Source organism: Desmodus rotundus, chromosome X (genome assembly GCF_022682495.2).
Source record: "Desmodus rotundus isolate HL8 chromosome X, HLdesRot8A.1, whole genome shotgun sequence".
Lineage (NCBI taxonomy): Eukaryota > Metazoa > Chordata > Mammalia > Chiroptera > Phyllostomidae > Desmodus > Desmodus rotundus.
This window is the reverse complement of record NC_071400.1, coordinates 8,400,742-8,544,920: the sequence shown is the minus strand read 5'-3', so window position 1 is coordinate 8,544,920 and position 144,179 is coordinate 8,400,742. Positions and strand designations below refer to the sequence as shown.

The 144,179-nt window shown below is 43.6% G+C and overlaps 3 protein-coding genes, 1 long non-coding RNA gene and 1 pseudogene across 7 annotated transcripts; 3 read left to right on the top strand and 2 right to left on the bottom strand.

Annotated features, from left to right (window-relative positions):
• Positions 1–26,230: 26,230 nt before the first annotated feature.
• On the top strand, positions 26,231–29,045 carry CXCR3 (C-X-C motif chemokine receptor 3). Its single transcript, XM_024555207.4, has 2 exons — positions 26,231–26,524; positions 27,498–29,045. The coding sequence occupies exons 1-2, from the start codon at positions 26,513–26,515 to the stop codon at positions 28,596–28,598; spliced, it is 1,113 nt and encodes a 370-aa protein (XP_024410975.1). The 5' UTR covers positions 26,231–26,512; the 3' UTR covers positions 28,599–29,045.
• A 1,869-nt stretch (positions 29,046–30,914) lies between these two features.
• GCNA (germ cell nuclear acidic peptidase) lies at positions 30,915–39,372 on the bottom strand. Its single transcript, XM_045191261.2, has 6 exons — positions 39,022–39,372; positions 37,801–38,014; positions 34,738–34,882; positions 33,437–33,572; positions 32,143–32,347; positions 30,915–31,838 (listed from the first exon to the last, which is right to left on the bottom strand). The coding sequence occupies exons 1-6, from the start codon at positions 39,314–39,316 to the stop codon at positions 31,589–31,591; spliced, it is 1,245 nt and encodes a 414-aa protein (XP_045047196.1). The 5' UTR covers positions 39,317–39,372; the 3' UTR covers positions 30,915–31,588.
• Positions 39,373–56,185: 16,813 nt separating this feature from the next.
• OGT (O-linked N-acetylglucosamine (GlcNAc) transferase) lies at positions 56,186–106,358 on the bottom strand. 3 transcript variants are annotated; one of them, XM_024555300.4, is made up of 22 exons: positions 106,083–106,357; positions 103,092–103,272; positions 101,790–102,033; positions 93,625–93,693; positions 90,222–90,338; positions 87,197–87,276; positions 86,169–86,364; positions 85,771–85,911; positions 84,081–84,181; positions 83,768–83,921; positions 83,581–83,682; positions 83,077–83,256; positions 81,531–81,689; positions 81,286–81,375; positions 76,242–76,367; positions 75,054–75,224; positions 74,821–74,937; positions 74,560–74,730; positions 72,586–72,738; positions 61,832–62,084; positions 61,251–61,374; positions 56,186–58,451 (listed from the first exon to the last, which is right to left on the bottom strand). In XM_024555300.4, exons 1-22 carry the CDS (start codon positions 106,117–106,119, stop codon positions 58,277–58,279), a joined length of 3,141 nt encoding a protein of 1,046 aa, XP_024411068.1. In that variant the 5' UTR covers positions 106,120–106,357; the 3' UTR covers positions 56,186–58,276. The 3 variants fall into 3 exon arrangements, 2 of the variants coding, with proteins under 2 accessions (XP_024411068.1, XP_024411069.1); XM_024555301.4 differs by having other exon boundaries at positions 103,092–103,242; XR_008425973.2 differs by lacking the exons at positions 56,186–58,451; positions 61,251–61,374 and adding an exon at positions 66,596–66,774 and having other exon boundaries at positions 61,954–62,084; positions 106,083–106,358.
• On the top strand, positions 104,670–114,901 carry LOC123479221 (uncharacterized). Of its 2 annotated transcripts, XR_011650782.1 has the most exons (4): positions 104,670–105,324; positions 111,300–111,479; positions 113,886–114,055; positions 114,538–114,901. It is a non-coding gene; the product is annotated as an uncharacterized lncRNA (long non-coding RNA). The 2 variants fall into 2 exon arrangements; XR_011650783.1 differs by lacking the exon at positions 111,300–111,479.
• On the top strand, positions 109,396–110,146 carry LOC128779994 (suppressor of cytokine signaling 6-like; annotated as a pseudogene).
• Positions 114,902–144,179: the final 29,278 nt, after the last annotated feature.

Below are 144,179 nucleotides of genomic sequence, written 5' to 3'. Positions count from 1 at the left end.
CTATCCAGCAAAGCTATCATTTACAATGGAAGGGCACAGAAAGTGCTTCCCAGATAAGGTCAAGTTAAAGGAGTTCATCATCACCAAGCCCTTGTTATATGAAATGTTAAAGGGACTTATCTAAGAAAAAGAAGATCAAAACTACGAACAGTAAAATGACAGCAAACTCACAGTTATTAACAACCACACCTAAAACAAAAACAAAAACAAAAGCAAAAGCAAAAGCAAAAGCAAACTAAGCAAACAACTAGTACAGGAACAGAACCACAGAAATAGAGATCACATGGAGGGTTATCAATAGGGGAGTGGGAGCGGGAGAAAGGGGGGAAAGGTACAAAGAATAAGTAGCATAAATGGTAGGTAGAAAATAGACAGGGGGAGGGTAAGAGTAGTACAGGAAATGTAGAAGCCAAAGAACTTATATGTATGACCCATGGACATGAACTAAAGGGGGGGAATGTGGGAGGGAGGAGGTGTGCAGGATGGAGGGGAGTGAATGAGGGGAAATGTGACAACTGTAATAACATAATCAATAAAATATATTTTAAAAAGAAAAAAAGGAATCTTGCTGTTGGTTAGAGTTACCAGGTTTGCAAAAATAAATCACTATTTCATCTCCAAAATATTTTTAAATTTTCATATTTTGGAAATAAAAATATTCTTAACTTTAAAAAAAGAAGCAAAGAAATTTTCAAATAAACAAACTAAACTTACATCTAAAGAAACTAGAAAAAGAACAACAAACAAAGCCCAAAGTGAGCAGAAGGAAGGAAATAATAAAGATCAGAGTGGAAATAAACAAAATAGAGTCTAAAAAACAATACAAAAGATCAATGAAACCAAGAGCTTCTTCTTTGAAAACATAAACAAGATTCATAAGCCTTTAACCAGATTCATGAAGAGGAAAAGAGAGAGGACCGAATAAATAATATCAAAAATAAAGGGGGAAAAAGGAAAAAAGTGAAGGGACTAAGAAGTGCAAATTGGTAGTTACAGAGTAGTCATGGGGTTGTAAAGTACAGAATAGGAAACAGAGTAGCCAGAGAACTCATACATATGACCCATAGACATGGACAGCGGTGTGGGGATTGCCTGCGGGAGTTGGGGGTGCTGGATAGAGAGGGGCAAAAGGGGAAAAATTGGGACAACTGTAATAGCATAAACAATAAAATAAAATTTTTGAAAAAAGAAGTAACAACTGACTCCACAGAAATACAAAGGATTATAAGAAAATATTACAAACTACTCTGTACCAATAAATTGGACATTCAGGGAGAAACGGATAAATACCTAGAAACATACAATCTTTCAAAACTGATTCAAGAAACAGAAAATCTAAACAGACTGATTACAACTAACAAAATTGAAGCAGTAATTAAAAAAAAAAACAAAACTCCCAGCATGCCCTGGCCAGTGTGGCTCAGTTGGTTGGAGTGTCGTGCCGTAAACCAAAAGGTTGCAGGTTGGATTCCCAGTCAGGGCACATACCTAAGTTGCAGGTTTGATCCCCAGTTGGCACACTTATTGGGAGGCAACCAATCAATGTTTCTCTCCCTCTCTCTCTCTCTCTCTCTTCCTCTTTCCTCTCTTTCTAAAAGCAATTTTATTTTATTTATTTATTTTTATTTTTTTATTTTTAGTTATTCAATTACAGTTGTGTGCCTTTTCTCCCCATCCTTCTACCCCACCCCAGCTGAACTCACCTCCCTCCCCCACCTCCACCCTCCCCCTTGATTTTGTCCATGTGTCCTTTATAGTAGTTCCTGCAATCCCCTCTCCTCACTGTCCCCTTCCCACTCCCCCCTGGCTGTTGTTAGATTGTTCTTAACTTCAATGTCTCTGGTTATATTTTGTTTTCTTCTAAAAGCAATTTTTAAAAATGTCCTCCAATAAGTATAAAAATAAACTCCCAGCAAACAAAAGTCCTAGGCTGAATGGCCTCACAGGTAAATTTTATCAAAATTTCAAAGAAAAACTAACACCTATCCTTCTTAAACTATTCTAAAAAACTTTTAGAGGAGGGGAGACATCTAAGCTCATTTTACAAGGCCAGCATTATCCTAATTCCAAAACCAATAAAGACACTACGAAGAAAGAAGATTATAGGCCAATGTACCTGATGAACATAAATGCAAAAGTCTTCAACAGAATATCAGCAAACCGGATTCAGCAATACATTACAAAGATAATACACTATAATGAAGAGGGATTTATTCCTGGGATCCAAAGCTGGTACATATTCACAAATCAATTAATGTGATACATCACATAAACAAAATGATGGGTAAAAGTCATATAATCATGTCAATAGAAGCAGAAAAAGCATTTGACAAAAGTCACCACCCATTTATGATAAAAACTGTTAGCAAAGTGGGAATAGAGGGAACATATCTCAACATAATAAAGGCCATTTTTGACAAAACCCACAGCCAACGTCCTACTCAATGAGCAAAAACAACAAACGTTTCCCTTAAGATCAGGAACAAGACAGGGATGTGCACGTCCACCACTGCTATTCAACATAGTACTGGAAGTCCCAGTCACAGCAATCAGACCAAAAGAAGAAATAAATAACATACAAACTGGAAAGAAAGAAGTAAAACTATTCTTTCCAGATAACATGACAGTGTATATAGAAAACCCTAAAGATCCCACCAACAAAAAACTAGAACTGATAAATGAATTCAGTAAAATAGCAGAATATAAAATAAATATTCAGAAATTGTTTGCATTTTTAGACACCAATAATAAATTATCAGAAAGAGAAACTAAGAAAATAATCCCATTTACAATTGCATTTTTTTTAAAAGCCCTGGCAGGGTGGTTTAGTTGGTTGGAGTGTCATCCTGCACACCAAAAAAACTTGCGAGTTCAATTCTAGTCAGGGCATATACCTAGGTTGCAGATTCAATCCCTGGTCAAGACACGTACAGGAGACAACCAATCGATGTTTCTCTGTCTCTCTCTCTCTCTCCCCCCCTTCCTTCTTTCTCTCTCTTCCTCTCTCTCTCAAATCAATGAATATATCCTCGGGTGAGAATTTAAAAATAATAATAAAGAAAATTAATTAATCAAATAGATGATAGATAGATAGATAGATAAAATTCCTACAAATAAATTTAACCAAGGAGGTAAAAGACCTGTACTCAGAAAATTATAAGACACTGAAGAAATTGAAAAAGATACAAATCAGTGGAAGCCTATACCATGTTCATGTATAGGAAGAATTAATGTCATTAAATGTCCATACTACCCAAAGCAATCTACAGATTCACCACAATTTCTATCAAAATACCAATGGCATATTTCACAGAACTAGAAAAAATAATCCAAAAATTTATATGGAACTACGCAAGACCCCAAATAGCCAAAGCAATCTTGAGAAAGAAGAACAAAGTTGGAGGAATCATACTACCTGATATCAAACTATACTACATCAAAACAACATAGTACTGGCATAAAAACCAGATATATAGATCAATGGAACAGAATAGACAGCCCAGAAATAAACCCATGCCTATATGGTCAATTAATGTTCACATAGGGAGACAAGAACATATAATAGAGTAAAGATAGTCTATTCAATAAATGGTATTGGGAAAACTGGACAGACACATGCAGAAAATGAAACTTTCTTAAACCTGATACAAGAATAAACTCAAAATGGATTAAAGAGTTAGTGTAAGACTAGAAATAGTAATTCAAATGAATATATGCACCCCTATGTCCATTGCAGCATTATTTACAATAGCCAAGAGGTGGAAACAACCCAAGTATCCATCGATGAATGAATGGATGAATGAATGAATGAATAAAATGTGGTCTATAGATATAGTGGAATATTATTCAGCCTTATAAAAGAAAAAATCTTGTTATATGCTACACTATGAATGAATTTTGGGGCATTATACAAAGTAAATAAGCCATTCACAAAAATACCAGTAGTGCATGATTTCACTTATAGGAGGTATCTGAAGTAGTGAAATTCATAGAAACAGAAAGTAGAATGGTGGCTATCAGAAGATGGGGGAAGGGGGCAAGGGAATTTGTTATTTAATAGATATAAAGTTTCAGATTTGCAAGATGGAAATTGTTAGAGATCTGTTTCACAACAATGTGAATATATTTAACATTACTGAACTGTCCATTTAAAAAGTATTATGATGGCAAATCTTGTTTAATGTTATATGTTTTTAGTGCAATAAAAATAACCTTTAAAAAGCCCTGGTTGATATAGCTCAATGGGTTCAGCACTGGCCTGCAAACCAAAGGGTCACCTGTTCGATTGGGAGTCAGGGCACATGCCTGGGTTGCAGGCCAGGTACTCTGAAGGGGGCATGCAAGAGGCAACCACACATTAATGTTTCTCTCCCTCTCTTTCTCCTTCCCTTCCCCTCTCTCTAAAAATAATAAGTAAATAAATTCTTTTTTTTTAAATAACCTAAAAAGGAAATCCCTGACTGCAGTATAGCGCCTGGCTTGAATTAGGGCACAGATTAGAGACAGTGAATCCAGTGCCGGGTCTGTGACAATTCTCCATGGGAGATGCTAAGTGCTTGCACCAGGACAAATTGAGTGGAATGGAGACAAGGTGAGGTTTTCAAGAGATGGTTAGGAAGTAACACTGCCAGTAGTTTGGGGAAGGTGAGAAATGTCACAGGTGGCTAAGATTTTGAACCTGGGTGACTAAGATAATTACGATGCCATTAGGTAACTAAGGAAAAGAAAGTGATTCAGGGTGACAAATTTTGTTTTGAACACACTGAATTTGAGGAGCACATGGGATAGCAAAGTATAGATGTGGGGTAGGCAATTGGAAGCACAAGTGGGGAATTCAGCACACTTCCCTTCAAAGAAGTCAGAGCTGGAGGTGTTGAGTGGGAGTTTTCTGCTTAGAGGTGCTGGCTGAAAGCAGGGGTCACCTATAGCCCACAGACCAAATCAAACCCACAACCTGTTTTTGTAGAGCTTTTGAGCTTAAAAACAATTTTTCCATAAATACCTACAAAATTGCCTTGATTTTGCCTCTTGGCCCACAAAGCTGAAAATATTTATTCTCTGTCCTTTGAGAAAAAGTATGCCAACTCTCAGTCGAACCCATGAGAGTAAAGGTGCCCACCAAGGGAGTGGTGTCAAGGGAACAGCATCATAGGTAAGGAAGAGAACAGAGGGAGGGAAACCCATAAAGAAGCAGCAATGGAGATCAAAGGAGGAGAGTGCTTCAAAAAAGACAGCTAAGCCAAAGTGCCAAGTGCTGTATGGAGGACGACAACTTCCAACTGAGTTTGGCAGCTAGGACATCTTTAGGGGTCATTAGATTGGCAACCAAATAGAGTGGTGAAAGTGGCGAAAGCAGGAGTCATTTAAGGAATTAATAAGTGATGAGCAGGTGGGGCACATGTATAGAATATTCTTTGAAGAAGTTTAATGTTGGTATGGATTGGCATAGGGTGGTATCTGAATGGAAGGCCAAGAAGGTGGTCTTAGAATGGAGATCTGAGTTTTTTATATGCTAAGGAAGAGGAGATGTACAAAGAACAACTGAAGAGGCAAATGACAGAGGAGAAAGGCCTGGAGGAGGCTCTATGCAGTGAGAGCCAAGGAGCCCATTAGGGGAGACTATAGGCAAGGAAGGGGATGGTTCTTCCTCAGCCAGGGCAAGAGGACATCAAAGAGAAGCAGACCTGCTTTTCAGTGAGGAGGGTGCTCCCATAGCATAGGAGAAAATGACTTCTTCTGTAAACGTGGACATTTGGAAGCTAAAACAGTAAGGAGAGAGTTATCCTGGCCTAGAGGCCATCAAGATAAAGTGGGTGGGGAAATGCAAGGTGGCGGTGAGAGCATGGCTAGCCAAGGGGTTCTGGCTTGTGAGAGAGGTGGCTGAAACCAGACCGAGGTGGCCTGGGAGAATGAGGATGGCTTCAGGGGCTAGAAGCCAAGCTGAAGATAAGCGACTTGGGTAGAAGGAAGAAAATGGAAAGAACCAGGGGTTATACTTAGAAAAGAGGATTTCCAAGTTTAAACTCTTGAAAGTGAAACTCTGGGTGAAGGAGGCATCCTAGGTGTGATTAAATGTGTGGGAGGCTGAGTAACATTAGATATGGAGCTTACTGAAATCGAAAGGAACAGTTACGTGGCCTCATTTCTTCCTCATCACATGCCTGGGAAATAAAAGATGAAGAAACAGAGGCACTGAGAGGTCAAGTAGCCAGTCCAAAGACATGCTGCTAGGAAATGGCAGGCTTGACATTTGAACCCAGATCTGTGACTCACTATCCCGTTGACCATGTCATGGAAGAGAGCTGCTGCTTTTCTGTCACCAGGGAGAGAGTCAAACAGATGGCATTGGAAGACAAGGTACAATTAGGCACAAAGTTAGTTTGAACAGTGGAAAAGAAATGCAGAGGCTTTCATCTGTGGGACCAGCTTCCTAAATTACAGGCTGGATTTTTGTGTCTTGTTCTGGGCCACTTTTAACTAAAGTGCTTCTCTGGAGATTATTATTGGTGTGTAGCATATGACAATTTGCAGAGCACTTTCACTTCTTTATTTACTTTCATGACAGTCTCTGAGGGCAGCAATTATTGTTATTCTTTTCATTTCCCTGAGAAGAAACAGAAGCTCAAAGGCTGATTTGTCCATGGTGGCACAGGGAGTCACAGATACAAGCGAGCAGTCTGATATTGTGTTCTGTTGAGTCATCTAGGTGAATGTTGGATTTACTGCCCTCCCCTCCACCACCACTCTGTGGTTGAAGAACTCTCCAGCTCCAGCCCCTGGGGACTGAGACCAGAAGAAGGTGGCCTGAAAGAATGAGTTCCATGTGCCTGAAACCATATTCACAGAGAGAACTATTGAGAATCTTACCAAATGGCAGAAATAACAAGTAACAGGTATAGCCTGTACTTTCAAAGAATTCATCAGTGGACATGAAATAATTGTTTTTCAAATTCCAGTCCAGTATGCTAATTTCCATTCCATTCTGGTGCCCACTTATTGTGAGAACCCAAAGGAGAAGCAGTTACTACTATGTTGTGCATTCAAGACCATCTTCTGAAAGGAGCAGCTTCCTGATGGATAAGGAGGCAACTGTGTTAGGGCAGAGTAGGGAGTAACAGCATGCACAGAGGCACAGAGAAGAGCGCTGACCCATTTGGTGAATGAACTTTGCAGCTTGCTGGGAAAGTGGGATTGTTGTTAAGGAGTCAGTAACAGGGGTCTTGTGTGGCAAGCTCAGAGCATTGGCCTCTATACAGGGATGAGCAAAAGTAGGTCTACAGTTACATTCTTTTTGAGTTGATAAAGCTACTGAAATAATCATAACCTGTGTGTCTTTTTCCATACAAACAACTGTAAGCCTACTTTTGCCCACCCCTGTACAGAGGGCAGTGGAGAAGAGCACTGTTGAGTTTTGAACAGGGAGCTGATGTGATCAGGCTTGTATTCTGAGCAGTCTCTCTATAGATTGGCAAGAGTGGGCACAGGAAAATCAGATAGGAGGCTGTCACAGTGGGCCAGGTGACAGATGCCAGCTTGAACCAGGAGAAAGCCTAGAGAGGAGGAAAGCTATTTGAGAACATCCTTGTATGTATATTTTTGAGCCCTTGTGCTGTTGGGGGTGCTGAATCATAGAAGTCGTGCTTGTTTACTGGAGACTGCCCAATTGCTCTCCAAAAAGGCCGGCCAATTTATATAAGCAATGTTCTTTAGAGCACCCTGACTATTTTTTCATCCTCTCTCAGTCTACCTATAATGGTATTTCACATAAACTGTTCCATGGAGGAGATTGTATTCTCTGATTGTAGATAAAGAAAATCAAAAGCTTAATTTTAAGCATGTGATATCCCATGTAACCAAATGACTGCCTTCTGCCTTCTCTCCCACTGTGCCCAAGCTCTTTGGCACACTGAAAGTTGTGTTTCTTTCTTGGTATTAGTCCCAGACCTAATGTACTTACAATATTTCTTACATACCCAGAATCTAGGTATGTAAGAAATATTGCTTTTGTAAATCAACTTAATTTCAATTCTGTACCCCATCTCGGCAGTGTTGGGAAATTCTACCTGAGTCATTCTTGCAGTTGCTGCCTCCCTGAGATCAAGACTAGGTCTTGGAAACTTCCACAGTCCCAGACATTTGGTTATCAGTTGTCTGGAGGATGAAAGTTGCCATTCAGCCAGTCATCGCCTTCTGTCCATTGCTGCTCTGTGGAAAGCTGAGGAAATCTGTCAGACAGCTGGGAGCCCTCCTGTTTCTGGATGAACCTGGGAGGATGGACCACTCCACTTTGGGAAATTACCAGCTCCTCAGAGCACTACTAGGAAGCAGCATCAAGGAACCCATAGTCTTCTCTCTCCTCCCTTTTCCAGGGTGATGGATGGTGGGATTAGAACAGATCGTCCACCTCTGGCCCTGGCCACATGAATGTTTAGGAATCAATATCCTTTCCATCCAAAGCCAAGTCTTGGCTAGAGACGACTGCTGATGGCTGCTGGGCCTACACGCAAGTCCTCCTTCCAGGCACATGGCAGGACTGCACTGCCAGTCCCCACTTAAGTTAGGAGTGGCCATGTGGCTTGCTTTGGCCAATGAAGCTTTAAGAGATAGTGTGCAGTTCATCACATTCTTATCCCACTGCTGTAGTGGCCATGCAAGCATATGCCATGATAGGGCCACCAGCAGCCTAGGTCCTTGAGTGACTACAGTGAGCCATGCTCTCGCCAAGCTCTGTTGAACATCTAATGAGAGTGGAAAATAAAGTTCTGTTTGGTTAACCCTCTGGGGTTGGGGGATTTTTCATTGTCACAGCATAGCCTTGTTTAGCCTGTATTGACAACCTGGGTTTTATCCATAGCACTCTCTCCTAGTCAACCTCTTTATTCATATGGCCACAAGAGGTAGAGCCTGAGCTTCCTCACTTCAGACACGAACTTGTACAACATGGACTCTGGCCCCAGACTCATGCCCTTTGCCTCGCTTGACTCCAACTAACCTCTGCTTTCCCATGGTCTACTCTGGAATACTGTATCAGTCAGGATGCTTTTTGCTCTGAGTAAAACAAGTAAGTGATAAGGATTTTTATTCTCTCATTTCATAAATCCAGAGTGGTCCCAGGGTTTATTCAGGAGCTCCAAGACTTCAGGTTTGCTAAGCATGTTCACGTTTGTTCTCAGGTTTGTCATACTATAACTGTAAGACAGCTGCTTCATACAGCCATATTCAAAGACAAGAAGCTGGGGTGTGGGGAGGGAGGGGAGGACACTCCTGACCAAGTTCTCTTTTAAAGCAGGAAACCCTTTTCCTGAAGCCATGCAGCTGATTTCCCCTTATGCATCACAGTCCAGAACTCAGCCATCATACCTGGCTACTCCTACTTGCAAGGGAGGCTTGGAAAGTGAGTACCTGGTATTTCCAGTCTGTGTTGTGGGAGAAAGGTTCTTCCAGTGGGAAAGAAGCGGAGGAGCATGGACATCAGTCAGACAACCACCGTCTTCCAGAACCACCATCTGCCCAAGATTCATCCTGCTTGCTTCTCCACAGGAGCATCTTCAACTGGCCATCCTGCTCCCTCTCACATGAGAAGTGACCCCATGATTCATTCTAAGGTGCAGGCTTGTTCCTTCTGCTCCTTTACACACTGCTGGTGAGATGACCACCTGGGTTGTGGCACACTTAAGCCACAAAATGGAGTGTGACTTGTAGCTGAAACACCACTTGAAGGTTTGATGGCAGTCCTTAGAGAATTTTGATTCCTCTAACTTTTGTGATTATTAGAGGTGCTGGAATTCCTTTGAGGCAGACAAGAAAGATAGGGTTACTTTGAGGAGGTCCCACACACACTTAGATGGGAAGGAGTTTTCAAAAGTGTCATGCAAAGCTTTGGTGAGGTACTCGCTGCCTACATGTCTGGTAGTAGCAGGGGGGAATGGAAGAAATGAGGGCAATACCGCTTGTAAAAAACTTGCTTCTCAGACCTAGCTTGGACAGGGAATTCAGGCAGGAACTCACTTGCCTATTTCTCCCTCCAACTCCTCCTGGGGGATATAGTAGTAATGTTGAAGAATAAATGTGTCCTATTGGAGGCCAGGGTGTCAGGAAGGTTTAGGAAGCAGGACACAGGCGAGGAGAAGAGAGAAACCCCAAACTTCTTCTTTTGGTCATAAATGGGCATAAATGTCACCCAATCAGAGGAGTCTAGCCATCTGGCTCGAGGTTGGGGGGAGAGATGCTTGTGCAAGATAGAGAAAGGTTTCTCCATGAGGGTTTTTACTAGTGGGCACAGTACAAACTCCTGAAGAGGGTGAATGGGCAGCTCACAGGACAGCTAAGACTATTGGAGGTAGAAAGGTGGAGAACAAGACAACTGCTTCTTTGGAGGCCACCTAGCTGAGCCAATAAGTAGGATTTAGGTTAAGCCAGCATTTGAACCCTGGCTCTCCCACTGATTTGCTGTGTGATCCTTTCTAAACCTTATCTTCCTCTTCTGCAACATTATTCACAATAGCTCAAAGTTGGAAGCAACCCAAATGTCTGTTGATAGATAAATAGATAAATGAAGTATAGTATATCTACACAAGGAATATTATTCAGCTTTAAAAAGGAAGGAAATCATCAGAGAGTCATAAACAAGATGAACCCAAAAATGATCACACCAAGACACATCATAATTAAAATGGCAAAGGGTAAAGACAAAGAGAGAATGTTTAAAGCAGCAACAGAGACAGTTAGTTCCCCACAAGGGAGATCCCATAAGGCTGTCAGCTGATTTCCCCAACAGAAACTTTGAAGGCCAGAAGGGACTGGCAAGAAATATTCAAAGTGTGAAAAGGAAGGACTGCGCTGGCCAGTGTAGCTCAATTGGTTGAAGTATCATCCCATATACCAAAAAGTTGTGGGTTTGACTCTTGGTCAGGGCACAGCCGAGGGGCACCCCCCAAAATATGGAATATATTTATTAAAAATTATGTATTTATTCTTACATGTTTAAATTTCAGTCATCTTCAAAGTACTCTCCATTTGATGCAATACACCCACTGAGACACTTTTTCCACTGCTCAAAACAGTTTTTGAACTCTTTAATTTTGATGCTTTTTGGTGCTTCTGCTGTTTCTTGTTTCATTTCTTCCACAATGCCAAAATCTTTCCCTTTGAGGAATTTTCATGTGGGAAAACAAAAAAAATGTCACTCAGGGTGAGATCAGGTGAATAGGGAGGGTGGGGCAAGGGGACCATGTCGTTTTTTAGTCAAAAACTGTGGAACACTCAGCGTGGTGTGAGCAGGTGCACTCATAAATCACCCATCATGAAATGCACAGATGCTTGAATGAGTCTTTTAAAAAATTCACTGAAGATGAATGCAGCCTCTCACAACAACGCCAGCAAGTACACTGATACAGATGGGTTCCTAGAACACTTACCTAGTGGGAGAAGCTGTACTACAAGGGGCCCAACTTCCACAAGATAATTCCTGTTTTTTGGGGTCCCCCTCAACCTAGGTTGTGGATTCAATCTCCAGGCTGAGAAGCCTACAAAAGGTAACCAACCAATGTTTCTCTCTCATATCAATATTTCTCTCCCCACCTGTCACCTTCCTCTCTCTCTAAGACTAATTTTTTTAAAAATGTCCTCGGATGAGGATAAAAACATTATTTTTTAAAAAGCACAGACCTATAACCAAGATTGCTCTACCCAACAAAGGTATCATTTAGAATCAAAGGACACATAAAAGAGCTGCCCAGACAAGAAAAAGCTAAAAGAGTACACTTCCACCAAACCAGGATTACATGAAATATTAAAGGGTCTTCTTTAAGAAGACAATAAATAAAAAAGATCAAAAATAGGAACAACAAAATGGTAATATACATACACATGTATGTACCCACATGTATGTGTATATACATGTACATATATGTATCAATGATTGAATCTAAGAAACAAAATGAGCAAGCCAAACAGAAACACAATCATAGACACAGAGAACATTTTGATGGTGGCCAGATAAGAAGGTGGTTGGGAGGATGGGCAAAAAAGGTGAAAGGATTAAGAAGTACAAATTCATTGTTACAGAATAGTCATGAGGATGTAAAGTACAGCATAGGGAATTTGGTCAATAACATTCCAATAATTATGTATGGTGTCAGATGGGTGCAAGATTTATCAGGATAATCACTTAATAATTTATGTAATGTCTAATCACTGGGGTGTACACCTGAAACTGATATAATATTGTATGTCAATTGTAATAGAAAAAAAATTTAGTTTTTTAAAAAAGAGGCTCCAGACAGCTCCCTAGCCACTTCACCACATGAAGTTATAGCAAGATGACTATATCAAGAGGTGGATCCTCACCAGACATTTAATCTGCCAGCATGTTGACCTTGGGCTTCCCAGCCTTCAGATCTATGAGAAATACATTTCTGTTGTTAATAACAAAAAAAAAAGGAAGGAAATCATATCATATGCTACCACATAAAGAACCTTGAAGACATTATGCTACATGAACGAAACCAGTCACAAAAGGGCAAATGCTGCATGACTCTACTTATATGAAGTCTCTGGAGTAGTCAAATGTATAGAAACAGAAAGTATAATGGTGCTTTCCAGGGGCTGGAGGGGGAGGGGAATGGGTGTTAGTGTTGAATGGGTACAGAAGTTCAGTTGAAGATGAATAGAGTTCTGGAGATGGTGATGGTTGCACAAACTTGGGAATATACTTAGTGCCACTGAACTTTACGTGTAAAAATGGTTAAGATGTGAAACATCAAGTTATGTATATTTTGCCATGATTTTAAAAAATTGCATGTCAACTACCAAAGTAAAAGCACTTACATTAAAATATTAAGTGTCTCCATTAAATGACTCAAAAGTGTCTGATTCCATGTTGACATACAGTTCTTACTCCACCCAATAAGTGTAGGGGAGAGAAGGCTGAGAGTCAGACATAAAATGTAATAAATAGTGTATTCTTCCTGATATTTAGAATATTTCAAAATAATGTAGGCCTTTAAGGTTTACAAAAAGCAGCTTCAAATACATATCCCATTTTATCTTTTCAATATACTGAAATGATTTGGGATTTTGAGGTTAATGTGATGTTCTATATGTGAAGAATACATTGCCTATCATAAACATGTATCTATGATTCTTTGTCCAAAAAATGGTTAATATAGTATGTTTTATGATATATATATGCCACAAATTTTAATTTTATTTATTTATTATTTATTTGATTTTATTTATTTATTTTTAGGGAGAGGGGGAGGGAGGGAGAAGGAGAAGGAGAGAAACATCAATGGGTGAGAGAAACGTCAATCAGTTGCCTCCTGCATGGACCCCCACTGGGGACTGGCCAGCAACCCAGGCATATGCCTTGACCAGGAATTGAACCAGCAACCTTTCACTTTGTGGGACAAGACGATGCTCAACCAACTGAGCCATGCCAGTCAGGGCTATTTGCCATAATTTTTAAAGTGAGAAAAAATAACAATAATGCCTGTCTGGCTTATCTCCCTGGGGAGCTGGGTGGGGGTGGGGGGTACTTAGAGAGATATGGATAGGAAAGACTTAGATAAGACCCTGTAGAAAAAGGAAGGAGGATTCCTTTTTGGAAGCCCCAACTTCAAAAGGTTTAGTCCATCCTTTGTGAAGTCTCACAGCAGTTAGCTTGAACCTCACATTTACATTTAACACTTTGGCACAAAAAGCACTTGGCCCATCCCGAAGGCCAACTTCTCTGTCCATCAGGGAGCCAGCAGAGTTGTCAAAGACACCCCCCTTCCCATCACAGTCATGGTAGCGTTGCTCCCTCCTGCTGGGCCAGAAGGGAGTCGATGCCCTTGACCAGTGGGCCACGACCAAGGGCTTTTCCTTTTTTTCATCCAATAAGCAACACCTTCTCTTTCTTCCTGGCAACTCTTGTCAGCTCTCTGCTGGTTTCCTATGTAACCCCAGCCCTGGCCCTATAGTCTCTATCTGGGGGCTGAGGCTCTTGAACATCAGTGGCTTCAGAGATGCTTCCTGCTTTCTCTCTGCACCTCATACTTGCTGAGCATCTCCCCACACCACCCTCCATAGGTAGCCAGGGCTCCTGACATGTACACATTTGTTATTATCTCACTGAGATGGTCAAGAGGGTTAATTATTGATGTCAACATTATGAACTTTGTTACTACTCTGAAAGATAATGTTCATTTACAGCTGTATTTTGAAATTCTCATTGTCTTAACACTATTGTCTAGTGGTTTTCCACTCTTGCTATGCATGACAATTATTTGGAGTGCTCTTGAAAACCATCCATGCCCAGACACCCTCTCTGTCTTAATTAAAGAGGAACAGGACGGTAATTACTCTCCATCAGGTGTAATTACTTCTTCTTGTCTTTGTACCAGTGGGGCTCAGTCCTTGATGCACAACAAAAATCAGTGAGAGAGTTTAGTCAATATTCATTCCATCTCTCCCATCCTGAGGAGGGCCTGACAATTGTAGTACCTTTTAAATTTCAAGAAGTTGTTTCTTTCTGTACTCCACCCCCATCTCTACCCCCATTTTTTTCTAAAGCTCATTTTTCTCAAACCACTATTTCTCAAACTGTGCTCTGTAGTGATAATAGGAGCATTGGGGAAAATAGGGCAGTTAGTGACTGTGGTTGGCTTATAATGGCTCCCAAAGATCTGTCCAGTGCTAGACCCCAGAACCTGTGAATATCATCTTATTTGCAACATGGCGCTTACAGATATGATTAATTTAAAGATCTTGAGATGATGAGACTACCCTGGATTATCTGGCTTGGCCCTAAATGACATCACAAGTGTTCTTATAAGAGAGAGACAGAGGGAGATGGGACACACAAAAAGCGGGGAGGCCATATGAAGACAGAGGCAGAAATTGGAGTGATATGGTCACAAGCCAAGGGATGCTGACCAGCAGCCACCAGAAGCTGGGATAGGCAAAGAATGGATTCTCCCCTAGAATTCTGCAGGGAGTATGGCCTTGCCAACACCTTGATTTTGGACTTCTGGCCTTTAGAACTTTGAGAGAATGGATTTCTGTTGTTTAATTTGTTATGGCAGCCTTAGGAAGCTGTTACAGTGACCAAATGAGTCTAGTAACTCTTGTCTTTACAGAAGTTCTTGAAACCTTTTCTATGCTGATAGGCATTGTTTCCCAAACACAGGCCCTGGACAAGTGCTCTCTAGAACCCATGTGGTGCTAGGTCATATGCTAGTCATCAGCTATGACATAAACTCACAGCACTGCAAGTTGTATGCATGGAAGACCTTTATGCATGAGATTATATACATATATATAAAATATCATGCATCTACCCATTCAGAATCTACTGTCCACTCAGTGAATATTTATGAGCGCCTACTATGTATCAGAAATGATACAAGGCATTGGGTATAGAGTGATTTAAAAAACCAAAATCATCTTTATTATCAAAGTATATTCTAGTGTAGTAGCCAATAAACAAATAAGCAAATAAACAGCAGATGGATATTCTGAAGAATATAAAACAAGCTAAAGGGGTAGAGAAGGATGGGGGTGGCTACATTCAAGTGGGTGTCAGAGAATGCCCAGCATTGTACCAGATGATTTACCAACATTAATCTCACATCATTATCTCAACAACAATTTCATCTTTATCATATGAGGTAGGTATTATCTCCACTTGGCAGATGAGGAAATTGAGGCTCAGAGAACTGAAGTGATTTTGCCAAATTATACAGCTACTAAGTGGCTAACATGGGATTGAAACCCAGGCCCACCAGACACCAAACAAAGCTCATCTAGTACTGCCATGCTACATGGTTCCTGTATTCAGTTGGACTCCCATTATGATCCTCAGCCAGCCAAACGAATTGGCCTGCCTTGGCCTTTCTATACTTGTTCAATGATTCCTAGTAGAATTAATGGTTCTGAGAGTGAGAAGGTTGGAGGCAAGAAATCAGATGGCAAAGGATACTTCTAGTCAGAGACTTGCCCTGGAGAATTACTTCGACGTATTTCTATGTTTGGAAGGTAGGTATAGGGTACTGAAACTTCTTACTTCCTCCCCTGGGTGTTCTCACCTCTCCTTTCTGTTCTGTTCTTTCTGTCAGGGACCCTCAGGGCAGAGCCACAGGGACTCACTAGAGGCAGATGGGGCTGGGGGTAGCCACGGAGTCCAGCTAAAGGGACATTTTTTGCCTTCATAGCTCTGAACTTCACCTTTGAGTCCTGAAGAGTATATAGGACTTGGGCAGAGACCGGCCAAGCAGTGGAAACTTGGGGTATGCTTGCAACAGTATGTGGCCCAGTTTGGCTAAAATATAACATGCACAAAGCAGAGTGGAGAATCAGGCTGGGCAGAAGGCTGGGGCCAGATCTTGGAAAGTCGTGAAGGCAGGCCAGGAAAACAGCCTCCATCCTCTGGGCTGGTATTTGCCAAAGTGTATCCTGCAAACCATTCATGTTTAGGAATAATAGCAGTAACAAGAAAGCAGGTTGTGTGAGAAGGTAAAGGCTCCTTGTCAATAAGTTGGAGTTGAAAGAGGCTAAACAGATCCCTTTCATGCCAGACTTCCCAGACTTGACATGAGGGCAAAGAAAGAGCCAAGAGGCCACAGTGGATGCCATCCTCATGACAAAGATACATGGAGACTCACTAGAGCAGACTGAGCTGGGGCTAGCCAATGAGTGTTATGGATTCCATTTCTAAATCACCTTCTCTCTCCCCATCCTGCCACCCCAACTTCAGTTGATACTGTCCCTCCTTCTAACTTTTCTCTCTAAACCTACTGGCCCCTAACTATGTCCTTTCTTCCAGCTCCTCCCCTCGCCCAACCCTCTCCATCCTCCTCTACCATCGCATCCTGTGTCTCTCCTCCATATGCAAGCACTTCTCTAGCTATGCTATAAGCTACAATAATATACAAATACTTGGGATAGTTATGTGAAAGACCACTATTCACTAGCAAATATGCAAAAATATAATTCATGCAAGTTCCACAGAGGGTTTGTCTTAAGTCATCTTCCCAAAACTCTAGCAACTTTTTAAAAAATATCATGTAGTTTTTTTAGACCCAGACAGGCTCAGCTTTGAGCTCTCTGGCGCTGTTGGTTTCCATAGTAACTATTCCTCAATCCTGACTCCTGTCCTTCATCTTCTGTCCTGGTGGCCAACTGTGGAATGCCTGAAGAGCTCCCTTGTTCCAGGAAGGGGCCCAGCCCCTGCACTGGCTCAGCCAGTCTGAAACTTGCTTGGGGATTTGCATAATGAACAGCACACCCTGGCCAGACCCAGTGTGGGGGAGTGGGGCCAAGCAGTTTCAGACTCCTCTGCTCCTCTTAAATTCACACAATGGCCTTTTCAAACCCAGACAGTAGAGCAGGGTGGTTAAGAGTGTGGACTTTAAGCCAGATTGCTTGTTTTGAAACCCAGACTGTCACTTATTAGCTGTGTAACTGTGGGCAACCTACTTAATTTATTTGAGTCTGTCTCCTCATTGTTTTTCGTTTTTGATCCTCACCCCAGGACATTTTTTCATTGTTTTTAGAGAGAAAGGGAGAGAGAGAAATACAGATGTGGGAAAGAAGCATTGATTGGCTGCCTCCCGTATGCACTGGGACAGGAGATCCTACACATCCTCGGACAATACTGGTGATCAAACCAGCAACCTAGGCATGTGCTCTGACTTGCATGAATTGAACCCGCAACCATTTGGTCCTGGGACAATGCTCTAACCAACTGAGCCACACTAGCCAGGGCTGTCTCCTCATCTTTAAAATAGGAATAAAAATGGAACCTATCTCAAAGGCTTGTTAGGAGGATATGTATATGTAAAAGTGCTTCGAACAATACCTGGCACATAGTGAGTCCTACGTAAGCATTACTGATTAAGATTATAGTTGTTGTTGCCTGTCTGTCACATCATCCACAGACATTTTGGTTGAGTCAGCAATTAATGTGGTATTCTTTGAGTGACAAACCTGTGGTTATCACAGGGGAAAGCAGGTCTTCAATTCGGTGTCTCCTCAAACTCCTATTAAGTCCAGCTTGTCGGCCCAGTCCCTTTTGCACCTACAGTGCAGAGTACACAGCCCACCCAGCTGGGATCAGCATCTGAAAGGGACTTCCCACCCCATTACCCCTGAAGACTTGGGCACGGGACAAGTGGCATTCAACTTGCACAACCAAAGGCATTAGCACTTTGACCAATTCTGTAGCTGAGACAGGGCCCAGGCTTAGGCTTTCTGGTTTGAGGTGTGCTAGCTCAGTACAAATGAAGCTGGCCCATGGGTGTCCCTAGTCTTAGGGAGGACCTCAGCAGCCACAGTGAGAAAGGTAGCTACCAATTCATATAGAGCACTGACCACGTGCCAGGCATTGTCCTGAGTGCCTTTTCGTATATGGGCATATTGACTGTTTTCATCCAAAGAGGGAAACTAAAGCACAGAGCAATGACACAAACTGTGCAAGTCACACAACCAGTTACACTTCAGAGCCAGGAATGTAATACAGATAGTCTGCTCCAGAGTCCATGTGCTTATCCACTCTGCTACACTGCCTCACATGGGGCCAGCCCAGTTCTGGCCAGACAGGCACCTATGCTTGTGCCTGTGCAGTTGACTTGGTGTCTAGTGGGGGAAATAGGAGCTCAACACTAATAGGAGGCAGAGCTCGGGCCATGGCAGCCGTGCACAGGATGTTGTAGATAAAGCCCCTAAGGCCAATATCGCATGCTGGTGGGATTTTAGGAAATTCTTTTGGCTGGCTGAGAAATTTTCCAGGAATCCAGAGAGTCTGGGCAGGTAGAATCCAAACTAGAGTCAAGCCCATCATCAAGGCCTCATGCAAGGTCCTGGGAGGGCGGCTTAAAGCACAGCTGGGTACCTCCCAAGGTAAGGACCCATAGACAGACACTCCTCAGCAGCTTCCACTCAGTGGAGTACCTTTGGGGTGGGCATTGTGGTTTCCGGAATACACCTTTTCTTCTTTGTGGGATCCCAGCAGCAGCCAAAAACACCAGCGCAGACTGCCTGCTGCTCCAACTGCCAGACTGACAGTGACCTTCCTGGCAGGGGCTTCCTTGGTTTCGCAGGCCCACTTCTGTTTGGGAAAAAAACTCCAGGCTGTCAACTTCGGGTCAAAATAGAAGTGTAAGTAAACATGGCTTGCCTCCTCGCACAACCACAACAAAAATTACAACTAAATAACAAAACAAATATCACCCAGAATCATCAGAAAATCAATCTGTATGAAAGTCCAACAACCAAGGAATTAAAGGGGTCACATTCATCCAGTTGGGTAGGAGGGGTGGAGGCATGCAGACATTCGGAGAAGCACGGAGAGGTGGAGTAGCATGGAGAGGCACAGAGATGCAGAACAGGTGGTACCACACCCACATGTGGTAGATAAAAATTGGGAGGGATATCTCAGAAGCGAGGAATCCCACCCCCACACCAAACCACCCAGCCCAGTGTTCCAGTGCCAGGAAAATAAGTCCCCATAACTTCTTGCTGTAAAAACCAGTGGGTATTGCAGCAGTGGAAGAAACTGGGATTCTCAGGTGTGTCCTCTTAAAGGGCCCATAACAGACTTAGGACTTATGCTGACTCACTCCCTCTGGAGTCCAGCACCAGGGCAGCAGCTAGAAGGCCACCAGTAGCACACAGGGAGAAACTGAAGTGTCTGGCATCACAGTGAGTGTCAGGGGATTGCTTCCTCCTGAACAAAACTCAAGAGTCCAGGCAGAGGCATTGTCTCCTTTCTGAGCCCTCTCCCACACAGAGCCACAGAGCACAACACTATATTGGAGACTCCATCAACCTGGTTCACATGGATTGCCCTGCCCATGTGATTACCTAAGCCCCGCCCCATCCAACTTACAGGTGTGCTCTTCTACATTACGTCACATTACTATGACAGGGAGTCAAAGCAGCTCTACCTAATACATAGAAACAAACACAGGGAGGCTGACAAAATGAGGAGACAGAGAAATATGGCCCAAATGAAAGAACAGAACAAAATTCCAGAAAAAGAACTAAACAAAATGGAGATAAGTAACTTATGAGGTGCAGAGTTCAAAACAATGATTATAAGGATGCTCAATGAACTCACTGGGTACTTCAACAGGCAGAAATGAAGGTTACACTAAGTGTAATAAAGAAAATTCACAGGGAATCAATAGTGGAGTGGGTGAAGTTGAGAATCAAATCAATGATTTGGAACATAAGGAAGAGAAAAACATTTAATCAGGACAGCAAGAAGAAAAAACGAATCTCCCCCCAAAAAAGAGAGGCTAAGGAGCCTCTGGGACAACTTCAAACACACCAACATTTGAATCATAGGGGTGCCAGAAGGAGAAGAGAAAGAGCAAGACATTAAAAACTTATTTGAAAAAAATAATGAAACAAAACTTCCATAATTTGGTGAAGAAAATAGACCTACAAGCCGAGGAAGCACAGAGAGTCCTAAACAAGATGGACCCAAAGAGGGCCACACCAAGACACACCATAATTAAAATGCCAATGGTTAAAGATAAAGAGAGAAATTTAAAAGCAGCAAGAGAAAAGCAGAGTTACCTAGAGTGGGAAAAGGGATCCGCCCACAGTGCTGGAAGCAAAGTGAACCTGGTGGAGGAGAGGTAGGGACTGAACTGTCTGCAGAGGCCACAGACAGGGACCATTGTTCCCAGGCAGCCTTCTCTCCATCTTCTTTTCTTCAAGGCCTCTAAGCTGGTCCTGGGAATAGCATCTGATAACAAACCCATTATGCATGAGAGATATTCTTTCAGTAACTGTTATTTTGATGTAACTTCAAATTTGCCCAAAAGTTGCAAGAATAATACAAAGAACTCTGTCATGCCCTTCCCCCGCCCCGGATATCACCAGCTATTAGCACAGTTCCCCATTTGCGCATCCTCTTACTCTGCACGTTTTCTAAGACACACCAAAGTAAGTTGCCAATGCGATAACCCTTTACTCCTAAATACTCCAATGTATATTTCCTACACACAAAGACATTCTTTTACATTGTCAAAATTAGCAAAATAGCATGGATCTAAGGTTTTTATCTAATCCCTATTCTAGATTCAAATGTTATCAATTCTCCCAGTTTGTTAGCTTAATTTTAATTTCCTTTTTGATGGCTGGCTGTACATGAATATAGTCTCCATATAAAACATTACAGACAGGCCAAAGCAGCTCTCTGTGAACACCTGCCTCTATCCTAGTCCCTCTAACCATGACAGGCATTACAGTGTAACAGGAAGAACACGAGGTCTCTGCCACTTGCTGGCTATGTGGCTTTGAGCGAATTTCTTAAACTTTCTGTGTTTCTGTCATCTGTAAAACAGGAATGAATGCTAATAGCAACAAGGTCATAGCTACCACATAGTTATGGGTATTAAATAAATTCATTCCAGTAAAGCTCTTAGAATAGTGCCCAGCACGTAGTTAAGTAATCAGTAAACGTCAGCTGTTATTTTTATCCTGTTTGACTTCACTCTGTGGGGCAGCTAGAGGGAATGTTAACAAGCAAACGTTGGGCCTGACAATGACTTCCTTCCTACAGGTGGCTCAGCTGAACAGTGCAGGGGGACAGCCTCCTCCTGTTCACTGTGGGAGCAACTGGGATTCAAGTATTCATCAAGGTCAGGTTTCCATAATCAGAATTTTGTGCACTGGCAATGTTGCCACCTGTACCTCTGGAGAGTTTGGACAGGCGTGAGCCAAGGTGGAGTCCCAGGTACAAGGCAGAATGGGAACAGATGCACACCCAGCCCAGAGGTGGGGGAGTATCCCAGCCAGGCCTTCTGGAGCTAGCGTGGGATGGGCTGGAGACTTCTGGGAACATTACAGACCGCCCTGGGGGGCGTTGCAAAAGGGTTTGTGGCACTGGGCAGATTTTTGCTTGGTCCTCCAGGCCCCTCATCCTGGAAATTCTGACATTTCTTCTTCCTGGTGAGTGGGGAGGAGTGGCTCAAGAAGAATGGGTATGTGGTGAGGTTTACCAAAGCTTCCTCTATGATACAATACAAGATGTCTGGTTGGGGCCATGTGGTGAATCTGGTGTGGCTCCTGAAAGAAACAGTCCTTGGGCCACAGTATTCTTGCAGCGGCCGTGCAGGGATCTCGACCCTAGCACTTAGGATAGCACATTAGAATGCAGCCTGGATAGGGATCTTGCCAGAAATCCTACTGACTAATTAGCCTGGGACAAGTCACTTCACCACTCTGAGCCTCCACCTTCATTCTGCAAAATGGGTACAGTACCCTCTGCTTCCCCAGGTGGCTGACAGGTTTAAAAGAGACCATGTGTACAAAAGTTAGGACTTGCTGAATGGGAGCTATTTGTTATATAACAGTTTTTCAGGCACTTCTAGGGACAGGATGACAGGAAGGTCTTCATGCTTAGTGGCGGGGCTTGGATCTTGAACTACTCTCTAACCCCCTCTATCCTCCTTCTCTCACATGTACCTTCTTCTCCAAGAACATTGACTGCCCCTGGGCTGACAGGCTCTTCCTGACTTCCCTGCCTTGGCACTTGCTCTTCCCACAGCCTGAATTGCCCTATCTCCTTTTGCCATGCGGAAAATGGCAGAACATCCTCCTTCCCTGGTCCCAAAGAGAGTGAGTGCCCCATAGCTTGGGAACTCACCCCCATGGGGCTGGACTTCCCAGGCCCCAGCTCATGGCCCCAGCACTTAGAAAGGGCTTGCCTCCCAGCAGGGCTCGGAGCCACAGGAAGACAGGCACAGGAGGGGGTGGTCCCCAGTCCCCAGGCCTCTAGTGACTAAAGTTCTCCTTGGGAAATTTGGGGCCAGGAGAAGGAGGTCTAGAGCCCCCACATAGTTTGGGGCAGACTCCCACTCCTGCCTGGAGCTGGAACTCTGGTTAATTTCATGAAAAGATGGGTCTGCCTCGGCCTAGGCCACTGCCAGAGTCCCACAGAAGTTTGGGCCTCTCTGAGCCTGTTCCTCGGACAGCCTGGGGCCAGTGGCTGAGTCCAGGGACTTTGGGAGCAGCCTCCAGAGTCATTCTGAGGACCTTCAAGACAGGCTGTGAGGTTGCAGATGCCGAGAGGAAGGAGGAGGAAATGGCTCCCTTCCCTGGGTGGTCTGACAGACGCTATGGAGGCCCTCCTTCCTGTGAGGGGCTGGGCCCAGGGCTCAGACCTCCTAGCCTCCAATCTCCCAAACCACAGCCCAAAGGTGTGAAAGAAAGAAAAAAACAGGGGGAAGGGTGGCAGAGAACATACAGGTGCACACTTCACACCTTGACCACAGGCGGAGCCCGGAGCAGCTTCACTCTGACTAACTTCCTCCTCAAGCTTCCCCAGCGGCTGCTCAGGAGGGCAGAAGCAAGAAGCAGGCAGGCCCCTCTATCAGAACTCAGAGTGCAAAATCCTGGCCAGATATGTCTCCCCAAGGGCTGGGCCTGCCTTTCACCTCATCTGGGGGTTGCTTGGGAAAGGAGAGGACCGAATTAGAGGGGCTGGTAAGGGCTTGCCTCAGCATCATGACACAGACACCTTCCAAGACATTTGGGCTGGGAAAGACTGCCGAAGCCCACCACACAGCTGCCGTTTTGAGGCCTAGGTAGGAAGGAAACTGCTACTCACTGGACCCCTACCCTCTGCCAGACACTTCCCACATGCATCACTTGCAGTCCACAGAGCAGCCCACTCATGCATGCACTCTCTTTATCCCTCCTTTTCAGATGAGGAAACTGAGGAAGGGAAGCGAAATGGTTTGCTTAAGATTACACAGCTGGGAAGCTAGAGCATTAGGCTGGGACTGGCCAAACCCTCCCAGCTAAGGTGAATGGTAGCTGTTCAGGATGACCCACCCACGGGACAAATCCACACCTGCTGGCCCCATGGGGTAGCACAGCCTATCCCAAGGCATCCCAACACGAAGGCTCCCAGGGACTCTAGGTCTGTAGCCAATATCCCTCCCACTCAGCACTCTCAACTGTGCACCTGCAAAGAGCAAAGGCCTGTGCCAGGGGTCTTCCAGCCTTGGTTACCTCAAATTACCTTATAATAACCCTGCTGAGGAGACCAGCTCAAACAGTCATGTCATTTGTCCAAGGACACAGAGCTCAAAGAGAGTGGAGTCAGGGCTGGAGCCAGACCAGTTCAACGTTCTTCCCACTGCATCATAGCTGCACAGCCAAGCGGCCACACAGGGAGCAGTTGTCTGCACCATTGTAAAGCTCTTGCCTGACGTGCTCTCATTTCTCCTTCCCAGCAACCCAGGAAGGTGGAGATCAGTCCCCATGTGACAAACGAGGAGACTAGGGCCCAGGAAGGAGACCAGGGGTCCCTAGACTGAAATTCCATGTGGACCAGTAACATTGGAACGTGAATTTGGAGGACCCACAGGGGGTTGTCAACTCCTGCCAACAGGAGATACTTCCAAAACTCAGCTATTTCCACCAACTTCTCATAAGGAAAAAATCCTTTTAATACCAAAAAGGAGATGAAGGACAAACTTGCATAGTAGACCTTCCTTCAGGCTGAACAAATAGAGCTTTTTATTGTTCTCCTTTGTCTCATACATAGAAACCCAGTGAATGGAAACTGGTCATGCACCAGCATCAGGAAGCTGTGGTCCTGGCTCCCACATCTCCTCCTCCCCTGATAGGCAGTCACTTGCCAAGTCCTTCCTAACCTCTATGGTTTCTGGAACCCTCCCAGTCCCTTCCACAGACACTGCTCCTGACCTCCTCCAGGCCCTCAGTTCATCCTGGCCTGGCCCGAGCAGGTGACAAGCTGTTTGGAGCAAGATAGCCACACACCTTGTGTTCATACAGGGTGGGGAAGGGCCTTGGGGCTTCACCACTATGTATCTTGTCAGTAAGTTTGAACTGAATCCCAGGCCTTCGGCTGGAGGCTCTTGTGAAGTGCTCTGGCTGAAAAGCAGACCCCAAGGCCATGGGCTAGCCTTGTCTCTGTGTCTCCTTTTTGTCTGAGGAAAGAGAGGGAAAGAGGAAACTGCTTGGGGTAAGGCACATTAAGGGCCACCTTTCCCTGCTGATAATGAGAACAGGATGATAGGGAGGGGAGAGGAGGACAGGGCAGAGCTGAAGGCAACATGGGGAGCAGGGCTCCCCACAGTGCGCAGCCAAAAAGGGACTGGCTCCACAAACACTGTTCACAACTTCTCAAAATCAGGAGGTCCCCATGTCCTCTTCTACTTCCCCAGTCCCTTTCTTCTTGCTCTGGGAGGAACTGCTTTCGTGAACTTGTGGTATCACCAGCCCCTCTTTTAGACTTTTAGAACAAACTGCTGTATCCAAAACAACTCAGTCTTGTTTTGTGTGTGTGTGGTTTTTAGAATTTACGTAAGCAGTGTCAAACTATACACAATATTCTGTAAGTTGCCTATTCTACCGTGTGGTCACTGGCTTTTTTAGATGTATGCATGCTAAAATATATAGCTTTACTTCCCTGTGTTTTAGCTGCATGTATATAACATAGTTTATGTATTTAAAAAACTGCCCTGGCCCATGTGGCTCGGTTGATTGAAGCATTGTCCCATAAATCAAATGGTGACGGGTTTGATCCCTGGTCAGGGCACACACTTGGGTTGTGGGTTCAATTCCCAGTTGGGGCATATATGAGAAGGCAACCAATCGATGTTTCTCTCTCACATCAATGTTTCTCTTTCTTTCTTTCTCTCCCTTCTTCTCTCTCTAAAAGCAATTAAAAAATGTCCTCAGGTGAGGATAAAAAACATCAAAAAACTGAAGGCAGTGTGATGAGTGGTAAAAGAAAAGTCAGACAACTGTGGGTTCAGTCTTAGCACCCACCTGGTGAAAACCTTTCTCCTTTCTGAGTTAGTCATAAGGATAATCCCCACCTGACGATAGAGCTGTGTGGCTGGAATGAGGTAGTGACAGAGAAGGCACCAAAAGCAACATCTGACACATAGCAAGGTCATTACTATTAATACCCTGTCCTTGCCCCTACTGATTACCAGGAAGGGGCAATAGTAAAGGACTACATTTAATGTAATTGATTTCTTTTAAACACTTTGATTCTTTAAAGAAGGACAATGTCCTTCACAGACTTAACACATTTAGCAATCCAGTCTACAATCAGACAAAAAATAGACTCCGGTCCAGGATTGAGAAGCACAAGTTCTCATTTATTTGAGCATGGGCTATTCCAGTGCAAGAGAAACAGTTCTTTCCCTGACCACAGGGAGGGCTGTCCTTCATTCACTTCCCCACTGCTCTGTTTCTCCCTCAGACCTGCTCCCTGGGAGGCCCTGCCTCAGCCGTTCCAGAGGCCTCAGCCTTTCTGACCCCAAGCACCTTCCTTGGCCAGGGGAATGGCTGGGAGGGGGAGCTCCATGGCATTGGCTCTAGAGAGGTCTGGTGTACATAACCCCATGGAAGAGGCGGCGGTCGAGAAACACATGAAACCCTCACTTCCTCTGTGTAGTGCAGGTTCTCAACCACAAGCCCCAAGCACAGGGGCAGGTAGCACGCGCCTAGCAGCTTGTGCACCAGTCCAACCATGCTCTCTGAGGTAAGTGCCGCTGTCCAGCCAGGCCACTATCAGTGTGGAGAGCCCAGAACAGTAGGGGACTGGCAGGAGTGGCCCATGAGCCAGAAGCAGCAGAGGGTTGGGTGAGTAGGTAGAGAACGCAGCAATTGAGTGGAAGGGGTACCAGACGCGGAATCAAGAGCCTACCGTGGCTGCTGACTTGTGCCAATGGCCACCGGGTGAGTCACTTCCCTCTCTGGCTGGTGCCTCACCTGCAAAATTCAGGGGGTAGAGGATCACCCCTGACCCCCTCCAAGGCACCCTTCAACCCTGACTTGGAACTTTGACTCCTCTGTACTGCACTGAACTGGCCCTAGGGAGGCCAGCAGCTCTGGAGTAGTTTGTGGGAGAAGGGGGGAAGGCCTATTTCTGCTAGAGCTTAGTGGAGGAGCCCCAGGTGGGTGGCAGTCCTTGGTGTAAGGGAAAGAAAGGAGGGGCAGAAAGCGTGCATGGAGGACACAGTGATTTATAGAGGGGTCCCATGGGGAGCAGGTAGTTGGGGTCCCCAGACAAGGGCTGAGGAGGGAAGAAGAGGGCCAGTGACTGGGAGAGGGGACAGTGGGGTGGCACCCTGGGAAGGAAAGTGGTACAACTAGGCGTGGCTGGGACACTGACAATAGCATGCCTTGAAGGAATAGAAAGGAGAAAGAGGAGAGGGGGCAGGGACTGCTCTTGAATCAGGAGGAAAGCTTTCATCCAGCCCACAGTCCCTGTGCTAAAGGGATGGCCCAAAGGGTGAGGGAGAATCAGCCTTTGAGAAGGAATAGCCAAGGCTGGGCAGATGGTTCAGGAGGCGTGACCTTGTTAGAAAGGTGGGGACAATTACAGGGTGTGGCCCTGGCCTCAGGGCTTGCCTTGCAGTGGAGCCCTCCTAGAAAGGGTCCTCAGATGAAACTTCTGAAGGAGTCTGTTTACAGGGTCTCTGCCCTCCTTCCCTCCCTCCTTTTCTCCTCAGATCAGTGAACGAGTGGTGGAGTTCCTAGGCCACGAAACTGCCCAATTTCTAGAAAACTATAGCTCTTCCATTGACTATGAAGGAGAAAACGAGAGCTACTTCTGCTGCGATTCCCCACCCTGCCCTCAAGACTTCAGCCTGAACTTTGACCGGGCCTTCCTGCCAGCCATCTACGGCCTCCTCTTTGTGCTGGGGCTGCTGGGCAATGGTGCGGTGGCAGCTGTACTGCTGAGCCAGCGGGCAGCCCTGAGCAGCACCGACACCTTCCTGCTCCACCTGGCCGTGGCCGACGCCCTGCTGGTGCTAACCCTCCCCCTCTGGGCAGTGGACGCCGCAGTCCAGTGGGTTTTCGGCTCTGAGCTCTGCAAAGTGGCAGGTGCCCTCTTCAACATCAACTTCTATGCTGGGGCCCTCCTGCTGGCCTGCATCAGCTTTGACCGGTACCTGAGCATAGTGCACGCCACCCAGCTCTACCGCCGGGGGCCCCCCACCCGCGTGGCCCTCACTTGTGTTGTTGTCTGGGGGCTGTGTCTGCTCTTTGCCCTCCCTGACTTCATCTTCCTGTCGGCCCACCGTGATGCCCGCCTCAATGTCACCCAGTGCCAGCACAACTTCCCACAGGTGGGCCGCACAGCTCTGCGCCTACTGCAGCTGGTGGCCGGGTTCCTGCTGCCCCTGATGGTCATGGCCTACTGCTATGCCCGCATCCTAGCTGTGTTGCTGGTCTCCAGGGGCCAGCGGCGGCTACGAGCCATGCGGCTAGTGGTGGTGGTAGTGGTAGCCTTTGCCCTCTGCTGGACCCCATACTACCTGGTGATGCTGGTGGACATCCTCATGAACATGGGGGCCTTAGCCCGCAACTGTAGTCGAGAAAGTCATGTGGACGTGGCCAAGTCCGTCACCTCTGGCCTGGGCTATATGCACTGCTGTCTCAACCCACTGCTCTATGCCTTCGTGGGTGTCAAGTTCCGAGAGCGGATGTGGATGCTACTTCTGCGCCTGGGCTGCCCTGGCCAGAGCGGGCACCAGCGGCAGCTGCCGTCTTCCCGCAGGGATTCATCCTGGTCTGAGACCACAGAGGCCTCCTTCCAGGGCTTGTAAGGCTGGGCTGGGGGCAAGCTTTTCACCACACAGCCTGACTCCCAGCCATTCCAGGCTCCTCCCCCCTCTGCCCAGGGTCTGGCTCTCCAGACGCATATTCCTGGGGTTTCCTGGTAGCCCCAGCACTGCCAGGTCTCCCAGGGGGTACCCTCCTGACTCCGGGGACTTTGCTGCTCCTTAGTTGCTAAGCCCCATCCTGACAATTCAGAGTCGGCTGCCTTTAGGCCCTTCTTCCTTTGGCTGCCCAGAGCCCTACCACCCTCTTTATCCAGTAACTAGACCTTGGCCTTCCCCATATGCAAGGAGCTTGAGGCACACGGCATGGTGGAAGCTGCCCCCATGGGGCCTTGGCCCAGACCTCCAGCCCAGCAATGACTAGCTATAGCCCCCAAAACCTCTGTATTCGCTCACTTTTATGTATAAAGTTCTGCTTAAAACTTTTCAATAAATAAGAATATAAGTACCACGGTGTGCTAGTGGTGCATAATTCCAACCCACCCTGCCCAGACTCGGGGACACATGTCCTGCTTCTCCTTGCCTGTGCCTGGGACTGTGCCAGCCAATGCTGCCTGTGTTAACATTCACATCTGGCCTACTCTCCACCCGCCTGGGCACTCCCGTCATTTGCAGGGAAGCACCTAGGTACACGGGTACAGGGTAAACAATCAACTGGCTGGCTGGACAGAGTATGTGGGCATACTCTGGGGAAGGGGCCTTCAGACATAAGTAAGACATGGTCCCTGTACTCCAGAAGCTGAGGATGTGGCAAGACATAACAACACCCTGCAGTCTAGGCCACGAGGCAAATATGTGGCACACACAGCAAACACTGTGGCTGGAGCCATTTGGGAAGGCTTCCTGAAGACAGGAATGAGCCAGAGGTATTCCCAAGGGCAAAGAGAAGGAAAGATGGTGTTTCCAGGTAGAAGGGAGGGCAGAAGCAAAGGTGGGAAGGCTGAAAAGAGCAACGCTTCCTGGAGGAATTATAAGTGGTCCCAACAGACTGAAGGATTCAGAGGGGGAAGGGTTGAACACAAGACTGAAAGTTAGTTTGGGGTCAGGTGATGGTATTCTAGAGACCAATTAGAAGGCAGTTGTGATTAGTGAGGTTACAGGTAATGCAGGCTTTTACTAGGGAAATGGCATGGGATGGAAGACAAGTGATGAAATCAGATAACAAGTCAATAGTCATTAGCACAAAGGCCCCCTGGAGGCATGGGTGGGGTGTGAGCAGCATTTTCCCAGCATTTTCCCACAGCTATAGCTAGGGTGGAAATGAGTGGAAGAAATGCCCAGGGCTCCCCAGAAAGGCGGGTTGACAGGGTTACTGAGTTCAGACAGAAGCCGGGCCCCTCCCTCTGTAGGGATGAAACCACCACACTGTGAGGTCCCCTATCAGCAGCGTGTGGTGATCCAGTCTCACAGGCCGGCTGGACATGGAACCACAGAGGAGACCCAAGGATCTAGCTGGGAAAGCTCGTACCAACACCCTGTGCACCACACCCAATCCCCCCTAGACTGGTGGCAAGACTTCCATTGGTAGTCACTAAAGGGTCACTGAGCACCCGCAAAATGAAGGAAGGACGGAAGGAGGGACAATGACAGAACACATCCAGCCTCTAAAAAGAGCAGTGACGCCAGACCAGCAAAGATGTGCCCATACTCTAAGCCCCAGAACTTGGGAAGATGTTACTTTATGTGGCGAAGGGAACTGAGGTTGCTCACCAGTTGGCCTAAAAAGAAGCTGCTCCTGGATTACCCAGGTCGGCCCAGTGTCATCATGTGGCCCTTAAAAGTGAAAGGAGAAGGCAGATGCAGACAGAGAAAGTCAGAGAAACAGAGGCAACTGGCCTTGGAGATGGAGGAAGGGGCCACACACCAGGGACTGCAGCAGCCTCTAGAAGCTGGAAAAGACAAAGAAACAGCTACCTCCACACACCCCCAGGGCCTCCAGAAAGGAACGCAGCCTTGCCCACGCCTGGATTCCAGCGAAGTGAGGTCCGTGCCCACTCCCACCCCACACAGTTGTAAGACAATGCGTGTCACTAAGCTTGTGGTCATCTGCTACAGCACCAATATGCAATGAATACAAGGTTGATTCCATCCACATCTCAGACAGCTCCCACAGGTGGGGAGGCTTCTGAAAACCTTGTGAGCAGTTACAAGAATCAGAGAAAACCCAAAACACAGAATGCTCTTCCCAACATATACAGGAGAGCATCAGATGTCGGGGTCCTAGACAGAACACCCAACGGCTTATTCTGCTGTCGGCACAGGTTGTCAATGAACAGACTTTGCTAACTAGTTAATTGCAGAAAACACTTTATTTTTTTGTATTTCATGAACAATTACATTGGTTCAGATGGCAAAAGTAATTTCATGAAATATGAATTTTATTTCTAGCGAAGTATAACAGGTTACATCTGCCAGGAGCCCTCATTTTGAAACACTACCTTTAAACATGTTCATTTTCCAGAGTTACTCTCATTCTCAAAAATCTAATTTGCTGTTAAATTTTGTTCTACATTTCATAACTACAGAGCAAAAATATGTTCCACACATCACAACTACAGAGTGTAAATATGTTCCACACATGACAACTACAGAGTCTAAGTTTATTCCACACATATTAACTACAGAATCTAAGTATGTTCCACATGTCTTAACTACAGAATCTAAGTAGGTTCCACACGTCTTAACTACAGAGTCTAAGTTTGTTCCACACGTTACAACTACAGAGTGTAAATATGTTCCACACGTCACAACTATAGAGTATAAAACACAAGGTGGGGTCCAAAGGACCTCCAAGTACAATCAAGGGCACAAAGTGCTGAGCGAAAGAACACTTGGTTAAAGAACAATCATTAACAATATGAAACTTTATAAAAAAGATTTAAATTCTAATATTCATAACATCATAGAAACAGATATTTTCCTAAAACTTCTTCATAAACAGAGGACTCGGCTCATACAGATACCCTCTTATAAACTTAAAGGGTGTTGTTTTCTTTGCAGATGAAATAATCCTTGCTGAGCTGTCTCATCACATCCCCATGGGTTGCATTTTCCATTCCCTGCCTGACGATTCTATAATGCTGTTTCACATACTTGGCAAAGGGTCTAACATGCGGCTTGATGGGGGTTCCATCTTTGCGAGTTAACGGCAGCAGGACCAGACGGCCCTTGCATGAGGTACACACGCTGCGCTCGGTGTCCAGTGATCTGGAGTAGCGGCCAATCCTAAAGAGGAAAGCGACAGCACACAGCAAAGGGTCAGTCACTGTAACTCAGCCTTTTCTCTGAACTGCTGGCCTTGGGCCCAAAGCCAGACTTTTCTGGGGGTTCTCAGAGAGTGGGGCACCAAAGTAGCAGCAGTGGTCAGGCTGGCTCAGAGTAGGAGCAATTGGAGAAAAGAGGACGTGAAAGGAGCAGAGAGGTCTTATTTACTTCTCAAGTCAGATAGTCAATAAAATCACTGAAGAGCCACTTGGGAGGCTATGGTAAAAAACACCACTGGGAAAAGTCTGAGGAGAAGGGGTCTTACCTGGCTTTGCACCGAGTGCACTCATAGTAGATCTTGTAGTTAATCTTGTAGTTATGGAAACGGGTGACCAGCGGCAGCTCTGGGTGGGCCAAGTTGCATTTCCTGGCATAGTATCTCCATGTGTAACCGTGCGAAGCATGGATGCCATTCAGCAGCCAGGAGGCTGCGTGGCAGAGCTCATGGGCCAAAGTATCCCGGATTCGGTCTTGGAAGAGGAATAAAAAGAAACCATGAGCACTTCAACCAACTCCCTTCAAGTCACTACACAACCAGCCCTGGACTCTCCACCTCACCAGACAGAAAGCCATCATAGTTAAGCACAGGCAGAGGCAAGAATGAGTGTTATCTCCCCAAGGTTCTGAAAGTAAAATTTCCACCCACTTCCAGCTGATATGGTCAATGAGGAGAGCCTGGGGTGGGTGAGTGTTTTCGGAGCAGCTCCAACCTGCTCATCTTTTGTGGGACGTCACTGTCAGAAACACATCTGGCCAAGACCTGCTTTCCACTCTCTGGGAACATAAGTGGGCAGGGCGAAGGACAATTACCAGGGCTATGGGATTAGGTCAAGAATAGTGCCATGGAGAAACTGGGACCTGAGCTGGGCCCTTCACAATGGAGTGGACTTGCAAAATTAGTAAAGCCATTCTAGGTGAGAACAATGGGAACAAAGGTGGAGGTTAGGAAAACATAGGGTCCATTCTGAAAGCCAATGGGAAGACAGTCTCGAGGGAGCACAGGCTGGTGGTGGAGCAGTGGGAGTCAAGACTAGCAGAGAGGTGACAGGCCGAGAGGCAGACTAGGATGGCCCCAAAAGCCGGGCTCTAGGCACTGGCCAGCTGTAGGTTTCTTAGCAGGAAAGTAATGCAGTGTGCAGGAGACTGAACGCAGCAGGGAGAAGAGGGAGGTGATGATGGCCCATAACCTGGGCAGAGGCAAAGACGGAGGACAGATAATGATAGCAGAGACATTATGAAGATTTGGTTATTGGCTAGACAGATAGAGGCAACCTTGAACCTCAGTTACTGGGAGAATGGAGCTGCTGCTGCAGGCAACAGGGAGCTGTGGAGAGAAAGTGAGGCTTACTAGAAAGATGGACAAGTGGGACTCCCAGGGATGGTGAGACATCCAATAATAGTGTCCTCTAAGCAACACACAGTAGGCATGTCCCCCCAGGAATGACAGGTAGAGCTGTGACGTGGGCTGCCAGAGAATACCAGCACCTAAGCATAACTCATCAGGCGCAATGTCAGAAGGAAAGAGCCCATCAAGACAGCTGCCATGCTCCTGCCATTACCTGCAGAGTCGCAGACTTTCAGAGAAATATCAATCTTAGTATAGCGCCGTGCCGGGTTAGACGAGTGGTTAGAGCTGCACAGGCCCGCGGTTCTCAGCATCTTCTTATTCCAGCAGATATCCAGTTTCTCTGGCAGCTGAGAAAGACAAGCAAACAGGGAGTCAGCACGCAGTTCTAAGAGGGCCAGAAAATGTTAACTCAAAAGAGTTTTGCAAATCAAAACATTCCAGGGAGAATAAAAGCCAAGCCGAGGCCCAGGTAAGGACAACTAGCAGACCATCAGGACATGAGGGGGACTGCTCAGAGAGCCCTGGAGAGTACACAGGATTTGTGTTCCCTGGCATGGAGACCAACCCAGGGGCAACCAAGGAGAGTAGGACAAGCCAGCTGACGTGGATGTGACCCATGTATGAGAGTGCTGTGGCATAACTGAAAACGCAACTTGGAACTTAAGGTTCCACTCAATGGTCATCTGATATGACATCAGGAAGGGCACCAAAGAATAGGGAACCTTTAGAACAATAGAACTTTCCCTGCAGAAGTGATCAAGTCTGAAAAACATAATGACCCAAGGGTCTGTCTCTCTGCCTCCAGGTCCTCTCCAATCTTGTGCGCACCCCTGCTTCTGAGTGATTAGTTTCTTTCAGCAGCCATTTCATATCGCGCGTCCCTGTGCAGTGGTGCCTACTCATTTTAATTTAAGCTCCTCTAAGCTGATTCCCAGGACCCTCCATGATCTAGTCCTATGCTATCCAAAAAAAAAAAAAAAATGTTGCTATGTGGCAAGTCCTGTTCTAAGAAGGCCCTGCAGGTGTATTCACTTACCTAGGCCAAACAATAATTCTATGAAGTAGGAGGTACTATGATTGTCTCCATTTTGCAGACGAGAGAACTGAGGCCAAGAGGACTTAAGTCCCTTGCCCAAGGTCACGTTATACTTCAAAAGGAACCCCCTCTTCCAGATAGTCAGGCCTCAATACATGCCCTCTTCCCCATCACTGTTTTTTTCTCCACTTATCATCCTTCAAGAACCAGAAAGAGTCTCACTTCCTCCAAGCAATCCTATTTCCTGAACTCAGTGATTTCCCCCTCTGCTGACCTCCCGTGGCAATAACAGTCTGTACTGTATATTATAATCCACAAACATTCTCTCTTTCACATAAGTACATCTTATCTCTCCACCTAAACTGACACTTCTCAAGGACAGGAAATATACAGTTAGCACATCTGCACACCTCACGACACCCAAAAGTGCTGGGCATACAGCAGGTACTCAATAAGGGCGTCCTTACTGATTTTACCTTTTTATTAAAGACAGTCTCGTTGAACAGGACGTACAGTCTCCTGACCAGTTCATCTTTATTTTTCTTGAAGTTCCTTCCAGAATACTCCTTCAGCTTTTCAATGCCACGCAAAAAACATCCAGGTATGTTGCAATTAGCATTCCTGCAGAAGGAAATTCAAATGAATCTTGTATGGCTAAACAAATACATAGAAGAACTGCATACATACAGGTCAAGAGAGACTTGGAAAACCTGCTAGTCCCTCCTCCTTCCAACTTCTTATATGAGGGTGTCTCCCAAGGTTCTATTTATAGCCTTTTTTTCTTCACTCCTCACATACTGTCAGAGATGTGAAGCCCACGGTTTCAACCTCAACAGGAGTGATCCCACACCTACATCCTCATTCTCCATCTCTCCCCTGAGATCTAGTCCTGAGTTTACAATTAACTGTCTGATGCAATTTTCCAACAGACTGACACGAGCACGTCTCTGGCTCAGTGTGTTTAATGATCCAACTTGTATTTCAACAGGTGGAAAACCTCAGACATTTGTTAATTCATTTCTTCCTTACCCTAGAGCCAATTATGCACGAAGACACACCGCTGTCTCCTTCCCACCACCTCGTCCATCCTGCACCTCAGTCACCAGCCTAGATCAAGTTCCTGGCCTTCCCTTTTTGCAGGATATGATGGCATTCCTCTGTGTCCCTTCCAGACTCTTTTTCTTCTAATGGAACCCACAAACATACCTCTAGATTAATTTTCCTCAGCCATATCCCAATTATGTCCCACTGACTTCTTGACCTGGCAATCAAGGCCCAGGGCAAGCTAGTCTTGATTTCTATTTCCAGCTGCCATTCCCACTCTGGCCAAAGTGGGCCGCTCAAACATGCCCTGGATGGGAACTGTGACTGGCCACACTGGCCACAGTTCCTTTGGGCTTCGGTACAACCTATTTGTCCATAGCCTAGAATGACCACATCTGCACCAAGAACAACTATCTGTGTAGCACTTTATAATTTGCCAAGAAGTTCCTCTTGCATCGTGACAGTCAATCCTCATAACCACCCTGCAAAGAAACCATCAACAGTCTTATGATCTCCACTTTGCAGAGAAGAAAACTGAAGCTCAAAGGTTGTGACTTATGCAAAGTTCACAGAGACACAATCTTCTGCCACCAATCTCATGGTCTTTCCATTAGACCACTATTGCTGCCCCACTTTTCAAGGCCTAATTCAAGTGCACAAGGAGTACTGCTCCACACTTGAAGGACTGACACTGGCAATACCTATTTATTGAAACTGAAGTGTTTTTATCTTGGCTGGAACACTCCACAAGTCCAAAGAGATGAGCCACAGAGCTGGAAAAAAAAAACAGGAGCAAACACGGGGAAATGAGTTTCTGACTTAACAGGACACTCATTAACCCTTTTAAACCACAAAATAAACCCCGTGTGAGGTGGCTGGGACAGAGAGAGGGAAAAAGTACCCGATCAGGCAAACACAGCTGAAGGAAGGTTCTTCATCTCAAGGCCTGATAGGACCTATCTCTGCCTCAAGAAATAGGTATTTCTGCCTCAAGTTACTTAGTTCAGAAAGCAAGTATGCATCAGAAAAGGTAACAGATGAATACCTGAACCGTCTGCAGACCTCAGCAGAGAACAGGACCCTGCATGTGTCTGTATGCACGTCAAGTGGGCCTTGTGGCTTAGCACACTTTTACCTCAATGTTTGCGCCACTTTACTGCAGGCTGAGCATCTCCACATCAGAGGAGTCAACAAGACCCCATATGGAAACATGACCAGTAAGCAGCCCCCACAGGTACAATACTAAGCACAACAGGAAGCCTACAGACTGAAACAGGAAGTACCACAGCAACAGGGAGCAGTCCAGACAGGCTAGCCTCCCTTGTATGATGCAGAGCACAATGTCAAAAGGGGAGCTTCTCTCTTCCTTTTGTCACACTCTGCAGTCAAGCAACCTGGCAGTGACCCAAAACACACGTTCCTATAGGCAAAGCAGGTTAGCTAGATATCTAGGAATCCAGAGGAGAAAGAGTGCTGAAAGGGGGGCCATCTTAATGGAGAACAAGCCAAACTGCTGCCAGCTACCTCACGCAGTGAGAAGCTCAGAACGAGAGCCTCTCTGCTCAGGCCCAAGTCACTCTGCTGCCCAGTGCTTGACACATCATTCTTCTCCCCTTCGGATGCATTTATGGACTCAAAATACAGGTGAAGAAATAAACATACAATCCTTCAAATGTTTTCTTCCTTCTCTTGTAAGATAATTAACATCTAAGTATATATTACTCCTGAATGCCAGTAAAAACAAATGAAGAAAACTCTGTTTACTACCTCATGTTATTAAGGGAAAAACTGAGAAGTTCCTGGAATGTAAATGAGAAAATGTATTAATTCCTTGCTTACTTTAAGTATTAGCATGTCTTTGGTCTAAACGACCTGTTGTTTTCGGTAACAATTATATACAGCTTAATACAAATAAAGGAACTATAAACAATCTATTTCACCCTAACCTCTAACAAAGCTTGAAAATCCTGCAAGAACGCAAACAAGTAGTGAGAGTAACTGAGTTCATACAAAGCACCAGAAAAGCCTGGAAGACAATCCTGACTCTGCCCTCCCTCTGATTCCAATGGATTGGAACATGTCCATTCTGCCTTCTCACCATTGCGGCTGTGTTTGCTTCGGTTTACGGCAAACTGGTGGCCATGAGGCTGAAGAAAAAGAGTATCTTGTTTGGTTACACATCACTCTTTAACCCCAGTTAAAGGGCAAAGGAAACCTCAGAGGCCAGAGCTGCTGCGGGAGCAGAAGGCCCCCGTTGCCTGGGGAACTGCAGGGGTCATCGCCCAGCTCTGTTAGGGGAAAGTGAGGGCAGCAGCGGGGAGCGGCCACAGCCTCCTCCTGCTTATGCTTTCCCAATTCAGGGATGGAAACTTTGTCCCCGTCCTCCACCAGACTCCTTCACTCCCTTGAATCCCCCGACATGTGCCCAGTGGGCTGCTTAACATCTGACAATCAGGCGATCAATTCTGGTTTGGTTGAACACAAACAGTACATACTCAGGCTCATGCTGGTGAGATGGCTGTGGAGACTTTGCTGCTCGGGGTTTCCTCTTTGGAGGCTCAGCCTGCTTTCTCTTGGAAGGAGGCTCAGCTGACTCAGCCCCCTTTCTCTTGCAAGAAGACTCAGCTGGCTGACTCAGCTTTCTTCTCTTTGGCTGCGGCTGCTGAAGTTCCTCCAAAGACCGAGTCCGCTTTTGTCCTTTAACAACAGCTGAAGGGATAACAATCAAAGAGATAACAGTTCATTTGTTCCCTGAAAATTGGCCCCATCAAGCAACTGGCAGAAACCCAGGAGCAGCCCCCACAGCCAAGTCCTGGGCAACATCTGCAAGTGACAACTTGGTCAGTCTGAAGCCCACATGCTGCTGTCAGCATGAAAGATTTTATGCCTGTGACGCAAAGCTGCCAGTGGAATAAGCTGGGTAGGACTCCATCATAGGCCCCAAGACCTATAATGAGGTCACAGGAGCAAGTGTCCAGGTTGGACTGTGAAGGCAGCTAAGGCGTGAGCAGTATAAGGAGTGGCATGGCCTCTCTCACATGCTTGCTCTGAGCAAAGTGGCTCCTGTCCTAGGAAGCACCTTCACCCAATAGGAAAGCCAGATCTTCCCACCATTATCTAGCACCCATACTGCCAGTGGCTCTAGCCAGAGACTTGCTATCAGTAATGACATGCATTCATTTAAAATATTTATTTAGCACCTGTTATGTGCCCAACACCAGGCTAGACCCTGGGAGAGACAGAAACACCAGTAACTGCTCTTCAACCAAGAGGCTTACCGTCTACCCACGGGACAGATTCAGATATGCTTTAACAGAGGCGCAGTCTAAGAACCGTGAGAACCCAGGAGGGAGGAGCGACTCTGACTTACCCCTTCCTACAGGAAACAACAACAGGGCTGGGTCCTCAGGAAAATGAGATATCCTCGGGACAAAGAGGTCAGGGACAAAGCACTCCAGGCAGATGGAATGATGAATACTAAGACTTGGGCGTTCCCACTTCCCCCACCCATTCCTAGAAAGACCTTCATTGGGATGGTGGCCTCCCTTGGCTACCAGGCAGCTGCTAAAATGGCACAGGCTGGTAGGCAGAAAAGGCAGACCCAACAAGACAAACAAATTCAGGGCAAAGGGCAAGGCAGGCACAGCTGGCACACTGGGTGGGCCAGGCACATTCAGGGGGTCAGGGGACAGGGATACTTGGGTTGACAAGCTTACCAGGTGGCACACATAAATGTTTGGTTTTACATTTCCTTTTCCTTGGTTGGTCCACCACAGGTAGAACCTTTCCATCAGTTGGCATCTTTTCACCTGGAATCTCTAGTTCAGCCTCAGGATCATTTAGTGGTTGGCTGGGATTTCTACTAGTAGCAGATGAATTTGGGGGGGAGATAGTAAACTGCATCATCTCCTTTTTAATTGAGGCAATCTGGTCGTCATCAGATGAACTATCTTCTATTACCACAGGACCCTCCACATCACTATCATCACCATCACTGATAACTATTGGCATCTCCTGGTTCACATACTTCTTACGACTATCAGAAGACACTGTCAGAATCTTATCTGAAATTCAAAAGGCATAATCACATATAAGCAGATTTCCTCCACCCCACCCCTGAGACATTAAACCAGATTATTGAACAGAAATTAAACAAGCAGGGAACTGTCACATTATGAATCACAGTTAAGAATCAGTTATTTCAGATTATTTTCCTTCTATTAGTTTTGTACTTTACAGAGAGCAGGGCCAGATAAAACAGCAATCCAAGTCCAGTGGTAATTTTTAAACGACATTCTCTGAACGGCACAATGTAGGTGCTCAGAGGTTCCCAAACACAGCAGCTCTGCAGACTTGTATATTTTCACTGGTCCATAGAAAAATAAGACAACAGAACACTAGAGTGTGTTTTTTTCCCATCAGTTTCAACTTCTATAATTTAAAGGACTGTCCTTTAGTTTGAGATTAGCTCCTCAAGAAATTTTTGATGCTTTTTACTTTATGAAATTATGGTGATAATAGATAATGGTTGGAGTATATTTCCATCGTCGTACAAATTAAAAATTGGCAATTGTGCATTTACTAGTACAATTTCACTTTCTCACTAGTCCATAAGTGCAAAGCACTCAGAAACACTGATGTAAGACACTGAGGGGCCCTGGGAACATTGGAAAGGTCGTCCTCCCTCAGGTGACTGTCCCCTTCACCTGAAAATGAGCGGTAGCATGTCTAATACCACATGCTCTCAGGAGTCTGTTCAAACCTTAGTTTCTAAGTTTCTATGATCCTGGATGTAAAAAATATAAACCAGAGCATAGGCAAGATGTGAAAACATATTTATGGTGCAAAAATTGCAGATTTGGGAGAATGTATATTGAGATGCTCATCTATTACTGTGTATAATGAGCACTTTTTAGCTCAAATTTTTGAGGGAAAAATAATGCGCATTATACACGGGTATAATGATTACTTAGCATGGGTGTAATACTGGATATAATAACCCCGTGTATGATGTGCACAAAAATGTGGCTGTGCGTTATACAAAGCAAAATACAGTATTTGAATTAATTATCAAAGGACTTTAGACATGTAATAAGGAAAGAGAAAGGAGTGGGTGTTTCTATGGTAAAAACTCATTCTTCCTAGAAAACTTCAAGATTTCCCACCTGCAGTTCAAATTTTAAAAACAAAAATAGTAAGGACACACTGCTTACAATCCCTAAAAATGACCTTGCGCAGTTAGAAGTGGGGTTGGAAGTATGTGTTAAAGCTCCTCAGTCCCTTTTTTCCCCTGTAAAATCACCAAAATTCATTACAGTAACAAAGGAAATGGCATGGGGACAAGAGTAAAGAGACAAAGAGAGTCCTTCGGAGCCTTCTTCATCCCTCCAAGACTACAGTGGATGCCCACAGTTACGGTCCACTGGTCAGACAGGCAAGAGCAGCCTGAGTTGCAAGTTCACCCTCGAAAGACTATGGATCTTCTGACTTAAGGAGTCAGCACGTGCTGGCCCATGGTGATGAACTGGGTTGTGGCTCTGTCACTCATGCTCTACAGTTACCTCCCTGGGGGCTCCCTCCACATTCAGCACCTGGAGCACTGTCCTGTTCAGGTGCAGCTAGAGGAAAGGAGGAAGAAACAAGATTTGAGTGGACAGGTGGTAAAACAGCAGACTAGGGTTCTAAGTCACCTCTCCTTCCCCTGCTCTGATATCCCAGGTTAGCTAAGAAACTCTAGCCAACAGTAGCTCTTGGGTAGTTACCAAAGTAGCCAGTACTTTAACTAGGCACCTAGGTATCATGGCCTATACCTTGCACTAAGTGAACAAAGATGAATAAAACAGCATCCCTGATGCTTAAGAAGCTCTTAGTCTTCCTACATTTCACATCCACTGAGGAGGTTCTGAGCTAGGAGTAAAGCTCCACGTCTCCCACAAGGCTAAAAGGACCTCTGAATCCAAAGAAGCAAGGGTTTGCTACAGGAAACAGGCTGTGAGAAAAACAGGAATCTCCAGAAAGTATAAAGGGATTAGCGAAAGGCCAAGGCAAGTAGATAGATGGAGAAAGCATGGTTCCCCTAGAAGTCACTGCCTGCTGGCCCATGGCCATCACCCACCCAGGCCTCCATCACACAGGAAGGAGCCTGTGCCTCTCCCTCACTCCCCCTTCCTCCTCTTTGTCACTCCCTTGGAAAGAGAAGGAAAAAAGGTGGAAGGGGGAGGAGCAGAGCAGCCTGCCTTCATTCTCCTCAGCCCCTGGACTTGACTTTCTTCCCTCTGATCCCTTGATATACTGTGACATAGATGAGAAGTGGACTGGGAGAAATGCCCGGGGTCTGAGGCAGCAGCAGGAACGTTGCAGCTGTGTTAGGAAATCTACCAAGGGCTGTGGGCATCCAGCCACATCCATACCCGGCACACAGAAGGGAAGAAATGGCAGAACAGAACGCTGGCTGACTTATCCTGAAATGCCTGTGCGTGACAGACAGCCATCAGAGTGCAGCCACCTCCCTCAGGCTGTGGTATACTTGCCTTGGTTAGTGACTTTGGAGGTATTTTGCCGTTTCTTAGGGGGCTGTTCATCATCATCATCATCATCATCATCATCCGAGTCCAAGTCAATCACCTGGAAGCTAAAGGACGAGAGGGGGAAACGCCAAGGAGAAGCAAGAATGCGACATTCTTTTCATAACATTTTCTCCCTTTTCTACAATGACTGGGATCATTTTTTAAATGTTGGGTTCATTTGTTTTCCTGCAGCAACTCTGTTCAACTACTCAGTCATATTCCTGACCTTCCATCTTTCTACTCAATCTTTCCATCTGTCTCAATCCTTTCAAAAAGGGGTATCTGTCAAGTACTGAGCACCAAAAGGGCTGCCAGAGGGTATGCATTCAAACACTTTGGGTGTAGGGGGAAATTGTGTAGGGAAATGTCGAGTTAATCGCCATTTTTCTTTATCAATGTTGAGATCCAGCTGCCTGAGAAGGGCAGAGGGCAGGCTTCTCCGCAGCACAGCCAGCACCCCTTGCCCTCGTTGACAGACTGCTCTGGCAGAAACCAGCCTCCGCAGCACCCCTGCACCACCCAGGGTGCTGGTGCCAAATGCACACCCTTCTGGGGCCCTCATTCCCAGCTGGTCCCAGTGTTTGGGCCAGAAGTTCTGGAAGGCTGAAATTTGCCACCTCTCTGTATTTCCCAAATAGCGTACAATAAGCCTGATACACCTTTATGATGAGGACAGCTAGAGGACTTGTCTACACCTGTTACAGATACAAAACAATCCACCTGTTTCCACCACATCCACCACTTTTTATTTTTACATTTAAAGTGAAATTTTAATAATAAGATAATGAAAGAAGAATGAAAAATTACAACTACTAGCTCAACCTCTAACACCGAGTCAGTATTATGTGACCTGGGCAGTGTGTGGAATGGCCTGGAGAGCTTTAAATTGTTCTAAGGCCTTGACTCCATCCCAGGCCAATGATTTTGGACTCTCTGGGGTGGCTGTCCGGGTGATTCCATTGTGCGGCCCAGTTGACATTCACCACTTTTAAGCTGCCAAGATGGGCTTTTGCTATCCTGTTGACCTTAAAATTTCTCTTTTCTTGATTTCCAGGATACTGTTCTATGTTGGTTCTCTTCTCACCTTTCCAGCCACTCCTTCTCCAACTCACACCCATAAGTTCAGCCACAGCCCTTTCATACCCATATGATCAATTCCTCGGGATTGGGTAAGCATCATCTATCTGCTGGCCCAGTCCATTCTAGCCAACCCAACTTTGCTTCTGACTCTTAGCCCCTCAACTCCAACTTCCTACCTGGATGTCCTGTGTGTAGGGACGATTTTTCATCAGCGTGAACAGGAATAGCCTTCCCAACTGTTGATCGATGGCGTCTGTTCTGGCCACTCAGGCAGCCATCCTGCCTACTCCCTGCCTGCACTCTATTGGTTAGTAAATGTTTTGAATATCAGCCCTGGCTTATATAGGCCCCTTAATTTTAACATTCCCCAAACCGAACTCATCACTTCCCTCCCCAAATCCACCTTTCTTATACTTTAGAAAGAAGAGAGAAGCCGCCTGGCACTGAACCAAGATCTGTGGGCACTCCCAGCAGGCCCCTTAAAATAGATTTTCTTTACTTAAGTGTGAATTTTGCTGTGTGTAAACCCACCTTCAATAAACCTGACTTAAGGATAAATAATAGAACCAATCATTTCCAATAAATGGCTTTATACAATGCATTATTTGGCTCTAGACTTTCAGCTGATTCCAACTACTGGCTTTAAATCACTTTTCACACACTGGTGTCATGCTTGACCACTTACATGTTGCAAAATAATCAGCAGAGATAAATCAGAGCTAGCTAGAGAAAATTTTCCTGCTTGACAGTGCTATTTGGCTTGGTGGTGGGGAAGGGGAGGACAGGGATGACCAATTCACACTTCTACAGAAATTTAAGGAGACAATGTGGAAACCACAGCCATCTAGCAACATATCTCGGATTTGTTCCAGTAATTATTTTAGCACCTCTTTTGGTTTGGCATCTGGGCAACACCTGTTCATCTAGCTCTGGCTAGATTGGAGGGCTCCTTACACAGGAAGAGTAATAGATGATGCTGAAAGATAGGTGAGGGTCAGACCACAGAGGACTTTAGCTACTGGGATAAACAGCCTGATTTTCCTGTTACAAGCAATCTAAATAGGGTATCGATATAGCCAAAGCAGTGCCTCTGGAAACTAATCTGGAAGTGGGATGCAGACTGAATCAGCGGAAGAAGAGATCAAGGGGAAGAGCCACTTAAAAAAAGAAAACTCTTCTCAACCCTTATTGCTGCAAACTAACCAGAACATACTTCCACTACATGAGTTACTTCAATATGCTTTTTTCTACTGCACTTTAGCTCGTTATCGCTAACATTTGTGTCAGCATTCTCAACTATGGATCCTCTTGAATCTACTTATCTTCTCCACTAGAAAGCTGGAGTTAAAATGTGTTCCACCTTGTAAATGGTTCTGTTGCTGATGGCTCCATTTTTCAGGATATCCTGAGCTACATTTCCTACAATCTGTAATTTACCCTGAGTTTAAGAGCAGGAACAGCACTCACAGATCTACTGTCTACTATTACTATCATAATAAAGCTCTTCCCCAATTCCTGAAAAGAACAACTCTTGCACTAACACAAGAGTAAAAACTGATCAGTGCCTGCATGGTGGAGACTAGAAGAGATGGTTCTGAGACATTCTGAAGGAGAATCTGACCGATAGATAATGGGCCAGAATTAAGGAATCTAATATTTTGAACTTATTATGACCCTGAACACAGTGTTCAGAGGAAAAGCGTTGTCTATTCTGAAATCTACCCAAAACATTGTTCCTTAAGAAAGGTCAAATTTCACTAATTCTACTCACCTCACGCTCCCATTCTGCACGGTCCTTCTAGTAACTACTAAATCAGAGAGAGAAACAGGGCATCAGAAAGCACCTGGAGCATGACAAAATCTGCTTACCCATGTTTTTAACTCCCTAAAACCAAAGTCCACAAATTGGAGCTGGTTAAAATTTATGGTGGACTCGTGTATTTCCCATAAGTGATAGAGAAGAAATAAAAGTAAGGAGACCTAGAATGAAAAAGATACAGGAAGAAAGTTAGAAAAGGAGCATAGGGAACTTCCAGAGAGTGCCCTACAAGAGACAAACCCAGGACCAGCTCACACCCAATTTCCCAAGTCACATTTCAGCCATCTGTACAAAGACATGGTTAAATTACACTGTAAAATGCAAATTACTGTTTTGAATGCAGTCTACTTACAGGGCTCAAGTTCTTCATCACTGCTTGAGTCCACAAGAATGCTATAGCAAAAATAAAATAGATATTGTTTTAAAGGAAAACTACAAAGATCATCAGCAACTAAATGTCAAAAATCTCAAATGAGGAGAACCCCCAAACATAGTTTCTAAAGTGCAAATTGGTTTTAAGGGCTTATGAAGTTAGGAACACAATAGGGGAATTAAGAAAAATTAGAAGTAATTTGGTCTTTATCAGAGAATCAAAGACAAGGGGAAAATGTTATTTGAGTATCATTAGCTATCAGTGAGAAGCCTGTTTTCTGCCTAATGATTTCTTTCTATTTAAAGATATAAAAGTGACTTCTGCCCTGGCTAGTGTGGCTCAGTTGGTTGGAGCATCATTCCATAACCAAAGGGTTCTTGGTTCGATTCCCGGTCAGGACACATGGCTAGGTTGCGGGTTGATCCCTGGTCCAGGCACGTACGGGAGGCAACCCATCAATGCTTCTCTCTCTTGCATCGATGTTTCCCTCTCTCTTCTGTCCTCTCTCTCTAAATACAGTGAAAAAAATGTTCTGGGGTGAGGATGAAAAAAATAAAGATATAAAAGTGGATGAAGAGAACAAAAGTGGATGAAGAGTTAAAAATGAAAAGGGCACAACATCAAGGACATCTTTTGGAACCTAACTGCTTGAAGGGACTACTATCAGTGCTAACACCAGTATTTACCTAGAAAGGGGGAGCAAAGGGAACTAGACATTAAGCTTAACAAAATGGGGAACATAAGTCTGTTTGCTTGCTTAGCCAGGAAGCTACAGCTTCACACCCCAGGGGATTACAGCATTGCTCCAACAAGGAGATTAACACCTCTCCCTTCCCCTCTCTAGAACCAGAACCTGGCACAGGAGGAGGTGCCAGACCAAAGAGGCCTGTCAGTCTCACTAAGGAGTATAAACCCATCCAAGATCCACAAAAGTTTGGGGAGTTGACTGGTTCTTTTGAAAAGGCACCTAGTCTGTCCCAAACCCAAGCCCCCGGTTATAATCCCAGGGAAAAAAAAGAAGCGCTCTCTCCCTCTTTCTCTTACCCACCTGGTGATGCCCTCACCCTGTGCGCTCATGTGTTCTCTCTCTATAGCTATGTGGCCATAGCAGCTGCTACGGACTCACATGGACTCCGTCGCCGGGGCAGCTGGGAACTAGCTAAGATATGTAGACGGGGACTGAGACCGCTTAGCAGCTGCATGCAGATTCCAAAAGACTAAGCTCTAACACGAATTAGAAACTCTGGACACTGGCTTTTCTGTTGACCCTACTGAGGACAAGATTGGACGTTTTCCATTGTGGGACAGAGGGAGATGGGACATTGAAACCCCAGGGGCAGCTTCTATTTCCATACATATAAACCATGCCACACCACAGTCTCCTAGGCGTGGGTCTGTGGAATGCTTTCCTTGTGATCCCATGCAAGAACCTAATTCCACCTACATCGGGACTACCGTCTAGGTAAACACACAAATGCTGCAGTGCACTTCTTGGGGAGCAAACAAAGTGTGCCCTGCCCTGAGCTACGGATGTTAGGGCCTGTGGCTTCTCTGCCTCACAATTTGCCAGGGCCCTTGTACTCATTCTTCCCCATCCGGTGGCAGCCTGAGGTGAGGCCAAAGCACACCAGATAGCAGCTGACTGGATATCCCATCATCAGCCATGCACGATATAGATCCAAAATCCAGCTGGGAGAAGTCATGCCGCAATGCTGAAACCAGCTACATCCTAGGACATAATCACAGGTCATCTTAGCATCAGTTATAGTGACAGAGCTCACAGAGGACACCACAAGTGCTAAAGAAGGTGGACATAATAGTTATAAGGGCTTACATGTATTTATGTGGTTTTACATGATATTTATAAGGTTTTACATAATAGTCACAAGGTTTTACATATGGAAAGGTAGCCTTAACCACTTTTTGGAGACTTTTATTTTAGCCATGAGGTTGATTACTTGACTGATTGCATGCCTTTTCAGTCTTTCAAGACACAGGCTGGTTCACTCCCTTCATTAAATTTCCTATTCATTTATTCATCACTGTACACTGGACTTACTAAGTAGTAGGCTTCAAGTTGTTTTGTTTTTTAAATCAAGAAAAAGAATTTTGCTAGGTATAAGGTTTCCCAGGTTTTGGTCAAAATGTGACCTTGGTTACCTTGAAACCTATTAATAAAAAGCAGTGTACACAAATTAAACCCTATACTTCAACTATTTCCTGTGTTACACAGACACACACATTTTTTAGAAGTCAGGCAAAAGGAACAAAGGATTAGAAACATGACACAAAAAGTTATATGACAGAGCCCTGGCCAGTGTGGCTCAGTGGGTTGAGCGTTGTGCTGCAAAGCAAAAGGATGCTGGTTCAAATTCAACAGGGCACATCCTGGGTTGCAGGTTCGGTCCCTGGTCAGGGCTCATGCAAGAGGCAACCAATCGATGTTTCTCTTACACATCGATGTTTTTCTCCCTCTCTTCTCCTATGCACCCCTATATGTTTACTGCAGCATTATTTACAATAGCCAAATATGGAAGCCACGTGAGTGCCCATCAATAGACAAATAGATAAAAAAGCTGTAGTACATTTACACAATGGAATACGGTTTGTTTGCTAAATTCTTTTGCTAGTCTCCCACATTTTAATGACTATGACAAAATGTTTATCAGTTTTGTGGCTGATAAAGAACACTGAAGAGTGAGGAAGAGGGACACTTTGTGCCTGTTCTTTCAACAGTCCTACTCCCTAGAGATAAACTGTATTTTATTTATTCTTGTAGAAAGTTCTTAAGCATACGCACATACCAACACAAGTCAAATGCACACAACTTTTTTTATTCCTCACCCAAGGATATGTTTATTGATTTTAGAGAGAGTAAGGGGGGAAGAGACAGAGACAGAGACAGAGACAGAGACAGAGGGATCAAAGTGACAAACATCGACCAGTTGCCTCCCAAATGCGCCCTGATGGGGGATCTAACCCACAACCTTTTGGTGTACAGGACAAGGCTCCAACCAACTGAGTCACCTGGCCAGGGCCCCACAACTTTTGTTTAAAAATAGTATTATGCTGTATGGATTGTTCTGCAGCTTGCAGTTTTTCACTTGATGTATCTTAGTAGTCTCTCCATTATCAGTACATATAGCTCTTGTCACATTTTTTGGATGAACCACAATTTATTCAACTATACCCTTAGGACATTTAAGCTTCTTCCACATTAGTGCTATTACAAACAATGCTGCAGTGAATATCCTTGTATGTATTCATCTGGGTACTAGTAATTAAGCCATATATCCTTCTTCCACAGAACTGAACAAAGACCAGAACACTTTGTGCATGTCTGCAGATGATTAAATGAACATGAATTACCGGGAGAAGGGACATGGAAAAGGGGGAAAGGAGTTGAGAGAAAATAAGTCAACTACAAAAAGAGCATGTATGCTATGACCACATTTATGCACTTATGTGAGTACATGTATACAGAAATTAAATTGTTCTGAAAGAAAAAGTCCTGGTAATAGAATTACTGGGTTAAAGAAAAATGGGGGCATTTAAAACTTTTGATATTGCCAGACTGCCCTCCAAAAAAGGTTGGACCAATTTATATCCCCACCATGACAATAGGAAATTGCCTGTTTCCCTATAAATTTGCCAATTCTGGGTATGATCAAATTTTTTAAAATCTCTACTAATCTGACATGAAATATCGTATCTCATTTAAAAGTTTCCATTTCTTTAAATGTAATTAAAAGTTGAAATCATTTTAATGCCTACAGCCATTTGTATTTTTCCCTGAGAATTATCTTCAGGATGATGCCCAACCAACTGAGCCACACCGGCCAGGGTATGTATCTTTTAATCCATTATTTATGTGTTTTTTCCCCTTTTTAGAATTACTGGTATGTAGCCCTGACCGGTGTGGCTCAGTTGGTTGGAGCATCAACCAATAACCAAAAGGTTGTGGGTTTTATTCCTGGCCAACTCCTGGGTTGCAGGTTCAATCCCTGGTCCAAGCACATGTGATCAATGGTCCTGGCACGTAAGGCAGGCGATCGATCGATGCTTCACTCTCACATCAATGTTTCTCTCTCTCCCTTTTTATCTAAAAAGCAATGAAAAAATGTCCTCAGGTGAGGATAAAAATAATTAATTAATTAAATTGATATATAAATATTCTTTGTAGATTAAGAAAAATAGCCTTTTATTGTAGGTAATGCAAATATTTTGTATCTTATATGTCATTTTTATGCTTTTGTTTACTATCAAACTTAGACCTGCTCCACTCCAAAAGTATTAGAAACAAAATCCACCTCTATATTCTAATATTTTTAATGGTTTCAATTTTTATTTTAAAACATTTCATCCGTGTGTAATTTGTTTTGGTATAAGAGTAGTGAGGTAAGAGTCCAATTCTATTTTTTCCCAAACGGTCAGCCAATTATCTTCAAATAATTTGCTGATTAATCTATCTTTTCTCCACTGATTTGAAATATCATTTTTATCATGAACTAAAATTTTTAAAGTATTTGGATCTCTTTCCAGACTCTGTGTTCTGTGATTTCTATATTCTCCCATATTATATACTTACTTGCTTGTCTGTGAAGGAGGAAGACAGGGCAGTGAACCAGAAGACGATTTAGAGGAGATAAGACATCTTAAAACACTGTACCTCCTTACCACAGAGCAGAAAAATGCTCCATCTGTATACCTCTAGAGCTCTGCACTATGAATGGGATGGAAGTAACATAAGGGGAGGTTTGAAGTTCCTCAGCATGAAAAAAATTTCAGAAATTACCCTGTACACATATTCAACAACGTCGTTGTGTTACTTAATAGTTGTGCGTTCCTGGCCACTAACAGAGATGTGACATAGAGCGGTGGTCCCCAACCTTTTTGGCACCAGGGACCAGTTTGGTGGAAGACAATTTTTCCATCAATGGCGGGGGGGGGGGGGCGCGGGGGGAGGTGGAGAAGGCAGAGCTCAGGAGGTAATGCGAGCCAAGCTTCACTTGCTTGTGCTGCCTGCTGCTCGCCTGCCGCTTGCCTGCATTTGCGCGCTCGGTTCCCAACAGGCTGTGACCGGTACCAGTCCGTGGCCCAGAGGTTGGGGACCCCTGATATAGAAGATTAATGTATTGCATAGGAGGTTGGATTCCTCTTATTTTAAGATCCCTTTTTATAATTCTCATTTTATAACTAACCAAATTATACACTCTACAGGCTCTGAATAAAACAAACATACTTTTTGAGAAAACCGTTTTGCCAACAGAGTAGGACTAAACTAAAAGAGAATTTTTCAAATCTCACCAATCATTGTCCCAAATATTAAATCGGCCAATCCCTTTTCTGGACATGTTCTCGCCTGTAGTCAAGACAAAGATACATTGTGCATTTTTATCTTTGAGCAGCTTCTTTACCCTAATTTAAAAGCAAAACTTTGCTCTGTGAAATGAGAAGTATTTAAATTTCTTTGTTGCAGAATGCCTGGACGGAGAAAACTATTGACAGGGAGTGCCATACCCCTCTCCCACCCTGCCCCCCATCAATGAAAAAGCCCCAAAGCACCTTATATTCCCACCTCAACCGCCACGTTATGCAGATGTGCAAGGAGGATGATCATTCTTCCACGTGGTAAGGTTTTAGTATGCACTAACCCCTACTCAGTCGCTGGTCCAATGCTCTTTCCCCCAATTTCCTTACCCCCATACCGGCCCTCCACTCTCCCAATGCCTTTACTTCCCTTACTCCTGCCTCACATTTCATCTCAAAGAAGTCTACCTATCAAGCTTCGAACCTTCTAACCTCTCCCACCTCTCCATCTCCCTAACACCTGCTCCTAGCAGTGTTACACAGACCAGGCCACCACACCCCCCACACACTTGTAGCCAACCACCACCCTCCGACTCCCTCAGACTCCGGCTTTCTATCTGCAGCCAACCAGGCCTCACGTCCACTCTCCCCGCCTACGGCGCCTGCCCTGGGAAACCGCCTCTCCTCAACCGGAGGGCTTACACTGGGAAGCCTAAACCCCACCCCAGCTTCCAGCCAATTAGGCCTCAAATATTCCACTAACTCCACCCATGACCACCAACCCTCTGCTTCTGCCTCTCCTCATCAGGAGAGCTTCCCCATGCCTCTCCTGCCTCTCCTCATGAGGCGAGCTTCCTCTGAGGCCTAGACCCCTCCCCCACTCCAACTTCCAGCCAATCAGAAATCGACTCCTCCACTCACCCCTCCCATCCATCCATGCCCCTCTTCCTGCCTCTCCCCTAGAGGAGAGCTTCCACTGAGGCCTAGACCCCTCCCCCACTCCGACTTCCAGCCAATCAGAAATCGACTCCTCCACTCACCCCTCCCATCCATCCATGCCCCTCTTCCTGCCTCTCCCCTTGAGGAGAGCTTCCACTGAGGCCTAGACCCCTCCCCCACTCCGACTTCCAGCCAATCAGGAATCGACTCCTCCACTCACCCCTCCCATCCATCCATGCCCCTCTTCCTGCCTCTCCCCTTGAGGAGAGCTTCCACTGAGGCCTAGACCCCTCCCCCACTCCGACTTCCAGCCAATCAGGAATCGACTCCTCCACTCACCCCTCCCATCCATCCATGCCCCTCTTCCTGCCTCTCCCCTCGAGGAGAGCTTCCACTGAGGGCTAGACCCCCTCCCCCACTCCTACTTCCAGCCAATCAGGAATCGACTCCTCCACTCACCCCTCCCATCCATCCATGCCCCTCTTCCTGCCTCTCCCCTTGAGGAGAGCTTCCACTGAGGCCTAGACCCCCCCACCACTCCCAGCCAACCAGGCCTCGAATCTTCATCACCCGCCATAACCACCAGCCCCCCCCCCCCTTCCGCCTCTCCTCATCGGGAGGGCTGAAGCTGGCAGGCCTAGACCCCTCCCCCACTCCCACTTTCAGCCAATCAGGAATCGACTCCTCCACTCACCCCTCCCATCCATCCATGCCCCTCTTCCTGCCTCTCCCCTTGAGGAGAGCTTCCACTGAGGCCTAGACCCCTCCCCCACTCCGACTTCCAGCCAATCAGGAATCGACTCCTCCACTCACCCCTCCCATCCATCCATGCCCCTCTTCCTGCCTCTCCCCTTGAGGAGAGCTTCCACTGAGGCCTAGACCCCTCCCCCACTCCGACTTCCAGCCAATCAGGAATCGACTCCTCCACTCACCCCTCCCATCCATCCATGCCCCTCTTCCTGCCTCTCCCCTTGAGGAGAGCTTCCACTGAGGCCTAGACCCCTCCCCCACTCCGACTTCCAGCCAATCAGGAATCGACTCCTCCACTCACCCCTCCCATCCATCCATGCCCCTCTTCCTGCCTCTCCCCTTGAGGAGAGCTTCCACTGAGGGCTAGACCCCCTCCCCCACTCCTACTTCCAGCCAATCAGGAATCGACTCCTGCACTCACCCATCCCATCCATCCATGCCCCTCTTCCTGCCTCTCCCCTTGAGGAGAGCTTCCACTGAGGCCTAGACCCCCCCACCACTCCCAGCCAACCAGGCCTCGAATCTTCATCACCCGCCATAACCACCAGCCCCCCCCCCTTCCGCCTCTCCTCATCGGGAGGGCTGAAGCTGGCAGGCCTAGACCCCTCCCCCACTCCAACTTTCAGCCAATCAGGAATCGACTCCTCCACTCACCCCTCCCAGCCATCCATGCCCCTCTTCCTGCCTCTCCTCTTGAGGAGAGCTTCCACTGAGGCCTAGACCCCTCCCCCACTCCAACTTCCAGCCAATCAGGAATCGACTCCTCCACTCACCCCTCCCAGCCATCCATGCCCCTCTTCCTGCTTCTCCTCTAGAGGAGAGCTTCCACTGAGGCCTAGACCCCTCCCCCACTCCGACTTCCAGCCAATCAGGAATCGACTCCTCCACTCGCCCCTCCCATCCATCCATGCCCCTCTTCCTGCTTCTCCTCTTGAGGAGAGCTCCGAGGCCTAGACCCCTCCCCCACTCCCAGCCAACCAGGCCTCGAATCCTCCACTCACCCCGCCCATGACCATCAGCCCTCTGCCTCCACCTCTCCTCATCAGGAGAGCTTACACAGAGAAGTCTAGACCCCTCCCCCACTCCTACTTCCAGCCAATCAGGAATCGACTCCTCCACTCACCCCTCCCATCCATCCATCCATCCATGCCCCTCTTCCTGCCTCTCCCCTTGAGGAGAGCTTCCACTGAGGCCTAGACCCCTCCCCCACTCCGACTTCCAGCCAATCAGGAATCGATTCCTCCACTCACCCCTCCCATCCATCCATGCCCCTCTTCCTGCCTCTCCCCTCGAGGAGAGCTTCCACTGAGGCCTAGACCCCTCCCCCACTCCGACTTCCAGCCTATCAGGAATCGACTCCTCCACTCACCCCTCCCATCCATCCATGCCCCTCTTCCTGCCTCTCCCCTTTAGGAGTGCTTCCACTGAGGCCTAGACCCACCCCCACTCCCAGCCAACCAGGCCTCGAATCTTCATCACCCGCCATAACCACCAGCCCCCCCCCCCCCTTCCGCCTCTCCTCATCGGGAGGGCTGAAGCTGGCAGGCCTAGACCCCTCCCCAACTCCCACTTCCAGCCAATCAGGAATTGAGTCCTCCGCTCTCCCCCACCCACCCATGCCCCTTCCTCCTGCCTCTCCTCTTGAGAGCTTCCACTGAGGGCTAGACCCCTCCCCAACTCCCGTTTCCCACCCCCAGCCAGTCTTGCATCACCCAGGACTTGACTTTCACTTACCCCCCCTTACACCGCTTCTTGCCCCCAGCCAGATTATACATTGACTCCCCAACCTGTCCCCACCTCCACCCCCCATTCCCATTTTAGCCAGCCAACCAGTCTTCCACAGATCAGACATCGACTACCTGCAAACACCGTCCACCTTCCCCCCCCACCCCCCCAACCCCCCCACCCCCCACCCCCCCACCCCCCCACCCCCCCCCCCGCGACCCCAACTCACGTCTCACTCCCCGAGCCATTCTCCCACCATTCAGCGCTAGAGCCTCCCCATAGCCTCACCCCCTCAGGCTCCCAGTTTCACCTGCACCCCCCCCCATTCCCCATCTTCAATTTAGCAGAGTTAATATCGCTAACAAAAAAAAAAAAAAAAAAAACCCTTCTTCTGAAAGCCTTTTTTAAAAAGTTCAAACAGGCAAAATGTTTTATCAGAATCTCTGTGTCCTGGTTCACAATCAGTGCCCAGGGTGTACAGCGGTCCTGAATTAAGTCTACTCAACTAGGATGAGCTTTCAAGATTGTTCCCACTTCACTACCCACTTCAGCTCCTTCAGTCACCTACCTGTTTCTGCCGCTTCTGGAGTTGCCAATTGCCACTCAGCTTCCACGTCGGCTGGAAGCTGAGATCCGGAGCAGCAAAAAGGGACTTAAGTTCCTCGAACACAAGCTTTTATAGAGCCCGGCTGAGCGGGAGGTAGTATCCTGCATGTTCCGCCCTCCCTGTACCCACCTATCACAGTCCACTATCATGATCCGGTCGTAAGGCAGATTTAAACTTCGCGCTATGAACTGAAATTTGCAACAGTCACAGTGCCCCTCCCCCCTCTCAGGAGGTGTTGCTTATCCGACCCGAAAGCACCATTTTCCTGCAGAGCTCAGGGGCCCCATTTCATTTCTGCAGTTTGGCAATGCCTAAATTAACTTTTTGGGTGACAGAAGAAAACTGAGCTGAATCTTTGCAAAGTTTCTCCATCCTTGTGAGAACTTGGGACAGGTGAGCCCAGTCCGCTCCTTGCTTGAACTTCTGGAACCTCTAAGGCTGTCTGCTTGCCCTCCAAAGTACTCGGCGCTGGGGGGAGGGCACCTAGACCCCTAGATAAGAGCAGAGCAGCAACCCAACAGTGCTTGGCAACACTGACCTTTGCTTCCAAAAGCCTTCGAACCCAGGAGATAAAGAGGGGCTGGTTACTTGAAGCTTTTTGGCACTCTCTCCAAACACACTGAGAAAAACACACCGGGGAAGTAAATGCTTTCTAGATTGTGCCTGTTTCTCTGGCAGGCACCTGTACATTCCATAATTTAACCATTTGGCCAACAGAATACGAACATGTCCTTGCATTTAATAATGTTAATAACATCGAGTTTATTTCATGCTAGGCACTGCTCCTACTGTCTGGTGCAGATTTAATCTTTACAACACTTGAAAAAGTAGACAACGTGGGCAGTCTTGCTTCCCAGCAATCGCATCCACGGCTGGAAAGTGGCAGAGCTGGGATTCCAACCCCAGAAACACTAGTTCCAAAACCTAAATGCTTCAGCACCAAACTGTCTACATATATAAAAGTACTCTGAATTGATAGGGAATTGGATAAAAGACACCTGTCGTTATCATCTTATCTCTTGAACAAACTGCCACTTTACCTCTACAAGCCTCTTCTATAAAAGTGGGGGTTACAGAACTGTATGCCTCAGGGGTTTGGGCGATGAACTTGAATGTTAGCTGTTGTTAATATTAAGAACCATGTGGTTCAGGTAACGAGTGGGTTAGGACTGGAATCAAATCTTAAATTACACAAGTTTATTCAAGGTGCACAAGCAATTCCTTTAATAACTAATGCAGATTCCTAACAAAGAGAAGAGGGTGGGAATAAGATCTTTTACGAGAAGGTTACTGGACAAGTTTCTTCCCCCACTATCTTTTAGGAAACACGCTAATCTGCATTAGGGCTTTGAGGGCCACAATCCACAGGAGTCCGGGGGTAAATTACCTGAAATTTTATTGAAAAGGATTCTCATTCATATCTCTGAGAAAACGGGCAGCTAAGCAACCTGTTTTGGTCCCTGAAGCACTGCTATTTGTTCTGGGTCCCTCCGTCATGCCAGGGGGCCGAGTTCAACCACTGGACTGAGCAGGAAGGACAAGTCCACATAAAGAAAGACTGGCAAGGGTAGTGAAGCCAGAGCAGTCTTAAGCAAAACAAGAACAAGCACGACTGAGTGTGCTGGGAGATGCAGGCTTTGTCATCTTAAAGGATCGCCAAACTATTCTGTCCAACACTCCATCTGACAGAACACAAACAACATCAGCCATATTAAGGGCAAATCATTCATTTATTATTTAAAGATCACAAGACAACACCTGATTTCTGTAGCACAATTTAAATGTTTTACTTTTTTCATAAAGCATAGCATAATAGAAAAAACAATTCGTTTCCAGTAATATCTATATCTCTATTCATAATTAGTCTTCCATAGACATGTTACCTGGAAACCAAAGCCTGTTACAATAAGCAAAGCTTTAACCAGAGCGGCTACTTTTCGTGCCAGGAAAAAAGTCATCCCTATAGGAGGAATGATGTGCTATGTGAAAGGGCTGGAAGGCCGCAGCCTTGAGGGCACTAGAAGTATATCATCCTATTCCACGTTAAGTAGTTTGGTGAATTGCAAATATCACTTTATCTGCAATCATGCTGGCAACCTTTAACTAGTATTTCAATCAGGTAAAAAATAAATTAAGAAAGTCCCTAAAGTGATGTTCCTTGATTCACGCCATTAAAAGATACACAGTTCATTAACACATAATTCTGGCTAAGAATTATACTTGAGACTCCTTGCTCAGATTTTGGTTAACAGTAAGACTTTCAGAAATTCAAGTTCTTATTAATAATTTGTCAGCTAGGATACATTCAGGCATCAGCTGCAACTACAGAATAGGTACACTGCCTCAGTGCTTTGGAAAGACACTATAATCTAGAACACTACTAGCAGACAAAAAATTATCTGTTACTGGATAGCGTAAGTGCAGTACAGCAAGACAAAACATATATTCATATGTTGGTTTGTTTAAGCCGAGTCCTCAATCCTTTGTTGAAATTCAGTAATTTCATTCCTATGGTTTAAAAATCAAGCTCCAGGTGGCCTAGTCTAATTTGTACTCCAAACCAAGCAGCAGTACAGTTCGCTACTGCTGAGGCTGAGTATACACAGACTTCAAGACCAAGTCCACGCGACAGTTATTACATAATTCCCTAGAAGGTCTGAAAAACAATGATTCATACACATAGCTGGTCCTTCAGTGCTTTTCACCTATAACGTGTTTTTGACGCAAGTTATTTAACATAGTCACACATAATTGTAACTTACTGATCAAATATTTGAATACTTATACTTACCTGGGATTTCATTTCTGCTGACAGAACTAGGAAGAACAGGACTCACTTTTTTTAAAAAAGCAAACCTTAGAAAGAAAAGGTAAAAATCTTATCACACACTATCACTCTGGCAATAGCATAGAGGGGCAGTCGAAGAAGGTAAAACACTGGTGAAATAGGTGAAAACTAGGCCAAAAAAAAAAATCAGTATTATTATCAACGACAGTACCACAACTGTGCCCTGCATAATTAGTAATCATTCCTAAGAATTTTCATTTGGCACCAGATAATGTGTTTCAGAGAAACACTCTGGGATATTCTGCATCAGACTTGGTTTTGTTAACTGAGTTACAGAAGAAATTTTAAAGTACGGGGAAGGGAAGGAAATAGACCAGAAAAAAACTGAGTCATCATCTACACCAACAAAGCACTGATAGCTCCAAACATCAGGTCAGACACTCAAACGACTGATATAGGCTCGAGTGGTTTATAAAACCTATAAAAAGACTACACCAGCGAAGTTCCCAGTAATCGATTGAGTTCTGAAACTAAAACAAGGAGCAACATTTTAGCCTAAAACCTTATCTCAAGAGAATCATATGTACTTCACATGAATAAAAACACCTGAAACCAAACATTTTTAAAAACTCCAATACCCAAAATATAAAGAAAGAATTAATTCAGAAGACTCAATCAAGCCACAGAATCACAAGAACAGCTGGACAGCCTAGGTCTCCCCTCCACACTAACCATCCCGCGGAAGACCAAGGGAGAGCAGACCTTCCAGGCCTATGCACCACCTGGTTGCTGCAAAACTCTATGGAGATTCCTTGTAGAACAGCAGTTTCCAGCTCGTGGGTCTCTCCCTATCAAGCGCGAAGCAACTCCGGCTGTGCTATTCTACGCTCATCATTTGTCATTCATCTGTAACATGATGCTATACAGATAAGTAAAAAGTCCATTTTCTAGTTCCCTTTCCCCCGAAGGTTGAGGCTCAGGTAGAGGGCTAATTCTCCTGTGCACAGTCTTTAGTTAGGCCGACTCAGTGACTTCAACAGGCTTAATCATGTGATCGGGTTTGTTGCCAGCTGCATAATGCTCCCACATCTGTAGATAGAGCCGCTCTAGTTCCATTGTATATTGTTTGGTGTTGAACAGGGGGCTAGATATTCTCTGTTTCCAGACTTTGCCACGAATTTTCTTCAGGCTGAATGATTTAAAAAGAGGGAAAGAGAGAGCCGAGTTTACCAACAGAGCAGAAACCTTATCTTTGGTAAAATGCACGACGAAACTTCACATGACCTCAATGCTAAAAAAGGGTCACACCTCACATAATGCTAACACTTACAATTGAGTTCACATCCCCTGAAAAATTTAGTTCTTGCTTAAACAAATAGTATCCAGGAGAGACCGTACTTTTTCCACTGAATCTCATTTCTACCTTTAAAATATGACACGTCTATTCCTATGTGCCACTGGTTAGAATGTAAACTGCTCACCATCGTGGTAATTAATTTAGTAACGTGCATATTAAGAACTTAAATGTCCAGAACCCTCTGACAATCAAAAACACTTTCAAATCTATTCAGAAGAAATAATCAGAGATGCAGATACACCTGGCCACGCAAAGATGTTCACTGAAGCACCATTTACAATAGCTAAGGCACATACACAAGACAGAGTATTCAGTTTACTAATACAAAATATTAAATGTAAACTGTAATTGAAAAAACTTTTAAGAAGAGAACCAACAAAAACAAAAATAAAAAGTGACTTTAATGTTTGTTGTGATGGAACTAGTGAGATGGCTGTATACATACATCTATTGCTGCTGGTCTTAACCCAACCACGACCTTATTCATGCTGCCTTCCAAATAAAAACACTTTTGTGCTCTATTTGTGTAAGTTCTGTACGCCAATACTAGAATGGCTGGCCCTGGTTGGTGTGGCTCAAGTGGATTGAGTGCCAGCCTACAAACCAAAGGGTCACCAGTTCGACTCCCAGTCAGGGCACATTCCTGGGTTGCGGGCCAGGTCCCCAGTGGGGGTGCACAAGAGGCAACCACACATTGATTTCTCTCTCCCTCTCTTTCTCCCTCCCTTCCCCTCTCTCTAAAAAGAAATAAAATATTTTTTAAAAGATGGGTAAACTGTGATACATCCATAGAATGAACTACCACTCAGCAATAAAAAGGAATGAATACTGAGAGAAGCCAACAACATGGACAAATCTCAAAATATTAGGCCAAGTAAAAGAGGCCTTCAAGAGCACACGCCGTGTAGGTTCCATTTGTTAACATAAAATTAATTTATGGTGGGGAAAAATTCAGAACGGTGGTTGCCTAAGGATTGCTGAGGGGAATGAATGGGAAAAGGCATGAAGGAACTTTCTGGAATGATAGACGTATTCTATATCTTGTTAAGGGTTTGGGTTATAAAGGTATTTCTCAAAACTAGTGTAAGATTTGTACATTCCACTGTACATAAAGTTTGCCTCAAAAGAAAAAAAAGATATTAAACTATAGTTAATGATGTCCACATTCTCAAGTATTTGGGGAGAAAAGTACTATCTTCAATTTATTTCAAAACATATCAAATAAAACGATTGCTAGATGAATAAGGAAATAAATGGACAGATATGTAATAAAACAAGCATAGTAAATGTTAGTGGTGGAATCTAAGACAGTAGATACATATATATGTATATGTATTTACTATAAAATTAATAGTTTTCCTTACAAAATACTGACAAAAAGTATTGCACGAAATCAACTCTGTTAAAAGTTTTAAAAAAGACACTGAAGTATTTGCTATAGCTATCTCTGGGGTGATGGACATGAATCTTAATTTTGTTAAGTCCAGGGCTCAGAATTTTCATTCATTTTCCTTAGATGTATATGATGTTCATTGGAGAAAATTATGAAAATACTTGACATTTGCTGAACGCTTACTATGTACCAAAAACTGTTGTGTCTTACACGGAACACCTTTTTGAATCCTCACAACATCTCTGCAAGGTAGGTACTATCATTCATCCCCGTTTTGCAGATGGAAAAACCAAGGCATGTAGACCCTACAGGTACTTTGCCCAAAGTCACAAGCTTGTAAGTGAGACGGCCTGGATTCCAACCCAGGCAATCTGACTGAAAGAGGATGCTCCTTTAAACTTCTATGTAATATACTACTTCTTAGAAAAACACACACGCACACACGCACACACACGCACACACATGCGCACACACACAAAATCCATAATACCCAAAGAAAAACCTTAGTGAAGAGATACTTTTTCATTGTATGGGTAAAGCATCACTCCTGTTATTTCCCACCCCTTTGGGGGCATTTAAGTTATGCCTTTTCTTTCTGACGCTATAGTGAAGATGTGGCATTATTAGGGTCAAAGCTCTGGCTTTTTAAAAAGAATCTTATGACTTTGAGGAAGGGTTGTACCAATTTACTCACCAATGTATGAAAAGGCCAGCGCCTCAATGCTCCCTCATCATGGGTATCATATTAAAAATCGTTTGTGTTACAGGCAAATAATGGGTATGCCTCAGTGTTATTTTAATTTACATTTCTACTACAGAGGATGAAACTTTTGTCTTGTTAAGCATTTGTATTTCTACCTCAGTGAGTTGTCTGGTGATTTCCTTGTTTATTTTCCTATTAAGGGATTTAAAATGTAAATGTGCTTCAGTCTTTGTATAGCCAGGCTCTTAATATTTGACATAAAAAACAAAGATCTTGTTCTTCTTATTTGCCTTTTAATTTTTTTTTTTAGTTACTTTCATTCAGGCATTTAAATCTTTACAGAGTAAAACCTATCGATCACTTCATTTATGAAAGTTTAGAAAGTTCTTCTCCCATCCAGAGATCATACAACTAATTCACCTATTTTATATTACCCTTACTTTATTAATTCATTTTATAGCACCTGTGTTCTCTTTAAACTTTCCAGATTCCCTTCACTTGATCATATGATTTGTTAATGGAAAAGTTTACTTACTATTCTAGGTCAGTTCCCAGTTTCACAGCTATATCTTCATATTCTTGTCTACTTTTAGCAATAAGCTCAAGGCAACCTAAACAAGTGAGCTGGGAAGCCGCTACTCGAGAAGCCAGAGTTTCTCCTGTAATAAGAAAGATAAAAATTGCTCATCTGAGAATGCAAATAGCACATGGTTATTAATGTTATTCATGGTAAGTATCCACACAACATAAATGTGGGGGATGGAGCCAAGTGCTCAAACTCTCATTTTTTTATCATCCTCCCCCAGCACACACAATTTCACCTGGAATTATGAATCTCCCTAAAGGAGATTCAAAAATTAACAAGGAAGCCCTGGCTGGTGTGGCTCAGTGGATTGAGCACCGGCTGGCGAACCAAAGGGTCGCCGGTTCGATTCCCAGTCAGGGCACATGTCTGGGTTGCAGGCCAGGTCCCCGGTAGGGGATGCACGAGAGGCAACCACACATTGATGTTTCTCTCCCTCTCTTTCTCCCTCCCTTCCACTCTGTCTAAAATAAATAAATGAAATCTTTTTTAAAAATAACAAGGAAGATTCTAATGATTTAGCTGCAACTTACCTGGCATAGTCACCATGGGTGTCCCAGCCCACAGGACATCCATGCCTGTGGTGTGCCCATTACAGAGTGGGGTGTCCAGGCAGACATCTGCCAGCTGGCCTCTCCTGACATGTTCCTCTTTAGGAGCAACAGGTGAAAAAATGATACGGTTCTGGGGAAGGCCCATGTTTTGTGCATACTGTTGGATATTAGGTTCTCCTACTGCTGGAAAACGCAACAGCCACAGCACACTATTGGGAACACGCTTCAGAATCTATAACAGGGAAAATAATAATTATTAACAGCAGGTCTCCCCTTCTCAAGAAAGGTTCCTATAGATCTCTAATAATTAAACCATACTCTATTCTTTTCACCCAGATAGCAGCCCACTATGAACTGGTCTTTCCTTCACATAGATGAATTAATCAACTGAGTATTGGTTACTGTCCTGCTAAGCTGACTCCAAAGAGAATTAAAAGAAAGAAGAGGGCCCTGGCCGGGTAGCTCAGTTGGTTAGAGCATCGTCCTGATATGCCAAGGTTGCGGGTTCGATTCCCGGTCAGGACACACGTAAGAAGCAACCAATGAATGCATAAATGAGTGGAGTAACAAATCAATGTCACTGTCTCTCTCTCAAGTCAATAATTAAATAAAAGGAAAAAAAAAGAGGACATCGATGAAAGAAGACACAAGACAAGATAAACTAACTGGCAAAATCTGAGGCTGCTATGTCCTGTGGGAACTGATACTAGCAGAGATTTTGTAGAAGAGACAGCAATTTTCCACTTCAAATTTCACATCACCCACTGTGACACAGCAGTTAGCTCACACTTGCCTAACTTTATTTGCCTAATCCATATCAGGTGTCAGCAGACTTTTTTTGTGAAGGTTCAGAGAGCAAATAGTTTTGGCCTTCCAGCCACATGGGTTGCACGCTCACTTTAGGCTCAGTTCTCCCCTGTCACTGGAAGACAGCCACAGTCAACACGGAAACAAGCAGGCACAGTTGTGGGCCAATAAAATGTTATTTACAACAGCAGGCAGTGGGCCGAATTTGACCCAGAGGCCAGTTTGCCAACCCCCGATTTAAGTCTACACCACTCAGTGTACCACAGACGCTCGCCACCCCCTCTCTGAAAGCCATAGGAAGAGATGACATTTCAAAGATAATTCGGACTATTTCAGATTTTTAAAAAGTTGTACAGGGCCCATGTACATTACACCCAGCAGTGAGTCCCTGTAAACAAACATGTCAGTGTTCCTGCACTGAGATGCAGGAATATTCACACTAAATGGAATAAATAAAAGACCATCAATTAAGAGTAGTGCAGGGATGGGGAGAAAATGCAGACAACTGTAATTAAATAACAATAAAAATTTTTTTAAAAAAGAGTAGTGCAAGTAATTCTGCTGCCAAATATATTTGCCACAATGTGTCACAAAGATTTTTAGTTATCAGATTTGTTTTGAAAGCTGAGAGGTGGAGATTAAGGGATAAGAAGCCTGCATTCACCTGCTGCTGCTTCTCCTCTGCCCTCCTCTCTCCAAAGGAAAAAAAATAACCAAACAGACATTCATCAGAAAAGAAATCAACCAAGAATCACCTGCATTTCAGCTCTCTAGAATAAGAGCAAATTATGAATACCAAAGGCTAGAACCTTCAGAGGTCCTACTTATGCAAACTGGTCTGCTGAGCTAAAAGGTAATGACATAAATGGATTCCTTCCTAGTGACAGATTGACAATATTGCGAGAAAGTTAAACACGGGTGAGTAAGCATGACAACTTTTGCTATCAGGTCAAACCATGGGTTGGCAAACTACGGCCTATGAGCCAAATCTCACATGTTGCCTGTTTATTGAAAATCAAGTTTTACTGGAACACACCTACACTCGTTCATTTATAGAATGTCTATGGTGTTTTCCTGCTACCATGGCAGAGAAGAATAGAGGTGACAGGGAGTATGGATTGCGAAACAGACAATTTTAACCATCTGACCCTTCAAGAAAAAGTTTGCTGATCCCTGTTTTGGAATACATAAATTAAAAAGGCTCATAAGGTATTATTTAGACACTGGAAGGAGAAATCAAAAATGGCTAGAAAAGTTACAACTCTTTTGAAGATTCAAAATGAGCACAACCCACCAGAAGGTCAAGACAGCAGAGTAGGTAAATTAATCTCTCCTCCTACAACCACATCAAAATTACAACTAAATTACAGAACGATCGTCATTGAGAACCACCCGAGGACTAGCTGATCAGAATTCCCATACCTGAGGATGTAAAGAAGCCACACCAGACAGGTGGAAAGGGCAGAGACGTGGAGGAGGCGAGCCCCACACCCACGGCGTGCTAAGATTAAGAAAGAAGAGGGCTGTTTTGGCTGTGGCGGTCCCCTATGAGGAGCTCAGGGTCCCAGGCACACAATAGGCTCCCCAGCCCAGCACACCAGTGATGAGAAGAAAAGTCCCCATAACATCTGTGAAAACCAGGGAGATTGTGTGCACAGACGGACAAAGGGCTGCGGGACACTGAGTCGGGCTGTTCTTAAAAGGCCGGCACACAAAGTCCCTCACTCTAAGCTCCAGGAGAAGGGCAGCAGCTCGAAAAGCACCAGGCACACATGACAAACTAAACTGACTATCTTCACGGTGAGGGCTGGAGGGGCGGTGGTCAGGGCAACCGTCTCTGGGGATTGGAGCACTGGCAAGTACCACTGTCCCTTTGTTGAGCGCTCCTCCAACCCAGCCAGCCCCATGGAGGCAGATGCCAAATCTGTGCTCTCCTTTAACCTGCCTAACACTGTACACCTTGCCCTGGAGGATTCCCTGAGAGCCTGCCCCAGCCAAGTCTCTTCACCAGGCCCAAGCTTCTTCCAGTGGCTCCTCCACAGGAATGGTCTGCCCCGGCTAACGCTGCAGACTCACTCAGAGGACTACAAACCCCATAGGAGTGGTGGCTGTCCAAGGCTTGTGCTGCTGACTTTCTCAAAGGTCCTCAAGACGCACAAAAGTAGTGGGTGCCCTAGGCTCACGTAACAGACTCTCTCCAAGGTCCACAAGCCCCATATAAGCAGGCGCTGGTCTCAGCAGAAATTATAACTCCTGCCAAGCAGCCCCAAATCTTGCACAAATGGCAACTGTTTTCAGCCTGAATCAAGAGCCCCTCCCAAGAGGTTCCAGTGGCCAGCTTCAGAGTGCATCAAAACCCCACCCAACCAGCTCCCCAACACACACATCCAAAAGGCAAAATCAGCCTGAACAAGAGTCCCGCTGAAGTAACTCCTACTATGAGGGGCCAGCCCCGAGACAGCAGGTCGGCTGCAGTAGGCACGGCTAGACCACACGGCCAGTCAGTGGGAGGGTCACCTCCACCTACTGACATATCAGCACCAACCGGGGCCTAACTATAGCAGGAGGGGTAACAACCCACACAAGGAACACCCCTGGAGGACCCAGCTCAGGTGACGTGGGAGACTGTGCCACTGAGCCCCACAAGACACTTTCTATATAAGGCCACTAGGTCAAGACTGAGAGACAGAAGAGATCTATCTCATACATAGAAATAAACACAGGGAGGCAGCCAGAATGAGGAGACAGAGAAACATATCCCAAATAAAAAAAAAAACAAGACACAACACCAGAAAAAGAATTAAATAATATGGAGGCAAGCAATCTATCACACTGAAAGTTCAAAACACTGCTTATTAGGATGCTCAACGAACCTAGGGGAAACACAGATGAACTCAGTGAGAACTTAATAAGGAGAGAAATACCATAAAAAAGAACTAGTCAAAAATCAAAAACAAAATAACTGAAATGAATAATACATTAGGTGGAATAAATAGCACGTTAGATGTAACAGAAGACTGAAACAGCGATTTGGATGACAAGGTAGTAGGAAACACCCCATCAGAACAGCAAAATCAAAAAAGATTTTTAAAAATGAGCGTAGTTTAAGGGACCTCTGGGACAACACCAAGTATAACAATATTTGCATCACAGGGGCACCAGAAGGACAATAGAGAAAGCAAGAGATCAAGAACCTATCTGAAGAAATAATGACCAAAAACTTCCCAAATCTGGTAAAGGAAAACAACACCCAAGTCCAGGAAGTACAGAGTCCCGAACAAGATGGACTCAAAGAGGCCCACTCTGAGACACATCATAATTAAAATGGTAAAGGTTAAAGGCAGATGGAGAATCATAAAAGCCTCAAAGAAAAGCAGTTAGTTACCTGCAAGACAGTTCTGATTAAGACTGCCACCTGATTTCTCAACAGAGACAGTTCAGGCCAGAAGGGATTGGCAAGAAACTGTCAAAGTGACGTAAAGAGTGATTCAAGACGTCACTGGAGTAGGTGGATGTTATACTCACCTCCCTCCAGGACCAAACTCAAATTACAACTAAAATATAGAACAATCAATCTGAATAACCAACTGAAGACTAGCTGGAGAGAAGTTTCAAAACCAAGGATTTACTGAAGAAGCACATTGAGACTGGCAGGAAAGGTGGAGATACAAAAATGACTGGCCCCATTCCCACGGATGGCGGCTGAGATTCCGGAAGGATATCCCAGCTGCACAGGTTCCCCCAGGAAGTGTGGGGTCTCAAACCCATGCTGGGCTCTCTGGTCCAGAGCACCAGAGCCAGAAAGAGGTGCCCACGAAGCATCTGCCTGTGAAAAGCGGTGGGGATCTGGTCCGCCAGGGAGAGGCAGGACTCTGCTAGAGACTCAGGCATCCTCTTAACGTGCTAGTGCACAAAATTTTGTTTGTAGCCACTCACCCTGGGCTCCAGCAGAGGGAGGGTGGAGTAGACTAGAGTCGTGTCAGGAGAGACTGGGGTTTGTGGCTCTGGGGAAAGACCTGAAGAGACAGCCGTCAGGATACCTGTGCTGAGTCCATCTCCCACACTGCAGACAAGATTGTTCTTGGGTGGAGCACTCCCCTCCTTACGGCATCAGCCTAGGGGGAATACATTAACGCCATGCTCTGGAATCCTGTCGCCCCACAACTCGGAGCTCACACCACGCTCAGGAGTCAGCTGCCTGGGCTGGCATGTAGAGAGAGGCCCATGCAGCCTCAGGGGATGTCAGTAACTGAGATGTGTGGCTTTGAGGCAGGGGCCATTCCCACAATTTCCTGAGAACTTAACTGGCAGCACCTGCCCTACAGAGGATCTGCCAGCCCCACCCTCAGGGCTCTTGGAAGCCCCGCCCTCCCAACTCCTGGCAGGCCCACCCTGCTGAGCTCAGGCTCATGGCATAATCTAGGACACATGGGGTTGCTTGGCTTCATGGCAGGGGTCATTTTCCCCTCACACACCCGACCAGTGCAGAACCTTACCTTCACATGGCCAAATCTCGGTCTGTTCGGGCCTGATAAAATAGGCTGGCCTCACCCTGATGACTCCTTGGAACCCTGTCCCACCACCAAGGTGTAAGGGCACCCAAGCAGCGGTCATCTAGACTTGGTATACCCCGGGACTTTTGCTGTGCGACCTCAGACCCAGCACAGGCGCTGAGTTTGAATCTGTATCAACCTGGTGAACAGCACTCGCACCTACCTGGTGACTCACGGAGAACCTACCTCATGCAACTTGAGTACTGCCAGGGGCTCTTTCAGTGACTGAGCCTAACAGGCAATCGACAGGTGGAGGCAGGCAGAGCCGGATCTGGGGTGCCTCGAGCCTTTTGCTGACCTGCCCCCAGATCCAGTGCTGGCGGAAGCCAGCCTTGGTGCACAGGTTGGTCCTTCCAATGCACACCAAGGACCGGCAGAGGCAGCCACAACTGTGGATTGTTCTGTAGCTCCAAACAGGCTGCCCACAGCAAGTCACAGGCAATGACTGAAACTAACCTGCACCAGAGTCCCTGCCAAGAGGTTCCAAAAGACACACGCCCAGTGGCCAGATTCAGACAATATCATAGCAGGATCCAATAGCTTCACAAGCAGCATAACCAGAGAAAGATCTCAGCAGGCAACAGACCCTGCGCTGAGGCAAAATCCACTCAGTAGTGATCAGCACCTGAACAGCACCTCATACACTGTGGACAAGGTTGATCCTCATAGTCAGCAAGCTTCAGGGTCCTGCCCACAAACAGGCCAATAGTAGTTAAGGCTCAACTGCAACAGGAAGGCCCACATAACTCACAAAAGGCACATTCCTGGAGCACCCAGCTCAAGTGATCAAAGAGACTGCACCACGGAGTCCCACAGGACACCTACTACATAAGGCAACCCCACAAAGACTCGGAGTCAAACAGATCCATATAATACATAAAAACAAACACAAAGAGGGAACCAAAATGGGGAGACAAAGAAACACGCCCCAAATGGAAGAACAGAAGAAATCTCCAAGAAAAAAGCTAAATAAAATTGAGGCAAGCAATTTACCAGATAGAGTTCAAAACACTGGTTTTAAGGATGCTCAAGGAATGTAGTGAGAATTTCAAAAGCGTGAAAAAGGACATAGAAAGCGTACAAAATAACCAGTCAGAAATGAAGAATACATTATCTGAAATGAAAAATATGTCTACGGCCATACCACCCTGAACGTGCCTGATCTCGTCTGCAATGAAGAATATACCAGAATGAATAAAGCATAGGTTGGGTGCAGGAAAGGCTCAAATCAGCAATTTGGAAGACAAGGTAGCGGAAACACCTAATCAGAGCAGAAAGAAAAAAAGAAAAGAAAGAAAGAAAAAAAAAGAAGTAAAAAAAAAATGAGGACAGTTTAAGAGACTTTTGGGACAATATGAAGCATAACAACTTCCACATTATAGGGGTACCAGAAGGAGAAGCGAGACAGCAAGGGATTGAGAACTTCCCTAACCTGATGAAGGAAAAAGATACACAAGTCCAGGAAGCATATAGAGTCCCAAACAAAATAAACCTAACAAGGCTGACACCAAGACACATCATAATTAAAATGCAAAAGTTTAAAGAGAAAATCTTAAAAACAGAAAGAAAAAACCAGTTTATCACCTATAAGAGAGCTCCTACAAGAATGGTACCTGATTTCTCAAAGAAACATGTCAGGCCATAAGAGATAGGAATGAAATATTCAAAGTGATAAAAAGCAAGGACCTACAACCCACACTATTTTACCAAGCAAGCAATCATTTAAAATGTAAGAACAAATACAGAGCGTCCCAGATAAGAAAAAACTAAAGGAGTCCATTACCACCAAACAATTATTACAAGAAATGTTAAAGGATATTCTTGAAGAAGAAAAGGAGGAACATAGTTATAAAGAATAAAATGGCAATAACTATATACCTATCAATAATCTGATATGACCTTCCTTCCTTTCTTTTCAGAGGGGAAGGGAGGGAGAAAGAGGGAGAGAACCATCGACGACCAAGACAAATATCAATCAGTGACCTCCCACACACGCCCCAACCGGGGACCAGCCCGCCCGCAACCCAGGCATTTGTCCCGACTGGGAATTAAACCAGTGACCCTTTACTTTGCAGGATGACCCCAACCAACGGAGCCATGCTGGCAAGGGATCAATAATCACTTTAAATGTAAGTGGCTTAAATGCTCCAGCCTAAAGACACAGGGTAGCTGAGTGGATAAGAAAACAAGACACATATATGTTATCTACATGAGATCCACCTCAGAAAAAATAAAGGGATGAAAAAAAGGTACTTCATGCAAATGAAAAAAAAAAGATGGGGTAGCGATACTTACACGAGATAAAAGAGACTAAAACAAACACAGGAGCACCTAAATATATGAAGCAAATATTGATGGACATAAAGGGAGAGATATGCCAATGAACTGACCATAATACAGTCACAGTAAGGGATTTTAACATCCCACTGGCTTCACTGGATAGGTGTTCCCAAGAGAAAAACAACAAGGAAACAGCAGCCTTAAATGGCACACTAGACCAGATGGATTTAATTGACATCTTCAGAGCATTTCACCCCAAAGGAGCAGAATATGCATTCTTTTCAAGAGCAGAAGGAACAGTTTCTAAGATACACACATTAGGACACAAAACACATCTCAATAAATTTAAGAAGACTGAAATCTTATCAAGTATCTTCTCTGACCATAATGGTATGAAACTAGAAATCAATCACAAGAAAAAAACCCTGAAAAACACAACACACAAAGACATGGAGGCTAAATAACATGTCACAAAATAATGAATGGCTTAGCAATGAGGTCAAGGAAGAAATTTTTAAAAATGCCTTGAAACAAGTGAAAATGAGAACAAAATAACTGAAAATTTATGGGACACAAAAAACAGTTCTGAGAGGGAAATGGATAGCATTACAAGCCTATGCCAAGAACAAAGAAAAATCTTAAATAAACAGTCTAACTTAACACTTCAGGGAACTTGAAAAAGAACAACAAACCAAATACAAAGTCAGTAAAAGAAAGGATATATTAAAGCTCAGAGCAGATATAAACAAAACAGGATTTAACAAACAATACAAAAATCAATGAATCCAACAGCTGGAGCTTTGAAAAGATAAACAAGTTTGAGAAACCTTTAACCAGATTCGTCAAGGAAAAAAGAGAGACCCAAATAACTATAATCAGAAATGAAAGAAGAGAAGTAACAAATGACACCACAGGAATACAGAGGACTGTTGGTAAATCTTACCAACAAATATATGCCAACAAATTGGGATAATCTGGACACAATGAATAAATTCCTGGAAGAAACATACAATCTTCCAAAACTGAATCAGTATCAGAAAACCTGAACACACCCATTACAGCTAATGAAATCAAGCCAGTAATCAAACCATTCCCAGCAAACAAAAAGTCCTAGGCAAAGGGTTTCACAGGTAAATTTTATCAAACATACAAAAAAGAACTGACACCTATCTTTCTCAAACTATTCCAAAACTTGCAAGAGGAGGGAAGACTCATTTTACAAGGCCAGTATTATCCTAGTTCAAAAACCAGATAAAGACACTACAAAGAAAAAAAAATTATAGGCCAATATCCCCGATGAACATAGATGCTAAAATCTTCAACAAAATATTAGCAAACCGAATCCAGCAATGCATTAAAAAGATGACATACCGTGATCAAGTGGGATTTATTTCGGGGATACAAGGTTGGTAAAATATCCACAAATCAACAAATGTGGATATATAATATAAACAAAATGAAGAACAAAAATCACAGGATCATATCAATGGATGCAGAAAAAGCATGTGATAAAATTCAACACCCATTTCTGGTGAAAATTCTCAGCAAAGTGGAAACAGAGGGAACATATCTCAACATAATAAAGGCCATATACGACAAACCCACAGCTCAGACCAGACTAAACGGGGAGAAACTACAAGTGTTCCCCTTAAGATCAGGAACAAGACAGGGATGTCCACTTTCACCACTCTTATTCAACATAGTACTGGAAGTCCTAGCCAAGCAATCAGAAAAGAAATGGAAATAAAAGGCATACAAATTGCAAAGGAAGAAGTAAAACTCATTATTTGCAGATGACTTCACATTGTATACAGAGAACCCTAAAGATTCAAAAAAAATTTACTAGAACTGATAAATGAATTCAATAAATTAGCAGTATACAAAAATAAATATCTAGAAATCAGCTGCACTTTTATACACCAATAATGAACTATCAGGAAGAAAAACTAAGAAAACAATACCACTGGCAACTGCATCAAAAAAGAAGAAAATACCTAGGAATAAACCTAACCAACGATGTAAAAGACCTGTGCTCAGAAAATTATAAGACACTGAAGAAAGAAAATTGAAGAAGATACAAATAAGTGGAAGCATATACCGTGTTCATGGATAGGAAGAATTAACATCATTAAAATGTCCATACTACCCAAAGCAATGTACAGATTCAACACAATTCCTATTAAGAGACCAATGGCACAGTTCACAGAACTAGAACAAATATTCCAAAAATTTATATGGAACCACTAAAGACCCCAAATAGTCACAGCAATCTTGACAAAGAAAAACAAAGTTGGAGGAATCATGCTACCATATGACCCAGTAATTCCACTTCTGAGTATTTATCCGAAGAAACCCAAAACACTAACTTGAAAGTATATATGTACTCCTATGCCCAGTGCAGCACTGTTTACAATGGCCAACATATGGATGCAACCTAAGTGTCCATTGATAGATGACTGGATCCAGGTGCACTGCATATATATAAAGTGGAATATTACTAGGCCATAAAAAAGGAATGGAACCTTGTAAATCTTATCGTTTGTGACAACATGGCTAGACCTCGAGGGTATTATGCTAAGTGAAATAAGTCAGACAGAGAAAGACAAATATCATATGGTTTCACTTATATGCAGAATCTAAAGAACAGAATAAGCCAACAAAACAAACTAAACTAACTCATAGATACAGACAACAAACTGATGGTCACCAGATGGGAGGGGGTGTGGGGGAATGTGTGAAAAAGTTGCGAAAGGAATTAAGTAGTACAAATTGCCATTTACAAAAATAGCCATGGGGGTGTAAAGCACAGCACAGGAAACGCGGCCAATATTGTAATGACTATGTATGGTGTCGGATGAGTACTAGATGTATCAGGGGTGATCACTTTGTAAGGCGTATAAATGTATAATCACTGTGTTGTACATCTGAAATAGGACTGTGTGTCAACTCTACTTGGAAAATACAATTGTTTTCAAAAAGAAGAAATGAGCACAGCAGCTCATGAGTGCGTGTGGAGGCGGCCTCAGCAAGATGACCTGTCTACAGGATCTTTACCAGTCTCTCACTATTCATGTCGAGTCTACACATACTCACATTTGCCCACATCTGCAAAGTAGAAGGGTCAATTTTATACAACTGATTAAAGTTACAATACACAATGGCATCTTCTGGTAAGCCGTACTGAGAACGTGTGGTTACGATAATGGTGCGGGGAACCTCCTCTCCAGTGGCAGCCTTGTTGTTGATCTAGAACAAGAAAAAGCATATGATAATTATATTTCAGGTCGCCATAGTCCAATACTTTTCAAGCAGTGAAGAATCTTCAAGATGCAAAATAGTATAACCATTAAGAGTCACGTCACTGAACTATAATAACGAGAAAATATTCAGGACACATTAAGTTAAAAAGAAAAAAGTTGCAGCACTAATTTGCAGGGGTGGGGGAGGACTGCACTATGGAACTTCTTGCTCCAGCCAAAAAGTTATGTTTGAAACCCTATTAATCCAACAGCAAGGTTTAGCTCACTCTTCTTCGCGAATGAAATGTCCTTTTCTAAGTCATATGCACCCTTTCAAGGCTAAACTTAAATTACTCCTCCAAATATTCTTACTAAGACTCTCCTCAAACTGATCGTCACTTACTATTGAGCATCCACGTGCCTGGTTAGAGTCTTATCTTGCAATTCCCACACACCTGAGTACTGCCTGACGTTGCTATGTAACTTGTTTCTTCTTTCTTCTTTCTTCTAAGACCATTTCCATACATATGGGCTTCGTGTTCTACACTCAAAATTTCTGTAACTGTGCATTTCGAGAACTCTCCTTTCTTTAAGTCAAATGTGTCTGCTCACACGCCTGCTCTATTGGTTCCAATGCCAGGTAACCAGAGGGAAAAAGAACACGACATTGTCTTTTTAGCCCGATACACAGGGTGAGCGATTATTACCAACTCCTTTACCTTCTATTAAGGAGCTGGCCTGTGAGCAAAGAGTTCATTTTAAGCACCCTTGGGATAAAATGTTGTACAAGTAAAAAATTTTAACTCATAAGAGGTCGAAGATCTTTGCCATATGATCTCTTGACAGAGCTACATATTCACTTACTCAAGTACGCTTTATATATATGGCTAAGACGCAGGTCCCAAATTCCGTGGAGAATACAAAACCAGGAAATTATGATGTGTTGCACTGGATGTAAAGATAGATCCCAAATATTACAGAAGTTACAGTATACAAAGGCATCGGGGAAATGCACATTAAAACCACAATGAGATAATACCTCATACTGGGCAGAATGGCCATCACCAATTAAGTCAACAAACAAGTGCTGGCAAGGATACGGAGAAAAGGGAACCCTCATGCACTGTTGGTGGTATTGTAAATTCCTGCACCCACTGGGGAAAACAGTATGGAGGTTCCTCAAAAAATTTAAAAATAGAATTATCATATGACCCAGCAATCCCACTTCTGGATATTTAGCTGAAGAAATCTGAGGATAAAGACAGGAACAGATTCTTGGAGGAGCTCTCTGAACTGAAAGTCTTAAAGATGAGTAAGAGTTAACTAGGGAAAGGATGAGTTAGTTACGGAACCAAGTTTATCATTGCTCAGTGAAGCACCAGCAGAAAATAATGAGATATGAACACAACAGACTCTCACTAGTGTAACCTGCTGGCTGAATCCAGGAGAGTTTTAAAATCAGACAAACTGCCCTGGCTGGTGTGGCTCAGTAGACTGAGCACCGGCCTGCGAACCAAAGGGTCACTGGTTTGATTCCCAGTCAGGGCACATGTCTGGGTTGTGGGTGGGGTCCCAGGTGGGGGGCGTGCAAGAGGGAACCACAGATTGATGTTTCTCTCCCTCTCTTTATCTCTCCCTTTCCCCTCTCTAAAAATAAAAATAGAATCTTTTAAAAAGCAGACAAACCTATTTAAGATGCCAATTTCCTCTGAACTCATTTCCTCTAAAATGGTAATAATTATTCTTACCTGCTAGACTTATTATGAGATTTCAAGGAGATGAATGTATACCTGGTGGTACGTATTATGCTCTATTATTCACGTCTCACCTGTGTAGTTGCCAGTCCGTTGCTAATACTGAATCCATTAATTGTTATCTGAATCTGTCCTCTATTAATCATTTCAATAACCGCTTCTGCAATAGTATTCATAGGAATAACTGGCATATTAAGAGCTGTGTTACTGCTGTCTGCATTGTCTCCTCCTTCAGGACATTTCATCTTTAAAAAATGGCACAAAGTCCATCATTAGGGAAAAGATCCCAAATGCAGATAACTTTATCTCAATGACAACATTGACCAGGTTCTGACCTTGACAATTTTCACATCTGGTAAACTATCAAGAAATGCTTTGAGGTCGATGCCATTCAGAACAATCCGATTGTCATAAATGTGCCCGTTGGACTTGAAATCGATGACTGCCTTTTTCTAAGTGGGGGGAAAAAAGTTTTAGACATGTCTTTTAGGATGTATAGGGACGATAGCAAGAAAACAAATGACTACAGTTCTTTGCAACTCCCCCATAGCACTGTTTTTCTACCTACCTTCAGATGAGGAAACATATTAGCATGATCGCCAATAAAGAAAGTATGGGGCATATAAGCTAATTTCTCAGAATACTGCTCAGCAACTTCAGCTGGCGAAGTTTCCTGATCCGTGATGATATAATCCATGAAAAGCGCCCCACTTGTTCCAGGGTATCCCAGCCACATTGCCTAAAAGAAAATGAATCAGACCCAAAACTAAGAACCTTCATCCAAAGGCTCCAAAATTAAATAAGTAAACAAATAAGGAGGACTGACTTCATCAGCCAGGAACAATCAAATAAATAGTACTCCGGACTAACGTCAGTGCTAAAATGTTTTTCCAACTTACAAAACAAGACAGAACAACTACAGGGGCAAGTGAAAGTAGATTTACAGTTGTGAATATGCAAAACACAGTTTATTCCTTTTTTTTTTTTAAATCCTCCCCCAAGGATATGTTTATTGATTTAAGACAGAGAAAGAGAGAAACATTGACTGGTTGTCCACCATTCACACCTGGACCGGGGACCGACGCCACAACCTAGGCATGTGCCCTGACCAGGGATCAAACCACAACGCTCTGGTCTTCAGGACGACACCCAACCAACTGAGCCATCTGGCCAGGGCCAGAGTTTATTCTTGTATTATTATTTATTAATTATTGTATTATTTATTTGTATTATAACTGTAAACCTCCTTTTGCCCACCCCTGTATTTATACCCAACTATGGAATGCATGTCTCCGCATACATGTACTGTGAGCATTGTGTTCTACACTCAAAATTCTCTGTCCCTGTGCATTTCGAGAACTATACTTTTTGCCCTGGCCAGGTGGCTCAGTTGGTTGGAACACTGTCCCATACACCAAAAAGGTGGTGAGTTCAATTCCCAGTCAGGACACATACCTACGTTGTGGATTTGATCCCCAGTCAGGGCACATATGGGAGGCAACTGATTCATGTTTCTCTCTCACATCTAGGTTTCTCTCCCACCCCCACCTCAACCCTCTCCCTTCCTCTTTCTAAAATCAATAAACATGTCTTTGGGTGAAAATTAAAACAACAACAAAAAAGAACTATACTTTTTCCCCTTAAATCAGGCACGTCCGTTCTATTGTTTCCAATACAAGGTAACCAGAGGGGACAAAAAGCACATTACTGTCTTTTCAGCCCAATAAACATTGTGAGAGATTATTAATTCCTTTACCTGAATAGGAGCTGGCCTGAGAGCAAAGAGTTCATTTCGAGCACCCTTGGTATAACCATTCATATTTACCAGAATGTGTATACCATCCTGATGGATGCGATCAGCTGCTTTTCCATTACATGGAATCTATGGAATAAAGTAAGAACTCATTATGTATAATCTCAGACTAATTCAATTGGTTTTAATGGCGTTAAGAATTCAGATTCCCAGATGCACAAGTGGTAAGAACACAAATTATAGAAATGCAGGGTAAAGATATGGTTAAGTGCCAATAAAATAGGCCCAAGGCATTACAGAAACTGAATATATTTGACCTGTGAACAACACGGGTTTGAGCAGTGTGGGTCCTCTTAGACACAGGTTTTTTTTCCAATAAATATACTGGAAAATTTTTTGGAGATTTGTGGTAATTTGGAAAAACTCAACAGACAAATCACATAGCCCAAAACTATTGAAAACAATTAAGAAAAAGTTAGCTATGCCATGAGTACAAAAAATATATACATACTCTCATCTATTATATCTATATATATAGATATAGATACTAGTCTATTTTCTCATACTCCCATAAAATATACACAAATTATAAAAGTTAAAGCTGATCAAAATGTACACACTTACAAGCAGCTGAGAGAAATGTAAACAAAGATAAAGATGTGGTATTAAATCATAACTGCATAAAATTATCTATAGTACATACTGCACTAGCATAATAATTTCACGGCCACCTCCTGTTGCTATTGCCGTGAGCTCAGCTGCTGCGAGCATCTGCTTAAAACGCTGCGTGATGCTGATCCTCTCTGCGTGAGAAGTCCCTGTCTCCAGTAAATTGCATATGGCAGTGGAAAGTGACTTTCTCACAGTTCTCGTGTGCTTTTTCATCATGTTTGGAACAATACCATAAACCTTGAATAAAACACCAGGCAACCCACAGAAAGTGCCCCTTGTAATGCTGAAAGTGCTCCCCAAAAGCAAAGCAAAGTCATGACATGATGAGAAAAAACTGAACAGCTTGTTATGCAACACTGTGCAATGGAGGCCTGCAGCTGTACTTGCCTGCCATTTCCAGTGCATGAACCCAGCACAGGGGCCATTAAAAACAGAAAAGGAAATCTGTGAAGTGTCTCTGCGGCTATGCCAGCAGTCTCAAAAACCTTGCACTTCTGTGAAGTACCTTGCTATCTTGTATGGAAAGCGCGGCTTTTATGTGGGTGTCGAACTGCTGTAAGAAAGGCTTCCCTATAGATTCTAATATGATTCGAGAAAAAGCAAAGTCATCATATGATAACTGAAAGCACAAGCAAGGTGAAGGATGTAAAGAGGAAGAATTTAAAGCTAGCAAAATAAGGTGTGATAATTTTAGAAAGAGGTCTGGCTTAAAAATGGCAAGGTAACAGAAGTAGCTTCTGTCAACCAAGAGGCGGCAGACGAGTTCCCAGACACCATTTAGAAAATGATCAAGGAGAAGGAATATCTGCCTGAACAGGTTTTTAATGAAGATGAAAGTACCCTAATCCGGGGAGTGGGGGGAGACAGGGATGCCACAAAGGACATTTATTAATAAGAGAAGCAGGCACCAGGATTTAGGGCAGGAAAAGACAGACTAACTCTGTTCTGTGCAAATGCAGCTGTGCACACATCAGGACTGCCCTTATCTACAAAGCTGCTAACCCCCCACCCCACCCCCACCCAGCACTGAGGGGCACAGATCAACACCAGCTGGCAGTCTTTTGGTTTTACAACAAGAAGACCTGGACAACAAGAACCCTAAGTACCTTGCCAGTAAGAGACTGCCTTTCAGGCTTTTTTGATACTGGACAACGCCCACGTTGAACTGGGGTTCTGCGTGAACATGTCAAAAGGGACTACTTGCCCCCAAACACAACACCTCTAACTGAGCCTCTAAATAAGGGAGTCATGAGGACCTGTAAGGCTCATACACGTGGTGCTCCGTGGAAAGATTTGTCAACTCTATGAAAGAAAGGGAGCCCCGACTGAGAGAACGTCATGAAAGTCTGGAAGGATTCCGCCACTGAAGATGCCATCGTTGTTACGGGAAAGGCCGTGAAAGCCATCAAGCCTGAAACAATAAATTCCTGCTGGAGAAACTGTGACCAGATGTTGTGCGTGACCTCATAGGATTCATAACAGAGCCAATCAAGGAAATCGTGAAAGAGACTGTGGATATGGTGTAAAAAGGCCGGGAGGGTGCTGAAGGGTTGCAGATCTTAGAGAAACTGAACCGCTAGCGGGCAGAGCACCATACCCAGGGGAATTAACAGAAGATGACTTGAGGGAGATGAGTGCTTTGGGAGCAGTGCCGGTCACCGAGGAAGAAGAGGGACAGGCAGTGCAAGAAAAGAAACTGATATCAGGCAATCTGGCAGAAGGGTGCCAATTATTCAAGGCTGCTTTTGACTGCTTTTACGCCACGAGCCTTTCTACGATGTGGACACTGCAACTAAAGCGAACAATGGAAGAGGGGTTGGCACCATATAAAAACATTTTTTGGAGACATCAGAAAGCAAACACTGCAGAAAGAAATTACAAATGTATTTTTGGAAAAGTTACGAGTGCGCTTGCCTCTCCTGCCTCCTCTTCCACTTCTACCTCCGATGACAGCAAAACCATCCCCTCCACTTCCTGCTCCTCCAACGACTCAACGTGAATCGGAGGATGAAGGCCTTTATGACTCACTTCCACTTAATGAAGAGGAAAGTATCCTGCTGTACAGTGAATAATGGCAAGAACGGTATGAGTCATTTCTGTGTCATCATCATCGCCTACGTAGTCATCAGTGTAGAACATCGTGTGCAAGACTTGTATGGAAGTGGGTGGGTAGGATATGCTTAAATAGGTATTACGTGAGTACCATTTCATGTTAAATTAAAAATGCGTTAGTTTTCTGTTTTATAACTTTGCTTTTAAAAATTACATTACCATGCAGCATACCTATCAGCCTATAATCACAGGTAAGTGGTTTTGTAAAAATGTAACAATGTTTCCAATAGTCTTATGAATAACACTGTAACACTACATGCCACAAAAATTTTATAGCAATTCATTCATGAGTGTATAGGCTAGGCTACCATAAAGCAATCATATTGCTGCTTCTTTATTATCAATGTATGAATTGTTATACTTGTAAATGAATGTCTACTTTTCATGTTATCTTTTCGTTTTTCATGTCTAGTGTTAGTAAGACATAGAACAGTGTTTTGAATCACATGAGCCAATACTGAGACAGGTTCTGACAGATTATTCATTTTGTAAACAACGTTACATGACTGATAAATACAGTTCAATGCAATACATATATTTTCTCTCCATTATGACTTTAACATTTTCTTTTCTCTAGCTTACTTTATTGAAAGAATACAGTATATAATACATATGACATAAAAATGAGTTGACTATCTGTTATTAAAAAGGCTTCCAAGTCAACAGTAGGCTATTAGCAGTTAAGGTTTTGGGGAGTCGAAAGTTACACATGGGTTTTCAACTGCACAAGAGTCAGCGTCCCTAACCCCTGCATTATTCAAGGGTGAACTATACAGAAGTTTACCTCCAGACTGAATATAGGAATAACAAGGCTTCAGAGAGTAATTGGTATTTGAAATGGGCCTTCAAAGATGGATGGGAGTTTAAGGGAGTTGGGCAGAATACACTCTCGGTAGAGAACAGTAGGAATAAAGAACCAGAGCAAAGTGTATGGTAGGTTTAAAAAATGGCGAGTACATCACTTCCATTTGGTATAGGGTATACATGAGGGGGAATGGTGGGTGAAAAGTATTGGCAAACAAGGTTGTTGTCAAACTTAGAAAGGTTGTGAAGGCCATGCTGAAAAGTTTAGACTTCAGTCAATAAGCAGTGAGTCCTTGCCCTGGCTGGTGTGGTTCAGTGGATGGAGTGCCAGCCTGCAAACCAAAGGGCCACCGGTTTGATTCCCCATCTAGGGCACATGCCTGGGTTGCAGGTCAGGTCCGCAGTAGGGGATGCACAAGAGACAACCACACATTGATGTTTCTCTCCCTTTTCTCTCTCTAAAAATAAATAAATAAATACAATCTTTAAAAACATAAGCAGTGAGTCCTTGAAGATCTCAGAGGTAGATGGCAGTATGTATGATTCTCAGTCACAAAGACTCCAGCCCTACATCAAAAGTGGTCATGTGCACTTCCAAAGCAACGGCTATATTGCAAAAGATGTTGGCACATGCTATGTATTAAACGACAAGTCTCACAACCCTCCTGCTACGACTTTAAAGACTCATGTATGAATTACAAGATATACCACACATTGCGTATCACTTATTAGTCACCAAAGTGACCAGTAGAGTCTATACAAAAATCACTCTAGTCTATACCCTCAGCAAATTAATTCCCTCATAGGTTTCAACCTTGATGTAGCATAAAACTTAAGTTCCTAGAACACAGGTGGCAAACACAAGGCCTGGGGCCGAATCCGGCCCTCCACCTTATTTTCTCAGGCCCTGCACCTTGTTTCAACCTGGCAGCAGCGCCGAGCTCTCGCTTAACTGTCAAGGAATAGTTACATTTACACAGTCCTAAAATTACATTCAGCCCTTTGAAGGCAACCACGAGGCTGATGTGGCCCCCGGTGAAAATGACTTTGACACCCCTGTCCTAGAAGAAATAGCAATAGAGCAAGTAGAGAAATGAAGAAACCAAAGGCCAAGGTCCATGAAAATAGATGAACCATTTTTAAATGACCTATTTCTTCTTCTTCCGGGCCAACACTTTAATTTATTCAATTAATATTAAGTGTCTACTGTCACAAGTGCTGGCTCAAACCCCAGGGAAGTTTTATGTCCAAGCACAAACATACCACATTTCTATTTCATTTCCCTCAGCGAAATCCATGCCTTTTATAAATGTAAATAAATGATCAAGGAAATACGATCAAAGCAATTGCCCAGAGGTAGGAGCTAAGGTTAAATATCTGTCATGCAAGCAATAGACCAATGGTTTTAGTTACTATTTGCTCAAGACAAAAAGCTGGCAGTGTTAAGCGTTTCACGCACCTGAGACAGATCAATGAAATGATTGGCTTCTGCCATCACCTTCACCCGGAAGTTTGTGCCATCATCTGGGCTCAGAGCATAACAGAACACCTGAAAGGCAGCACACAGCATATTTAATGACCTTGGCCCGAACCTTTCCAAAGGACACTGGGCTTAACACCTAATGGTGCCAATAAAGCCACACTGTGGCTCTATTTGGTTTGTTTTAGAGACAAAGAGTGCCTTTAGGGAAACATAGATCTTACCTCAAATTTATCAGGATTGTGCATGCCTGGAATAGACTGCATAAGGTGAGAAGTAGGATGATTCCCAAAGTCAGAACTCACATAGCCCACACGCAGTCGACCATCACTGAGCTTCAAGTCCTTTGGATGTTCATATGGTGGTTTATGAAGGACATTAATCTACCAGTGGAATCCAATGCATGTTAGTCAAGCTGAGTCTACATGCAAATTTTCGTCTAGAAAAGAATGACTAAGACCACAACACCAAACCTGCACCTCGCTCCTGTTGGGAATGGTTTGCCCAAAATACTTCCTTTAATTCACATGGCCAGTTCAATGCAACCTTAGCAGTTTATATAATATGCTTCATACTTTCACCTGTTCTCTCAGAAATAGCCTGAGCAAGTCTAAAAGTTGTAGGAAAGAGGCAGTGTAGACAGAGCATGACAATCTCTGCATTTTAGAAAATTTTGTAGGCAAGCATTTGGAAAAAAAAAAAAAAAAAGTATATCTTAGAAGTCCAATATATTCTGCCAAGCAAATTTCCACCTTCGATCAAGTATGTAGTGCTCTAGTTCTCAAAAGCGAGTATAAAGTACCATCATGGTTTTCTTTCTCTTTTAACTTTCATTGAATTTATTGGGGTGACATCGCTTAATAAAATTATATGGTTTCAGAGTTATACTTCTCTAATACATCATCTGTATGCTGTACTGTGTGTTTACCACCCAAAGTCAAGTCTCCTTCCATCACCATTTATCCCCCCTTTATCCTCCTCTACCTCCCGTACCCCCTTTACCTCTGGTAATCACCATGCTGTTGTCTGTGACTATCAGGGGTTTTTTTGCGGGGGGGGGGGGGGGGGGGGGGGGTTGGCTTAATCCCTTCACCTATTTCACCCACCGTCTCATCCCCCTCCTGTCTGACAGCTGTCAGTCTGTTTTCTATATCTATGAGCCTGTTTCTATTTTCTTTTGTTCACTGGATGCTCCTGGAGAGTATTATGTTCAGTAAAATAAGCCAATCAAAGACAAATACCATATGATTTCACTTATATGTGGAATCTAATGAACACTGCAGTTTTCAAATTAAAGAAAAACACCATTGGTCTATTGTCAGTATTTCAGTTAAGAATTTCGCCCTAGCTGATGTGGCTCAGCGGATTGAGCGCCGCCAGCCAGTCTGTGAACCCAAGGTCACCAGTTTGATTCCCAGTCTTAGGCAAGTGCCTGAGTTTCGGACCAGGTCCCCAGCAGGGGGCGCAAGGCAACCACACATTGATGTTTCGCTCCCTTGCTTTCCCTCTGTCAAAAAATTAAAAAATAAAATCTCTAAAATTAAATAAATTCTATTAAAAAAAAATAAAGAATTCCCCCTTGTGGGATGGCCTGGGTTGTAACTGAAACAGGACACAATGGAAGGGGCTTCTGTGGTGGCTGACAGAGTTTCATGTCTCATCTTGGATGGGGTTCACCTAATGATAACTTACCAAGCAGCACATGTGACTCATGTAGTTTCTGTATGTGTTTTACCTTACAACCAAAAGATTAAAGCAAAAGACTCGCACCTTATCCAAGCAGAGGTTCCCGTGCCTCTCAGCAATAGCCTTCCTGAAGCCGTGAGAAAGAGGGTACAGCATACTATGATGAGGATGCACAGAGGGCAGCCTGTTCTTCTCTAACTGGTCAGCCACAATGCTGACCAGCTTCTTCATTCGCTCATCATAGTCTGTCCAATCACAGACAATCTAGAGGAGGCAAAAAAAAAAAAAAATTATACAGAAAACCCTACTGCAGGACTTCACATTTTCTTTGTCCTTGGCCTAAAGAATGTCAGTCAGATAACCTATTCAACAACACTGGCTCCAGGCAGGCTTTGATTAATAAGGCACATAACAATACGAAAGTGATTACAACACGGGTCCCCAGTAGGGGGCGTGTGAGAGGCAACCACGCATTGATGTTTTTCTCCCTCTTTCTCCCTTTCCTTCTCTCTAAAAGTAAATAAAATCTTCAGGAAAAAAAAAGGGATCACAACATGGCAAGCAAATCACTAGCCTGTTATTCTTTACCTGCAGGCAATGAGCCAAGTTGCAATAAGCATCAGGAAAATCAGGTTTAAGTTTCAGAGCAGTGCGGTAAGAAGCTATTGCTTCTGGAATATTTCCCGAATCCTGGAAATAGAGTGGAGTGGTTAAAATGGTGCTGAAAACCAAACATTAGGGGCCAAGATGCATGCAGTATAATAAATAGGACTACCTTGTGAATAGAAGCCAGATTGCTGTGGGCATCTGCAAACGCAGGGTTAATCTGAATGGCCCGAGTGTAACACTGCAAGGCTCCCTGGACATCCTGCATCTCCTTTAGCGTGTTCCCCATGTTAGAGTAGGCATCGGCAAAGGTGGGACTGATTCTAAAGAAGAGGACATGGGTGTCATTTACCAGATACAAAAACTTTTAAACTCCCTGTAATGTGAATTTAGTCTGCTGTTATCGAAAGTCATTTCAGCATGTGCCAAATGCCAAACATTTAAAAACTTAACAGACAAAAAGAAGGCTGTGAGTCTCTTACCGAATAGCCTCCTTATAATGCATCAGAGCTTCCTGCAGTTTTCCCTGCTGCTGCAGTACACTTGCTAAATTTGAATGGGCAGCAGCAAATTCTGGGAAGACCTATAAAGAGTCAAGAAAACTGAAATTCAAAAAAACTGCTAGAACAGCAGTAATGACTTAACCACAAGAACTTCGCTCAATTACCTTTATACCCCTACATTTCTCTCTGCCTTCCCCAAGCCTACTCATTCTTCAAAGACGAGTAGCTCCCATTCTATTGGGTTGGCCAAAAAGTTCATTTACTTTTTTTCCTGTATGATGGCTCTAGTAGTGCTTACTTGTCTTTAACTTCATTCAAAACAATTTTGTGAGCCCTGGCTGGTGTGGTTCAGTGGACTGAGCACGGGCCTGCAAACCAAAGAGTCGCTGGTTCAATTCCCAGTCTAGGGCACATGTGCCTGGGTTGCAGGCCAAGTCCCCAGTAGGGGGTGGGAGAGGGGCAACGACACATTGATGTTTCTCTCACTTTCTCCATTCCTTCCCCTATCTAAAAATAAATAAATTATCATAAAAAAAATTTTGTTAATGTTGTATTGTGACAGCTGTCATATCAGCATGGATTTTAAAATGTTTTGTGCAGCCATTTTAACATGGAAGATGAAAGAAGATATGCAACATTTTCAGCATATTATGCATTATTATTTCAAGAAAGGTAAAAATGCAACTGAAATGCAGAAAAAGATTTGGGCAGTGTATGGAGAAGGTGCTGTGACCCATCAAACATGTCAAAAGTGGTTTGCAAAGTTTCTTGGTACTATTGACATTCTGGCCAAATAATTCTTTGCTGTGGGACTGTCTTATGCATTGGAAGATGTTGAGCAACACCCCTGGCCTCTACCCACTAAAAGACAATAGCGGGAGATAGCCAACATACTCAAAATATCCCAATCAATAAAGTTATTGGTGAAAATGAAGCCCTGGCTGCTGGGGCTCACTGGATTGAGCACTGGACCGCAAACCCAAGGGTCGCCAATTCGATTCCCAGTCAGGGCACATGCCTGGGTTGCGGCGCCTGAGAGGCAACTACACATTGATATTTCGCTCCCTCTTTCTCCCTCCCTTCCCCTCTGTCTAAAAATAAATAAATAAGATCTTTAAAATAAATAAATAAGTCTTTTTAAAAAAATTTAATATTTAAAAAAAAGAAAATGAAAAATTTGTCTTTTATTTTATGGAAAAAACCGAAACAGACTTTTTGGCCAACCCAATACCTCTTTCTTTTATGTTATACCTCTCCTTGTTTCATGTTTTGAAACAAGGTATAACCTTTTCATCTTCATTTATGCTGATCACTCCAGCTTCTCTCTCTTCTGAAATCTCTCACTTCCAAAGTCCTACCACACCTAACCGACCACTATTAAAAGCCAGCAGACCCTGGAATGATATATTTATTGGTAACTTCTCTTGAACCGTAACTTACCGCTCCATTTTTCTGTGCAGATCTCACTGACCCATAAATTATCAAAGTCAATGTAGGAGTTTTCTTAAATGTCACACAGGACCTCGCTCGTACCTTAGGTATTCGATTACTGGTTCAACGAATGAGTCAACCACTACGTTTATAAAAGAGGTGGTTAACAGGGCAACCTGAACTGTCCTCCTCCGCCATCGCAGAGACAAAATACCCAGCCCCATCACCGTCAACATACTTCTAATGCTTTCCGATACAAGCGAACTGCTTCTTCAATGTTTCCCTGTTCTCGTTTGATATTGGCTAGGTTATTCAGAGAGTCGGCATGGGTGGGGCACAGCCGGAGAGCTGTATTATAACAATCTTCTGCTTCAGCAACCTAGGAAACAAAGCAAACTATTCAAAACCTATACAGAGGAATCACAGAACCACCACTGATATTGTTCTAACAATTGCTTAGTTAAGCCTGACGGCTGGTGAGATTTCAGAAACTAGGTTATTTTTGCTATTCTTCCTCTCAACCAAAAACTCCGAAGGAAAACAATTTACCACCTCAATACTTAATACAGTATGTACAAAAAGACTTTTTAAAATCAAACCAGGTAACAAGGAAATAAACTGAATAAAAATCCTTACACTGCCCTTCTCTTTGAGAGCATTGGCTAGGTTGCAGTAAGCATCGGGGAAATGTGGTTGCAGTTCAATAGCTCGCCTGTAGGTGTCTATTGCCAGATCTATTAGGCCTTGCTCATAGTATACACAAGCCAGGTTGCCGTGCACCACTGCATGATTTGGACTCAAGCTTAGAGCACGAAGGTAAGCTGCCACAGCTCTGTAAATAAAAACACACACACACAAAATGCGACTAACTTTTAATGGATGCTTTGTTACAACTAATTCATGCTATACTATACCTAGGTATATCAATTAATCGAAATTAGTTACAATTAATTCATGCTATAGTATAGTTAACCTCGATCAAAACTGCATCTTTATGAAATATAGTTTAATCTCAAATCAAAATTGCAGTTTATAAAATATAGTTTTACACGGAAAAGTTTTCTATTCTCATATAAGAAATAGGCTTTCTTTTTGACAACAACACAAAAGTTCAAAGTCAAGATTTACTTAGCTAACTTTCTGAATCAGATCAAAGGAGTAAGTTAGTCTAAAAGGTAACCATTTCAGCCCCCCCGTTGGTGTGGCTCAGTGGGTAGAATGCAGGCCTGCAAACCAAAGTGTTGCTGGTTTGATTCCCAGTCAGGGCACATGCCTGGGTTGTGGGCCAGGTCCCCACTAGGGGGCACGTGAGAGACAACCACACATTGATGTTTCTCTCCCTCTCTTTCTCCCTCCCTTCCCCTCTAAGAATAAATAAAAATCTTTTAAAAAGAAAATAAAAGATAACCATTTCAACATTTTTTAAATAAATAAAATTTCAACTGAACTCTGCATAAGGATAATGGCTTTGTGGATAGCCAACAATCAAGTCAGGCAACAATACCTATAAATAAAAGGTAATAAAGCAGACTTGACCAGGGCAAAGCAACATACTTGAAAAGGAAAACGGGTTTCAGGAGATCACTGTCATAATTTCAGTCTAAACTCTCAAGTGTCACTACAACAAAGACTCAAGAAAAGTATCAAGTAACACACTCTCTCACCTGTCAAAAATCCGTGCCTCTTTCAAGACATTTCCTAAATTGATATAAGCATCCAGAAAATTGGGATCAAGAGTGACAGCCTGAAAGGTACAAGACAGTTACTTAGAGCAAGTTAAAGTTTCAGATTAGCTTCCCAATTATAATTTTTATTGAGATCATTTTAGACCTCCAATTACCTTTCCTAGGACATTAAATCTTATTTCTTTCATTTTTTAAACCCAATTATTTTAATGTCTACTCGTTACTCACAAAGCTCAGTGTGATCAAAATAACTCTCATGTAATACTAAGAGCGAAATGTGTCCTGAAGGGGAAAATTTTTAGTTGGGTCCACTCCAATTTCATTGAGCTGTGTACTTCTAATGGTTGGCCTTACTTTATTAATGGTTAATCAGCCTAATTATTCTAAAAAAATAATGGCAGGAAGCAGCAAACTCCAATTGAAAAAGCATATGTATATATATATATACACCTCAGTAACTACAAGTACATACTCAGTAAGGCCTTAATAAGCTATGTAATTAGGTATACTCACTAAGATACGTTACTTCAAGGAGAAACTAACCATTAAATGGTTGCATCCAGACAGTTCTGAAGTTGTCTTAAAATACAACCAGACATATCTAGAGCAGTGATTCTCAACCTTGGCAGTATATTAAGAATTTGCCTCCTAAAAGGTGCCCAGCCTTCATCACTGATGAAGTTATACCCTTGGAGGATGGGACCAGGACAACCGTATCTTTTATAAGCTTCTCGTATACAACCAAGGTAGGTAATCAGCGAGCAAGAGAGGTGCAATAAGCCCTGGCTGGTGTGGCTCAGTGGATTGAGTGCCAGCCTGGGAACCAAAGGGTTACCAGTTGGATTCCCAGTCAGGGCACATGCCTGAGTTGTGGACCACGTCTCCAGTAGAGGGCGCACAGCAACCACACATTGACGTTTCTCTCCCTCCCTCCCCTCTCTAAAAGTGAATAAATAAAATCTTTTTTTAAAAAAGAGGTGCAATAACTGCAAACCTTAACTGAAACACTGAAAAGGTAAAGGTAGTAACTGTGAATACTTTAAAGATTCATAAAGAACACTTCCTCTTCACTGAGATGGCAACTCTATAGTAAAGACAGCATGATGCTGTTGTGGAATTGTGCACCTGAAACCTGTATAATTTTTTTTAACCATGTCACTCCAATAAATTCAATAAAAAGGAGACAAAGATAGCACGATGCATTTAACTTAAATTGTCTATAGTCATGGATATCCACCCCTAAAACTTTTTTTTTAATTTTTTTAATTTTTATTGTTATTCAATTACAGTTGTATGCCTTTTCTCCCCCTCCCCCACCCCACCCCAGCTGAACCCACCTCCCTCCCCCTCCCCTAAAACTTTTAACATTTTATTACGAAAAATTTCAAACATACACAAAAGCACAAGAATAAAACCAACCACCAGATCTGCATTATCCAGCTTCAACAATTAATCAAGTTCAATCTTTTTTAGTCTGTATTCCAGTCTAACTCCCCCTCTTCCCAGATCACTTTGAAGCTGTCCCCAGACATAACAGTCCATCTGAAAATATTTCAAAATGTATCTCAGGGACTAGGCGGAACACCTGTTCCTCCCAATATAACCATAATACCAATACCACACCTACGAAACTGACAGCAATTCCTTAATATCAAATAGCCATTCAGTAGTGCAATTCCTTGTCAACTTTGATTCAGGATCCAAGACAGACCCATCCAATTTGTCAATGTGACTTTGTCAGTTTCTTTTAATCTTTTAAATTAAAGGTTTCATTTAAATCTCCAGTTTTATTCCTGTAATTTGTTGAAGAAATCGGATCACTCTCCTAAACAGCTTCACATGGGTTTGATTTTACTGATTGCATCCCTAATGTGTCTTCTAACACGTTTCCTTGTCCCATGTATTTCCTATAAATTGGTAATTAGAACTACAAGCTTAATCCAATTTGGGTTCTTTTCTCTTTTTGCAAGGCTACTTCCCTGGTGGAATTGTTTACTTCTATCATAAGGTACATAATGTCTGATTTGTCTTTTTTGTGCCACTGATAAATTCCTAAATCTATTAATGGTGATACTCTGATTCTATGATTCCTTCTTCATTTATTTTTAAAAGATTTTATTTATTTATTTTTACAGAGTGGGGAAAGGGAAGGAGAGGGAGACATCCATGTGTGGTTGCCTCTCGCATGCCTCCTGGTGGGGACCTGACCCACAACCCAGGCATGTGCCCTGACTGGGAATCGAACCAGCCACCTTTGGGTTCACAGGCCCCCGCTCAATCCATTGAGCTACACCAGCCAGGGTCCTTCTTCATTTATTAGCTGGAAATACTTTTATAAAGAAATTTTCCCCTATCAACTATTGGGTTACCCCGAGGTCAGTTCATACAAGGGAGGGAGGACATATGCTTTATTCTTCTTCCCTTTTCATCCAGTTTTCAAAATGAGTTACTCCTTATCATCCAAAGGTAACCAATGAATTCCTTCTGAGTATCATCATGAATTCATGTATTTTAATGTATTTGACAAGTCTCAATATATTTCAGTTATTTTTTCCTACTGATGCTCAAGTTCCCTCTTTAGCCAGTGGAAGCCTTTTCCAGTTGCCTCCGAAGTCTTTTTCAACGTGATCAAGGTAATATATCAAGGCTTCGTGGCTTTCTGGTATGACACTCCAGATTAATTAATTTCTGGTAAAGCAGCCCAGGTTAATTTTGTACATTCCCTACCCTGGATCTAGAATCAGCCTTTGCACCAAGAAGCTCTGCTTCTGTACAATAAAGCTGCCTGTTTTTTTAAAAAGGATTTTTTATTACTAAAATATATATTCAATGCAAAACTGGAAACTGTCATATAACATACCATCCGGCAAATGCTGTTGCAGTATTGTCCAAGAAGCAAAGACATTATGTGCCTGGTTAAGTAAAGGCTTATTATTTAGTTCTAGTAAAAACATCTTGCACGCATAAGCACTTCATAATACCAATTATTAATTTAACGACTAACCTTTTCAAAATGATGAATTGCAAGCCAAATTTCTCCTTGTGCATTGAAAACACAGCCAAGATTACTCCAAGCTACTGCAAAGTTCGGTTGCGTCTCAATTGCTTTCAAATAACATGCCTTAGGAGGGGTTAATGAAAGAAGATGGGAGGGGAAGGAGGTAAAGGGAAAGGGGAAAATTTGTAAAGGGAAAAAAAAAGATTGGGGGAGGGGGAAGAAGGTGATATCATTATTCCTTCTCTGACCAGCCAAAAGTGACCCTGCAGCATAGGCTCGCTTGCGCCAAAACTAAAGCGCTGCCACAGCTGGCTGCTCCTGCGCCTGCGCCACCAGAACCCAAGTGCAAACCACCATGTTCAGTTCTGCCAACCAGTGACCAACCCTTATACTGGGACTTATCTGGGAAGTCAGTTGCCTTAAGACTCACTCTACTCTAGACTTGTCTTACCTGAACACCTAAGAACTTGTTATGTTTGCAAGTGGTCTCCAGAGGACACCACTTCAAGCCAAGTTTTCCCATCACTCCCTCAACCTGTTTCCCAAAGTGTGTTCTCTGAAGTATTAATAGGCATCACTGGAAAAGGGGATTTCATGATCAAATAAATTAGAAAAAACAGGTTTCTTTACTACAGGACTTCCCTAAGCCTTTAATAGTAGTATATACAGGGTTCCCTGATCTCAGTTGACCATGGACCTCTTCCTTCACTGGGCATTTTCTTTTGTTAGAATGCATATACTAGGAAACACATTTTGGGAAGTGCTGCTCTGAACCATAATGTTCCTCACTAACATCAAAACTGTGCTACTAAGGAGGAAAAAAAAAAGTGTTTCTGCCAAGTCAGATAAAAACCCAGGGTGTAAGTGACGTCCTTGCGATGTCCCTATCTCCCAAGGGGGGATGAGGCTGAAACCTCCTATGACAGGATTGCACCTAGGTTGAGGTCCCTGTAATGCGAGCGCAAACATCGCTTGCGCAACCTAACAGCATCGCATTGCGCAATCGCTGCGAACTGCTGCGCTACATAGAACACCCCTAGACGCAGCAAACGGCCAACCAGATCCATTAATCTACTAGACAGGCCCATAGAGAATATTTGCTTAATGAGATTAGCTGGACTTGAGGTACGTTAAAACCCAATTTTATCCAAAAAGGCTACAGAATAGGGCTGAGGGGGCCAGTCAATCAGATTACTCATCTAGTCAACCGTTCACAGGGGCTCATTCGCACGCATTGCGCATTAACGCTGCGCAGCCTTTGCGCTACTGCAGGGTCACAGCGCATCATCAGAAGAGCAGAATGCTGCAATCCAAACAAAGAAGAAAAAAGGAAAAAAATGAACAACAAGAAGAGTTAGAAGCTTTTACTAGTAAATTATCTAATAATTTTTAATATCAATTAACTTTTACTTATCTTTGACAGAATTGTGGCTATAGTTTACAACATTCTCTTACATAACTTGCTTGTAAATAAAATTATTTTAAGCTGTTTCTGAAGCCACAAGACAGAAGATTCAGGCATGGAGGCAAATTGTTTTGCTGTGGCAGTTACAAACCCGTTACCATATTTCTCATCATGTGACTTTTCGGTGCGTTCCTTGCTGGAAGAGGAGGAGGTGTGTGTCTGCCCTAGATCCAGGCCTCGAGCTCCCTTCAGCGAGGCACCTTACGCATGGAATAGGAGGTTTCACCCACCTGAAACCTTCTAAATACAATATCAATGGTGAAAAACCAAAAACAAGAGAGAAAATAAAAACAAGATCATTAGTAAAAGTTCAACAAAGCAATTGAAATTCTTTGGATGTCTATTACATATGGGAATGAGGACAGTCTCAAGTCTGTAACATGGGAAACATGCAGACGGGAGAGGGTTAATCAGGGCTATTGCATACAGCAGGGATTTTTGCTGGAAGAAAGGCTCTTCGTTTTCTACAAAGGCAACATAATTTTGCTTCCATCTACTAGGAATATGCTGGCTTGAATTTTCAAATGCACTGATTACAAAAGAAATACATTGCATTTCACTCAAGAGTATTTTCTTGTTCACTAGTTCTCACAAAAACAGAATAACATTTTTCAAACTAGGTGTCTCCAGAGCTCTGAAATAAAGAAGTCAGCAACCTAAGGCAGGCGCAATGTCTCAGCCTAAACCGATCTCTAAAGCTGCAGTGAAGTGCAATTCATGTTAGCTGTCCGCTTGGTGGGGTGACAATTAATAGGAGCTTATCAAATATTTGTTCTATAAATTACCAATTGCATTTATCAGCTAAGATTGAAATCAATCACTACAATTCATAAGCTGGAAACCTACATAAGGTTAATCCAAAGTGTCAGCAGAATTTACAAGCTATGCACTTAAAACTAGTGCCTTTGAACGTGAGATGGTGCTAAAAAGCCTTCCTCCTCCCTGGATGAAGCAAACAGACAGCTACGCTGCGCATACACTCCACGCATTAGCATGCGCGTGGGGCTCAGAGCAACAGGTGGGAGTTTCAGAAGCATTCTGGTTTCTCCCCACTCCTCACCCCTGCAGCGCGGTTGCGTAAGGTGGCTTGTAACAAGGCAATTTCATTTATAAATTTAATTTAAAATTATACCAAATGCTTTAATAACCCAACCTGGTGTTCAAATTCATTATTTGGAAACACAGAATGCTAAAAGCCACCTTTCCACTTTGGCAAGTTTTCTTTCGATCAGTCCATTTCCCAAACAAACCAGCTTTGTCCTTTTTTTTTTTTTTTTAAGGAGGTGGGGTGGGGAGGAGTAAAAGAAGGAAGTAAAGAAGAAAAGAAGGCAGATGACTAGGATCGGAAAAGAGGAAAAGGGAATTTGGAGGAGGGAGTGGGGACAAGAAGGGGCAGGATGTTCCAATTATTTAATTTGCAATCATTTTAACAGCCTTTCTTCCACTGTAAAAAGGGTGAGGAAGATGAAGGGAGGAAGGTTAAATAAGAAATTTAAATGCCAGTATTACAGGGAACATTTGGATGAAGTTCTTCTCCACTTACAAGCCACAAAGGACTTAGAAGAGCAGCACTTTCAATGGCACCTGCATCATAAGGCGTCTTGAGCCAAATCACAGGCGCTCTGCTTGTCACCAGCAGGCAAGCCTCAGATTTGAAGGAATGTTATTTATTCCCACATAAGATCACGTCGGAGCCCATTGTTATAAAGATGATCTAGCTCAGCAGAAAGGCTCCAAGACGTTCAGGTTCTTGCTTTACCCCCAGATTTAGAACAGATATGCCAAAGCCTGGCCCTGCTCTAGTCTGAGGCGATTCATGCCGTCAGTTTTCCTCAGTTTCTTAGGACTGTTTTGTGAAGACAGCTCAATGAAGAGTTGAAGACTTGGCAAAAAGTACAAGTTTTCATAACACTGATGTTTAAATGTGTTCTATCAAACACCTACCTTGGCTTCTTCCAAGCGACCCAGGGCTTTGAGCAGGTTCCCCAGGTCACTGCGAACACAGTACAAATCCTAGAAACCCAGAGACAGCATCATTAGTTACACTCCTTCGCAACCAAAAGCAGCTTGAAATAAGTGTATACATCCAGCTTCCTGTCATTTTAGTCTGTCAGCTAAAGCCACTGCTTGACAAATGTTAAGTACAGAACCACAATCCCTCACCCTCAATTTCAAATTCCAAAAAGTTCCCAGAACTCATCTGATGATTCGGCCTGGCCTGAACTGGCACAAAGTTGGTTATATAATTTATTGAGCCCGCTTACTGTGAATACTCATACCGTTTTCGGCAGAAATATAAATTTGTTTCACTGCTCCAGGTGCTGCTCCAGACCCACCTAGGAGTTTTATACATGGTATTAGCATCTCTCTAAAATCCTAAAAAAATATGAATTTTGAAATGCATTTGATCCCAAAAGTTTCAGGTAAAAAACCATGGGCCTCACTATAGCTTCTCCTCCCCCCAAATGTTAGTCATGTTTAAAAAAAAAATGTTTGTTCAGCTATTTTGTTCACGGTTATAATGAATCACTCCTGTATCAAGGGCCAAAAATTTTCCATAGCAAAAAAGAGTATTTAGCCATGACTAGCTATCAGCAAACCTAGCGCTAGGCTGTCGGGCATATTTTAAAAACCTGACTTCAGCCCTGGCTGGTGTGGCTCAGTGGACTGAGCACCGGCCAGCGAACCAAAAGGTCGCCAGTTCCCAGTCAGAGCACATGCCTGGGTTTTGCCAGCCAGGTCCCCAGTAGGGGGCGCGTGAGAGGCAGCCGATTGATGTATCTCTCCCACATTGATGCTTCTCTCCCTCTCTTTCTCCCTCCCTTCCCCTCTCTCTAAAAGTAAATAAATAAAAGTCTTTAAAAAAAATAAAAACCTGACTTCATTTCACTGTTAGAAAGAAGGATTTCCATCCAACCAAAGCTTCAATCCTGGCACCTGCCACCAGATTACTCATTAGTATTAACTGCCATTGGAGTTGAACAGGTGAATAATGAAAAGCAGTTGGCTCTGCTTTTCATTAGCAGCACAATTGTGTTGCTAGTCATCTGACTCACCAGTCCGTCCATCAGTATAAAAAGACATGTCATCAGAACAGTGAGTTTAAATTTTCATACATCCTTTTTTGCCTTTGTCAGTCAAATCTGTCAGTCAACAAGCAGAGGCAATGGCAATAGGGAGTATAGGCTTATGATTCCAAACTGTTCCAAGGGTGGAAGAGCCTTGTATTAAGTCACAGAAAGTGAAATTTTGTCAACTGTGCCAAAGTATCATCCCATATATTATTCTATGTGTAACTGTATTAGAACCAGGTGATTAATTTTACCAATAAGCAGCTTTTGTGATTGTATGTTATCATCCATCAGGTGAACTCAAAGTCAGCCAGCAGACACTCTCCAACAATAATCATCCAAGGAGCTGCACCTTTTATCCTTGATAGGTCAGATCCTGTCTCGTATTATAATCCACAACTTTTCCCGCCAACAATCTCCCTAACTCCTAACGAAGTATTGTACACAAAATAAACACTCAGATTTTTTTTAAAATTTATTTTTAGAGAGAGGGGAAGGAAGGGAGGGAGGAAGAGAGGGAGGGAAACATCAGTGTGCAGTTGCCTCTCACATGCCCCCCACGGGGGACCTGGCCTGCAACCCAGGCATGTGCCCTGACCAGGAATTGAACCTGTGACCCCTTGCTTCATAGGCCGGCACACAATCCACTGAGCCACACCAGCCAAGGCAGCACTCAAATATTTAAATGTGACACTTACATGGCAAATTTAAACAGCAGAGCAGACAGAGCGCAAGTCAGAGAAATGTGCTCCAGCAGGCCAGAAAGAAAGCAAGCATTCATAGTGTGAGCTACCTACAGGGCAGGTCATGTGGCAAGAACTGCAGACAGCCTCTAGCATTTCAGAGCTGTCCCTCATTGACAGCTAGCGGGGAAAGGGACTCCTGTCAATACCAGTGAACTTGGAAGAAGACCCAAGCCCGAGATGAGTACCTCTGGCCAGCACATTCATTTCAGCCAGAGATCTGGAGCAGAAAATCTAGCCACACTGTACCCAGACTTATAAAAGCTGTAAGGAAAAACACTGGTATTATTTTTAAGACATTATTTGCGGTAACTTTTGAGACCACAATAGGAAACTAAACACTTACGCTATTCACGAGTTTTAGGGGCTCAGATGATGCAAAGGAAGCCATAAAAAAATAGCAAAGCAGTCCTGGCTGATGAGGCTCAGTGGATTGAGCGCTGCCCTGTGAACCAAAGGGTTACTGGTTCGATTCCCAATCAAGGCACACCACCGGGGTGTGTGCCAGGTCCCCAGTAGGGCGCACGCAAGAGGCAACCACACATTGATGTTTCCCTCTCTTTCTCCCTCCCTTCCCCTCTCTCTAAAAATAAATCAATCGCTAAATACATCTTTTTTTAAAATAAAAGAGCAGAGAGGAATAGAAATCCATGGTGTCCTGCAGTGTAGCTGTACAGAACACCTTTACTGTTGGCCGTATTGGGTCGTTTCCATGATCTACCCCATCTGTCTGTCCACCAAGCAGTGACTGGTGTTTTGGGAGAGAACGGCTGTCTCTACTGAGCTCAAGCATAAAAAGCTAATATTAACACTATTCTCAAAACATTATAAATGTCATTACTCTTATTACAGACTTCTCCTCCCATCATGAGTCTAAGCACTTTTTAACCCTATTTATACTGTCCGAAGTAATGAATTCTACCATCTCGATATCTACTTTGTATGATTTTCTCTACACTTGCAGGGCTATCCTTCTGCTTTTGCAAACCATGACTGAGCCAGCTATTCTGTTCACACAAGCTCCTGCTACACCCGATTACTGTGGTTATACATAGCTTTGGACTTTTACCAATTCCTATGTCTTTTCCGAGCCATAATAATCAGAAGTCTTGCAATAATTCTCCAACAATGGCCCTAATGGGCTATACATCATAGCCAACTGTTGCATAATTTTACCCTCTAGTTTCCATAAACTCTTGGATGGCTGCCACCCCAGTCCTGACGGCGTATCTATCTAGATTCAGTTGTATCATGGAGATCCATCACAGCACACTAAATCACGTTAGCACAATGACTGTAGTTAAAAATAGATTATCTTCAAGATCACTATAAGATAATCGATAAGGCAGTTTTAGAGAAAACATAAAACACACCACACTAAATATAAACTAAATGTGACAGTGAAATCTGATGCTCCCACTTGAGGATGCATACCTTATGCACGAACACCTTATGCATGAAGGTGGTAATTCTTCAATGGAGAATTACCACCATTCTCCCAAAAGTTCAAAACCTAACACATACATTGTTTCATTTGTCAACTCAAAACATCTGCTAAGAGAATACATTTCTTTTTTTATATAATGTGTTAAAGATTTTATTTATTTATTTTTTAGAGAGAGCAGGGAGAAAGAGAGGGAGAGAAACATCAGTGAGGGAGAGATACATTAATCAGTTGTCTCTTGCACGCCCCCAACTGGGAACCTGGCCTGCAACCCAGGCGTGTGCCCTGACCAGGAATCGAACCGGTGACCCTTCAGTTTGCAGGCTGGTGCTCAATTGACAGCCATACCAGCCAGGACGAGAACACATTTCTCAAATCCGGCCCATTCTATCCATTCCATCCATTCCCAGGTTAATACCTTTTACGCAAACCTTTATTCAATTCAGTATCATATCTGGAACTGTAGAGAAAAGAAACTAAAAGAATCCTTACCCTAGAGGGGACTACAGTCTATGTGGAAAGACAAGGCACATACATATTAAATGCCCACATGGTGGTAAAGATTTTTAGAGAAGTAAATGAACTCAAAAAAGAAATTTAAGCTGGGCCTTAAAGGATGAGTAGGACTTTGACAGACAGAGGAGGAGGGCACTGTAGACAAGGGGGAAAGTATGAATAAAGGTAATGAGATGGAAATGAGTAAGAATTTCCTGTATATCCACGCCTCCTAAGATAGCATCTACTTCCTGCCCTTTCTCTTAGAACTCCCCCGCCCCACCCTCACCATCTATTAAATATATACACACATGGACATGAAGTAAAGTCAGGTTGATTTAAACCTACAGTTCTTAACTGCCTCTTAAATTAAACTCGAACTCCTCAGCCTCTCTACTCTTTCTAAATCTTCCAATTGACTCTCCTCTACTACACTCACTTCTTCGTACTACTTGACTCACCACTTCAGCCAAGGAAGTCGACTTGCTATTTGCCTTCCTACAGGATGCTTAGGTTATAAGCACCCACTCAAGAAAAATCCTCTGATTAATACTCTCCAATAATAATCATCCAAGAAGCCTACACCTTTTATCCTTTATGGGTCAGATCCTGTGTCATATTATAATCCACAACTTTTTTCCCCCAACACGTCTCCCCAATTCCTAACAAAGTATTGTACACACAATAGACACTCAAATATTTCAATGTGACACGCGTGGCAAATTTAAACAGCAGGGCAGAGAGGAATAGAAATATATGATTTCCTGCAGCGTAGCTGTATAAGTGAGGCGAGTGACAGGAATAATTAACATAACAGTAACACGTGCTGTCAGGATGCGGGTAACTCTCAGTGCCGTGCATCCACTAACAAATCAGAAGCAATGGTTCAACAACCTATAGTCTCAGAAACAGGGCTCCTTAGAGAAACTCAGGATTACAGAGAGCCATTTTACAAAGGACAATTTTACACATAATTCATAAAAGGGATTGCCAGGTAGGGACAGCGCTAGTGAGCCATCCTGTGAAAAATTACCAGCTACAATAGCACCTTCAAATAGGATGGACTAAAATTTTAGTGAAATTATTTATTAAATCATCCATCATTACAAGAGACAATTCAGAATGCAAAAATATGAAACAGTTGTCTTAAAAAGTAATTTCTATATTCAAGTCACAGAATAACTTATAAATTGATATACCATTAACTTAAAAAGATAAACACTACTGAAAAACAGGTTACCAAGAACACTACACCTTAGCCCTGGCTGGTGTGGCTCAGTGGATTGGGTGTTGGCCTGCAAACCAAAGGGTCACTGGTTCGATTCCCAGGCAGGGTACATGCCTGGGTCGTGGGCCAGGTCTCCAGTACGGGGTGCATGGCAACCACACATTGATAAGTTTCTCGCCCTCTCTTTCTCCCTTTCTTCCCCTCTCTCTAAAAATAAATAAAATATTTTTTAAGAAACACTACCTTAACACTTTTTCACTGCTGCAAAACCAAAATACCCTGAGTTTCTTTAACTATTTTTCATAGAATGCAAACTACATCTATAATTCAGGCCAACAACGCACTGCCAGCAAGAGCACAAATTAGGAACAGACTCAAGATTTTGCCGGCACCAAACTGCCATTGGCATTTGACAGTAAATCGAGTTAAGACTAGATATCCTGAAATACATTAAAACATGCTCGCTATGGTATATTTAGGGTAAATCAAGGCAGTTTGCACAATGCCTTTTTCATTCTTACTGGTAAAGACAGAGAAATAAAACAGCACTTTCCACTAGTAGAAACAGAACCAGATGGGGATGCATAGCTATGTGATGCCTGCCCATGATTTATTTTAGTACTATATTCTTTGGAAGGACGTAATGATAAGCTTCCTCTTAACAGCTTAGGTATTGGAAACCATGCTTCTGTCTCCCACTTCAGTTTTCCCTCCTCATCACAGTCCTCTGGTGTGGCATACTGTGAGCAGCAACGACCGCCCTGCTCCACACGGAGGTAACTGGAAACCTGAGCCAAGGGGATCAGTTCAAGATGTTTGGAGCCACAGCTATGTAAGAGGGCACGAGTGAGCTTCCACTCAGTCAGCAAGTGAAGGGTGAAACCAACCCTGATTAATCAAGGGCAAGAATTTAACTGTGACAACCAAGTGCACAAGTGAGCCCCGAGCCCTGCGAGAACAGGGTCCAGGCCCCAGTGGCAGTGCATACAACAGGGTTCTCTAAAACATCCTGTTGGTAACTAGCTGCATAGTACTGTAATACAAATTAGAAAATGCACTCAAATTTACATATACAGGGGCCAGCACAAATAATGCCCCTCTTTTATTACAAAATCTGTTATTACAAAATCATAAGCATGTCATTTTGTAACATAACAGTATCACATTCAAGTACACCAAATGACATTTTAGGTGAAATGTTCCAATTGAAACTATAAATGATTACACCCACACTGAAGCAGGCCGTACTTCTGCCAGACCCTGGATATACATTCGGTATCTCTGAAAAATATATAAGAAATTGGTTTCTTGGCTACCTCCAAGAAGGAGGATAGCTGGGAGACTGTTCACTGTATCCATACAAAAAGCAATGAATAAAAAAATTTTGCCCTGGCCAGTGTGGCTCAGTTGGTTGGAGCGTGTTCCTGGAAAGGATGAAGATTCATTTCCCGGTCAGGGTACATGCCTAGGTTGAGGGTTTGGTCCCTGTCGGGGCATGTGCTAGAGGCAGCTGACCCATGTTTTTCTCTCACACTGACCTTTCTCTCCCTCTATCTCTCTCTAAGATCAATAAGCATGTCCCCAGGTGAGGATAACAATTTTTTTTAATTTACACTCTCAAAATTAACTGAAAAGTCCTGGCTGGTGTAGCTCAGGGAATTGAGTGCTGGCCTGCGAACCAAAGGGTAGTCGGTTTGATTACCGGTCAGGGCACATGCCCGGGTTGTGGGCCAGGTCCCCAGTAGGGGGTGCGTGAGAGGCAACCACACATTGATATTTCTCTCCCTCTCTTTCTCCCCCAGTCCCCCTCTCTCTAAAAATAAAATCTTTTTTTAAAATGTTCACTTTCAGCAGAGCTGAAAAAAATTAACTGAAAAAATAATTGTTAATAGATGTCATGAGAAAAAGTGATCTCAGATCTTTGCGCAAACGACTGTGTCAAGCTTCAGTTTCCTAACCTATAAAATAGGAAATAGGGATTAAGGGAGAGCAGGAAATGATGGTTTTCAAACTGTGCTGGGGGCTGCCTTGAGAGGTACATGCCCTCTGGACACGTCATCCCCATTTTGTCTTTTATTTCTTCTGTCTTGGATGTTTGCTTTCCAGCTATTTGGGCTCAGGTTTTAATACCCCCTTCATTATTACTAGCTGTGTGATCCCCTCTAAATTACATAACCCGTGAGTCTGGTTTTTTTAATTGGTAAAATTAAAAAATAATAATTGAAAATAATAGCACCTATTTTAAAAGCTTGTTGTGAGCATTAAGACCAACATCTGAAGCAACTGCCCTAGTGCCTTGAGCAGAAAGTATACTTTCAATAAAATGGGAGCAGTAACAGCTCATTAGTAAGCAATTCCAGGGTTGCTACAAAAGTAAATGTTGACAACATAGCCTGGGAATGTATTCTTACGTTTTTCGGGATTCCTTTCATCCCTCTCTTTCTCTCTTACCTTTTTAGTTTCAATCTATCTTATCCCTAACCACATCAAAAGCTGTGAGGTAAAGTTTTACTCTCTGTGTGTCTTTCAGAGACTCTGACACAATGTAAACTTAATGCCTGCCAGCTTGCGCCCCTGTTACTCTAGAAACCATTTGCAATTTTGACCAAAAAAAAAAAACAAGTTAAGAATGATTCAAAAGCTTGATGTGGATACTATCACTACTACCACTTCTAGTTATGTTGAAAGAAAACGGAATTTTGAGGAACAAATTGTGCAGCCGAATTTTCTTGTCACTGATCCATATATCGTCATCTTGTTTCAACTGTTTTATATTACAGGGTCAGGCAGGCCCTTCATCCGCCGTTCCTTGAAAACCAATTACCTGTTGCAAACACCTACCAGTGTGTATCCAAATTTAATCAAAACGGCCCCCAAAACGTCATGTGTTCTGTACTTTCACAGGTATATAAAAACATAGACAGTTTCTTGCAAGAGAATAATTTTTATGTTTTCGAGTAGAACTTGCTAGATCAAACAAATTTTTAAAAACATGCTTTGTTTGTTTTTAAACGTGCTTTGAAACAAACATTTGTAAACTCTTTATTCCATGTCTGAAATATCAAACTATGCTTCTTTATGGGCTTTTATGAAGGGCAAATAATAATAACTACTAAAATTGTACTCACAGGATTGTACTGAAGAGCAGAGACGTAAGCTTGTACTGCCCCTTCCATGTCACCTGCTGCGACCAATGCGGCTGCCAGGTTGATATAACCATCGATGAAATCTGGCTTGAGACGCAATGCATGCCGGTAATGCTCAATTGCTTCTTGCAACTGTCCTCTTTCCTTGTACACATTCCCCAAATTCGAATAGGCTTCTGCCAGAAGGGGGTTCTGTTTAATTGCCAGAGTGCTAAAGTGAGCAGATCTGGAAAAGGCGAAAAGTGTTGATGCAGGTGTACGCATGACCCTGTGCTATTGCTAATTATGTAACAATCACATCATCTTTTAGCCCTGGCTGGTGTGGCTGAGTGGACTGAGTGCCGGCCTGCGGAAAAAAGGGTCGCCAGTTTAATTCCGGGTCAGGGCACATGCCTGGGTTGCGGGCCAGGTCCCCAGTAGGGGGCACAGAAGACACAACCACACATTGATGTTTCTCTCCCTGTGTTTCTCCCTCCCTTCCCCTCTCTGACAATAAATTAATAAATATCTTTATTTAAAAAATTATCTTTTAACTAGTGCACAGGAAACATTTTGGAAATGAAGTTTTTCAAAAGTGGAGGTAGTGCACATTTCAAAATGGAACACTCTTTTTCCTTCTGAGATAAAATTCTTACTAGTCTTAGTACCAAAGTGCCGCATTGTAAACTATGATCGTTAAGATCAAGAAGGAAAGCGCTATGGGTGTGAGTCTCACTTTCCATTTGTTGGTAAGACTGAGTGACGCACATCTTTAAAATGCCTACATAAACCAGAGTGACAACTGATTAAAAGGATAAGAACAGAGACTCTGCCCCTTTTGATTAATTGAACTGATTTGCTAAAAGTAGCATAGCATAATGCAATGACAGTCTTTGCAACTAGAATCACATATGCACCGCTTACCACAGCGCACACACCATTATTTGTGAGTATTCTGTCCCTCAAAATGACACGTCTTAGAAAGGTGAGACTGGATGCTCACATGTTGTTTATACTAAGAATATTTATTACCTGAACAGAGTTAAGCGGCAGACTGAGATGGAAAAATCTAGAAAAGGTCCCCACTCGTACTGATAACATCACCATCACCACCACCACCACCACCACAAAAAGAGGGAGAAAAACTGGCAGCTGGGCACGTCACAAGTGGACAAGACAGCAGATGTGCGTTGGTGGCTTGGGTGAAACCCATTGGAAACATTTCAAGTTCAAATATTTAAGTATCATTTTCAAGCTCAGCATCCAGAGGCAGCAATCACCAGAAGGAACCCCCACATCTCCTACCTGTCCAGCCTTCGACACTGGAAGTGTATAGACGAAAGTAATAAAAGCACACCAGTATTGTCTGGCTCTTGTCTCCAGAGCTGCATGCAGTGTCTTTCAGCTGCCTCAAAATCTCCTGCCTGATACTCTCGATGTGCCAACTCAGCTAACCCTTGGAAGGAAAGCATACGTTTCGTTGGTTCTGGAGAGTCATCAAAACATTTGAGGGAAGGAGGGGGGAAAACAAAAAGTTAGAAATGCAAACAAAAAAATGTAAAAACATGGCATTTTAAACTTAAAGATGAAAACGCTTGAAACTATGTAAAGCACTAGAGTGTTCTGCACATTATTTATAACCCCCCAGTTAACATCAGGTGCAGAATTGGCATTTTTAGAATTGATCCATCAACTTTGTTTCCCAGAGTAGCTAGAAATAGTTGCTTTCAAATAAGATTACATTTTATGACCATAAATACTTGTATTTACATTATAAATGAAAAGTAACATCTAAAAGCTCATTAAACATTACTCCTTATAGTTAACATATTGAAACAAAATATAAAACGTGATTTGCAAGATCACAAATGTTTAAGGATGTCAGAATAAACTACTGGGAAACTTAATACTTTGTCCCATGTTTTAGGTTGGTTTTGGGGGGAGGGGCGGGTGAGGAGGAGCGGTGTACTGGTAACAATCTCTCTCTTAACCTAGGTGAGAACACAAGACATTTTTAACTGAAAAATCTGTTGACGCTTTTGTTTATCTCACAAATTAATCTGTTTACATTAAGGGCAACAGTAGAAACAAGGAGCTATTTTTAAAGCAGCTGATAAACAAGATGAATTCATCTGTCAAGAGCCAAAATACTTACAGGGGTCATCAAACGTTTCAAATAAAGACTCAAGATTATATTGCTTCTCTGCCATCCCAAATTTACAAAGAAAGCAAATTCGCTAAATCCCACCGACGCTGGTTTAACATTGGCATTTGCCAAAGAGCTCTGAAACTGACTAGAGCATTAAGCCCATATAAACCAAACGGTCACGTATAACTGCAATGGCTTTTTAATAAAAGAATGTGAAAACACTAAAATATAAAGTCATTTGATTCAGTGCAACAGAATGAATAATAAATGAAAGCACTTTGCTGTGTCTAAGTTAGTTAACTCAGATACATAAAGATAAAGGGGGAGAGGGAGAACAGGTAACTACAACACACGTAAGTGTGAACTGTTACTTTAAACAATGATACATTATTGGAATTTCATTACATGGTTGCAATCGCAAACCATGTACAAAGTACTTAAAATTTTACCAAGGGCACAGTGACCAGCTCATGCTTGGGTCAAGCTCCCCAATCATTAGACCTGGCAAGTGATCTGTATACTCAGGAAAGCAAAGTAAATTTCCTGAACAGAATACATAGCTGACCGATAGTACACAAGCAGAAAGGTTTGCATCCAAATCTGGAGGAGGTTATATCTCTAACAGAAACTAGAAAAAGTATGTTTTAGGCAAGTCTCTAGAACTTCTTAGCTCCTTATTTTAACACATTGCTTTATCAACTTTTCAAAGCCACTTATCTGTTTCAACACTTGAAATGACAACTCCCTCAAATAGAATAACACACATGAAAAAGGGCAAGCTAGTACAAACTTCAAATCCCAAAAAAATCCCTGGGAGGGAGGGGAACACTAATTGTTAAGCCCATTGCGTACAATCCTGGATAAAATAGGACTGAAGAGTCACCTATTACTTCGCAACGTCCAAAAACAATACATAAAACCCGGGACAGATCTCAACTGAGAATCAACAACAAAAAAGAATCTCACGGGAAACCTTAGAAGTGTAGCCCAAACTGCCCCCCCTCACGCCCCAAATAGCCTCAATAGGGAAAGGCAGCTGAAGGACACTCCTATAATTTGGTTGTTTTCTTATTTTTAGTACCAAATGCTGTTGACTGAATGGTCTAAAAGGGCAACCGCCTTGCACTTGTGCAGCCAACACTCCAGTTGCTTTACAAACTCTTCAAGCAAGGATGAAAACTTAAATAAAAATACACGTCCTATGAATAAAGAGATACTGAGCTCAAGAATGGGGATGGAAGACCCAGAGGCGGCGGCGGATGAATACAAGGAGAAAGTAGCACAAAGCAACTATCCGGCCCCGCAGGGTGGCCAACGCACTGGCACTGGCACTGGCACTGGCACCGGCACTGGCACCGGCACCGGCACCAGGGTGGTTTCTCCCAAAAGGTAGGAAGTGGACCGCTAGACTGGCGACCTCGCAAAGGAAAGGGTGTGGTTCCCCGCGGGAGGGGAGGGAGGGCCGGGTGGGAAATCCAGGCTGGGTGGAATTGGGCGCTGGCAAAAGGAACCCCTGGAAATTTCCAATCTAAACTGGGGCTGCTCAACCGAAGGAACACACTAGCAAAGCGCTGCCCGGCAGGGTGCTGCTCGATACCCCGTCGTCTCGAGGAGACTTGTAGCACACCGAGGAGCTTTAGCTCATCCTTGGGTGATGCAAAGTGAGGATATGAGTACATCGGAATGGCACCCCCGCCCTAGATTGACAGAGGACCAAATCGGGCTAAGGAGAAAGGGCTGGAGGGGGTGATGAAGTAGGGGATGAAAGGGGGTAAGAGGAGGGGCGGGGAGCTGAATTAGGGGAGAAAACGGTAGCGGAGGAGAGTGAAAGGACAGGGATTCCAACGCAGTCCATTCCGAAACATTCTAAGCGTGCGCAGGTGACAGAAGCGTCCCGAGCGAGTGGGAAGCTAGTGCATTTGTGAGACTTAAACAAAGCAAGAAAGGAAGCAAAAAGCAAAGAAGAGGAAATGTTTGCAGAACAGACGACTGTGCAAAACCCGATCAGATGCCTATAGACGACGGAAAGCTCAGCGATGCCACTGATGTCATGGTGATGGCTGGAGGGAAGGTAGGGGGTGATGCAAGGCAGAGGACGGCGCGAGACCCCAAGGGGGCGTCTGCCAAGGTAAAAGGGACACCGATACCTGTGCTGTCGGCCACGTTGCCCACGGAAGACGCCATCTGGATCTTCTTAAGGGAGAGCGAGAAGGGAGTGATTGAGTCCTGCTGTGCCGCCACTACTTGCAAGAACGTTTCGAGAGGTAGCAATGGGAGGGCAGCGGCCGTACCACTACTCTGGCAGGCTTGAGCGGCGGCAGCACTTATAGGGTTCGAACCTTAGGATTTCTGGCTGCCCATCTACCTCTCACAGTCTTGAAATGGCGGCGACGGCTCCTCCGCCGAAACAACACGGGCCGGAACTACTTTCTCTTACAATCAAGTACCAGCGCGGAAGGAGCGCGACGACACTCCACATATAAAATGACTATGATCTCTTGGGTAACCTTCCGCGCAGGGCCCATTGCGACAAACAGGATTGTGTCCAAGGAGCAATGGAGTAATACTGTCAACCTGGCTTTGGGGTTAGGGCACTGTCTGGGGTAGGAGTGTCCAAGTTTTTCTGGGGTTTTTTGTTTGTTTTTTAAGAGGCGGAAGGTTGAAAAGAAATTGACACACGTGACCAACACATTTTTACCCAAGTGGTGTAGTCTATTACCTAACCAAGAACGTAGATGTTAACATAAATGCCAAAGGCATCTACAAAAGTTTAATCAACTTTATTCCTACAAAAGAGGATAGTTGCAAGGCTGATCGGGTCAATTCTGAGCAAGTAAATTTAAAATGGTTATATTTCAAAGACTGAACTGCTTGAAAAGGTGGGGGAGAAGGTTCCAATTTGAACACGTCTTAATTCTGACTTCAGTCATTGATTTAAGCACTTTGATGAAAAAGAGTGGTCCTTTCACAAAGCCAAACGTACTGAAATGTCTCAGATTTTGACTATTCGGCCCAAAACCTCAAAATCGTTTCGGTATTCAGATCCTTCTCACAGTATCACGGCAAACGCTTCCTAATTCATGGACATTGTGAGAATTTGCACTCCAAAGGCAGCCATAAAAATGTTAAAGGTAATTAGCATTCGTCGAAAACCATGACTTTCTTCTGAGTAATGACTTCATTTTCATCAAATAGATTTGCAAATCCTCACAATTGGTGATTTCACTTCGCTCAAGGCAATGCAACAATGGTAAATGAATTCACTTGCCGGTCTGCCTAAACCACGCCTCTAGACTGAATCGCAATTGCCTGCACTTCCGTGAACAAATTAGTTGTTATGATCCTCCTGCAATTTCAAGTCCACTGTGTAGACATTTTGTCACATTAGTATTTATACCTCATCCCTTGTTCCAGAATGGTTTAAGGTAGCTTGCCACATCATCAACAAAGTATTATAAAGGACGTTTTATTTCAAAAAGTCCTTGATCTAGGAAAACAGGTCAGTGACTATTCCAAACGTTTTTATACTACCTAGCCGTGTGACCACATTATAAAAAACCTAAGTCTTTAAATTGTGCTTTAATTTGTTTGAGATAGTTCATAAACTGTTAATCATGCATATGAGCACAGAGAAAACTGCTAATATTGACGTTTTCCCCATCACATGCACTAACTCTCCTGGAAATTGGGTACTAACCTCTTGTCTTAATTTTATTTAACTGGTAAAGCATTTCCCACTCCCCTTTCGTAAGTGCCCCATGTGTGGTGAATAAACTCGGCTTTTCTTTTAGAATAGACTTCTCAGATTCCACTGGCAGATGTTTAGGCCATACTGATTAGCGGGGCTAGCTAATTAAGTTAAAAATCTTGTTGTTAAATACCAGGTCCTGTTCCCAGTCAGGCAGGCTATTTGGGTCCTCCATGCTTGTGGTCCTTACCCTGAGAGAAGAGTCGGAGGATGTTATGACACGTATTGCTGCCGCGCAAGCTGGGTGGTGGGACTCACAGTGGGTTAATAACGGAGAGCCCCCTTGGAGTCTCAAGAACCACCTCCAGGTCCCATCCACGAAGAGCACCTGGATCGTTTAGTTAGTAAGAGTTACTTTAGCCAATCAAGTAACATTTGCATCTATATGTGCAAGGCACTGCGGGGGTTTAGAAAAATCAAAGAGGAGATCTTTGCCCTCTAGGAAGTTGAAGCCTAATTAGGTACAAAAAGCCACTAGAGCATAAAACAGACGAATATCATTTAGGTGGTGAAATACGTTACTGCCTATAAATATCTAGGGCCGAGAGGGAACAGTCACGTCAGTCTGGAGGAGGGTGACGAAGAAGGCCTGACCTGAGCGTTGAAGGAGACGCTTTTGTGTGTCGTGCTGTGTGTTGTGTGACGCTTTTTGTGTGACGCGATTGTTTATCCCCCTCCGTTTTACGTGCAGCAAGTCTAAATTCAGAATCATTTGAAGTCAAATCAGCCGATTCTTCAATCCCAGTTCCAAAGTTTGCTACAGTAATCACACCGCTAGTGGTGTATTCATTTTCTGTTACTGTGTAACAAATTACCGCACTATTAGAGGCTTTAAACAGCTCCCATTCGGCAGAGTCGCGCAGCAGTCACGCTCTCGCTGGGCAAGTGAGCGAGCGAGGGAGCGTGGACAAGCTCTGGCCGCTGTCGCCGCCGCCGCCGCCGCCGCCGCCGCCGCCGTTGCCGTTGCCAGTGCCGCCGCCGTTGCCGCCGCCGCTGCTGGCAGCGGCGCCGGCGGAACATGGCTGCGAAGGTTAAATGAAACTGGGAAAATACGTGCATGTAGCACCGCAGTCTCTCCGGATGTTCGGGGCTAATATTCCAGAGAGACGCGTGCCCCCGGATTAGGTACCTAAGCTTAACGAGGAAAATTAGACCTCAAACCTTCCTGAAATCTTTGAGCCTGAATAAAAGTAAAGAACAAACGGATTTCATGGTAGTGCAACAATCATCACTAGCCAGTGAATTTGGGGGTGATCTCGATTCCTTATTTGGTAGCTGCTATGGTAAATATATGGCCAGCTGTGACATCCACAGTGAAGATGAAAAAGGTGGAAAATAAGATCAAAGAGTGACAGCCTAACGGGTGTATTTAAAAGGCGGCTTTCTGCAGAACAAAAGCAGAAACGCAAGCGGAGCAGCACCCTCCGGGAGCTCTGCCAGATGGGAATAGCTTTCCTCTCTGGGCACCAATACTCTTTCAAGATGTGAAAGCTCAAAGCTCACTAAGGCCATCACAATCATCACTAGCGTCCTACCCCTTGGCCTCTTGACCTATGAGGAGGCGAGTATCAGAATGGAGGAGGTGAGACAAAGCCTTGCTCAATGTTTCCAAACCAAGTCCAACACACAATGATGTTAGAAAACATTGTTGCCATCTTCACCTGAAACGGAGTGCCAAGAACCAAGTTCATTCAGGACTTCAGGATCTCAGAATGGAGACTCGCATCTTCTCCGCGATGAACACGTGCTGGAGTTCTCGGACTTCGCCTCAAGACTGCGTTTGGCATTCTGGGCAGGCAGAGGAGGCCATGTAGCCTTTGGATCATCCAGCTATTTCCGGACAGCTGCTGCCGTGGAAGTTTTTGCAGTTGCTTCTCAAGTTGCAGAGGACTCTTTCTCCAAAACAATAATCTGGTAGACAGGACCTAGTCGTTTCCCCAGATATCTTCATGGATCACTCCATGGCTTGTTCATTGGCATCACACATGTCACATTCCAGAGCCCAAGGGCGAGTCACGATGATGTCCCTCCACATTCTCCATTGCCACCTCCAATGCAGAATTATAAAATCCAAAGGCACCTCAGTGGGCTCACAAGCAGCAAAGATGACCATGTGACAGAAAGCATGTGCTACCATTTACATTTTTATCCTGACTCTGCTCCGGGGTTGCAAGAGTTTGACTCAGTGGAAAGTAGCAGTCATGGGGTTGTGACAAGCTTTGCGGGGGAGCTGAAAAAAACTTACAGAATAAGAACAGTACTAGACACCAACCACATTACATGCTGGGAGGTGGGGAGGTAGCTAGTAATTGTACCAAATGGTTCATTTTTTGTTCAGGATAATTCTAATGACTATTATCCTTTAACCTCGAACTTTCACTCCCATGATAAAATGCTTCACACTACATTGAGCACTCAGAGGGTAGCTTCTAGTCCTGGCTGGTGTGGCTCAGTGGATTGACTGCCAGTCTGTGAACCAAAAGCTTGCAGTTCAGTTCTCAGTCAGAACACATGCCTGGGTTGTGGACCAGGTCCCCAGTTGGGAGTACGTGAGGGGCAATGACACATTGATGTTTCTCTCTTTCTCCCTCCTTTCCCCTCTCTCTAAAAATAAATAAGTGAAATCTTTTTTAAAAAATGGTAGGTTCCACGTTTGTGAACAACCAGAAGTGGATGGAAAATTCATTCATCGACTTAAACATCTAACCAGGGACTCTGAAACTGGAGTTTTTGTTCTGTAAGGTCTCAGTCGCCTGCATCTGCCATTTACCAATGGAGTATCACCAGCGTTCAAACAGGTGCCATCTTTGCAGGACCTGCGTGCTTATGCTGAGCGGCAGGAAACCAGAATAGACATTTCCAAGATGGCCTTTGCCAAACAATATGAAGGACCCACAGCCGTATTTGAAAGATTAGGAGAACCCTGCATCTTGCACTCTGGCTTCAAGAAAAACAGATCAAATGTAGTTTACAAACTTTTATTGCCATGACCATCTCCTGCTGCCATAACTGTCTCAGTTTTACGTGAAAAGAGCAATTAGTTCCCTTAGAGGTGGCGGAGAGGCAACAAAGTGTCGTGAGTGTCTCCTCTGAAGGAAAGTGTTCAGACTTTAGAAGTGTGAATTCTCTTCCATCATATACCAAATAATCACAATGTGAGTTGTATCACATTCTTCTTACCTTCCCCAAGTCCTTTTCTGCTTTGCACTGTGAGTTTTATGCATGGAGAGCATATTTCATGTGTATTCAACTTAAAGTTGAACAAAACCTTTAAAATAAAAATTACTGTCTTTCGATGGCTTTTTTTCCAAGATAATGTTGAAGAAACATACCCATGTGATAAGATGCAGAATTTATATATACACTGAAAATGATTTTTTTCAATGATTTCAAATCTCCTAACTTTAGAAATATTTAGAATTATGAGTTGATGTAATCTTAGGTAATAGGATGCAGATCTGCAACGTGTCTTTTTCAATAGCCTTTTCTAAATTATTTTTAAGGTTGTGCTGATATTTTTGTTGTAACAAGTTGAATTTTTCTGTTGCCTTCATTTTTATCTAGTGGTTGGAATGCATATATTTTAAAGATTTTATGTATTTATTTATTTTCACAGAGAGGGGAAGGGAAGGAGGAAGAGAGGGAGAGAAACATCAATGTGTGGTTGCCTCTCGCATGCCCCCCACCAGGGACCTGGCCTGCAACCCAGGCATGTGCCCTGACTGGGAATCGAACCGGCAACCATTTCCTTCACAGGCTGGCGCTCAGTCCACTGAGCCACCCCAGCCAGAGCATGGTTTGTATATTTTTTAAATGGCCTTAGGTAATAAAATCGTAAATATGTGTATACCACCGATTTTGAAATTGTTGCCTTTTATGTCATTACACTACAATACAAATTGGCATAACATATAAAAGCCTATGGAACTGGCACTATGATTAAAGAAATATTACACAATCTTACATTCCTATGATACCAATTTTTGTGTTATCTATACTTTCCTTTGGCAAATGTTTTATCTCAACTTCAGCTTAGTCAACATTTTCTTGGGTAGAACTTGATTGTACAACTAATTTTCACAAATGGATTGGATTCTCTCATAACAAAGTTTTGAATTGACTTACATAAAAAGAAAACAATGTTTTGCATTGGGTTTATGCTTTTTGCTAATGTAGTAACTAGTAAAATACGCCCACACCAAATACTCTAGTTAAAAAAGTGTGGAAATTGCAAAGCATTATAAAAAATTATTAAAACCATATCAGATACATGGAAGTCATGTTGCCTATGTTATATTCCACCATTTAAAAAAAATGTTGTTTATTTTTAATTTAGCTCAGTCTTGAGTAATTTGGAATCATTAATCATTTTACCTCTAATTCAGTAGTAGTCATGGGGAGGGGTGCTATACCTGATATTTTGTACTTACTTTGAAAAGGAGTGTTTAATTATTGCACAATATTGTAATATAGTTTCAAGATTGCCCTGCCCGGGAAATGCTTCCAGTTACACAGCTTTGTGGGAAAATGTTTCTTTCTAAAATGATACATATAAGTTCAGATGTTTCTTTGTCGCTTAGCTTTCTGTATCCTCATTTAAGCACAAGGGTAAAAGTCTGAAGTCAAAGTTATTGCCTTTGTCATTCAAACATCTGTATCCCCACTTTTTTCTGTTTTTCTTCTTAAAGCCAGAATTGAGATACTACCAAGAAAAGGTACAAAGCCATAATACAGTACAATGCATTTTGACGTAAAGGGGAAAAGGTAGTTAATTTTGGTGGATTGTTGATTGTACCTCATTGTGGTGATTCCTCTTTCACTTTTTTAAAATCATGTATATTTGTCTTTTTTAAAAGATTTTATTTATTTATTTATTCTCAGAGAGAGGGAAAGGGAGGAAGAAAGAGAGGGAGAGGAACATGGATGTGTGAGAGAGACATCAATCGTCTGCCTCTTGCATGCCCCCAGCTGGGGACCCGGCCCCCAACCCAGTCATGTGCTCTGAGTGGGAATTGAACCAGCGTCCTTTCGGTTCGCAGGCCAGTGCTCAATCCACTGAGCCACACCAGCCAGGGCCCTCTTTCACTTTCTGATAACGTTTTCACCTGGTAAGATGGTATATGGAGAATATTGTAATAATATAACTTAAGAGTTCACCGTAAGCTGTTTGGATTAATAATTATTACAGCATTGTAAACTCATTATTAAATTAATGTAAGACATTTAAACTACCCTTTTACAAAGCTCCTTATCTTAAAACAATTTAGACTGTATCTTAGCTGAGTGAAAAGTCCTTGTGCATCTGTGGTATGTGGCAGGTAGAGTTAGAGGGTCACTATATACTGATGATAATTGTTGAAATGACTTTTCCATGTTTCTAGAAGCATTTGCGTGTACTATTTGTGAAAGCGTGGTGCTCAGAGGTCTTCGGATTGTCTGAACCCCATTTTATTGTGTGTACATAGCTTGTTCCCCACGTTTTCCTCACATGCTACCATGTGCATAAGATCTAGCTATTTAGCATCAAGTTAAGATTATTCTGAACTTCATCCAAATGTTTAAAAATGTTTATTTTGTATTGTTTTGGAGGGTGAATGTTATACTGTTCTAGTCAGAAAGCCCATTTTTGATGTGCCTTGGTATATCCATCACAGAAAATACTTTAAAGAAATACACCCTGTCATAAGGCAATCTGAAATTGTCAGGTTCTGATAGTGTATGGATAAAAATAAAAGCCCTTGTCAAGACATTAATTAAATTTGTAAACAAAAACGGGGCATTGCAATATGTTTTGTTAAACACATGAAAGGTTAACCTTATACGATAAACAGTCTGGTTGAAAATGGAAGGGGAAAAAAGAGAAATAAAACTTCATCCTCTAGTTTGATCTAAGTACATTTTGATTATATTTTTGGATTCTATAGACAATTTTGTTAAATAGGCTAATAAGGAACAATTTTCAGTTCCATAAGTAACTTCCATAAGTTTCTAAAATAAAGTGTCAGTGCACTGGCAATCACAAATTTAGTTTCTTTTAATGCTTTTTTAATCCCGTAAAGAAGGACTTCTGTTAACATCCTTTTTATTAATGAACCATGACATGGCAAAATGTGTAGTTGCTATTTCTGCAAAGTGTTATAAACTCTACATCTAGAGATGTTGAAAATTTCTTTTAAATTTTTTTTCCTTTTATTCATTAAAGAGAGAGAGACCGATCTGCTGCTCCACCCATCTGTGCATTCACTGGTTGATTCTTGTATGTGCCCTGACTGGGGAACGAACCTGCAACCTTAGCATATCAGGATGACGGTCTAACCAACTGAGCTACCCAGCCAGGGTTGAGATGATGAGAAATTCTTATAGAATTTTGCAGTAAGTATACACGTTGGGTTAAGGAAATTTTATAGTCATGTGAAAGTGTCATGAAATTAACCCTTGCAATTTAGACTGCTGTAGTTTTTCTGTATGTTTCAAGTCAAGTGTGTACCTTTTGTACTGAGAACACAGAATGAATCATCCCAAGAGCACTGATTCTAATATGTGGTTTGAATTATAAACAAATAATAGTAACTATTTGCACATTTCTGGAAATAAATTCTGTAATAATTTATATATCTGCTTCTAGATACAGTGTGTCAATAAAAATTTCAGTAAAACACACACACACAACACACGCATTTATTTTCTCACAGTTTCCATGGATTAGAAATCCAGGCACAGGTTAACTGGGTCCTCTGCTCAAGGTCTCACGGGCTAAAATGAAGGTGTTTGCTAGGCTACAAACTCATCTGAGGCTTCCAGACCTCTTCCAAACTCAGGTGGTTGTAACAGGATTTACCTCCTTGTGGTTGCAGGACTGAGGTTCCTGTATCCTTCATGGCAGTCACCTGGAGGCTGCTCTCAGCTCTCAGAGGCAACCCACATTCCTCAGCACCTGGCTCCGCTCCCTGTGTCTTCAACGTCAGCAAAGGAGATTCTCCCTCGCGGGCCAAACTCCTCTCATACTTTGAATATCACCGGAAAGAGCCCAGTCTCTCCCGCTTTTGTAAAAAAAAAAAAAAAAAGTGATTAAAAAACACACACAGAAAATTCACCACCATCTTAACTATTTGAAGTGTACAGTTCAGGAGTGTTAAGTACGTTCGCATGGTTGTGCAACAGATGTCCAGAACTTTTCATCTTGCAAAACTGAAACTTTCTATTCATTACACAACATCTCCCCATTTCCCCCTCCCCCAGCCCCCGGTAACCACTATTCTACTTTCTGTTTCTATGTACTTGATGACTTTAGATACCTCCCGTCAGTGGAATCATGCAGTATTTGTCCTTTTGTACTCGAAGAGCCAAATCCCTTTTTTAAAAAATAAAAAATTTTACTTATTTTTAGAGAGGGGAGGGGAAGGAAAGAAACACCAGTTAGTTGCTTCTTGCATGTGCCCCAACCGGGGACCTGGCCGGAACCCCAGCCATGTGCCCTAGAACCGGTGACCTTTTGTTTTGCCAGACAATGCCCACCCCACCGAGCCACGCTGGCCGGGCACCAAAGCCCTTTCAAGAGTTCACCTGATTTGGTCAGCTCACTTAGGATACTCTATATTTCTTAAAAGTTAATTGATTTGGGCCCTCAATTACATGTGCACAATCTCTTCACAGCAACATTTAGATTCGTTTTCCACTAAGTGGGAGAAGGTGTGTGTTCACGGGGTGGGGAGAATTGCCTCTCACAAATGGTGTAGTAACCCTAAAAAAGGAGCGAGAGTGCTACACGGGGCCTGTCAGTTTCACATGCCGAGTTCAACTTTCACACAGCTTATTAGCCCTGGCCATCAAAATAGCTCTGGGATTCATCCTCTCCCTCTGCTCCCAGTCCTCCTCCCCTGGTCCTGGCCCGGGCAATTGCAGCAGCTGTGTAACTGGCCTCTAGCCACACCCAACTCTGATTTTCCACACTTCACCTTAGAAAGTCTAAAATGCAAATCAGAATTAAGTCAATACTCTAATAAAAGTCCTCAGTGCCTGTGCGTCGTGTGTCTGCTCCACCTGGTAATGCAGCCTCATCCCCGTACTCAAGCTCTCGTACTGGTTTCAGTTTTCTGGAAAGATCAGCCTGTTTTGCCCGTCCAAACATGCCTTTCCCAATCTTGTCTCTCCATCTAGAACAGCCATCCCCTCCGTCCCAGTCTGCCTAGAAAATTCTTTTTTTAGAGATTTTATTCATTTCTAGGTGGGAAGGGAGGGAGGAAGAGAGGGAGGGAAACATCAGTGTGCAGTTGCCTCTCACATGCCCCTCACCGGGGACCTGGCCTGCAACCCAGGCATGTGCCCTGACCAGGAATCGAACCTGTGACCCCTTGCTTCATAGGCCGGCACTCGGTCCACTGAGCCACACCAGCCAAGGCTAGAAAATTGTTGCTTACCTGTCACTCTCCCCTCCTTAAGTAAAGATCCTGGCACCCAGCCCGTGATCTCCCTGCGTACCCCCATTCCTAGCGCTCATACTGGGGGATCTCATTGTCCATGGAGGTGACACAACAGACAACCTCTCCGTCCCTCGGCTCTCAGTGACTGCCTGTATTCCACTGCAGCCACCCACACCCAAAACACCACACCTTGAACCTCAGTGTGGCCCAGAATCGCTCACCTCAAACAGTTTATCCCTCCAGTATTCCACTGTGAATGCAATTTCCTGTCCTACCTGCTCCCTCAGGCCCCCACCCACTTGACTTTTTTTTCTCTCATAGAGACTCCTTTGGTTCATTGAGCCCTCAGTTTTCTCCCAGTCTGCCAGCCCCTCCCGGCCTCTCTTCCCTCCCTTCCCCACTTTTCCCAACCCTGCGCTTGATCATCTGAACTCCTCTCACCAGCGCCTCCACGCCCCTTTCCTCCCCTCCTGCCACACCGCCACACGAACCTCTCACCTCAGGTCCGTCCTACACACCACCCTGCTCCCCTGTTCCACCTGAGTGTTCGCACCTGCTAGAGAAAATGCACAAAACCATACAAATAAGCACCACGGTAAATCCATGCTCTTCAGCCTCAGCAGAATGGCTTCTCCGACATCACATTCACACCCATCCTTCTGTCCATCCTCCTTCCTGTTCGACGTCCAGCACCCGCCTGTGCCCTACGTGCGACCGTTTTCAATTTCTTTCAGAACTCGGCCCCATTGACTATCCCTTCTCTCTCTGATTTCAATCTCTCATGCTTTTCCCTCAGCCTCACACATGCCCGGGTCTCTCCCACGAAAAACAAAACAAGACAAAATGAAACTCTCTCTTGACCCTAAGTCTCCATCTGGTGCCAATTTCTCTCCTACCTTCTCAGCTTACCCTTCTCCGAAGAGTAATGGTGTACATCTGCTGTCTCTACTTCCTCAAATTCATTCACGCCTCAACCTACTGAAAAAAGTTTCCATGGGATGTCCTTTGACAGAAGTCACCATTGGCCTCCAAAGCGGATTGCTACTTTTCAGTCTTGTTACTGATTTCTCCGTGCGTTTGACACTGCTGATAATCACCTCCCCTTTAAAATGTTCTTGTTCCTAGGTTTCCATCACATTGAGTGAATTCCGTTTTCTGGTTATTCTGTACTTGTCTGGCCATACGTGTTCTGTCCTTTTTTACTCTCTTCCCTGTTTCAGCATTTAAACGTTCACGTTCCCCAATGTTTTGTCAAGAACTGTGAAGGGCCCAAGACGTGACCCCACTTACACAGTGATGGACTTTATATGTATGAATACTAAAGAAACACGAAGCACCTGGATCAGAGACAAGAGGGGTTTTTTTATTAATACTCACAACCAGATGAACAATCGCAGTCATACTGCCATGTCAGTCCCCCAGGCCCAGACCCACAGGTGACAGGAAGAAAACCGATGGCAATTTTCCATGTGAGTGGTGGGTTCCCACCCATCAAAGAGGAATGGAGAACAGTGGATTTTCTCCACCTACATGTGGGGGAGAGACAGCCAACCTGCTCCCTTCTGAAAGGCAAGGGGCAAAGCAAGGGAAATCCCTTTGCTCTCAGAGACAGAATGAAAAGTACCTTGCTTCTCCTACTAACCTTTGTAACGTTACCATGTCTTTCCAAGGGCCAGATAAGCTGTGTCTCCAGCTTTTATAGCCTGGATAGATGTTTTCAAAGACTGAGCTTCACCCCCTTGTAAGCATTAATACCTATGAAGATAGCGTGCTACAGTCTTCCTAGCTCCTTGGGAACTTCGCTTGGGGACATAGTCCCAGCTGTAACCATTTGGATCTCCTGGGGAGATAAGTTTTATTATCCATTTGGATCAGAGCAGTTACCCAGACAAATGGCTAGAGACAGCATCTTCATGGTAAGTGAAACGTGAAATGCATGGAGGGGAAGTGAAAGCAAACATTCTTTTTTAAATTATTTTATTGTTGTTCAATTACAGCTGTCTGCATTTTCTCCCCACCACTCCCTGCCCCCACCCCAGCCAAACCATTCTCTGTCTTTGTACCGTACACATTCTTCTGTCTCAGATGGCTAGGGCTTTTAAAAGGCCACTGAGAAAGCCAGCCGAGTTTTATTTCCTGTGCCAGGCCTCTCTCTTTTGTCTTCTCACCCCATATACAAGCTCTCCCTGGACCACCCCACCAGCTCTTGCTGTTTTAAATGTTATCTGTATGCTAAGAATTTCAAACATCCTGCTACCTGCTAGATACCTATATCTGAACGTTTTATGGGCACCTCACACTCCACATGTTCAAAATGGATCTCTCCATCCCCGCCCCTAAACTCCTGTATTCTCTACACTTACAGACAGCAGCACCATCTGTCTTTTACTAACGGTTGTCCTCTTTATTTGAACAGCCTTTCTATATATGGAAAAGTTCTACATTATGAGCTCTGCCTCCCTCCTGTAAGAGTCAGACCTATTTGCCAGCTGCCCTTGAACCCAGGACACAGTCAGGGGACTTAGGCTCCTTTAATCAGAAACACCTGCATGAGACTCAGATTCAGAACTGAGCAAGAATGGAGAAACCAGCTCTTCGCGGAGCTTCCATTTCTTTGCTATCAGGGAATTTCCAGTGTTTTCAAGGTTGACTTCTTGCAGCAGCAGCAGCAGCAGCAGCAGCAGTTTCCTGTTGTGTTCTGGGTGGGGGCGCTTTGTATCTTCTGGCCACTTCTGCTACGGTTTGGGACATTGTTCCTGGAAGCTTACCCTCCAACCTAGTTCTCCAGCCCTCCCAACAATTGTCGGAGCTCCTCAATATCCTTTTTTTTAATGCCTTTTCAGTTCAGCCAACCAGAGTCAGCCTCTGTTGCTCGCATCTAGTATCTCTGATAAATATACATCCCATCACACAAAACAAGGACCCGTGGTGATCCTTGACCCACCCTCACCACCAACATCCAATCAATCCTCCAGTGTTGTTAATTTGATCTCCTAAGTATTTTTTGATTCTGACCCTTCCACTTTATCCCAATTACCACTTCCCTGGTTCAGGTCCTGATAATTTTTCAAGTCCTCTACTGCCATAGCCTCCTAGTTAGTCTCCCTGCCTCCAGTCTTGTCCCCTTCCAGTGCTAGCCTTCACACTGTTAATACAGGGAGTTAAAACACACGCCTGACTGTGTCATTCACTTGCTTTAAACCTCATTACTTGCTACTTCCTTTTTTGAAAATGTTTGCTATTACAACATGGAACCACTGTTACTTTCTACACACGCGTGCGTGCATGCACACATACGTCTATCTCTTGGCTCCATGCCTTTGCTTGTTCTGTTCCCTCTGATAAAAATGACTTTCCTTCCCCCTCTTCACTTGGCCACTTCCTATATACTTTTTTCAAACACCAACCGGCTGTGATGGATGACTCTCCTCTTTATCACTTTATTTCCATAATACGTTGTGCATACATTTATCACTGCATTCACCATAAGGCACTGTAATTGCCTGTCTAGATTGTGAGCCCTGAGGGGGCAAATGAAAGCTGAGTTTATATGTGTAAAAAATCTCCTCCAGAGAACCAAGATGGCGGCGTAGGTACACACACTGCGCCTCCTCGCACAACCAGAACTGACAGAAAATCGAAGGGCAAGGAAGTCCGACACCAAGGAGATAAAAAATAAACATTCATCCAGACCGGTAGGAGGGGCGGAGACAGGCACCGGGGCGGAGAGGACTCACGTGGCCATGGGGGACCGAGACTGGCAATGAAAGGGGCAGGCAGTCTGACCACTAGCAGACCCTGCGGCCCCACATTCGCCTACAGATAAACCGAGAGGGCCGGACTCAGAGTGGCAGAGAACAGGGCAGGCAGAGCCACGGGTAGCACCGCGCGGCCCCACACTTGCGCACAGATAAACCTGGACGAATGGCGGGGAGCGAAGCAGACCCCGTAACCCAGGGCTCCAGCGCGGGGTGGGGGAGGGGGGAGGGCGGGAATAAAGCCTCAAACCTCTGATTGAAAACGCCCGTGGGGGTTGGGGCAGCAGCAGGAGAGACTCCCAGCCTCACAGGAGAGGTCGTTGGAGAGACCCACAGGGGCCTAGAGTGTGCACAAGCCCACCCACTCGGGAACCAGCACCAGAGGGGCCCAGTTTGATTGTGGGTAGCAGAGGGAGTGACTGAGACCCAGCAGAGTGGAGCGGGCGCCATTGCTCCCTCTCAGCCCTTCCCCCACGTACAGCGTCATAGGGCAGCAACCAGCATTACCCTGCCCCCAGTGAACACCTAAGGCTCCGCCCCTTTAAGTAACAGCCGCACCAAGACCAAAAAAAAAAAAAAAAAAAAAGGCCCAAATGACAGAACACTTCAAAGCTCCAGAAAAAATACAACTAAGTGAGGAAGAGATAGCCAACCTATCAGATGCACAGTTCAAAACACTGGTTATTGAGACGCTCACAGAATTGGTTGAATCTGTTCGAAAACCAGATGAAAAAATGAACCCTATGCTAAGAGAAACAAAGGAAAATGTACACGGAACCAATAGTGATGCGAAGGAAACTGGGACTCAAATCAATGGTGTGGACCAGAAGGAAGAAAGAAACATCCAACCAGAAAAGAATGATGCAACAAGAATTCGGAAAAATGAGGAGAGGAGAGGCTTAGGAACCTCCAGGACATCTTGAAACGTTCCAACATCCGAATTATAGGGGTGCCAGAAGGAGAAAAGGAAGAACAAAAAATTGAAAACTTATTTGAACAAATAATGAAGGAGAACTTCCCCAGGCTGTCAAAGGAAATAGACTTCCAGGAAGTCCAGGAAGCTCAGAGTCCCAAAGAAGCTGGACCCAAGGAGGAACACACCAAGGCACATCAGAATTACATTACCCAAGATTAAAAATAAGGAGAGAATCTTAGAAGCAGCAAGAGAAAAGAACACAGTTACCTACAAAGGGGTTCCCATAAGACTGTCAGTTGATTTCTCCAAAGAGACCTTACAGGCAAGAAGGGGCTGGCAAGAAGTATTCCAAGTCATGAAAGGCAAGGACCTACATCCAAGATTGCTCTATCCAGCAAAGCTATCATTTAGAATGGAAGGGAAGATAAAGTGCTTCTCAGATAAGGTCAAGTTAAAGGAGTTCATCATCACCAAGCCCTTACTATATGAAATGTTAAAGGGAGTTGCCTAAGAAAAAGAAGATAAAAAATATGAACAGTAAAAATGACAGCAAACTGACAGTTATTAACAACCACACCTAAAAACAAAACAAAAGAAAACTAAGCAAACAACTAGAACAGAAACAGAACCACAGAAATGGAGATCACATGGAGGGTAATCAATAGGGGATTGGGAGGGTGAGAGAGGGGGGAAAGGTACAGAGAATAAATAGCATAGATGATAGGTGGAAAATAGACAGGGGGAGGATAAGAATAGTGTAGGAAATGTAGAAGCCAAAGAACTTATAAGTATGACCCATGGACATGAACTATAGGGGGGGAATGTGGGAGGGAGGGAGTGGGCAGGATGGAGTTGAGTGAAGGGGGGGAAATGGGACAACTGTAATAGCATAATCAATAAATATATAAAAAATATAATTAATTTTTTTTTTTTAAAAAGGGAAGAGATTTCAGACCATCGATGAAATTCAAGAAAATACTATGGGGCAGCTGATGGTGACTGGGAGAACTATGTGAGGTCCCAGGGTGCCTACTTTGAAGGGGACAGAGGCGTCATTGTCCTGTGTACGATGTTTCTTGTGTCTTCTTCAATAAGTGTCTCTTTTTTCCATATTATGTGTCTGGATGCCTTCTGCACAGACCTAGTAGGTCTCCTTGGTCTGTGGGCGGCTCTCCCTGAAAGCTCCCTGTTCCCCAAGCTCCTCCCCCTCTGACCAGGGAGCATTTATGGGGTTGTCCTGAAAGCACACCCCCCTCCCCTCCTGTCCCACTGGCCTCTGTCACTGCAAGGGGGCAGGTTACCTAGGGCATAAAGCACCTTTGTAACTTAATGATGCCCGTTGGACTTTTCTGTGCTTCTACCACTGAGAGACTGTGAAGATACTGTAAAGTAAACAGGGAAAGATAACGCACTCAACTGCTAGTCCAACCCGTGGCCAGTCACGGGTTCCTTCATGACACGTGACATGGGATTTGCAGACTGGTCACCAGTCCCAGAAACAAGCCCCTGCCAGCTCCTGCAAGACAGAGCTCTCTGGACGGTGCTGGACCGGCTTACAGGCCCCACGGGAAAGCAGGAGACGCTTTAGGAAGACAGAGCAGTGCGGCCGTTGCAGGAGGGGCAGGGGCCTTGCCTTGCCGGCATCGCCATGGGGACTGGCTGCAGCTCGCTCTGCTCAGGATTGGCTTCCAGGGGGCTGGCGTGGCTCCTGTCACGCAGAGTTTCAGCCACAGGAGTGCAGGGCATTGGGACAGAGAACCCAGGGGGCCCTCACTGAAAACCTCCAGTCTTCTCCCAACCTCTCACCTGGCCTTTCCTGGGTGCAGCGCTGGGTCCAACCTGCGGAGAGGTGGGGTACCACACTGCTGAAGAAGGAGCTCAGGTGGGCCCAGAGCGCAGCCCATAGTGTGTGAACTGAGCAGGACACTAAGGCGTGGAGTTACCAACCCTGTCTGTCAGCAGCGCCTGGCCGCCCTCTGCTCTGCCTGGGGCCTCAGTCCCAGCCCTGAACACTGTCCTCCATCACGGCTGTATGACCTTCTCCTGGAAGCACTCAGCGAGTTCCCAGGGACAGGAGTGCGCACACCCCGAGGCTACCGTCTCCTTGCTGAGCTCGGTCACCCTCTCCTTGGCTCCCAGATGTCTTCGCGCTGCTACCTGTTGTCACAGCCATCACTCTTCTTGAAACTCTTGTCTCCCAGGTTACAGTGTGTCCTCTGCCGACGCCAGTGGGAGGTGGGAGGCTGGTCGGGCTATTTCCTGAGCTTTGGTTTCCCCTGGTGATCTGACCTGCTGAATATTTAGACGTCACAAGAAGCACCAATCAATGACTCGAAGTCACCAGTAATTTCGTGACCTGGAAGTAATTGTATTTGTGTCTTATATGCTTCTTTTCCATCTGATTCTTATTTTTCTAAACCAAAATTGGGAATGATCCTGCTTTCTTTCAGCTTATATTTTTTGTCTGAAAAAGTGCCCATATATTCAGAGTACTCTTTGGTGGTCCAATGTAATGAGAAGCACCACCCAGTGTGCGGTGTGACCCAGCCCCCGGTTGCTCAGTACCCAAGTTTCTTACAAACGTTTTCGGCCATTATTCTGTGATTAATATCTTTTTCTATATTTTTAAAAAATCTCGGTAACTGTCTCTAGTAAATTCCTGCAAACAGAAAAATCTCCTCCATGCCTATCGTACGTAATACATGGCATTAAGTATGCACACAATAATTGTTTGATGATTGATTCATAAATTGATTGACTTAACTCAATTCAAACACAACTGCTAGGAAAATTTCTTTAAACTTTCCCAATCTGCTATCTTCTGGACCTGTCTGAAAGTACTTAGTGGTTCCTTCCTCTACACACTTAGTACATTCCTCTTTTTTACATTGAGATATAAATTCACATAACATAAAATTAACAATTTAAAAACATACAACAAATCAGTGACATATAGTATATTCAAAATATAGTGTAACCATCACCTCTACCTAGTTCCAAAACATTTTCATCATCTCAATGGGAAACCCCATACACATTAAGAACTCACTTCCCAATCCTCCCCACCCCTAGCTCCTAGCAACCAATAATCTGCTTTCTGTCTCCACGGATTTATCTATCCTGGAGACTTAATAAAAATAAATCATACAATATGTGACCTTTTGTGACTGTCTTTTTTTCACATAGCATAATGTTTTTAAGGTTCATTCATGTTATACCATGTATCAGTACTTAATTCCTTTTCATGGTTAAAATTTCATTGTATGCATATACCACACTTTATTAATCCATTCATTCATTGACGAACATTTGGGTTGTTTCCACTTTTGGGCTATTATGAACAGTGCTGCTCTGAACATTTGTGTACAAGTTTTGGGTTAAATAATTGTTTTCAATTCTTTTATTTATTTATGCTTAATTTTAAATCATTTTTAAATTTTCTCAGTTACAGTTAACATACAATATTATATTAGTTTCAGGTGTACACCCCAGTGATTAGACATTACATCACTTAGTAAGTGATCATCCCTATAAATCTAGTGCCCATCTGACAGCATACATAGTTATTAGAATAGTATTGACTATATTCCCTATGTTGTACTTTACATCCCTGTGACTATTCTGTAACAACCAATTTACACTTCTTAATCCCTTCACCTTTTTCTACCCATCCCCTGAACCCTACTCCCATCTAGCAATTGTCAAAATATTCTCTTTATCTATGACTGTTTCTGTTCTGCTTGTTCATTTATTTTGTTTTTTAGGTTCAGTTGTTGATAGATGTGTATTTCTTACCATTTTATTGTTCATATTTTCATATGTTTAATTTTTTTTCTATTTCTTAAAGAAGACCTTTAACATTTCATATAATACTGGTTTAGTGGTGATGAACTCCTTTAGCTTTTTCTTGTCTGCGAAGCTCTTTATCTGTCCTCCAATAGCTTTGCTACATAGGGTAAACTTGGTTGTAAGTCCCTGCTTTTCATCATTTTGAATATTTCTTGCCAACCCCTTCTGGACTGTAAAGTTTCTGTTGAGAGATCAGCTGCCAGTCTTATAAGAGCTCCCTTGTAGGTAACTAACTGCCTTTCTCTTGCTGCTTCTAAGATTCTCTTTCTCTTTAACCTTTTACATTTTAATTATGACGTGTCTTGGTGTGGCCCTCTTTGGGTTCATCTTATTTGGGACTCTCCATGCTTCCTTAACTTGTATGTCCATTTCCTTCACTAGTTTATGGAAATTTTCTGTCATTATTTTTTCAAATACATTTTCAATTTCTTGTTCATTCTCTTCTTTTCCTGGCACCCCTATGATGCAAATATTGCTATGCCTGAAGTTGTCCCAGAGGTCCCTTACACTATCCTCATTTTTTTGGATTCTTTTTTCTTTTACTGTTCTAATTAGGTGTTTTTTGCCTCCTTACATTCCAAATCTCTGATTTGATTCTTGGCTTCATCTAGTCTGCTGTTGATTCCCTGAAAATTATTCTTCATTTCACTTAGTGTATCCTTCACTTATGACTGGTCTTTTTTTTTATGCTGTTGAGGTCCTCACTAAGTTCCTTGAGCATCATTATAAACAGTGTTTTGAGCTCTGCATCTAATAGATTGCTTGTCTCCTTTTTGTTTACTTCTTTTTCTGGAGTTTTGTTCTGTTCTTTCATTTGGGTCATGCTTCTTTGTCTCCTCATTTTACCAGCCTCCCTGTATTTGTTTCTGTGTATTAGGTAGAGCTGCTATGTCTCCCAGGCTTGGCAGAGTGGCCTAAGGCAGTAACTGTTCTGTAGGGTCCAGTGGCACAGCACCACTGATTAACCAAGCTGGCCACTCAAGGTGCAACCCCCCAACCTTGTAGTCTGTGTACACCCTCTTCTTGTAGTTGAGCCTTGATTGCTATTGGCATGTCAGTGGGAGGGATTTACCCCCAGGCCAATCAGCTGCAAGGACTGGCTGCAACCACCAACTACTGTGGAGGATCAGCTGTGCAGGGGCCCACCCCATGGAGCAGGATTCTGGAGCAGGACGTACTTCAGCTGGATTCTGGTGCCTGCCTAGTTTTCCCCTTGAGTGTGTTGCTTGTGGAGCTGGTTGGGTGTTGGTGCTTTGATGAGGTCTGAGCTGTCCAGTATGTGTGCTAGCTCTGAGGCCTCCCAGGAGGTGCAGGCCATAGTGAGCAGCCACCTGTGTTCTGCCTGGGACCATCTGGCATGAACTACAAAGAGATCTGCAGATGGCTTCTACTTGCTGGGTTTGGTGGTGTCTGGGAGAGGCCAAGCTGCAAACCAAGGCCGGCTGCTTCTAGTGCTGGGTCTGGGGCCACTTAGTGAGAGGTATAGGTCATGCTGAGGCCAGATGCTGCTTGTTTGAGAAAATTTAGGAAACTCTGAAACATGAGCCAAGATAAGCATTCCTATGGAAAAGCCACTGCAAACAGCTTAGGTGGGCCCAAATTAGGTGGGGCAGGGCCTCAGGGAATCACCAGGGTGGAGCAAACTATGTAAACCAGGTTGATGGAGTCTCAGATTTGGTGCTCACCTGTGGGTTTAGTTGGGAGAGGGATCATGGAAGGAACAATGGCCTCAGTTAGCACTTTTATCTGGGAGAAAGCAGGCCTCCCAGCTCTCACTCTGATGCAGGACAATTCAGTTCCTCCCTGTGTGTCCCTGGTGCCTTTTGAGCTCCTGACCCAGCATCGGAGCTCAGAACAAGTGAGTCTGAGTAAGTCCAAGTGCAGGCCCTTTAAGAGGAACTGTCTTGGATGCCAGAAGTCCTCTGTCTCCCTCAGCCTCATTCCCTGCTGGTATTTACAGTCAGAAGTTATGGGGACTTCTCCCAATGATACCTCAGACAAGGGTTCGATTTCCAAAGTATATAAAGAACTCACACAACTCCACTCTAGGAAGACAAACAACCCAATTAAAAAATGGGCAAAGGACTTGAACAGACACTTCTCCAAGGAAGACATACAGAGGGCCCAGAGACATATGAAAAGATGCTCAGCATCACTAGCCATCAGAGAGATGCAAATTAAAACCACAATGAGGTACCATCTCACACCAGTCAAAGTGGCCAACATAAACAAATCCACAAACAAATGTTGGAGAGGATGCGGAGAAAAGGGAACCCTAGTGCACTGTTGGTGGGAATGCAGACTGGTGAGGCCACTGTGGAAAACAGTATGGAATTTCCTCAGAAAACTAAAAATGGAACTGCCTTTTGACCCAGCAATTCCACTGCTGGGATTATACCCTAAGAACCCTGAAACACCAATCCAAAAGAACCTATGCACCCCAATGTTCATAGCAGCACGATTTATAATAGCCAAGCACTGGAAGCAACCTAAGTGCCCATCAATACATGAATGGATCAAAAAACTAGGGCACATTTACATGATGGAATACTACCCAGCAGAAAGAAAGAAGGAGCTCCTACCCTTTGCAACAGCATGGATGGAACTGGAGAGCATTATGCTAAGTGAAATAAGCCAGGCGGTGAAAGACAAATACCATACAATCTCAACTTTAAGTGGAACATAATCAACAGAAGAAAAAAGCAGAGACATTGACATTAAGAACAGAGAGTTACCAGAGGGGAGAGGGGAGGGGATAATGTGGGGGGAAAGGGTAAAGGGATTTTAGGAACAACTATAAAGGACACATGGACAAAACCAAGGAGGGGTGGAATCAGGGGAGGGAGGTGGGGATAGCTGGGGTGGGGGCGAGAGGCATGGGTAAAAGGCAGACAACTGTACCTGAACAACAATAAAATTTAAAAAATGAAAAAAAAGAAGTTATGGGGACTTCTCTGCCCAGCACTGGAACTCTGGGCTGGGAGCCTGGCATGGGCCTGGGACTCCTCGCTCTTCAGGGGGCACCTCCTCAGCCGAGATATCCCTCCTGATTTTTATCTGCCATATGTGGGTGTGGGACCAGCCTGTTCTATGTCTCTGCCCCTCCTACCATTCTCGGTGTGGTATCTTCTTTCAGTTCTAGTTGTAGAACTTCCATTCAGCCAGATTTCAGGTGTTTCTGAATGATGGTTGTTCTGTAGTTTAGTTATAGTTTTGATGTGGTTGTGGGAGGAGGCCAAGTACCACATTTACCTATACTGCCATCTTGACTGGAATTTCATACTGAGCCCTCAATTCTTTTAATTTTATTTTTTATTTATTGATTTTTAGAGAGAAAAGGAGAGAGAAATGTCGATTTGTTGTTCTACTTATTTATGCATCTGTTGATAGACTCTTGTATGTGCCCTGACCAGGGATCAAACCCACAACCTTGTTGTATCAGGATGATGCTCCTACCAACTAAGCTACCCAGCCAGGGCCTCTATTTTCAGTCCCTTTGGATACATACCTAGGAGTGGAACTGCTAAATCATATAGTGATTCTATTTTTAAAAAAACATTTGTAGAACTGTCGAACTGTTTTCCATAATGACTGCTCTCTGGAAATTCCAATTGCCCCACATCTCACCAAAACATGTTCCTTTAAAAATATATAGCCATCCTAGTGGGTGTAAAGTTTTATCTCATTATGGGTTTGACTTGCATTTCCCTAATGACTAGTGATGTTGAACACCTTTTCAGGTGTTTGTTGGTTGTTTCTGTATCATCTTTGGAGAAATGTCTATTCAATGCCTTTGCTCATTTATTTTAGTAGACTTCATGTTCTTAGTACAGTTTGAGATTTACAGAATAATCAAGCAGATATTACACCAAGTTCTATAAACCCAACCTTCCCTCTAGACCTCCATCCACATTCATCTCCACATGCAGTTGTCCCAATTATGAGCATCTTCCAATAGTGTGGTACATTGGTTATAATTGATGAATCAATATTAATGTGCTGTTACAGTATAATAGTATATCGTTTACATTAGCCTTCACTCTGTGCTGCACATTCCACGTGCCTCGACAATGACATGTATCCACCATTAGAGTATCATACAGCATAGTTTCACTGCCATGAAAACCACCCTGGGCCCCACCTATTCAACCTTCCTCCGGCCTTTCCCATGAACCCCTGGCAACCACTGCTCTTTTTATTGTCTCCATAAACTGCCCTTTCAGAGCACTTTGATATTTACAGAAAAATGAAGAATATAGTACAAAGAGGTCCCATACACCCAACACTCACTTTTCCTATTATTAACATTTTATACTGTATGGTACATTTATTATAATTAATGAACCAATTTTGATCCATCATTATTAACCAAAGTGCACACTTACTCAGACTTCCTTAGTTTTTAGCTGTCCTTTTCCTGTTCCTGAACCCCATTCAGGACACCACATTACAGTTAGTCGTCATGTCTCCGTAGGCTCCTCTTGGCTGCGACAGTTTCTCAGACTTCCCTTGTTTCTGATGACCTTGATAGTGTGGAGGAATGCGGGTCAGACACTTTGTAGAATGTCCCTCAACTGAGATTCATCTGCTGTTTTCTCATTTAGACTGGAGTTATAGGTATTAGGGGAGAAGACCACAGAAGTAAAATACCATTTCCACTGCATCCTAGCTATGACATATATTATCAACATGGCTTTTCCCTGTGGATGTTGGTCTTGACCATCTGACTGAGGTCGTGTTTGTCAGAATTCACGATAAAGTGACTGTTTTCCCCCTTTGCGAACTTCAGTCTCGGGAAGTCACTATGCACACCCAGCTTGGGGATGGCTGAGGGGGCACGGAGTCACTCTTCTACATTCCCAAGTTGTCTCAGCCTTGTGTCCAGTAACAAATCATCCCAGGCTCACCACCCGCTCTGAGCCCCAGGACTAATATAGGACAGGCTGGACCTCCTCCAGAGCTCACCTTACCATGGGCTAACCTTTTCCTGAGGGCCCATGACTGGACTACATTGGCTCCTAAAAAACATTAAATAAGCTCCCTTTCTTCTCACTTAAAAAAAGAAAAAGAAAAAAGAAGTAGAGAGTAATGCTATACCTCCCAGAAGGCAGACTCTGGGGATGTCAGTGACTGAGTGGCATGGCTTTAGGGTAGGGGCCACTCCCATTTTCCCATGAACCTGAGTGGCCTCACCCCCTCAAGAAAGATATGTAAGCCCCACTCTCTGGCTCTGGGTGGCTCCACCCTGCCAAGTCTGGGAAGAATCCAGGAAGAATCCAAGACAGATTGAATTGTATGGCTTGGGGGGAGGCACATCCTACTGCCCAACTTCCTCTAAATTGACCAGCACCACCCTCTCAAGGGAGATACACTAGTCCCACCCTCCCAACTCCCAGTGGCCCCACCCTGCTGAGATAGGCTCCTGGCAAAATCTGGAACAAACTGAGCTGTATGGCTCTAGGACAGGGGAAATGTTTCCCTCCCACACCCAACCAGTGCAGAGTTTTCCTCTCACATGGCCAAATCTTGGTCTGTTTGGGCCTGATAAACTCTGCCGGCCTCACCCTGACTGCTCCTTGAGACCCTGCCCCACCACAAAGCTGTGCAAGCACCCAGCAGGTGACAGCTAGACTTGGTATACCTTGGGACATTTGCTGAGTGGCCTCAGACCCAGCACTGCCACCAAGTTTCAACCTGCAAAGATCCAGTGAACACCTCTTGCCCCTACCTGGTGACTCACTGAGAACCTGCTGCATGCAACTCCAGTATTGCCAGATCTTTCAGTGACAGAGCCTAACACGTTGATGGCAGATGGAGGCATGCAGACGTGGACCTCCAGGTTCCTCGGGAATTTTGTTGACATGCCCCCAGGACTGGTGCTGGTAGAAGCTGACCTTGGTGCACAGCTTGATCATTCCTGTGAACACACAGGCTCAGCAGAGGCAGTCACAAAGTGCAGATCACTATGTAGCTCTAAACAGGTAGCCCAAGGCCAATCACAGGCAGCGTCTGAAATTGGGCTGTACGAGTCCCTCTCAAGAGACCCCAGAACCCACACACCCAGTGGCCATTTTCAGACCATATCAGAGCAGGATCCAATTAGCTTCCGAAGTGGCACATCCACAAGGAGATCTCAGCAGACATCAGATCCTGCAGAGGCAAAATGCACTTTGTGTGGTCAGCACCAGCACAGCAGCTCATACAATGAGGTATGGGTTGGTTGATCCTCACAGTGAGCCAGCCTGAGGGTCAATGCTACACATGAAGGGACCCATAGCAATCAAGATCCAATTACAACAGGACCCACATAACCCACACAAAGGACATTCCAGGAACACCGAGTGCAGGTGGACCAAGGAGACTGTGCCACTGGGTCCCATAGGACACCTACTATGTAAGGGCACCCTTCCAAGACACGGAGTCAAAGCAGCTCTACCTTATACACAGAAACAAACACAGGGACATTGCCAAAACAAGAAGACAAACATGGCCCAAATGAAAGAACAGGAGAAATCTCCAGAAAAAGAGCTAAATGAAATGGAATTTGCTAGATATACAGTTCAAAACAATGGTTATAAGGATGCTCAGAAAACTTAGGGAAAGAATAAATGAAATAATTGAAAACTTAAAGAGACAGTAAGCACAAAAAAAGATATAGAAACTATACAAAAGAACAAGTCAGCCCTGGCTGGTGTAGCTCAGTGGACTGAGCACAGGCCTGCAAACCAAACACCAGTTTGATTCCCAGACAGGGCACATGCTTACGTTGTGGGCTGAGTCCCCAGTGGGGGCAGTGCAAGAGGAAACTACACACTGATGTTTCTCTCCCTCTCTTTCTCCTTCCCCTCCCCTATCTCTAAGAATAAATGAATAAAATCTTAAAATAATAAAAAAAGAACCGGTCAGAAATGAAGAATGCAATATCTGAAATGAAAAATATACTAGAAGGAATCAGCAGCACATTGGATGAAGCAGAGAATCAAATCAGCAATTAGAAGGACAAGGTTGAAGAACCAAGATGGCGGTGTAGGTAGACACACGGCGCCTCCTCACACAACCAGAACTGACAGAAAATCAAACAGCAAGGAAGTCTGACACCAAGGAAAGAAAAAATAAACATTCATCCAGACCAGTAGGAGGGGTTGAGATGGGCAGCCAGGGTGGAGGGGACTCGCGTTGCCGTGGTGGGACCGAGACTGGCGGAGTGTGGGACAACTGGGGCAGGCAGTCTGACCACTAGCAGACCCTGCGGCCCCACATTCGCGCAGATAAACCAAGAGGGCCGGACTCAGAGTGGCGGAGAACGGGGCAGGCAGAGCCGCGGGTAGCACCGCGCAGCCCCACACTCGCGCACAGATAAACCGGGCCGAACGACAGGGAGCGAAGCAGACCCCGTAACCCAGGGCTCCAGCACAGGGAAATAAAGCCTCAAACCTCTGATTGAAAACACCCGTGGGGGTTGGGGCAGCAGCAGGAGAGACTCCCAGCCTCACAGGAGAGGTCGTTGGAGAGACCCACAGGGGCCTAGAGTGTGCACAAGCCCACCCACTCGGGTACCAGCACCAGAGGGGCCCAATTTGATTGTGGGTAGCAGAGGGAGTGACTGAGATCCGGTAGAGAGTGGAGTGGGTGCCATTGCTCCCTCTCGGCCCCTCCCCCACATACAGCGTCATAACACAGCAGCCAGCATTACCCTGCCCCCAGTGAACACCTAAGGCTCCGCCCCTTTAACTAACAGCCGCACCAAGACAAAAAAAAAAAAAAAAAAGGCCCAAATGACAGAACACTTCAAAGCTCCAGAAAAAATACAACTAAGTGAGGAAGAGATAGCCAACCTATCAGATGCACAGTTCAAAACACTGGTTATTAAGATGCTCACAGAATTGGTTGAATTTGGTTAAAAACTAGATGAAAACATGAAAGCTATGCTAAGAGAAATAAAGGAAAATGTACAGGAAACCAATAGTGATGCGAAGGAAACTGGGACTCAAATCAATGGTGTGGACCAGAAGAAAGAAAGAAACATCCAACCAGAAAAGAATGAAGCAACAGGAATTCAGAAAAATGAGGAGCGGCTTAGGAACCTCCAGGACATCTTGAAACGTTCCAACATCCGAATTATAGGGGTGCCAGAAGGAGAAGAGGAAGAACAAAAATTTGAAAACTTATTTGAACAAATAATGAAGGAGAATTTCCCCAGGCTGGCAAAGGAAATAGACTTCCAGGAAGTCCAGGAAGCTCACAGAGTCCCAAAGAAGCTGGACCCAAGGAGGAACACACCAAGGCACATCATCATTACATTACCCAAGATTAAAGATAAGGAGAGAATCTTAGAAGCAGCAAGAGAAAAGAACACAGTTACCTACAAAGGAGTTCCCATAAGACTGTCAGCTGATTTCTCCAAAGAGACCTTACAGGCAAGAAGGGGCTGGCAAGAAGTATTTCAAGTCATGAAAGGCAAGGGCCTACATCCAAGATTACTGTATCCAGCAAACCTATTATTTAGAATGGAAGGGCAGATAAAGTGCTCCCCAGATAAGGCCAAGTTAAAGAAGTTCATCATCACCAAGCCCTTAGTATAAGAAATGTTAAAGGGATTTACCTAAGAAAAAGAAGATAAAAAATATGAACAGTAAAAATGACAGCAAACTGACAGTTATTAACAACCACACCTAAAACCAAAACAAAAGAAAACTAAGCAAACAACTAGAACAGAAACAGAACCACAGAAATGGAGATCACATGGAGGGTTATCAATAGGGGATTGGGAGGGTGAGAGAGGGGGGAAAGGTACAGAGAATAAATAGCATAAATGATAGGTGGAAAGTAGACAGGGGGAGGGTAAGAATAGTATAGGAAATGTAGAAGCCAAAGAACTTATAAGTATGACCCATGGACATGAACTATAGTGGGGGAATGTGGGAGGGGGGGGATGGGCAGGATGGAGTTGAGTGAAGGGGGGGAAATGGGACAACTGTAATAGCATAATCAATAAATATATCAAAAAAAAAACAAAAAAAAGGACAAGGTTGAAGAAAACACCAGTCAGAGCTGCAAAAAGAAAAAAATTTTTAAATGATGATTGTTTAAGGGACGTTTGGGACATGAGGCATAACATCTGCATCATACAGGTACCAAAAGGAGAAGAGAGAGAACAAATGATCAAGAACCTATTTGAAGAAATAATACTGGTCCTGGTCAGTCTGGCTCAGTTGGTTGGAGAGTCATCCCATACATAAACTGAAAAGTCGCACATTTGATTTCCAGTCAGGGAAAATGGCTGGGTTGTGGTTTGGTCCCTGATCAGGGAGCATAAAAGAGGCAACTGATTAATGTTTCTCTCTCTCTTTTCCTCCCTCTCCCTCCCTCTCTCTCTCTCTCTCTCTCTTTCTCTCTCTCTCTCTCTCTCTCTCTCTCTCTCTCTCCCTCTCCCCCTCTCCTTCCCTCCCTCCCCCTCCCTTCCCCTCTCTCTAAAATCAATAAGCATGTCCTCCAGTGAGGAAGGGAGGAAGGGAGGGAGCCAGGGAGGGAGGGAGCCAGGGAGCTAAGGAGCCAGGGAGCCAGAAAGCAAGCAAGCCAGAAAGCCAGAAAGCCAGAAAGCCAGAAAGCCAGAAAGAAAGCCAGAAAGCTAGAAAGAAAGCCAGAAAGTCAGAAAGCCAGGAAGAAAGCCAGAAAGCCAGAAAGAAAGTAAGCCAGGAAGAAATCCAGCTAGCAATCAAGAAAGAAAGAAAGACTGATAAATTTCCTAACCTGGTGAAGGAAGACACACAAATCCAGGAAACACAGAGTCCCAAACAAGATGAACCGAAAGAGCCACCCCAAGACACATCATAATGAAACTGGCAAATATTAAAGACAAAGAGAGAATCTTAAAAGCAGCAAGAGAAAGACAGTTACCTAAAAGGGAGCAACCATAAGACCGTCAGCTGATTTCTCAACAGAAACATTTTAGGCCAGAAGGGACTGGCATGAAATATTGAAAGTGATGAAAATCAAGGATCTACAACCAAGACTAATTCAGCAAGGTCATCATTTAAAATTCAAGGAGAAATTCCAGAGCTTTCCAGACAAGAAAAAGCTGAAGGAGTTCATTACCACCAAACAACTATTACAAGAAATGTTAAAGGGAGGAGGAGGAGAAGAAGGAGGAGGAGGGGAAGGAGGAAAGGGAAGAGGGGGAGGGGATGAGCACAAGGTAGGAGGGGTACAAGAAGGAGGAGGAAAAGGAACTGGTTAAAATAACAAAACGACAATGAATAGTACCTATCACTAATCACTTTAAATATAAATGGCTTAAATGCTGCAATCAAAAGACAAAGTGGTAGCTGAGTGGATAAGATAAGAAAACAAGACCCATACATATGCTCCCTCCAAGAGATCCACCTCAGAAAGAAAGACACACACAGACTAAAACTAAAGAGATGGAAAAGAGATAGGTCATGCAAATGGAAATAAAAAAGGCTGAGTAGAAATACTTACATTTGACATGATACTTTAAACAAAGGCTATACTAAGAGACATAGAAGGACACTACATAATGATAAAGAGAACAATCTAACCAGATGATATAACTCTTATAAATATTTATGCACCCTTCCTGGAGTGGAGTCGTGTGAGTTCTTTATATATTTTGGAGATCTTGTCTGAGGTATCATTGGCAAATATGTTTTCCCATACTGTTGGTTCTATTTGTAATTTGGTGCTGTTTTCTTTAGCCATGCAGAAGCTTTTTATTTTGATGAGGTCCCATTTGCTTATTCTTTCCTTTATGTCCCTTGCCATTGAAGTTAAGAACAATCTAACAATGGTCAGGGGGAGTGGGGAGGGGACAGTGAGGAGAGGGGATTACAGGAACTACTATAAAGGACACATGGACAAAATCAAGGGGGAGGATGGAGGTGGGGGAGGGAGGGGGGTTCAGCTGGGGTGGGGTGGAGGGATGGGGAGAAAAAGCACACAACTGTAATTGAATAACAATAAAAAAATTAAAAAAAAATATTTATGCACCCAACATAGGAGCACTTAAATATATAAAGCAAATCTTGATGGGCATAAAGGGACAGATAAACAGTAATACAGTCATAGTAGGGGATTTAACACCCTAGGGACATCAATGGATAGATCTTCCAGACAAAAAAATCAACCAGGAAACATCAGCCTTAAGTGAAACACTAGATCAGATGGCTTTAATTAATATCTCCAGAGCATTTAACCCCAATGAAGCAAAATATACATTCTTTTCAAGTGCACATAGAACATTTTCTAGTATAGACAACATGTTAGGGCACAAAACAAGTCTCAATAAATTTAAGAAGGTTGAAATCATATCAAGTACCTTCTCTGACCATAATGGTATGAAACTAGAAATCAATCACAAGAATAACACTGAAAAACACACAAACACAGGAGGCTAAATAACTTGTTACTAAGCAATGAATGGGTTAACAATGAGATCAAAGAAGAAAACAGATACCTTGAAACAAGTGAAAATGAGAAGACCGCAACCCAAAGTGTATCGGACACAGCAAAAACAGTCCTAAAAGGGAAATTCATAGCATTACAGGCCTAAAGAAAGAAACAGGAAAAATCTCAAATAAACAACCTAACTTTACACTTAAAGGAACTACAAAAAGAAATACAGATTTCTGGCCAAGATGGAGGCGTAGCTAGATACATTTTGCCTCCTCGCACAACCAAAAGAAGGACAACAATAAATTTAAAAACAAAAAATAACCAGAACTGCCAGAAAATCAAACTGTATGGAAGTCCAACAACCAAAGAGTTAAAGAAGAAACATTCATCCAGACTGGTAGGAGGAGCAGAGATGGGCATCCAGGGTGGAGAGGACTCCTGGCAAGGCAGCAGCTGGTGGAGCAGCAGTCTCGCAATTTCGTGCAGATAAACTGGGAGGAACAACTGGAGAGCAACCCAGGGTTCCAGTGCAGGGAAATAAAGCCTCAGTACCTCTAACTGAAAAAACCTGTGGGGGTTGAGACGGCAGGAGAAACTCCCAGCCTCACAGGAGAGTTCGTTGGAGAGACCCACGGGATTCTAGAATGTACACAAAACCACCGCCCAGGAATCAGCACCAGAAGGGCCCAATTTGCTTGTGGGTGGCAGAGGAAGTGACTGAAAGCAGGCAGAGAGCTGGGCAAGAGGCACTGTCCCCTCTTGGAACCCTCCCCCACATATAGCACCACAACACAGTGATGGCTCGCTGGCCTGGCAAATACCTAAGGTTCCACCCCAGCAAATACCTAAGGCTCTGCCCCTTACTACATAACAGGTGCCCCAAGACAAATATATGGCCCAAATGAAACAACAGATCAAAGCTCCAGAAAAAATACAACTAAGCGATGAACAGATAACCAACCTATCAAATGCAGAGTTCAAAACGCTGGTAATCAGGATGCTTCCAGAATTGGTTGAGTATGGTCACAAAATAGAGGAAAAAGTGAAGGCTATGCAAAGTGAAATAAGGGAAAATGTACAGGGAACCAATAGAGAAACTGGGACTCAAATCAATGGTTTGGAGCAGAAGGGAGAAAGAAACATTAAACCAGAACAGAATGAAGAAACAAGAATTCAAAAAAATGAGGAGATGCTTAGGAACCTTTGGGACAACTTTAAACGTTCCAACATCCGAATTATAGGGGTGCCAGAAGGAGAAGGGGAAGAGCAAGAAATGGAAAACTTATTTGAAAACATAATGAAGGAGAACTTCCACCATGTGGCAAAGGAAATAGACTTCCAGGAAGTCCAGGAAGCTCAGAGAGTCCCAAAGAAGCTGGACCCAAGGAAGCACACACCAAGGCACATCAGAATTATATTACCCAAGATTAAAGATAAGGAGAGAATCTTAGAAGCAGCAAGAGAAAAGGAGACAGTTACCTACAAAGGAGTTCCCATAAGACTGTCAGCTGATTTCTCCAAAGAGACCTTACAGGCAAGAAGGGGCTGGCAAGAAGTATTCCAAGTCATGAAAGGCAAGGACCTACATCCAAGATGACTCTACCCAGGAAAGTTATCGTTTAGAATGGAAGGGCAGATAAAGTGCTCCCCAGATAAGGTCAAGTTAAAGAAGTTCATCATCACCAAGCCCTTAGTATAAGAAATGTTAAAGGATTTACCTAAGAAAAAGAAGATAAAAAATATGAACAGTAAAATGACAACAAGCTCACAACTATCAACAACCAAACCTAAAAACAAAAACAAAAACAAAAACAAAAACAAAGGCAAACTAAGCAAACAACTAGAACAGGAACAGATTCACAGAAATAGCGATCACATGGAGGGTTATTAGCAGGGAGGGGGAGAATGGAGGAAAAGGTACAGGGAATAAGAAACATAAATGGTAGGTACAAAATAGACAGGGGGAGGTTAAGAATAGTATGGGAAATGGAGAAGCCAAAGAACTTATATGTATGACCCATGGACATGAACTAAGGTGGGGGAATGTTGGTGGGAGGGGGGTAGAGGGCGGAGGGGAATAAAGGGGGGAAATGGGACAACTCTAATAGCATAATCAATAAAATATATATATATATATTTTAAAAGATCAGCCCTGGCTGGTGTGGCTCAGTGGATTGAGCACTGGCTTGCGAACCAAAGGGTCACCAGTTCAGTTCCCAGTCGGGGCACATGCATGGGATGCATGCCACGTCACCAACAAGGGGTGCGTGAGAGGCAACAGCACATTGATGTTTCTCTCCCTCTCTTTCTCCCTCCCTTCCCCTCTGTAAAATAAATAAATAAAATCTTTTTTAAAAGATCAGAGCAGAAATAAACAAAATTAAATTTTAATTTTTTAAAGATTTTATTTATCATAAAATAAATAGTCTATGATAGAGATAGAGTCTGAGATAGATTCTAAGTCAAAGGGCAGAGAGATGAAGCCCAGGAGGAGGCCAGCAGTCTCTCTGTGCAGAGAAGACCAGTAGAATTTCAGGGAGGCCAAGGTTTCTAAAGATCACAAGACAGAGTCCTGGAGAACAGAGAGCTGCACAGAGAGAAAGTTCTGGAGATCTGCAGAGGATGCCCCTTGAGTCTTCAACTGAGTATAGGTTAGTGAATGCATGTAAAGAGACTACATAAAGCTGGAGAAAGAACCACCTGAGCAGATTAGAGAAAAACACTCAAAGCTCACACATGGAGCAGATAGTTTGTGTCCCTACCTGCCCAAGTGAGAAAACTTCATAATTCCCAAGACAGTGGATGGGATGCTCAGAAGGGTTTTTGCCTCAGTAGTGGAGCAAAATTAGCCTGAGACTAAAAGGCTGCTTTGATTCTGGCTTTAAAAAAATGCTTAAAAGTGCCCTGGCCAGGTGGCTCAGTTGGTTGGAGCATCATCCCACGCGTCAAAGGTGTTGTGGGTTTGATTCTCAGTCAGGGCACATGCCTGCCTAGGTTGTGGGTTCGATCCTGGTCAGGGAGAGTACGGGAACTAACCAGTGTTTCTCTCTCACACTCTCACATAGATGTCTGTCTGTCTGTCTCGTCCTTTCTTTCCTCCCTCCCACCTTCCCTCCCTCTCTCTCTCTCTTCCTCTCTCTGTAAGGTCAAAAAACCTTGGGTGAGGACTTCTTTTTAATTAATTTATTTATTTTTATTCAGTTACAATTGTCTGCATTTTCTCCCCTTCCCTCCACCCCACCCCAGCCAGCCCCACCTCCCCCACTTCTACCCTCCCCCTTGATTTTGTCCTTGTGTCCTTTATAGTAGCTCCTATAGGACTTTTTTTTTAAAAAAGCTTAAAAGATAGCCTCAGAAAGATCAAATACTTTCTAAGTAACTTAACTTTCCAAAACAAAGTTTAAGCACATTTATAGTATATAGTACAAAAATATCCAGCAACCAAAAAGGTAAAATTCATAATGTCTGGCATCCAATAAAAAATTATCAGACATGCAAAGAAGCAGGAAAATATAACCTGCAATGAGGAGAAAAATCAATCAATAGAAACAGAGTGAGAAATGGCACAGGTGATAAGGTTAGACGAGGACAATAAAACTGTTATTACATAAGTATATTTCATATGTTTAGGGTGGTAGATAGGAAACTGAGCATATTAAGTAGATATATAGAAGACATAAAGAAGTACAAGTCAAACTTTTAGAGATGAAAAAATAATGTCTATGATGAAAAAAAAATACACTAGATGAGATTAACAGCAGATCAGATACTGCAGAAGAAACAGGTTACTGAACTTGAAGGTCTATAAATAGAAACTAAGTAAAACATGGAGAAAATAAAGAATGAAAACAATGAACAGAGCAGAGCGTCAGTGAGCTGTGGGATAATGCGAAGCAGCCTTCCATACACCCTATCAAAGTCTCTAAAAGAAGGAGGACAGAAAAAATATTTGATGAAATAAGGGATGAAATTTTTCCAAATCTGATGAAAACTATCCCAAGCACCAGAAACATGAGGAAAACTACACCATGAAGATGAGCAAACTAAACCCAAAGCTAGCAGAAGGAAGTAAAGTTAAAGAAGAGATACACAAAATTGAGGATAGAAAAACAATAAAGAGATTCCCTGAAACCAATAGTTGCTTCTTTGAAAAGATCAACAAAATTGACAAACCTTTAAGCTAGATTAAGAAAAAAGGAGAGAGAAGACTTAAATTACTAAAATCAGAAAGAGGGGATTTTGCTACAGACTTTACAGAAGGATTATAAGATTATAAAAGGAGTAAAAAAAGGATTATAAGAGACTACTATGAAAAACTGTATTCCAATAAATTGGATGACCTAGATGAAACAAATTCATAGAAACACAGACATTATCAAAATTGAATCAAGAAAAGATTAAAAAAATCTAACAAGGACATTGAATTAGTAATTGAAACCTCCCAACAAAGAAAAGCCCAGGACTACATGGCTTCACTGGTGAATTCTACCAAATAATTAGAGAGTTAACATAAAGCCTTCTTAAACTGTTGGACAAAAATTGAAGACTAGGGAAGACTTCCTAACTCATTCTGCAAAGCCAGCATTACTCGGATACCAAAGACAGACAAAGACATTACAAGAAAACTATAGATCAATAATCTTTATGAATATAAATTTAGAAGCTGCAACAAAATAATAGAAAACCAAATTCAGCAGCATATTAAAAGGATTATACACCATGACCAAGAGGGATTTATCCAAGGAACGCAAGGGTGGTTTGATGTGAAAATCAATTAATGTAAAACACCACATTTAAGAGAATGAAGAAAAACGGCACATCAATGAAGTAGGAATAGAAGAGAACTTCCTCAACAAGATAAAGGCAACATTTGAAACACCCACCACTAACAACATATTTAATGGTCAAAGACTAGAAGCTTTTCCCCTAAGATCCAGAACAAGGCAAGGATGTCCACTCTCACCACTTCTATTTAACATAGTACTGGAAGTCCTAGCCAGAGCAATCAGGAACAACAACAAAAAAAAAGTACAAAGCATTGAAAGTAGAAAGGAAGAAACAAAACTATCTCCACTTAAGATGACATGATTTTGTATAGGAAAAAAACCCCTAAAAAATCCACACACAAAACTTATGACATTATGCTACGTGAAACAAGCCTGTCACAAATGGACAAGTACTGTGAAATCCCACTCCTAGGAGGTGATTAGAGTAGGCAAATTCATAAAGACAGAAGGTAGAATTGTTGTTACTAGGACCCGGGGTCAGAGGGAAGCAGGGAATTATTGCTTAATGGGTACAGAGTTTCTATTTCAAATGATAAAGGATATTGGAAGCAGGTAGTGGTGATGGTTGCACAACATTGTGAAACTAGTGAATGCCAGTGAATTGCACACTTAAAATGGTTAAAAGGGCAAACTCTATGTGTGTGTGTGTGTGTGTGTGTATAATATTTACCACAATTTTTAAAAACCCACCCACCACAGCACATCATAATCACAGAGCTTACAACCGATGATGAAATCTTAAAGGAGCCAGAGGAAAAAAGACGTTATGTACACAGGAATAAATGTAAGAATGACAAGAGATTTCTTGTCAGAAAAAAGAAATACAAACCAAAAGTTAGTGGAGAAACATCTCCGCAGTACTGAAAGAAACCACCCCCCGTGGCCCTGCTGACCTAGATTCCACGTGAGGTAGCGATAAAAGGGTAGCACCTGCTCTGTATTTGGACTGTGCTGGTGGTTGCACAGATCTACACATATGATAAAATTGCATAGAACTAAACACCGCCCCCCCAGTATTACGTGAAGCGGTGGAATCTGAATAAGGCCTGTGAATTGTGTCCATGTCAATTTCCTGGTTGTGTAGGGTTGTCTAGTCATTCTGCAATATGTCACCATTGGAGAACCTAGGAGAAGGATAAATGTGCTTTCTGTATTTTCTTACACCTATCTGGGAGTCTATAGTGATCTCCAAATAAAAAGTTAAAAGCAAAACCATACATTTATTATCTGATTGTCCTATGAGTCAGGAAACTGAGCGCTGTTTACTTAAGCTCAGTCTCACACGGCCGCAGAGTAGCAGCCAGGACTGCAGTCAGTTCAAGGTTCAATTAGAGCAAGATCTGCCTTCATGTTCACTCTGTGGTTGACAGCAAGATTCGTTCCCCGTGGACTGTTGGACTGAGGGTCTCAGGTACTTGCCATTGTGGGCTCTCCATAGGGAAGCACGCAACACAGCAGCTGGCTCCTCTGAGTGAGCAAGCAAGAGTGTGCTAGCAAGATGGAAGTCATGGTCTTTTATAATTTAGTCTTGGAAGTAATATCCCATCACCTTTTTTTTTTTAAGATTTCATTTCTTTATTTTCAGAGATAGTGGCAGGGAGGGAGAAAGAGAGACATGGAAATATCAATGTGTGAGAGAAACATCAGTTGGTTGCCACTCACATGCCCCCAGCCAGGGACCTGGCCTGCAACCCAGCCATGTGCCCTGACGGAGGAATAGAACTGGCAACCTTTCAGTTCATAGGCCGGTACTCAAGCCACTGAGCCACACCAGCCAGGGCAACGCCCCATCACCTTTGCTATATTCTATTTGTTAGGTCACTAGGTCCAGCCCACACTGAAGAGGAAGGAATTATACCAAGGCAAGAATACCAGCAGATGGGAATCTCTGGAGGCCATCTGTCTACCACAGTAGCCAAAGAAAATACTTTAAAGGATGAATAATAAAGTCATTTGACTCACCAGATAGAATTAAATGCATAGTAATTAAAACAGTTTTATAGTGGTCCAGAAATAAACAAAAAGATTAAACACAATTAAGTAGAGTCCAGGAAACATAAGCATTGTTAAGAGCAAAAAATTGGGAAAAAATTGGAAAATTAAGTGGCCATCAACAGGGTGTTAAAAAATGAGGCAAATGGGAAATGCGAGTCACCATTGCTGGACTGTATCAATGTCAATATCCTGGTTGCAATATTATACTACACTTTTGCAAAATGTTGCCACTGGTAGAAACTGGACAAAGTGTACAGGGGATCTCTATTATTTCTTACAATTATCCCAATAAAAATTTCAGTTAAAAAACAATGAGGTATGTGTGTAGAGACAATGTATTAAGTGTAATAAGTATATTGCAAAGTAATATGTATAGTATGAACTCCTTTCTGATAACATATGCATGACCTATGATAAAAATGTTACAATAAAATGTATTAAAACTCAGTAAAACAAACATTTATTTCATAAAGTAGAAGAAAACGTCTTATTGTATCCCTCTACCACAGCCACCACATCTACTTTGCTTTTGGAGTTCCCTGTTCTGGTTAATGGCATCATCACCTCCTATAACCATCGAGTCCTTCTCTACCTTCTTCTCATTCCCATTATTCATTTGGTTACCAATATCCCTAAAGATCTAGTGAATATGTTCCCTTTGTCCTTTATCCTCATTCATTGTTTCTCTTTTGAATTGGTACAATTTTCAAATTGGTTTCCCTGACTTATTTGCTAAGATAACTCAGATGTGTGCAGGGAAGAAATATGCCCAACCCCATTCTATGAAAACCCTTATTGGAATTTTTATGGAGATACATCAGACTCCATGGATCAACTTAGAATATCTTTACATGTTTCCAGTATTGAATCTTCCTTCTCATAAATCTGGAATGTATATCCATTTATTTAGGTCTTTAATATCTTCCAGTAAAATATCACTACTTTCTTCATAAAGGTCTTAAAAATATATTCTCTAAATTTATTTCTAGACTTCCAGTCAAGATGGAGGCATAGGCAGACACACTTCACCTCCTTGTGCAACCACAAGAAGAATCACAAGAGAGAACCAAGATGGCGGCGTAGGTAGACACACTGTGCCTCCTCGCACAACCAAAACTGACAGAAAATCAAACTGCAAGGAAGTCCGACACCAAGTAGATAAAGAAGAAACATACATCCAGACCGGTAGGAGGGGTGGAGATGGGCACCGGGGCGGAGAGGACTCACGTGGCCGTGGCGGGACCGAGACTGGCGGAGTGTGGGACGAACAGGGCAGGCAGTCTGACCGACCACTGGCAGACCCTGCGGCCCCACACTCGCGCACAGATAAACCGGGACGAACGGCGGGGAGCGAAGCAG

What these genes read in the sequence shown, in the direction of transcription:
- GCNA (XM_045191261.2), bottom strand. Translation starts at nt 39,316, where the DNA reads ATGCCAATAGTTATCAGTGATGGTGATGATAGTGATGTGGAGGGTCCT. An exon ending in ACATTTATGTGTGCCACCTG is followed by an intron (nt 38,015 to 39,021) that starts GTAAGCTTGTCA and finishes TTATCCCTTCAG; the next exon opens with CTGTTGTTAAAGGACAAAAG. An exon ending in AGACTGTCTTTAATAAAAAG is followed by an intron (nt 33,573 to 34,737) that starts GTAAAATCAGTA and finishes TGTCTTTCTCAG; the next exon opens with CTGCCAGAGAAACTGGATAT.
- OGT (XM_024555300.4), bottom strand. Translation starts at nt 106,119, where the DNA reads ATGGCGTCTTCCGTGGGCAACGTGGCCGACAGCACAG. An exon ending in TGTATCGGAAAGCATTAGAA is followed by an intron (nt 84,182 to 85,770) that starts GTATGTTGACGG and finishes GACTCTTTATAG; the next exon opens with GTCTTCCCAGAATTTGCTGC. An exon ending in ATCTGGCTTCTATTCACAAG is followed by an intron (nt 83,683 to 83,767) that starts GTAGTCCTATTT and finishes CTCTATTTCCAG; the next exon opens with GATTCGGGAAATATTCCAGA.